Source organism: Gopherus flavomarginatus, chromosome 3 (genome assembly GCF_025201925.1).
Source record: "Gopherus flavomarginatus isolate rGopFla2 chromosome 3, rGopFla2.mat.asm, whole genome shotgun sequence".
Classification (NCBI taxonomy): Eukaryota; Metazoa; Chordata; order Testudines; family Testudinidae; genus Gopherus; species Gopherus flavomarginatus.
Genome location: NC_066619.1, coordinates 36917738 through 37061916, shown reverse-complemented (window position 1 = coordinate 37061916; position 144179 = coordinate 36917738). Strand labels below are relative to the sequence as shown.

The 144179-nt window shown below is 43.5% G+C and overlaps 1 protein-coding gene across 3 annotated transcripts; it reads right to left on the bottom strand.

Annotated features, from left to right (window-relative positions):
- Positions 1-73121: 73121 nt before the first annotated feature.
- On the bottom strand, positions 73122-138230 carry GPBP1 (GC-rich promoter binding protein 1). 3 transcript variants are annotated; one of them, XM_050947043.1, is made up of 13 exons: positions 138147-138230; positions 135831-136894; positions 134964-135032; positions 104857-104976; positions 91934-92057; positions 89939-90168; positions 89082-89148; positions 87643-87827; positions 82805-82945; positions 81855-82019; positions 77758-77939; positions 75143-75245; positions 73122-74080 (listed from the first exon to the last, which is right to left on the bottom strand). In XM_050947043.1, the coding sequence occupies exons 4-13, from the start codon at positions 104917-104919 to the stop codon at positions 73922-73924; spliced, it is 1419 nt and encodes a 472-aa protein (XP_050803000.1). In that variant the 5' UTR covers positions 104920-104976; positions 134964-135032; positions 135831-136894; positions 138147-138230; the 3' UTR covers positions 73122-73921. The 3 variants fall into 3 exon arrangements, with proteins under 3 accessions (XP_050803000.1, XP_050802999.1, XP_050803001.1); XM_050947042.1 differs by having other exon boundaries at positions 138059-138213; XM_050947044.1 differs by having other exon boundaries at positions 136645-136894; positions 138059-138213.
- Positions 138231-144179: the final 5949 nt, after the last annotated feature.

The window sequence follows — 144179 nt, the reverse complement described above, 5'->3', positions numbered from 1 at the left end:
GGCCTTCACAACATCTTCTGGCAAAGAGATCCAGAAGTTGTCTGTGGGTTGTAGGAAGAAATACTTCCTTTTGTTTGTTTTAAACCTACTGCCTATTAATTTCATTTGATGACCCATAGTTCTTGCGTTCCGAGGAGGAGTAAATAAGGAATTATTTACTTTCTCCACACCAGTCATGATTTTATAGACCTCAACCATATCCCCCCTTAGTCATCTCTTTTCCAGACCATTTGTGAGTATGTTGAATAGGACTGTTGCCAGTACAGACCCCTAGGGGACACCACTATTTACCTCTCTCCATTCTGAGAACTGACCATTTACTCTTACCCTTTGTTTCCTATCTTTTAACCAGTTACCAGTCCATGAAAGGACCTTCCCTCTTATCCTGTGACAGCTTACTTTGCTTAAGAGCCTTTGGTGAGGGACCTTGTCAAGGGCTTTCTGAAAATCTAAGTGCACTGTATCCACTGGATCCCTCTTATCCACATGCTTGTTGATTCCCTCAAAGAATTCTAGTAGATTGGTGAGGCATGATTTACCTTTACAAAAACCATGTTGACTCTTTCCGAACAAATTATGTTCAACTCTTTGTCTGACAATTTTGTTCTTTACTATAGTTTCAACCAGTTTGTCTGGTACTGAAGTCAGGCTTACTAGCCTGTAATTCCCAGGATCACGTCTGGAGCCCTTTTAAAAAAATTGGTGTCATGTGAGCTATCTTCCACTCATTTGGAACAGGGGCTTATTTAAACAATAGATTACAGACTACAGTTAGTAGTTCTGCAGTTTCACATTTGAGTTCTTTCAGAACTCATGGGTGAATACCATCTAGTCCTGGTGACTTATTACCATTTAGTTTATCAATTTGTTCCAAAACCTCCTCTAATGACACCTCAATCCGGGACAGTTCCTCAGATTTGTCACCAAAAAAGAATGGCTCAGGTTTGGAAATCTCCCTCACATCCTCAGCTGTGAAGATGACCTGGCCCATTTCTTTGCAGAGCTCATCTCTTCTCTTCTCCACCACACCCCATCCCATGGCTGGAAGCAGCTTGTTCCTTCGTGCCTGCAGTGTCAACAGGCAGCTAACACCCTCAGGCTGCTGCTGGCCACTAGCATAACCCAGCTGCCTCCTGTCCCCCAGTTACAACATGGACAGGAAGGGGTTAAGCCCTAAGGATGCATTGTGCACCAAGGCTCAGGGAACCTGATTGCAGGGGCTTCAGCTAATCCAGCCAGAGAGGTGGCTCAGCAGAGGGGGGTACCTAGGGGACAGAGCAGCCCCGTGTTCCATGGGGGCAGGACCCCCAGGGTGGGGGGCAAAGAGAGTGCTAAGCCTCTGCCCTGGGGGCTGCTGTGGAGCCTGCAGGTTCAGGCATGAAGGAGTCTGCTGGCCAGGCTGTTAATGAGCTGAGTGCTCCAACCAGGGGCTGATTGTCTGCACAGCGCTGGGAGCGGGATGTGCCTGCCGGTGGGGATATGGACGATCATTGGGGCTGGAGGGGGGTGAAGGGGAAAAAAGCAGGGAGACAACAGTGAGTGGAGGAACACATAAAAAGCTGATGGGTGGGCAACAGAGGTGACATGTAACTGGCCACTACCTGGCGCCTTTCTGCACTCACCAGCCACTGCAGCTCACAGTGTGCAGCCAGTGATGGCTGGAAATAGGATGGGGGGCAGAGCCCTGCTGGCTCAGAGTCGGCACACAGCAGAAACTGAGCTGATGGAGCAGCAGGGGGAGCAGCCCCACACATTGCTACCAGCCTTGCACACTCACACTCATTGTCAGCCACTAGACCCCCCCGCTCCCTCCCCCCCACACACACTCACTATCGGTGGACAGGCAATTGGCGAGCAGGGATCCAGCCAGACATAGGACCCACCAGTACTGATGGGGGGGAGGAGATAAAAATGGGCAAATTGTCTCATTTTCTAAGAAAAAGTTGGGATACCTGCAGGAGGGCTTAAATACGGGACTTTCCCTTTAAAAACTAGACATCTGGTCCTCCTACCTTAACCTCTCTTTGCATCCTTCTTCTGCTCCTGTATTTGTGCCTTTATTCATGTCAGCTTTTTTTTTGTCTGTTTGTTTAGAAGCTTTTCTCTCCTCCCTTGCTTTCAAATCCCTCCACACTATGCAAGTGCTACCTCCCTGGCCTCCATTACAGCCAGCTTGTGTCATTTAGTCACTCGGAGGGGAACTGAAACCTCTTCCATTCCCTGACACTGGTCTTCTCTAAATCAGATTTGTTCAGTTGCTTGCAACCCATGTTCCCTGTAAGCTGCATGCCCCAGGAGAGGTTCAAGTGTCGCGCAGTTGATTAGCAGAAACATGCACACCCAGCAGCACATGTTCAGGTGCTTCTCCTTCCCCCCACCTCCCCCGTTGCTTTGCATCCACGTTCCTCCTGCAGCTGTTCCCGGGACCCTCCTGCTGGCTGTGCAGAGTAGGGGAGGGTGCTGATGTCAGGTTGTCCCCTATCTCAGCCCCCGTATCTCATCTCCTCAGAGTGGGGTAGAGGGGACAGGACTCATCAGGACTCAAAAGCTCTGAGATCTGAATCAGCCTCCAGGTGAGTGCCTTAAAGAGAGACAGCTCATGGTCACTCAGACTACCCAACACACACACACACACACACACACACACACACACAAAAGCATTTAATCCAAACCACCTCCATAATGGAACTGGGATCTGAGCCCCCCCCCAGGTCTAGTTTGGAAAACCAAAAGTTGATATCAAAGGCTTTACAAACCAAAACCTTCTAGTTTTCATCATTACAGAGTTGAGACAGAAACAGATCTTTTTACTCAAACCCCAGCCAGCTTTGAACTTTGGTGACTTAGACACAGCTGAACTGAGACTTAGCCATCCCCTAAAATGATTTGGTTTGCAAAACCCAAATGCAACTGAGCACGTATTTAAAACCAGGTACTGTGTCATTGTCTATTCAGTCTCTCGAGAAAAGATGGACCCAAACTGAAATCCAGGACTGAATAACCTCAAGTAGAGCCGACTCAAAATTGGGGGAGGGGAGGGAAAAGCAGATGATCAAATTTTCAACCTCTTGCCAAAATAAAAGCAGGAGGAACAAAAATAAGCAGACATTTTTTTGGGGGGGAGGACAAAATTTGGGTGAAACTATTTTCTATAAAAAGAAACACTTTTAATCAGCCCTATCCTCCATCATAATTTTTTTGGAGATTAGAGAAAGATATTTGAAAATTCAAACCTAGTTTTAACTGGATTTGGCCTCTCTCTACAACAGGCCAAAAAAAATCCTTCTTGCCCAAACACACCTAAACACTGTTGTGCTTGAAGTTCAAATCTAGATTTGAATGTTATGGCTCAGACCCATCTCTAGTGTCTGTTTGTAAGAAGATGCAGGCTACAGCGCGGAGGCACCTACTCATAGCTGGAGATTTACTTCACCATTATAAACAAGACAGCCATCAAAGCAAATAGCAGCAGCCTCCAATTCAGTTACAAAACCAATCTAAGTACAGCACTTAAAATACAGAATATTTTTAGTATTGAGTAGAAATTACCCTTTAAAACCCTTGAAATTGTCAAAGTTAGACTCAGGACTCACAGTTTGTCAGACCACTCTGTTTTATTAGCGCAGCGCTCCGCCAATAACACCCAGATCATGTGAGTGGCCATGCAAGACCCAAACAATCTTATTTAGACAGATAAAAGAGCAGGAATTAGACAAAGGGACAAAGAAAGCAAAACAGTAAAATTCACCAGGGGCATAGCATGCATATTCTATTTCCTTACTAACTCTTATCCATCTAAGGCTAATACTTCACCAATTGCCCTTAAACGGTGCAATTGTTCTATGTTAATGTCTGTATTCCTGACACCTGGCTTGCAGCATTCCAACAGTTTTACTTAAAGGTACAGACAGCATTTCTTTAATCCTTTCTATTTTCACAATATAATTCATTCTACTTTCACAAAATAAAAAAAATTAAAGCAGCAAAGCACCTCAGAGGACCTTTTGGACCCTTCTTTGCATTATATGTTAAACTATAATTTGGGGGCCTCTTGAGTTCATGAACCCTACCATTATCCCCAAAAAGAAAAGTGACTCATCTCGACAGAATCACAAAGTCTCATGTGCAGTCAACAGCTTGATTGTATTCCTGGAAGTCTGGAAACTGCACCTGCAACTAGAATTTCTTAACCAACATAAGTGTCAGTAGCATGAAGAGAAAGAGAGGATAGTCGTGTTTTCCTCTGAAAAGCTACACGCCTGTCTAGAAGATGGCAAGTAAACCGCCTATCATTAGCCAGATTTGCTCAGTTACAATTTTGAATGTAAATGTATTAGGCCATTGGAAAAAAAAGAAAAAAGAACCACACACATAATGGACCATTCACACATTATGAACCACTTGCTCGTCTTACTCACTGAATAAACCCCCGGAAGATAATGGGATTTCACATCAGTAAATTCAATAGGATTTGGTCCTAAGTGTGTAAAAAAACCTCAACAAGCCAAAGTGTTGCTCTTAAGGTCCATGTCATTCCAGAGTGTGGATGTTGGATACCCTCAACTTTAAGATGGTGCGGTGCTCTGCTCCAATCAAGATGGAAACATTGAATGCTAGATCATGCAACTGTCAAGGGCTGCATTTCCATTTTTAAGACCAGGGCAGGTGCATCTAGATCATACGTAAATTTGACCCTTAAGGTCAAAACAGATTGCCAACCTGCCCTTCTGAGTAGCGCAAAGCTTGAGCACTAGGGCTGGCCAGAAAACAACAACTCCATTTCATGAACAATTTTTAGGTTTTGGGTTTGTTTACATTCTGCATTGGAATGAAAATGAGACCTTTTGGAATTTTTCATGAGACAGATCCACTCCAGAATAGCCAATAGACCAGTGGTTAGGGCACTCACTTGGGATGGAAAGACCCAGGTTCAGTTCCATGCTCTCATTCAGGAAGTGTAGGAACTTGAATCTGGGTCTCCTACATCCCAGGTAAAAGCCCTAACCACCGGACTATAGGCTATTCTGGGAGGAGGAGGAGATTTTCTCTCACATAACTCCATTGTGGACTGACAAAACAGCATTTTGACAGAAGGAAGTTTTGTAAAAAAAATTTGAACAACTCGGGTGAGCATCCCCAAGTCAGACCACTGAATAGTAAAGCATTATTTACAAACCCACCACCATTCTAGTTCTTAAAATACAACACTATGATATTTCTAAAGAGACAGCTGAATATTTAAAAAAAAAAAAAAAAGAAATCTGCACACCAGTTGTCAATTTTTTTTTCACCCTTAATTTTGTTCAGAAGGTGAGGGTAGAATGAACCTGGGTCTCTCAAAAAGTGAGGGACAGATAAGTCTTATTACAACAGCGACCACTGCTAAAACAGAAGAAGGGCAGAATATGTGCAACGTCTCTCTCTCTCATTCCTGACCTGTTTCAGAGGGGTAGCCATGTTAATCTGTATTAGTAAAAACAAGGAATCCTTGTGGCACCTTAGAGACTAGCAAATTTACTTGGGCATAAGCTTTTGTGGGATAGAATCCACTTCATCAGATGCATGGAGTGGAAAATACAGTAGCAGGTATAAATATACAGCACATGAAGAGATGGGAGTTGCCTTGCCAAGGGGGGGGGTCAATGCTAACGAAGCCAATTCAATCCAAGTGGATCTGGCCCATTCCCAACAGTTGACAAGCGGGGGTGAATATCAGAGGGAAAACTGTTTTTTGTAGTGACCTAGTCACTCCCAGTGTTTATTCAGACCTAATTTGATGGTGTCCCATTTGAAAATTAATTCCAGTTCTGCAGTTTCTCACTGAAGTCTGTTTTTGAAGTTTTTTTGTTGAAGAATGGACACTTAAGTCTGTTATTTAGTGTCCATGGAGATTGAAGTGTTCTCTGACTGGTTTTTGAATGTTATAATTCTTGACATCTGATTTGTGTCCATTTATTCTTTTGCATACAGACTGTCCGGTTTGGCCAATGTACATGGCAGAGGGGCATTGCTGGCACATGATGGTATATATCACATTGGTAGATGTGCAGGTGAACGAGCCCCTGATGGTGTGGCTGATGTGGTTGGATCCTATGATGGTGTCCTTTGAATAGATATGTGGACAGAGTTGGCAAGGGGGTTTGTTGCAGGGGTTGGTTCCTGGGTTAGTGTTTTTGTTGTGTGATGTGTAGTTGCTGCTTCAAAAACAGACTTCAACAAGAAACTGCAGAACTGGAATTAATTTGCAAACTTGACACCATCAAATTAAACCCAAATAAAAACTGAGAGTAGCTGGGTCACTACAAAAAGTAATTTTCCCTCTGTTGATATCCACCCCTTCTTGTCTGTTGGGAAAGGGGCTTCATCCACCCTAATTGAATTGACTCATTAGCACTGACTTCCCCACCCCCCCAACACACACACACACACACACACACACACACACAAACGGTAAGGCAATTCCCATCTTTTCATGTGCTGTATATTTATACCTGCTTACTATATTTTCCACTCCATGCATCTGATGAAGTGGGTTATATCCCACAAAAACTTATGCCCAAATACATTTGTTAGTCTCTAAGGTGCCACAAAGACTCCTCGTTGTTATTCCTGAGCTGCTGCACCATGTGCTACTCCAGTCCTTGAGCCTCTGCTGAGGAGGAAATGGTAATCCTGATGAAATGTGATAAATTGTGCTATGGTTTAGTAATAGACAAAGTTGGTCTGTGTATACAGATATAAATACAGATCCGCACATATTTATAGATGGATTGAGTCCACTATGTCTAGTATGATAAATAGCAAGCTATAGCTATTTGATAAGTAGCAAGGGGGATCATCCAATAGGAAGGCTGGGGCTGGTGGAGGAGACTCAGTCAGAATAGCAGAAGAAAGGTGTAAGAGGGTTGTTTGGAAATGTTGACAGGGAGGTGTTTCAGGAGGAGGAAGAGGGAGAGATGTCCAGGACAGTGGATGGGAGTAATTTCCCTGCACTGAGAGGTATGGTGGCAGAGGGCTGGAGCAGGTGAGGGATCCTCCTGCACTAGGAAGAAGTGGTGAGAGGAAGATGCTGTATGTTTAAAATGGTCACAACTCTAGGATGACAGCCATTTTTATTATTTGGTTTGGGGCTTGTTTTTCCCTGAATACCTTTAAAAGGACTGGATTTTGTGTACATCACATCTCTGACTGCAATGTTAGTCACATCTAGGCTGACCAGATGTCCCAATCTTATAGGGACAGTCCCAATTTGGGGTTTTTGCCTAATAGGCACCTATTACCCCCACCCAACCACCCACACACCCCCTCCTGATTTTTCACACTTGCTATCTGTTCACCCTAGCATCTATAGTACCAAATAAGGAGGGTTCTTAGAGGAAGAAAAACAACACCTGCAATAGATACAGGGCTGGCTCAGTGCTGCAGCAGTCTCACAAACATGTTAAGATTATAGATCATGATAGTTGTATCCAGCTGTTTCAACCTTTTTTTGATCCAGGAGCTGACTGTGGCCAGAGAGAGAAGTTCTCTTGTGCCGTTCCTTCTGACTACATCACACTGAGTCATGAGTGCTCTGCAGGCAGAATAAGACATGCAAAACCACCTTGTTTTCTACACACCAGAGTCAGCAGAGCAGTAAAGAGCACGCTTCCTCCCATATGCTTACTACATACCACAGATAACAGCAGAAGTGGGAGAGCAGCTACTGCCAGTCCACCAATCCTACTCTCTACCTAGCTGCATGGGAGCATGTAGGTAGGGACAGACATTGGGTGTAGCCCTTTGTTCCGTTCCTCATCAACGAATTTGCCAGCACAGCTAACCTGACACAAAGAAGATATAAAGTACATCAGAAAAGCTGGCACTGCTGACTCTTTCACAGCACAAGGACCAAAATGTGACTCTGATTTGCAATTTGATCTCAGCTCTGAGACAGTACAGCAACATGCTGGGCCTTACTCAGGCCAGATTGCAATCTAGCCCCTATCAGCATGCTGCACACCCTATTGCTGGCCAGAAGCACAATCCAGATGTTAGAGCAGGAGAGGGACTGCTAGATTTGGGTGCACAGTCTCCTACTAACTTGCTATGACACCTGGGATGAATTACTTAGGGCCACACTTTTGAAAAGAGTTCAGCTCCCACATAGGTACTGTCAATAAAGGAAACAGATGTCCCAAAGTGCTCAGCACCATTTTTCCTTCAACAGTTTGAAAGACATTGGGAATTCTGCATGCTTGTGATGGAGGGTTCACCCCCACACAAGCCCCAAAGAGGTTTTTGTAGATCAGAGAGATCCAGTGAACCAGCACAGTCATACTTGAAGGGAGGCCCAGGGATTTATAAACCATAATTGCAGATGAAGCCTAGCTGGAAGAGGAGGAAGTTGGGGGTGGGAGGGGCTGCAGGGAGGACCTCTGTACTCACTCCCTAGAGAGGAGTGGCATTGGCTAGGTGGGAGGAGTTCTGGCGAAAGAAGAAGTCCTAGGATCCTGCCATGGACTATAAGTAGCCCTGGGGAGCAGAGGAAGTTCCAGTGTTAAACCCAGAGGTGGGTCAGAGGATAGAAAAGAGCCAAGGGAAACAGCCAACAGAGTTGCAGCTAGAGCAGACTGTGGTTGCCGGGGATAGGGGGCTTGGGCTGGAACCTGGAGTAGTGGATGAGCCCAGGTTCCCCTGCCAGTCACTGGGGAAGTGGCACAGACTTGGAAGTGGATCAGAAGACAGCAGATCGACAGCTTGTCTAGCAGGACTTTGACACCACAGAAGGGGAGCGCTAAATAGTGACCTGGCCAGAGGCTGAGTCACACAGAGAACACCGTGAATCCTGAGGAGCAAGAGGGGCTGTGAGGCGAGCAAGCAATGGAAGGGAATGCTGGACAGGATGAAAGCTAGTCCCCAGACCCAGCCACAAAGGGGTGTGTGTCTAGTGGGGAGTAGAAAACTGCTACAGCGCTTCACATTTTAGAAAAAAAAAATAATCAGGCCATTTATTGATATGCCTTAAAAATGGTCATAAGAGCTTAACTTTAGGTACCCATTTTTGAAAATTTTGTCCATTATTCTTGGCACAAGAGCTGCCTTCTCATCTCTCTCTCTCTCTAAGGTTGTAAAGATGCTCCCTGCATTGCTGACTTGAGTAAGACATGTACTCCAGTGGAAGATCAGGATCCAGACACAAAATATAGACGTTCCAAAAACTTTTTTAAATGTCAGCCTTCTGGGACATGTATGTTAATTCTCAAATGGCAGAATAAAGCACTCCCAGCAGGGAGTTAAGGGAGGACCTCATCCCAAATATATTTCAATGGAATGAACTGACTGGAAAAGGTTTATTTAAATTGTGTATTACAATATTAAGTGCCTTCCCTCCTGTATTTGTGCTGGGGGAAAATCAAGGAAACATTTGACAACTTACCCGAATGGACAGAACAACATGATCCATTTGTTTGTGATTATACAAAGTTTGTTTGTTAACTCAGAACCCATGTACACCCAGGAGATCACCATGGGGCGGGGCAGCTCCCTATTGGCTCTATAGGAGTTTGAGAGTTCCAATACCACTTTTTAAAATTGAGGCCAGTGGGAGACCTTGCTGTGTCACCACACTTTACTACTGGGAGCCCCCAAAGCCCAGCAGCTTTGTGCTGGACGTGAGAGAAACTGCTCCCCTCTCTGCAAGGCACTATGGTTATATCCTCTGTGGGTCAACATAGAAGACAACCAGTGCAATTTGCTTAACTACATGGACAGTGATTTCTGTTCTCTCTATTGCCTCCTACTTCCTCCCTCTGACCCTGCCCAGATTGCCCCTTTTCCTACATCCCGTCTTCCTCTGCCTACCCCACATCCTCCCTCCATACCCCCTATTTCCCCTTGTTGTTCTATCCCTCCCATACCTTCTTTTGCCTCTTCTCCCACCCTAACATCTGCTATAATCTCAAATCCCAAGTACATGAACATTAAGCATGAAGAATCCCTTCTTCAACTGGATGATTTGCTGGGTTCAGTGGTGCACTGAATGTATAATTTGTGGGAGCAGTTAGATTTCTCCTGGTAGCTGTGTTTATGTAACATGGAAGGGAAACAATATGTGGTTGTAAACTAAAAAGGGAGGAGGAGCCATGCTTAATTTGTGCCAGGGTTGAGCCCTGGCACCTCTGGGCTTACCAGGCCAGTTATGAAAGTAAAAGAAAAAAAATTGCTTGAGCCCTGGCACATCTTTCATTACAAATTAAAGCACTACGGAGGAGGGATGTGGCCCTGGGAAAGTAATCCTCACTATCTAGTGTGTCTCACAGTACACCAAGATGTATTACCAATACTGTGGTGTTTGTGTGGCAAGCTGAAAAGATTACAAGTTAGGGAAGAATACACAGATATATCCTTGACATAGCAGGTTAAGAAATATTACATATGTGGAGCGTGTGCTCCCTTTCTAGCTTCTTACGATGTAGTTACTACTTTATGATATGGGAAAGTGTAGGATGCCTGTTAAAATAATAATTTAACTAATGGCTATTGGCGGAGTTCCTGGCTCAGAGGATTTCCAGAACTTACAATTGGTTTAGTTTTATTTGTAAGTACTGACATACTAGGTCAGACCAATGGTCCATCTAGCCTAGTGTATAGAACAGGGCAGCTGGAGTGATACACTCATCTTCCTCTTCCAGATTCTGGCAGTCAGAGGTTCAGAGTTATGCTGAACATAGGGGTTGCATCCCTGACCGTCTTGGCTAATAGCCAGGAATGGATCTATCCTGTGTAGACTTCTAGTTCTTGTTTGAATCCAGCTACACTTTTGGCTATCACAATATCCCACAGCAATGAGTTCCATGGGTTAATTGTGTGTTGTGTGGTAAAAGTACTCTCTTGTTTGTATTAAACCTTCTTTTTATTAATTTCATTGCCTGACCCTGGACTTCTGTATTGTAGGAGAAAAAACAAACATTTATCTTCTCTACATCATTTGTGATTTTATAGACATCTGTCATCCCATCCACTCTTCCCCCACTTTGTAGTCCCTTTTCTAAAATGACCAGCCCTAATCTTTTTAATCTCTCCTTTTATTAAAGTCATTCCTTGCCCTTGATCATTTTTGTTGTCCTTCCACTATATCCTCCGAGATGGGGCAACCAGAACTAGACACAGAGTCAAGGCATAGGCACACCATGGATTTACATAGTGGGATTATATTTTCTGTTTTATTTTCTATCCCTTTCCTAATAGTTCCTAACATTCTATTAGCCTTTTTGACTGCTCCTGTGCATTGAGTTGAAGCTTTCAGGGCAAGGGCATGGAGCCTTCCCAAAAGTGACAGGGCCAGGGCCCTGCCCCGATATCCTCAAAAGAAAGGATTCCAGCATGTAAGTTACTCCCAATTATGTTGTGCGAATGCTACAGCTAGCCACTCAAGAATTACACTGCAGAGAAATACCAGCAAATTCCTAGTCCCTGACTTTCCCCGAAATGTCCATCTTGTTCTGCCCAGCTCTCTCCTGGACTGTACAAGCACCTATAAAGCCTGTCATTTTAGTAATAGAAAATAATATGCACAAATCCTATTTGCTCCTCATAACGTAACACAAGAACTAGGGGTCACCAAATGAAAGTAATAGGCAGCAGATTTAAAAACAAACAAAAAGTAGTATTTTTTCCACACAACACCTGGTCAGCCTGTGGAAAGCCGTACCGGAGGATATTGTGAAGGCCAAGACTAGAACAAGATTCATAAAAGGAACGTGGTGATTTAGTACAGTTTAATCAATTTGTTTTAATATCTCTTCTACTGACATATCAGTGTGGGACAGTATTTCAGATTTGTAGACCAAAAGGTATAGCTCTGATGTGATGGAACTGGGGTTATTTAGTCTGGAGAAGAGAAGAGTGAGGGGGGGATTTAATAGCAGCCTTCAACTACCTGAAGGGGAGTTCCAAAGAGAATGGAGCTAGGCTTCTTTCAGTGGTGGCAGATGACAAAACAAGAAGCAATGGTCTCAAGTTGCAGTTGGGGAGGTCCAGGTAGGATATTAGGGGGAAAAAACTATTTCACTAGGAGGGTGGTGAAGCACTGGAATGGGTTACCTATAGAGGTGGTGGAATCTCCATCTTCAGAGGTTTTTAAGGCCTGGCTTGATGAAGCCTTGGCTGGGATGATTTAATTGGTGCTGTGTCCTGCTTTGAGCAGGGGATTGGACTAGATGACCTCCTGAGGTCTCTTCCAACCTTAATATTCTGTGATGTGATGCAAATAATTAGTTTAGCTTCTCTGCCATAACCTTGTCTTCCTTGAAGATTCCTTTAACAACTTGGTTACATAGTGGCCTCATTGCCTGTCTGGCAGGCTTCTTGATTCTGATGTATTTTAAAATAATTCTTACAGTTAGTTTTTGCATCTTTAGCAAGTTGCTTCTCAAATTCTTTCTTGGCCTGCCCTATTAGACTTAACCTGCCAGAGTTTGTGCACTTTCCTATTATCCTCACTAGGATTCAGCTTCCAAATTTTAAAACGATGCCTTGGTGGCTCTAATGGCCTCCATTACTCCACCTATTTGCCATGATGGCCTCTTCTATGGGGTTTTTTAATAGCCCCCATGTTGCATTTAACCCTTGGGACCCGCTCCTTTTAATTTCCATCTAACAAGCATCATTTTTGTACAATTCCCCTTCTTAAGGGGAAATGCTACTATGGTTGGGGTTTGGGGGAGGGGTATTATTCCCCCTTACAAGGATGTTAAATTTAATTACATTAAGGTCACTATTACCAAGCAGTTAAGCTATAGTTACTGCTTAGACCGGATCCTGTGCTCAATTTAGGACTACATCAAGAATTACCTCTCCCATTGTGGGTTCCACGACTAGCTGCTCCAAGAAGTGATCACTTATAGTGTCTAGAAACTTTATCTCTGAGGGACCTTTACCCAGTCAATATAAGGATTGTTGAAAGTGTTAATTGTCATATCATTGGGCACTACTATGCTTAGTAATAAGTTACACAAGTTAAAGCAAAAACATAAGAACCCTTTTGTGCTCTTCCCTCCCCCTCTCCTTCCTATTCCCTGGAAGTCTGGCAAGAGGCAAGCATCTGACAAAGTAATTCAAAAATCTGTGGAATAGATGTCTAGCCCACAACAATGGGAATTTTACTCATGTTACTAGTTAAAGTCAGACCCAGTGGAAATAGTATGCAACTAAAACTCTTATTGTGAAGGGAAAAGCCTTCAATATCTAAAGGGGAGGGTCAAGTGTATCAAATGAACTAAATGGTATTAAAAAGAACATCCTTTTCAGAAAGTTCAGATGCTTAAATACTACAGGGCACTCATACAAAAACCAAGATAGATAGATCTTTGCATTACAAAAACATAATTCTCCAATATTCAATGTTTTCCAAGTATGGAGACATCTTTTAATAATTTTTTGTACTTTTTGCATCTGATAATACAGTGTGACAGCCAAGTTTGTTGTTCTCCACCTGCTCAGGACTCTTCAGTCAATACAAAATGTGTCCAATAGTAGTTTTACTCAAAGGATTATTGCAAAATATTCATGCCACTGAAACATAAGGCTTTGTTCAAAGCAAGGGTCTTATGTTTTTGCAGACCAAGAGTCATTCTATTTACAAAACTCCTTGTCCTTTTCTTATCCACAAATTGTGAAATATTTTAAAGCTTAGACAAAGTTTAAGACGAGTCTTTGCTGGAGAGGAGGTGGGTGAGGACATGGTGTTTTGAGGGAGAAGGAGCGGTATCTTAGCCTTTGGAAGGCTCCATGTCCATTTGGCCAGTGACCAGGATGAACTTGAACTACATCTCCTAGTAGTCAGTGAGGACACCTGTCACCTTTAGGGGGGTTTTTTAATGGGAGAAGGGAAGGATTTCCAGACTCAGTTTAATATCAAGTCAAATTCTCAAAAGTCACAGATTTTGCTGTCTAAAGCAGAAAGTGGAGAGAAAAATTTGGTACAGTTCTAATTGCCATGAACCCAATGTCCTCTTACTATTGGAAAATAACTTCGGCTTCTGGTTCAAGTGTAAATGCAACCAGAACAACCATAATTACAGAGCAATATCTTATATTTGTATTAATTGGGAAGGGGGAAAATTGCTCATTTCAGTTGTTCACTATGTGTTACACTGAATTTGTAGTGTTTCATTAATACAAAGAAAAAAAGGATGAAATGTGGAAGTTAAGCATATAGTGCCAAGAACTCCTTTTCTGCAGAAAGAGGGTAGAGAATATATAGTTTGTCTGCTCAAAAGAAAAAGTTTTTCAGCTATATGGAACATGTTCTTCAAACCCTTGTCCTGCAGAGCCAAATACTCCATCAGATCCCAAGTGTGAGGCCTCTAGGGCATCCATAAGATGCCCTTGCCCAAGTGATCTCTTGCTGTTTCTGTCTCTCTAGAAACACGGGTTCCCTAACAATGGATGACTACCTATTAGTCTTCTCTCTAAGGAATGTAGATCCAATAGAGGGCTCTTAATGATACTTGAGGACTTCTACTGGGCAGGTTGTTTTTTTTGGTGTTTTTTTAAATAAGGGGAGTCCATAACCAAATGCACAACTTTCAGTTGCAAAGTGTTTTGTTTGCACACCTGTGGAGGGAGCATGCTGGTCAGCCTTATCTGTGCAAGCACAAAGAGAAAAGGGATAGAACTGCACACTCCTGACAGCACGTGCCTCTAACATCATTAAAGCAAGAGATTAATCTCATGTTTTATGGATACTATCACGGAACAGCTGCCACAAGGCTCCACACCCTATTTAGGCTTGATGTTCAGCAGGTGTGGAGTATTCAGATTTTGCAGCATTCTCCTGGTTTTGCTTCCAGAGGCCCTTCACCTCACCCAATGTCCACTGACTGCTGTTGACTTCAGCAGGTGTCAGATTGAGCCCCTCATGAGGAGTGGAGTAAGAATTCAATATAAATGCTAGCCCTACACTGCTGTATTTGGGGTTTCTCAGTGCTTTTGCTCCTCACCACAGTGTGCAGTGGAGTGAATAAAGCATGAATTTTTGTAAGAGGCACATAAAAAAAATTTAAATTAGCCACTTGTCCATCAAAGATTTTCTTGGTGCATTACATCAAATTCCATAAAGCAGATACACATGTAAGAGACATAAGGTGGAACCTTCTAAAGGTACGGAAGACAAGTCACAAGGAATCTTTCTTTCATAAAGATGTGTTATTGATTCTGTAAGAAAAATTAATATGAGCCATCAGCAATTTGGAACAAGTTTTGCTTTGAAAAGCTCAGTCAGATTTGTTTGTTAGGCATCTTTAAAATGAGGACTTAATGTATCCTGAAGCAGATGGTTCACGGTTAATGCTTCCTGTATCTAAAGTAATTTATTCATCATTGCAAAACAGCAACTTTAACAGCTGTTGAAAACAAATACTAATTATAGCATGAGGACATTACCATGTGTGACCCAAAACCATTAATAAGTCAACACAAACATTGAGGATGCTAGCAACAGACAATAAACGGTACCTTTTTGTGCAGGTGTGATTTCATACTAGGCAGACTTTGCCATCTGTGGTTAATTATTCTGGGATCACTGCCATTGTTTTTCAGGTTTTATCATCTGGTTTTTACTAAATTAATGAGGTGTAAAAATCCTTATATGAATGGAAAGTATATGTATTATTGTTTATACAGCTGTACAGTAATCAAGAGTCTTTCCATCCCATCCTGTAAGCTTTCATTCTTCTCTATAGACTATTTAGCATCCTATCTGCTAGGTATTATGTAGGACTATGCATACACACACATACACACCACTAAGTTAAAAGAACCTTCGGGTTGCAAAGTCAAGCACTTCAGGCCAGATGTTCAAAGGTATTTAGGCACCTAAAGACAGACTGGATGTGTCTGAAAAATCTCACAAGGTGCCTATCTGCCTCTGTAGGTGCCTAAATACCTTTGAACATCGGGACCTTAAATACTTTTAACCATAACATTTCCCACGAATGCTCTCTGCTCCAACTGTGGGCGCACTCACAGAGATGGGCATGCACCACATCCCTACGTTTTCTTCATAACAACAATGGATTTTCCTAAACCTCTTTCTGATAGGTTGCAAACTACACTTACTTATGGCATATCTAAGTCATGACCAAAAAAAAAAAAAATTCATGAAGTGTTCACTACCTTGAAAAATTTAGGGTCCCAGAACATGTTTGTTTCTAGTTAGCAGTAACTTTTGTTCTTGTTTAACAATGCAAGAATACTACAAATTCCTCAATTTAGCTTCCATTCTGGCCTTTCCATGAACAACTGGGTGTGACATTTACCTGTTCCAAGATCTGTCTTATCCTATTGACTTCTTTCATTCTATTTGCATCTTTTTGCATGTTCCCTTTTAATTTTAAGAGGGGGGGAGGAAGAACGAGAGAGAGAGAGAGAGAGAGACAGACAGACACACACACACACGACTGTTTTTCAACAATTACCATTTCTATCAATAAAACTTCTCGGACCAAATCTTGCTACCCTAGATAATGAAAATAGTCCTGTTGAAATCAGTTGGGCCAAGAAAAGTGAATAGGATGTGGCCTTTTTTAGAAAGTTAATGTAACTTTTAGCCTTTGCCTAAGATCTTTCTAATCTAATCTTGTTTTGCAAGGTCCTAAGCAACTGAAAACTGTTTGGGCTGAAATTTCATGGGGTGGGGGGTGTTGGCTTTAGGCTGTTTTATTTTGGGGAAGGTAGGTGGAATTTGAGCTAAAATGGTTCAGCCATTTCTGAGAATGAAGTTATGGAGAAATGTTTTGCCCGTGTTAATGAAAAGATTGACTTTCTTTAACAGCTCTAGCACCTCAATGCTTTAGACCAGAGACTTAATATTTGACAGGGAGCTGCTTTATGTAGTAGGGATGTGCCTTCTTGCCATCCCTCTGAAAATCCACCCAAATTAGGTCAAAACAATTTTGCACATTCTCAGTTGCACATAGCTGTTTTAAAAAAAAAATCTATGAGGATTCCAGCTTTGTTGAGAATGCTTGAATCTCTCTCTGACTATGCATGCACTCATCCTCAGAGCACCTAGTTATGAGCAGTTTGTTCATGTGTCATCCCCAGAAAGCCTGACTTTCCCTGTAATGCCTGTTCTCCTCTGTTCTGGGCCAGGAACAGAACAGAAAGCCTGTCTCCCATGCACACAGTGACATTCCTTGCAGGCACCCAGGCAGTGTGGAGGATGAATCTGACTGCTTCCAAGACTGCCTGGACAAAAAGCCAGACTGGGGAGAAGATGAGGGAAAGTAGAAGATTAGAACAGGGAATCTGGCCTGGCTTTGAAGGAGCCTATCCGTGTCTCATTTACGACACACCTCCAACTTCAGCAACAAATGAATCTGGGGCCCTGTAGACAACAGTCTCCTTCACTCCATAACCCAAATTCATCTCCAGAGAAGATCAGTTTTGTGCACTAAATGAGGCAATGTGAAAAAAAATGTGATCAGGTATTAGAGACTGTATCATAATGCATGCTCACAAGGGGGACAAACAGATTGTAGAGACCACCTTATTCCTAATCTTTAAGTGCTTTACTTCGCAACCTAAATGTTCTACGCAATTTGTTTGTGTGGTAATGTATCTAAATAAAACAAACAGTCAACCAACCCATGAATATTTAAGCAGCAATGATCGAGGCCAATGGCATTTCCTGAAGATTAATGGCTGACTGGGTGCGTTGATAGTCCTTGGCTTGGCCTGGAGCTCATTACCATCAGTGAGGCACTGATTATCCAAGAAATGCCATTGGGATGAGGGCATTATTGCTGTAATAGGGAAATGTGAGAACTGCATATGGGTGTTTTTGGGTAATGAACTATGTTACACAGACATTTCAACTTGATGCTATAGAAACAAATTTGTCTTTTGTTCATTTTAGGATTTCACAAAGATGTGAATAAACTTAGTACATAGCAAAAAAAAAAAAAAGGTAGTGGAAGAGATGAGATGTGTTTGTTTGGAAGTAATTAGTTAGGCATTCAGTCAGATGACAGAGGTTAACACTGAGCATAGCTGAGCATCCACTTTGAAGCAGCAGTTCAAAAACATTGTCTCAGTCTGTCTTAATTTGGTATAATCCCCTGAATCTATTAAACCAAGACCAGCTGCTTGACATTTTTCACTATTTTCTTTTCTCTGCTGTTCTTTTCATGTCAGCGTATCTAACCAGTGTGGCAGTTGGGTTTTTTGTTTTTTTCTCCCTCATATCTTAAATATGAGCTAGAAATGCAAAACCAATCCAAATGTTTTGTTTGAAATCATGAACCTCTCATCCCCACATAGGGCTGTGCCAGTCATTTCCAAAAATATTTTTTTTAAAAATTGCATTCTAAAGAGTCAGTAACCCTGGTTCTTGTTTCAAGTCTTAAGATCTCTTCGGAATTATAATAGTTAATACAAAGCCCTGAAAGTAAGCATTACTATCTATGTATGTGGTTTAGAACAACACACACAAAAAACAAATGAGCATCAGAAAGAGGAGTCTTTCTGGGGGTTCCCCTGGAGTGAAGAGAGGAGAGTAGCAGGTTCACAGCAACCATTTCACCTAAGGGTGAAAATGCATCTCTACTGAATTCAACAACAAAACTCCCATTAGCTTCAATGGGGCAAAGATTTCACCCAAAATGCAGGGAGGTCACACAGAAGTGCAAGAAGTGTTATTACTCCTCTTTATCCCCTTGCATGGGCAGAGATCCTACCTCAGCATCTCACCTTGAGGGCTGGTCTACACTAGGGGGCGGGATCGATCTAAGATACGCAACTTCAGCTATGTGAATAACATAGCTGAAGTCGAAGTATCTTAGATCAAGTTACCTACCGTCCTCACAGCACGGGATCGACATCCGCGGCTCCCCCTGTCGACTCCGCTACCGTCGTTGGCATTGGTAGAGCTCCGGAGTCAACAGGAGCTCGTTTGGGGATCGATATATCGCGTCTAGATGAGACGCGATACATCGATCCCCTAGAAATCGATTGCTACCCGCTGTATCGGCGGGTAGTGAAAACGTACCCTATGACTGTAAACTCTTCTCACAGCAGAGATGCTAGCTTCATTTGTTCTTCCAAGTGCCACATATAGCTATGGTTCTACATACATACATATATATTAAGAATAGTAAATCCAAATCCAAAGCTTCAAGTGAGAGGGAACCTGGCAATCCCATTCCAGTCCCTGGTCATGCTTTTCAGAAAAGAAAACACACAATGTTGTGACTCTTGCATAATGTTTGATAGAAGCATTTCTCTTAGAACATTTATACTAGTTCCTTGGTTCTGTACAGCAGCAATGGAAGGCTATGATCTCCTCCAGTTTAGTGACTACAGGGAATATAGCACTCAAAGTGAAAAACCTCATGTGAGATCTTGCACTCACAGGACCTTTAGCCAATGCATTGAATTCCAGGGCCTGCAAATGTTCTATTCTGGCATCAAGAAGATCATTCTCGTACCAACCTTATGTTTTCTCCATTTATTAAAGAGCACTAGAAAGGCAAGAAAGCTTAGGAGACAAATTGTTTGCTGCTGCAGTAAAGGTGAGGGGGGTTGGATTGAAAGAAAAAAACAAATACTTCAAACTTCTTATAAATTCACTCACACACCACACTGGATGAGGAAAAAGTGGTAAGAATGAGATCTCATTTAACTCCTTATTTCCTTTAATCACAGCTCATATGAAAGCAAACTCATTTCAGAAAGCTTCCAATAGCTAACTACCCTGCAGTTAGCTAAACACCAGCCTCGCTCATGCAATTACACTGAGGGAAATTATTTGCTTTTCTCAGTGCTAGAGAAGAAAATTCTCCTGCAGTGACAGGGCTGAATTTTCACAAATTGGTGCCTGAGTTGTGACTGCAAATTAGGAGCTTATGCTGTGTGACTACTCACAGGTTTAAAAAACTTAAACACGTGCCTAAGTGCTTTGCTGAATCAGGATCTATACACACACAGGCTAGAACATGCATTTGCATATCAAAATGACTGATCACATATCATTAACAGTTTGGCTTTTTTTTAAAACAGGTGCAACTTTAGATTGTAAGCTCTTTGGGGTAGGGACCATCCTCTTGTTCACTGTTTGTTCAGTGCTTAGCACAATGAGGTCCTGGTCTGTGACTGGGATGTCTTAGTACTATTGCAATAAAAAAAACAAACAAACAATTCAGGCATCTTGTAAAGTAGTGAACGCACCATCCCTAGCATCCCCTTCTGTCAAGGCATGATGCTGCAAGGGGTCCTTGTCTCCAGCACCTCATGCAGGCCATCTGCCTCTGACCAGGTCTTCCACAGTTCAACCTTCCAGCCAAGCCACAACATTCAGTTCCCTTTCCAGGGAATCAAGAAGGTTCAGTTGAGAGTTCACAAAACATCCCAATGTGAAAGACCCTTCAGCCCCCGACCCTTGGGTTATTCTTCAGCCCATACTTTGGGATCAGTCTTCAGCTCCACTGCAGGCTCAGCATGCCTTCCACCGGGCTTGCATGCCCCAGCCTCAGGGGTCAGTAGGGGAACCGAGGCCCACCCGCTACTCTGGGTTCCAGCCCAGGGACAATGTATTAAGCAGATATGTCCAATTCTCCAGAAGTGCTGCTGTTTCCCTGGGCTGTTCCTAGCTCTCAGTCCCCTTGTGCTGCTTCCCTGCTGCCTGGGTTTTACACTGTCTCCCTTTGGTACTCAGGCCTCTGGTTTTTCCCTTCTCTGCTGGACTAATAACTTCCACACCTCTTGGACTCCAATGAAATGCTTTCACTAACCCAACCTCAGGGCCTCTCCCTCTCCCTCACCTGCTCCCTGCAGATCTTCCTACCTGGCTTCTTCCCTAATTAAACCCTAGCTCAGAATTCCCTGCTCCCCCAGGAGACTAACCTGCTCAATAGGGAGTTTCTCTCCACAGAAGAATCCTGTTTTCTCTACTCTCTAAGGTTGCCAACCCTGTAGTATTGGCCTGAAGTCTCCCAGAATCAGCATTCATCTCTCAGTGACTGTTGAAAGCAATCTGGGAGATTTTAAATTAGGGCTGTTGATTAATCGCAATTAACTCATGTGATTAACTCAAAAAAAATTAATTGTGATTAATCGCTGTTAAACAGAATATCAATTGAAATTTATTAAATATATTCAGATGTTTTTCTACATTTTCAAATATATTGATTTCTACTACAACACAGAATACAAAGTGTACAGTGCTCACTTTTATCATTTTTATAATGAAAATAATATAATGAAATAAAATAGTATTTTTCAATACACCTCAGACAAGTACTGTAGTACAATCTCTCTATCACGAAAGTATCAGAGGGGTAGCCGTGTTAGTCTGGATCTGTAAAAAGCAGAGAGTCCTCTGGCACCTTTAAGACTAACAAATGTATTGGAGCGTAAGCTTTCATGGATGAACACCCACTTCGTCAGACTGACGAAGAGGGTATTCACCCACGAAAACTAACTCTCCAATACATCTGTTAGTCTTAAAGGCGCCAGAGGACTCTCTGTTGCTTTATCGTGAAAGTGTAACTTACTTAGGTTTTTTTGTTGTTACATAACTGCACTAAAAACAAAACAATGTAAAACTTCAGAGCCTACAAGCCCACTCAATCCTATTTCTTGTTTAGCCAAGTCTGTTTCATTTACAGGAAATAATGCTGCCTGCTTCTTATTTACAATGTGACCTGAAAGTGAGAATGGTTCCCAGCCAATGGGACCTGCAGGGGCAGTGCTGGCAGGCATGGGCAGTTTAAGGAGACCTGCTGCACCCTCCCCCCCTTAGCCCCAGAACCGCAGAGACGAGCCAACAGTCAGCCGCTTCCAGGACTGGCATGTGGCTATGGCAGGCAGGCAGCCTGCCTGAGCCCCACTGTGCCACCGACTGGGAGCTGCCTGTGGTAAGCGCCTCCCAGCCAGAGCCTAAAGCTCACACCCCCTCTTTCATCCCAAGCCCCTGCCACAGCCCAGAGCCCCCTCCTGCACCAAACTCCCTCCCAGAGCCCAAACCTCTCACCCCCTCCTGCACCCCAATACTCTGCCCCAGCCTAGAGCCCCTTCCTGCACCCAAACTCCCTCCCAGAGCTTGCACCTCTACCCCAGGCTCAGCCAATGTACACCCCCACTGATGTATGACAATCCCTGAAGGATTTTGGATCTATAAACCGCAAATGACACTAATAAAAAGTAATACTCATACAATGTCCTGTTGATTCTATGAGATTAGGTAGTGTGACCATTTGACTCCTGCACCCAAACTCCCTCCCAGAGCTTGCACCCCGCATTCCTGCACCCCAACCCCCTCCCCAGGCTCAGTCCAGAGCCCCCTCCCACACTCTGAACCTCTTGGCCTCAGTCAGGAGCCTGCATCCCCTCCCACACCCCAACCCCCTTCCCCAACCCGGTGAAAGTGAGTGAGGGTGGGGGAGAGCAGTGACAGAGGGAGGGGGGAAAGGGAGTGAGGGAGGTGGGGCCTTGGGGAAGGAAAGGGGCCTCTGGGAAGGGGCAGCGTAGATCCTCAGTTCATCTTAAATTCAAAAAGTGATCTTGTGTGTAAAAAGCTTGCAGACCACTGTCTTAAGGGGTCCTGAGTCATGACCCCATGCCCCAGCTCCTAGCACACTTCCTTGTGCCCCCAGTTCCCAGCCCCCAGGGGACCCTTTCCTGTGTCCCCAGCTCCCGGTCTCCCTCCATGCCAACAGAGCTCCCAGGAGGCCCCTCACTCTGCCCCACAGGTCCTAGACTCCCAGTTCTCAGGGGCCCCCCCATTCTCCCCCAGTACTCAGGCTGTCCCTCATATCTTTGAGGTTCCCCTCCTGCATACTACACTCTGACCCCACAGTTCCCCATGCTCCCCAGCTCTCAGAGGCTCCCCCTTTTTCTTACTCAGGTGTTAGTGTAGGGAAATGGGGATATTTTGGGAGCAAACCTTCCGTCATCACCACCACCCTAGTTACCTTCAGTGTGCTGCAGCATTTTTACCTCCCCCTCCCCAAATAATCCACCTTCCCTGGGACTGGGGAGGGGCATTGAATACTGGGGATGCTTAGTATTGGGGGGGGACAGATATGCCCTTCTGGAGCCCCCATTTGACCACCTTCCCTCCTCCCCCAGTATCCCTACACCAATGTGATTCTATTGATACACCTCTGGATCCCTCCCCTCTTTCTGGGGCTTTCAGGTCACCATCCACCCCTGCCACCACAGCCCTCTAGTGCCCTCCTGCAACTATGCCTCCCCTTGGACTGCTGACCCTCTGGGGCTCTGGCTGAGAAGCTGGATGCCGTGCTGAGTGGGTGAGGTTGGAAGGTGCAGGAGAGGTATGACTGCCCCAGTGCCTGCTCACCCTGTCAGAGTGTGATTGCTTGCTACATTATCTTGCCTGTCCTGCTCAACGACCAGATGAGGGCACCTTTTGCACTGGCTAGGGAAGTCAAAGTGACTGCTGTGACTCCTATGGTGCCCATCTTCATGGCATCCAGATGTGAGTCACTGCAGGGCAAGACTGGCCCTACAAGTGGGTAATGTGGTCGGGGAGAGAAGGGGCTGTGGTTAAGAGGCAAGAAGCAGTGTGGGCCTGGAGTGCGAGGTTTGGGGCAATGGCAGAGAGAGGCAGTGGGGGCTGGAACAACTGAGGTGCAGTGGAGAGCCTGGGAAGGCAGCTGGGGCCAGGGACACCAAAATACAAAATTTTACCCAGGGTGCTATTTTCCCTAAGGCCAGTCCTGCTAGTCTCTCTTCCTTATGGAGTTTTCTCCAGTTTCTTTTAAGGCCCAGGTGCCTAATGATGCTTACCTAGCTCTGCTCCCCTCTGACCAGGAGGCAATCACAGGTCCACTAATTGTCTCTTACTCCTGTCACCTGACAGACAAGTTAAGCCCCATCACACACATAATTTTGAAAGTTTGTCCCCCAGTGTATAACAATAAATGTCCTGCCTGTTGAAAGGCAAACTTTAGAGGAAAAAGAACATACACTTTGGAATGTATTCTCATCTTGAAGTGGAAGGAATTAGTGACCTAGATAAATCTCCCCCTTACAGAGACGGGACAATGGGCCTGATTCATTCCCCTGTGCCCACAGGAATAGCTGTTTCTCAGGAGACATTCACCTCAGGGAACTGTCACCGCCTGAATGTTCTGCCAGGGGAGAGCAACTATAGAATCCATCTGGGATTTCACCAGAGCCCATTAGCAAAGGCTATGTGGGATAGATGCTGCCTCAGCACATTTTCTGGACAGCCTAGGCCTGCCCCAGGCTCCCGGATGTGGGCCTGACTATTTTTACAGATGCACTAGGCAGATCTTACTCTTCCCAGCACCCACAGAAGATCAGGAGGATGTGGGGGGCGGCAGGTGCTGCTGAACTGTACTTCTGGCAGGCTTCCCACAACAGAGGTGTGCAGTCAGTTCTGCCTGCCAATGGGACCCAAGTGCTGAAAAGGGTCCAGTATCGACGTCTGTAATTACTGATAAAAGTCAGGGATAAGGGGGAAAGCAAAGGTGGAAACTACAGTGCAAGCAATGCCTTTGTGAGCTTCCACGCACTGCAGCAGTTAATGGACAATGGACCAAATGCCATTCTCAGGCTGATGGAAACCAGGCTGGTCCAGAGGAGCCTCAGGCTACTTTACGTTACACCAGCTAGTAGCAGCCCCCCCAAGAAGTAATTACACTGCTCTACAGCCAAAATGCTTCTGAAATAAATGTAGTCCAACTTTACTAATTCTGGGTCACTGAGAACAAAAATGATGCTTAAAATTGTTGATTGGCTCTAGTTTTCAAGATATGCTATTGGGTCGTATATACGACCTTTGACTTGGGAATGGCAGAGGATAAGTGAGTTATAAAGGGAAGGGATCTCAATTTAAACCAGAAATGACTAAAATACATCTTTGACTGGATCTATGAATAAATCTATGATTGGGTTTGGACAGTACTTGCTTTTTAGGCAAAACAATGAATGATGCAATCTGAAGCTGGTATTGCATCATACATGATATGAATTGCATCATGTTATTCCTAGAAGTCATGGATGATGCAATCATAACGAAGCTTACATCACTCTGCTGAACAAATTGCCCTATATCAGCTCTAGAAATCATACAGTGTCATGCTCTCTTATTTGTCAGTGTTTGATTTTGCAAAGGGACACATTTCTGTTTAGCCAAAGTGAGCAGAGATGCCTCGTACTTGTGTGAACAGTGCAGATAACTTCTGCTATGTTTGTGGTGAAGTGACTTTTGTATCACAAAAGCGCAGTATAACCACTATGGTTAAGAAAGCCTATCACCTTGATTTTGGCTGCAAAACTGGAGATCAGGACAAGAGGTGGGCCCCACACATATGCTGCAACACTTGTGCAACAAATCTTCGCCAGTGGTTGAACAGGAAAAGGAAATCTATGCCTTTTGCAGTGCCAATGATTTGGAGAGAGCCAACAGATCATACCAGCAATTGTTACTTCTGCATGGTGTCTCCAGTTGGGAAAGGTGTGTCAAAGAAGAAAAAGTGGACTGTGTATTATCCAAACATTCCATCAGCTATATGCCCAGTACCCCACGGAGAAGGACTGCCGGTTCCTGATGCACCAGAATCATTCTCACTTGAGTCAGACGAGGAAGAGGATGAAACTTCTGGTCCTGAACCATCAATGTCACAGGACCCACATTTTCTCCCATCCTCCTCCTCTGAACCACACCTCATAACACAAGGTGAGCTGAATGACCTTGTCAGGGATTTGGAACTACCCAAGAGTAAGGCAGAGCTGTTGGGCTCCAGACTACAGCAGTGGAATCTCCTGGCAGGCTATCAGGGCAAATGGAGCCCATCAATGCTTGCAGACTATTGCTGGACAGTGACAAGAGATGCTCCATTTAATGAATACAAAAGACAAGCCAAGAAGCACCGAGTAGACACTGAATAGGACTAAACTATGTACATAATAGTTTTTTGCCTTTTGTTGCATAATACATTTTATTTATATAACCCTTTTGCTGATTTTTAAAGTATTACATAAACAGGACGGGTGAAATATTATCATGTAAAGCAACCATAAACACATGAAAAGACCTAGGTTTACAATTTATGATTAAAACTCTACTACTATCTACACAATATACATAGACATAAAATGTAAAAACTTAAATATCTTAGAAACAGTGGCCAATCAGTTGTTTAAATTGTCATATTTGAATTCAGCACATCAAAATACATAATAAATATCACATTTTATCTCTGAAGCAGACGACTTCTCAAAAATTGTAGACCAGTGTTACAACAGGCAGGAATTGGCCAGACATTGTAGCTATCTGGCTATATCCCCTATGCCAGAGGCTATGAAGGAGATGGCCTAGAAGCTGTCACACTAAACCTGCACCACCTGGGGATTACCACAGCCTAGGGAAATCCTCAGATAGCCAGTAGGGTTGCCAACCGTCTAATCACACAAACCTAAACACCATTGCCTCACTCTCTGCCCTGTCCCTTCTCCAAGGCCACTCCCCTACCCCACCCCTTCTCCAAGGCCCCACCCTCATGCACTCCAGCCCCCTCTCTCCCTCGCTTGCTTTCCCCCCATCTTCACTCACTTTCACCTGGCTAGGGCTGGAGGTTGGGATGCAGAAGGGGATGCAGGCTTTGGGCTTGGGGCCGAGGGGTTCAGAGTGTGGGAGGGGACTCAGGGCTGGGGTTGGAGTGCAGGCTCTGGGAGGGAGTGTGAGGTGCAAGCTCTGGGCTTGGGTTTACATCAGGCAGTTCCAAAAAAAAAAAAAAAAAAAAAGAAGTGACTGGCACATCCCTCTAGCAGTGGCTCCTAGACAGGAGTGGAGGTTAGCAGTCTCTGCGTGCTGCCCCAGCCCGTAGACACCACCCTGAAGCTCCAATTGGCCGCAGTTTGGTACCCCACCCCCAGGGGCCGCCCACAGGTATGTGCTTCAGCTACACTTCTGGGAGCAGCGCTGGGCCAGGGTAGGCAGCCAGTGCCTTTGGATTTGGGGACAACTTATACCTTCAGGTCAGCAGCACTGCTCTGGGTACCCGCATGGCCCCATAATATACCAACACTCCACAAGAGATCCACTTCCTGGACACTACAGTGCAAATAACTGATGGTCACATAACCACCACCCTATATTGGAAACCTACTGACTGCTATACTTACCTACATGCCTCCAGCTTTCATCCAGGATACATCACACAATCCATGGTCTACAGCCAAGCCCTAAGATACAACCGCATTTGCTCTAATCCCTCAGACAGAGACAAACACCTACAAGATTTCTATCAAGCATTCTTAAAACTACAATAGCCATTTAGGGAAGTGAGGAAACAGATTGACAGAGCAAGACGGGTACCCAGAAGTCACCTACTCCAGGACAGGCCCAACGAGGAAAACAGACCACACTGGCCATAACATACAGCCCCCAGCTAAAACCTCTCGAGCGCATCATCAATGACCTACGACCTATCCTGGAAAACAATCCCCCACTCCCCCACTCTCACAGGCCTTGGGAGGCAGGCCAATCCTCGCTTACAGACAGAGCCAAAACCTTAAGCAAATACTCACCAGCAACCACACCACAGAAACACTAACCCAGGAACCAATCCCTGTAACAAACCCTGTCGCCTTCTCTGTCCCCATATCTACTCTAGCAACACCATCATAGGACCCAACCACACCAGCCACACCATCAGGGGCTCATTCACATGCACATCTACTAATGTGATATATGCCATCATGTGCCAGCAATGCCCCTCTGCCACGTACATCGGCCAAACTGGACAGTCTCTACGTAAAAGGATAAATAGACACAAATCAGACATCAAGAATTGTAACATAAAAAGACGAGTAGGAGAATACTTCAATCTCCCTGGACATTCAATAACAGATTTAAAAGTAGCCATTCTTCAACAACAACAGCAACCACCACTTCAGAAACAGACTTGAAAGAGAAACTTCAGAGCTACAATTCATTTACAAACTTAACACCATAATTTGGGCTTGAATAGGTACTGGGAGTAGCTGGCTCACTACAAAAGCAATTTTCCCTCTCTTGGTATTGACACCTCCTCCTCAATTATTGGGAGTGGACCACATCCACCCTGATTGAATTGGCCCTGTCAACACTGGTTCTCCACTTGTAAGGTAACTTCCTTCTCTTCATGTGCCAGTATATTTATGCCTGTATCTGTAATTTTCACTCCATGCATCTGAGGAATGGGGGTTTTTAACCCACAAAAGCTTATGCCCAAATAAATCTGTTAGTCTTTAAGGTGCCACCGGACTCCTCGTTGTTTTTGTGGATACAGACTAACACAGCTACCCCTCTGTTAATTAAAATAGATGGACTCCTAGAAGTATTCCTGTTCCTATAGGCCCATCTGCCTGTCCAGTATTGTTTCTTCATATCTGCTTCCTATAATGTCCAATCAACTGTCTGACCTTTGTTTATCATAATATACAGACTCAGTCTCTTAAACAGAAGAAAATTAAAGAAAATAGCTAGAATTACAGACAAACATGCTTCCACGCCGCTTGACTTGCAGCTTTGCCTTCCTTTCTCGTTAGCCTACTTGGAACTCTATACAGCACAGAAACACCTCCTGGCCAAAATATACTGCAAGTAAACATGCGATTGTTTTGTTTCTAAAATATAATGCCCAGTATTGTTTATTATAATGGTGACATTTATTCTAGTCTGTTACCACAAGATACTTGACCATATGGATCATTATTTTGTAAGCATGTAAAAACTTCACAAGGAAGGAAGGATGGTCAAGGCAGGGGCTTTGGAGACCCTCGTTCACTTCCTGCTCCGTTTCAGATTGCCTTGGTCACATCAGACAAGTCATTTAGGTGGCCCTCTCAAGAAGGACTTAGGCACCTAAGTCCAAAAATTTAGATCTTCAAAATCTCCATTCAGCTGCTGTCTACCCCGTAGGCACCTGAACTTCCTAATGGCCTATATTTCTGCAGTGGCCGTTTGTGCAGCCACCTCAGTCCTGACTCAAGCCTAAGCCACAGTGGGAGTCACAAATTAGATATTCCCCTGCCTAGTGGTGCTGCAGAACCACCTAGTGTGGTAGACATGCTCAGAAGCCAACTTAGAAAATGAGATCAAGCCCTGAATAAAACCCAGCTAAAGGAGAAGGTGGTGGTGGTGGTAGTGATGATTTCTTATACTCAATAGATAAAGCACTTGCTCAGAATGTGGGAGATCCAGATTCAAATCCCCTCTCTGCCTGATGCAGAGTAGGCACCTGAATCCAGTATCCCACCTCCTAGCTGAGTGCCCGAACCACTGATTATAGAGAAAGTCTCACTCTATGGCCCAATTAATATTTAAGTACTTTATGCACAGCGGAACAATTTCAACAGAAGAGACAGAGACCCCTATACCAGAATACCCACTCGCCCAAATGTAGACATAGGAGACTCATGGTCCTGCTCCAATAAAATATTTAAAGTTGGGGGAGAGGGAAGGGTGTTTCAGAGAGGTTGTGCAGGGATGGGGTTGTTTTTTTTCCCACCAATACAATTGAACAAATTTGCAAAATGTTTCCATCAACTCAAATCTGCATTTTTCCAGTGGAAAAAAATATTTAGTCTGAAAAATTTCTTTCAGCTCTGGTTGTAAAGATACATATATCAAAGGTTGTGGGCTGCTCAAGGGACCATACCTGAGCTAGAGATGTATGCAAGTGTTAGTATCTGCATTCCTATTCATACTGCTGAATTATAGCAGGGTCGCCCAGAGGATTCAGGAGGCCTGGGGTCTTCGGCGGCAGGGCACCCCCACTGCTGAATTGCCACCAAAGACCTGGCACTTCAGCGGCGGGTCCCGGGGCGGAAGGACCCCCCACAGCCGAATTGCCGCCGAAGACCTGGAACGGAAGAAGCTCTGTGGGCCCGGGCCCCATGAGAGTTTTCCAGGGCCCCCGGAGCAAGTGAGGGACTCCACTCCAGGGCCCCCGAAAAACTCATGAGGGCCGGGGCAATTTGCCTCACTTGCCTCCCCCCAGGTGGCCCTGAATTATAGGAAGATAATGAAGCCAACAACCTGGTCCATTTCTGTATAAAAAGGCTCTAGCCAAGCTCTTATCTGTGCTTTATGCCATGATAGTCTCTCCTCTAAGTTACAATACTGTGCATTCTATTACTACGCAGTCTAGCGGCCCTCTGTCTTCTCTCCTCTGTAGCAGCACAATAGACCGAGAGCTATAAGTTGGTGGAGGGGGGCGGGATTTGAACACTAGCACATAAATCTCTTTATTCTCAGTATTTTCCCATTTAAAAGATATTCTCTCATTTGGTTATTTGTTCCTATGCTTATTATTCTATTATTTTAACTGAAATGAATTTGTCATCTGTTACCCTAAGGATCTGAAGTGCATAGCACCTCTCAATTTGGCATCACCTGTGACAATAAATACATGCGCTGAATGGTAATTCTCTTTCAGCAACAAATGAACAACTGACAGAATTAGCAAAGTTACCAAGGCACACAGTAGAGACACAAGCATTAAAATGCTTTAGAATTTTAGTCTGGAAATTGGCAGTAACATAAATGCCTTATATAGATTACCATTTCTAATGGCTGTTTCCTAATGACGCATTAGAACCTGTACACCAGAATTTTAAATTAATTGCTAGAGTCAAAAAGAAATATCCAAACAGCTGACAGCAAAGCACAGATAATCTTACAGTCTTTATTATGGGCCTGATCCTGCAAACACGTGTTTAAACTTATCAGCAATCCTTTCTCTTCTTAGATCCACTAAAAATAGGCCCCTTTTCATTTCAAAGCTCTAGGAAGGTGGAATCTATTTAATCTCTTTTGCTTTGGAATTGTATTTAGAAAGGAAAGACCAAGGGAAAAAGAAAGAATCTTAACTAGACGAGTATGGCAGTTACCACAACAGATAACAGCACTTCCAGATGAATGTATTTCAACAATTTTCTTAAAACTGTGGTTCTAGTCTGAAAATAACTCCATATAAATGGTATGTTTCTGGTTTGCTGTCTCTCAGCAGCTCCATCTCAGGTATGCTCAGTTTACAAGCAATAAAGATGTGTTTTCTAAGCCCTGCAGTTAATGGAATTACATCAGGGATGAATTTGTCACATCCTGCCTATCTATAAACTCTGTCTGGAGCTTCAGTTAAATATCATTCTTCATTTCCCATCCTAAACTGAAGTTTAATGTTACTATGCAATGTCACACCACTGCTGGGTACTATCCCAGGAGGTAGCTGCATTTCAGTTAAGGATGATTTCTAAATATACTGCATGAACATATATTTAGAAGCAAATTATTCCTGTTAGGCCTAAGCACTTCAAAGACTGTAAACAAGAGTAGACATGTTAAGTGTTTATGTTGCATCCTTGCTGATAATTATTGTTGCTCAAAATTGGGTCATTTCCAAACCTACATTTGTATTTGTTCTCCTGAAGAGAAAACCATTAGCCTGACTTTGTAAACTATTACTTTAGACATAATTAACGAAGGGGATAGGCTGTTAAATAGAAATGGTGCTTCAGAGATTTTTGACTAAAAGTACGAGATTTGAATGTTGAAATAAAGAGGGTTATTGCTGGCCTCAGGTAAGGCTAAACTTTTTTGTTATTGATTATATAATAAAGCAAATCTAACAACAAAGAGTCCTCAGAGTTCCTTAACCCTTTTCCCTCTACTGTTAAGCCAAAGCCTTGGGTAGGGTGCAGAGACTGCAACAGTCTTCATCCATTCCAGAAGGAGATCATCAGTCAAGATTAAGCATCCATGACAGTTCTTTTACATCTGCCATTTGCCTTTGATGGCCGCTGTGACACCTACTGCATTTCACACCTGTGCTCCAAAGCCTCCACTTGCTTCCATTTGGTATCCAGATGCACCCCACAGATTCACACAGACGATCAGGCCCTTGGTGTGAAAGTTGGAGGCAAGAACTAATAGTTCATTTATTTTCACTACACCCTGTGAGAGGAGGGGGTATTATTCCCATGTTATGGGTGGGGAGCTTAGGCACAGAGAGATTAAGATTGAAAGAACCTGGGAGGCAGGTGTTCCAGGATCCATGGCAACCCGCCACGTGGACCACCACAGGCCTGGGGCTCCATTCCCTTTCACAGAGCATTTTGAAATTTTGGGGCATTGTTCCAAGTTGGAACCAAACCAAATTTTTGAAATATCAAGCGTCTCCGTGAGAAGGGAAGTATCTTTCTCAGCACAGCTCTAGTGGGAACCATTTACATCTACCCCCCAGCCTATTAACTCAGGTGGCAATAGTAGGTTTTCATTCTGTGTGTGGACCAGCACTACAGGGGGATGGGACACTTTGTCAGTGTGTTTCACAGATATTTGCTGACAGCAAAGGAATGATGAGACTCAAGAATTTTGAGTTCTGTTCCAGCCTCTGAAGGGGAGTGTGCTCTTGCGGGCATAGACCAGTGGTTCCCAAACTTGTTCCACCGCTTGTGTGGGGAAAGCCCCTGGCAGGTAGGGCTGATTTGTTTACCTGCCAGGTCCACAGGTTTGGCTGATCGCAGCTCCCACTGGTCACGGTTCATGGCTCCAGGCCAACAGGAGCTGCTGGAAGCAGCAGCCAGTACGTCCCTCTCCAGCCTCTAGGGCAGACAGCCTAAGTGTACGATGTATTGAGTTCTGCAGAGGAGATTGGAGACTGCTCCCAGTTTGCACTCCTGAGGCAGGGAGTCAGAATTGTGTTTACAAAGAGTGATCAAGATACGAAAGGGCTGTTAGAATGTTCCTAAAGTTAAATGATCTATTCCAAGATTGGTGAACTGCTGCAAAAAGTAATTGTAGATTTTTCTACAGTTGTTGTATTCAAGAGGTGATAACAAAAAGTTATTAATATTTTTCTTTGAGAGGATAACTGATTTTTTTAGACAAAGGAAATGCAGTAGAGCTAATCTATCTGGATGTCAGTAAGGGCAGGTCTTCACTACCAATGTTAGTGGCACCAGAGCTGTGCGAGAGCTCTTAAAAAACACACTACCTCCACGAGGGGAGTAGCTACCACCGCTGGTGCACTGTCTACACTGCCACTGTACAGCTCTGAAACTTGCAGCACTTGGGGGGTTCACACCCCAGAGTGAGAAAGTTTTAGCGCTGTAAAGTGACAGTGTAGGCAAGGCCTTAGGCATTTGATATGGTTCCACATAAGAAAATATTACCGGATATACACTTCACAAGCCAAAATATTTTTTGGTAAAAAAAAGTGACACATCGAAGAGCGGGGGTCAGCTTATAAATGGGTACACCAATTTAGTTGGGGACTGGTCCTGTTTTGAGCAGGGGGTTGGACTAGATGACCTCCTGAGGTCCCTTCCAACCCTGATATTCTATGAAAATTTGATGATTTTCAACTCTATGGAATCATTGAATTGAATATCTAATACATTGTTGTTTTGTTTACCTGGAGTATCTGCAGGCAGAGAGTCCCTCAGCTCCCTGTGGCCGCGGTTTGTGCGCCACTTCCCACAGCTCCCATTGGCTGGGAACGGCAAACCACAGCCACTGGGAGCTGAGGGGCTCCATGCCTGTAAATGCTCCAGGTAAACAAAATGTCCTGACCCGCCAGTGGCTTACCCTGATGGGCCGGGAGCCAAAGTTTTCCAACCTCTGAAATATAGGGACAGCTTATGAAAAGGTCATACAGTACTTATCTATCTTCAGGGGGGTCAGTTTAAAAATGAACGCGCTAATGAACAAGTATGTTCGGTAGTTAAATTGGAAAAGATGGGGATTAATATGAGAACTGAAAGGTAGATAAGGAACTGATTAAAGGGAAAACAACAACAGATCATACTGAACGGTGAACTCTCAGGCTAGAGGAAGGTTACAAGTGGAATTCCTCAGGGATCAGTCTTGGGACCAACCTTATTTAACATTTTTATTACTAACCACGGCACAAAAAGTGAATGTGCACTAATATAATTTGCAGATGACACAAAGTTGGGAGGTATTGTCAATATGGAGGAGGATCAGAATATCATACAAGATCTGGATGACCTTGTAAACTGCAGTAATAGAAAATGGGATGAAATAGAATAGTTCCTAAATGCATGACATTGCTCTTTGCACTAACAAACAACAAGAATTTTTGCTGTAAGCTGGGAACTTATCAGTTGGAAGGGACAGTGGATGAGAAAAGAGATGGGGGTATTGGTTGATCACAGGATGACTATGAGCCATCAATGTGATGTGGCCGTGAAAAGGCTAATGCAGTCCTGCGGTGCATCACGTGAGGTATTTCTATTAGAAACAGGGAAGTGTTAGTACCATTATACAAGGCACTGGTGAGACCTAATCTGGAATACTGTGTGCAATTCTGGTCTCTCATGTTTAAGAAAGATGAATTCAAAGTGGTACAGCTGCAAAGAAGGGCTAGGAGGATGATAGGAGGAATGGAAGAGACCCAAAGAGTTTGCCTTGTTTAGTTTAACCAGTAGAAGGCTAAGGGAAGATACGATTACTCTGCATAAATACATCAGAGGGATAAATACCAGGGAGGGAGAAGAGTGATTTAAGTTAAGCATCAATGTGGACCCCAGAACAAATACATATAAACTGGCCATCAACAAGTTTAGGCTTGAAATTAGGCCAAGGCTTCTAACTATCAGAGGAGCGAAGTTCTGTAGCAGTCTCCCCAGGGGAACAATGGTGGCAAAAAAGCCTAACTGGCTTCAAGACTGAGCTTGATAAGTTTATGGAACAGATAGCATGACAGGACTGCCTACAATGGTGTGTGGCCCGTCAGCAACTGCCTGTAGCAAAAATCTCCAATGGCTGGAGACAGGACACCAGATGGGGAGGGCTCTGAGTTACTATGGAGAATTATTTCCCAGGTATATGCCTGGTAGGTCTTGCTCATATGCTTGGGGTCTAAATGATTATATTTGGGGTCAGGAAGGAATTTTCTCCTGGGTCAGATTGGCAGAGACTGAGTTTTTTTTAACCTTCTTCTGCAGCATGGGGTCACTTGTAGGTTTAAGCTCGAGTAAATGGTCGATTCTCTGTAACTTGAAGACTTTAAACCACAATTTGAAGACTTCAAAAACTGAACCAGAGATTAGGGGTCTATTACAGGAGTGAGTGGGTGAGCTTCTGTGGCCTGCAATGTGCAGGAAGTCAGAGTAGATGGTCCCTTCTGACTTTAGTAAGAGTATCTAAGCAAGAATATACATTACAATTTTAAACCTAACCAGAGTCCCATAAGTGACTGGCCACAAGATGTCAGAATATACGTTAGATCCACTCAGCTCTACTACTACTATTTATTTAATTTTCTTTCTTGAGATAGAAATTAGATACAATGCTCCTGTCAGATATTTCTACGTTATCATCTGCAAAAAAAATAGACATTTCAGTTGCCTAAGGAGCCCCCGGAATCACGGTTTAAATTGTGCCCCTCCCCAAATCTCAAACAGCACCCCTTAGGCAGGCATGGAATTTGTCGTCCCCTCACCCCCACATGCGTGCCTCTGTTGGCCAGACAGAAGCCGCTCCCCCCACCAAATAAAAGTCAAACTACGCCTATGGGCGCTGGTCCACAGACGGTCATTGAGAAACACTGCCCTCGACCCACTGCTCTCATTACCTTGCAGAAAATATCACCCTAGAACTCTTATTTCAGAAGAAACCATGGAACTCGCTCCACAGTGCAGCAAGGGTTAAACATCCTCCCCTGTGACTATTACAATGGTTGCACAGTGTCTAGCAGAACTTGTGTTCTGGGTTCTGCTAGGAGACAAGACTGTTCAGCAACGTTAAATCTTAGAACTGTTATGTTCATTAAAAGGTGTCCCTGTGGGTGACAGACCAGAATGATGATTATGTTGGACTAACAGCTGTTATCAGATTTAATTAAGAAGGTGCCTAGTCATGTTCTGATGACTATGTAGGCAATGCCAACTTTACTGCAGACACATTAAGCACTCATAAGTTCCCTTATATCGGACAGATTTTCTATTGAAATGTTGTTAAAGACGTACTTGAACCGCTGTGGCGGTTCTCAGATCAAAACAACTCCATGAACTGGGTCAGAGTCCACAATTACAGGAGTCAAGAAATTCCAGGATCTCTATACACCAAGCAAGAAACTGAATTCTAAAAAGAATTTGCTCACCTAGAATTATATGTTGCGCCAGATTTCAAGTGCTCTCATTGCATGACTATACTTCTGCTGCTATATCAACAAGCATAAATGTATCAGAGCCTGAGTTATTCTCTTTAATTTAAGCAGCTCAGAAAGGGCATGCAATTAGTTAACACTGCAGTGAAAAATAAAAGCATTTCTGATAACTGGTAACTCCCCCCGCCCCACCCACCCCCCAAAAAAAAAAACCACAGCCAAACACATTTAATGTCACTGATCACATTCTGGGCAGATAAAAAAAAATTATTTTTCAGAGTTTCAGATGCACTCATCTCAAGTCTAACTTACATAAAATAATGCAAGGTTACTATACTAGATACGGGTTATGCACGCTCAGCAAATAAATAAAAAGCATAAATATATACCATGCCCTACTTCCAGACAAAATCCAGCATTAGCCATCAACAACTGTTGCTGGCTTGAGATACTCTGTAATGTTGTCAGACATGCAGAAGCACCGGGTGTAATCTAAAAAAGTGTTTTGAAAGACAGGAAAAGGTTAGTTTGTGGCTAAATATACATTGAAAAAAAGAACAGGAGCACTGTAAAAAATAGGCTCATTTCCACATTGTGAATCAATTCACAAATAAAAATGTTAACCCTATAATAGCTATCACTGATAGCTGGGGATTTTATATGATCCGTGACACACTATGCTCTAGTGATATGTGATGGCTTTGATCCTGAGAGTACCCACGAAATGCACAGCTTGTAAGGCTGTATTACTCTGTGATGTTGTATCAGTGCTCACTCCTGTACTACATCCTTTTGTGCTGAACAGAGCCTAGGGGCACATCTGAGGATGAGTAAGGGCAAAACTAGCCTTCTGCCACCTCCCTCAGTTCTGAGACAGTCCAGCACCTGGTGCAAGCCACAGCAGCAGCAGGGCTGCTCTAATTTGTGCTGGCAGCAGCAGACACCAGCCCAGGATCGGAGCAGCACAGACCAAAAAGCCAGGCAGCAGAGTGTGTAATTCAGCTGGCTGTAGGCACTTTATGGCATCTGAGGACTTCCTCCACTCTAGAGAAATCCCCAGCTGCCCACTGTTCCTTTTACATGGCAACAGAGGTGCAAAAAGGACAGTGATGGGTCCAAGAACTCAGTACTATATAAGGGAGCAGGTAAAATGAAGCACTAAGCATTATCCTCTGCACAGAGGGGTGAAATCATCAAGTGTCCTCTGTGCATGCTCATTAGGATAAAAAGAAAGGAGCAGAGTAATGAGGAAACATAGGCCCAAGGAAATTAAGTTCTTAGCTCAGTGTTCCCACCTTATGTGTTAATCTTGCTGCCCAGTAGGAGGAATCTGGTGACCACGCTGCAGCACCCTCATTAGCACAGAATCAGATTCCTTGAGATCAAGACTCCGGATTTCTGCTTAGTGCAGAGGACTATGCTCAGCACTGAACGTTGCTTACTCCCAAATGCACCTCCTTGCTGGGCACTACATAGGAGCAAGAGTGAGGTATAGAAGTGTTACTGTCCATTCTAATAGCTAGCAGATCGAATATGGGGACGTCCATATGCCAGAGCAATGGACAAAGATGGGAAATTATTATTCATGTTCAAAAAAAAAAGTCTAAACAATTAAGCAAATCTGGAAAGAATTCAAGTTCGTTTCCTGTGCTGGAAAGAGCTCCCATATAGGTTCCCCCCCCACCTTCCATTAAACACATGCTTAGACACTAGAGTTTGTTCCAGTTTGTCCTTTGATATAATATTCCACAGGTACTTTCTTTAAGCATGCTGTTTGCATAAATTGCAAAGAAACTTAACCATCTGGTTGAAAGGGTGGGGAGGTGGAATATCCAATACAATTGATAGACAGTGTTTTGGTAAACATTTAAAAAATGTTTTCTTGCATAATATTGAAAAAGTCTCTGCTTTGGACCTGTTAGCTCATGGAGTCCCTCTCTTTGTCAGGGTATGACACACTGAAGGAATGTTTTATTTCTGTCAGCAATAACATTTTCAAATAATGTACTATTTGCATGTGTGGTTTTATTTTTTTTTTGTAAGAAATCAGAGTTCTGGGTCATGCTGGTGATTCATTAGCTGCTACAGCTGCAAGTCATGCTAACCGGAAAGTGTCGGATACAGAGCTCATATTGGTGATTTGTTAAAAACATTAAAATTTAAGCAAAGTGGGACAGTCTGGCAGGGTTGTGAGTTTGTCACCTGCTTGGACCTCAGCTAGCAGTGACTGGGAGGAAGTGTACTCAGCCCATAAGGGAAGAGAGCACCTTTGTGCTGTTCTTAAACAACTCCCTCTGACTGATCCAAGAGTATGAATGATGCACTCTGGATGGTGCTGCATCCAAACCTCCTTCAGTAGAACGAGGACTCAGTCCAACACTCAGCCTTCCTAGTCAGTAATTAATAAAAGGGGGACATTAAAATTTGCCTCTGAGGCTCCCTTTCCTTAAAAAAAACAAAAAAAACAAAACAAAACACCTCACACTTCCTCTCATGCCTGCATGTGCCAATAACCACATTCTACAAAGGGACTAAACACATCTTAACCAGAGTGGAGGTGCCTATGGTCTATGTGGCTAACAATGCCTGATTTAGACTCAGAAGGTACATCTACGCTGTATTTTAAAATCCAAGGCAGCGTATGCTGCAAATCACATCCTGTGGGTTTGAGGCTAACTATTCATGCACCCAGAACAGTTAAATTACCATGATTGTAAGGGTATCAAACTCAAGACTGAACTCCTATGAAAAGTTACCTTTTCAGCAACAGATTGACTTCACCTTTAACTGTTCCTAGTCCAGGTAGAGTTTGCAGTGGTGTGTGAAAGCTCAGATAAGAAGCCTCCTTGGAAAACTACTTCTCCTCTGACACATGGCTAGAACTCCATCTGCTAACAGCCTAGGATGCATTTACGTCATTGAATGTTTCATATAAACATTCAAATTTATAAAATTATAAAGTAAGGGGAAGGCTTAAGATGAGTGGGAGCTACGCTAATGTTGACATTGCTGTTCTGCTGAGAGTAGTAAACAAACCTTTGTATATAATGCATACCACAAAGAAGTCAAAATGACTCCTCTAGGGTATATCAAAAAGAACAACATAAACAGAATTACCTCCTGCATAACTTGGCTTTATTTAGGTGAAAGGGGAGTATAGAGAGAGAACTTCTCATTGCATATTTTAAAAGGCCAGATGGGTAGAAAGTCTGTTTCTCTGCTCTCTCTCTTTATCAAAGAAATTTAAATTCTGCAGCTGTTTATTTCTGTTCAATAGTTTTGGAGCCACTTGAGATGATTTGCAGTGTGCATACTGTAACAAGGTTGCTAGCAAAACAAATACAGATCTAAACAGACAGATTTCTTCTCTCTGTCTTTCAAAGGGCTTGTATAACAACCCTTTAAACGCAACTGAATGCTGTGCCTCAGACAAGTGTAATTTCAGGTTTCCACGTTGAACTGTTTCCATCCTTCTCATATCTATGCTCTGGATGCACATGAGTATAATTTTCACAAGAACAAAATGGCATCAAGAAATAACTGGCCATAGTGATGGGCCATAGCTAAAGCATAAGGTACTACTATAGGAGGTATCTAATTTTTCTCCCCAGATTGTTGTCATGGCTCCTAGGATAGCAGGGATAAGAGCAGTAGGCATGTCAGAAGAGAGTCCTCTCCACCAACCCCTTTTGGACAAGTGACAGAGCAGCACAGAAGGTGTCCAGAGGATTTGACAAGCCCTTCTCTCCTCAGAGGAAAGAGGATGATGTGATATGAGAGAGCCTCTCAGCCTCACCCAAAAAACTCTGGGTGACATCCTCACCCCAGCTCCAGACCTTGTATGCCACATAAGAGGGCCAGAGAGGTGTAAAGGGGCCTAAAGGGCTCTGATTCTGGAAATATTCCCTCAACATAGCCTTCTGACTGCCTATCTTCTAACGGCCCCCATGTAAGTCTTGGCATACTGCCTGGGACAGCAGCAGCATATAACATTCCAGAGATTCCAGCCATAGGCAGCTGAGGAGAGGCTGCTGTAATTTAGACAGGCCCACTAAGCTAAATTATGCCAGGAGCTGCAGAGAAGCCCACAATTGGGAGGGGGAAAGTGTGGCTTAAAACTGCCACAGCCTCTTCTCTCTGGGCAATGAGTTCTGCGCTATGTCCGGAGGTGCAGCATTGAATCTCACCTTTTTTTCTCAAGTGTGCAGCTGTCAAGGTATGCTTCCCACTTTGAACTTTAGCGTCCAGAAAGTGGGGACCTGCATGTACCCTTCTAAGCTTAATTCCTTGCTTAGATCTGACAGCGCTGCCACCAACCAGAAATTCCAGTGTCTGGTAAACTCCCTGTCCCCCAAAACCTTCCCTGGGGGACCCAAGACCCAAACCCCTTGGGTCTTAAAACAGAGAGAAATAAACCATTCCCCCTTCTTCCCTCTCCCAGACTTTCCCCTCCCTGGGTTACCCTGAGAGATCCAAGGAGTTTGGATCAGTGTATCTTAAAACAGAGAGAAATTAACCTTCCCCCCACCTCCTTTCTCCCCCCCCAATCCCCTGGTGAGTTCAGACCCAATACCCTTGGGTCTTAAACAAGGAAAAAAATCAAACAGGTTCTTAAAAAAGAAAGCTTTTAATTAAAGAAAGAAAAAGTAAAAATTATCTCTGAAAAACCAGGATGGAAAATGTTTACAGGGTCTTTAGCTTATATAGACTAGAGGGACTCCCTCCCCCCAGCCTAAGATACAAGTTACAGCAAACAGATGTAAAAATATCCTTCCAGCAAAATACACATTCACAAGTTAAGAAAACATACGCCTAATCCGCCTTTTCTAGCTAGTACTTACTATTTTGAATATGAGAGACTGTTTTAGAAAGATTGGAGAAAGATCTGGTTGCACATCTGGTCCCTCTTAGCCCCAAGAGCGAACAAAGAACAAAACAAACAGCACAAACAAAGACTTCCCTCCACCAAGATTTGAAAGTATCTTGTCTCCCGATTGGTCCTCTGGTCAGGTGTCAGCCAGGTTCACTGAGCTTCTTAACCCTTTACAGGTAAAAGAGACATTAACCCTTAACTGTCTGTTTATGACAGCAACGGTCACGTAAAGAGTGAAATCCTGGCCCCGTTGAAGACAATGGTAAAACGCTCATTAACTTTAGTGGGGCTAGGATTTCACCTAAAATGTTTATCAAAGTGAAGCCAGGTGGCTGCCATGTCTGCCCAAGACCAAAGGCGGTGGTAGCTTGTGCGTTTTTCAGAGCACACAGTTCAATTGTTCCATCTTGGATAATGCTTAACATCCAGAAGCAGTGACTGTGCCAATGAAGGAGTCTTCAAAGCTCTGTCTTTGAAAGGTGAGAGGAAAGATGCCTCCCTACACCAACTTTCCTTGCAGCCAGTCATTGAGGCATAAAGCCAACCCAACTCTTCCCTGAATTACACACCAAGGCCAACTTTTTAAATTCAAGATCAACCCCATAAAAAGGAGGTAGCACAACAGCTAGAACTATTATTTCCATTAAGGGAACTTTCCCCAACAGCAAACTTTACAAAGGTGGACCCTACAGCCACCTGTTAATGAATGTACACTGCACCATGCAGTATCTATCACAGCAACCAAAATGCAGTGTGTATTATATTGTCTTCCTTAAAATGCATCAAATAAAGGTCAAGAACAAAGAAAATATGGGTATATACACATGACAGTTTTAGACTTGCTAAATGGACACTCAGTAATTCAGCAATAGGTTGCATGTTATTTGAGGAGTTCTAGGCACACGTTAGGTATAGTCAAAACCATATAATAAATTCATTGGTAGTCACTGGTTGTTGAAATAATTCTAATCAACTCGAAGACAATGGCCTAAAATTTCAGAACTGGGGTAAGCAGGAACAACTCTTAAGGGCCAAATCTATCAATGAGAAATAGCGATGCAAGTTGATGAGAAAAAATAGATGAGTAACTGGTGAAATATTTTATTTCACATCTTTATTTGCTTTTCCTGCACAACCCCCATTGCATACCTTTAGCATTTTAAAACTATTTTACATACTCAATGCCAAATAGGGGAAAGTTACTCACCAAATGACATCCACTGTGTCATTTACACCATTGTTTATATCTCTACTTAACTGGGACTGCACAAGGGCTGGCAGAAAATTTTCTATTCGAACTGTTTTCAATGGAAAACTGGGTTTTTTGACAATCACACTTTTCTTGAAAAAGTACCTGCTTACTGCAGAAAGTTTGTCATTGGAAAAATTATGCATCTGAAAACTGAAATATTTGAATTTGGATATGATCCCACATTGCTTCATGTCCCAATTAACCTCTACAGGCCAGGCCCCCTGGTCAGATTGCATCTCCCACGATGCACTGCAGCCAGATGAGCCCCTAATGCCGCCTCATCAAGAGGAGAGAGCATGGTGCATCATGGGAGATGTAGTCCAACCAGGGAGCCTGGCCTATAGAGGAGAAGACCATGAGACACACAAGCTACCAGTACCAGGATGGAACAGAAATATTTTGGTTTTCAATTTTCAACAAAATGTCAAAATTTTCAGCAAGAAAAAACACCACCACTTTCCTACTAGTTCTATTATATGCACTTCATTGTTCTCTATCCACAATGCATTGCACCCCATGCTGTACCACCCTTTTGCTATTTATAAAACAATTTGATCAAATCTCAGCTCCAGAAGACTAACTAAAATTAAAAAAAAAAAACAATTTTGCACTCTAAAATACTGACTTAAATGTCTGAAATACTGAAGAATGTACCCATCCTAGGCTTTGGACACGTTGCCAACAAGAATGACAGAATTGTTATTAAATATCAATATCAAGCACAAAATTATGTGCTGAAACCTCAAGAATTCAAAAATCATGAGCAAGGTCCAAAAATCATGAGATTGGCTTCAAAAAATCATATTCAAAATAATAAATTTATGGTTCTCTATTTGCCTGATGAGTTTTGAGCCTTTGGTGTTTATGTTTTCCAGTGATGAGGACTAGAAATACATTTTTAAAAGAAAAAGAAACCTGAGGTAATTATTTACAAGACTCCAGGAACTGGGTTTTTAAGTAAAATATCAAATATCTTGAGACATGAAAAAAAAAATCATGAGAGGTGGCAACACTTCTAGTCAGAAAAGAAGAGAATGATATAAGTGTTATGCTCACACTCAGCTAATGACCCTAAAACTATCAGGCTGCTCCCGTATCCCTTGTTTCTGAGACATTGGAAAGCCTGCCTCATGCCTTTGCAGTGTGGAATGCAGGTGCAGCAAAGTAAAAAACAACAACATATAACGACAACTTTTACAGCACATATGAGGCAGGAGAAGGGACACCAGCAGATCTAGACTTTAGCAACAGCAAACAAACAAACCACACACCTCCATGTTATTATCACCCACTGCTTGCAACAGCCCTTTGGCTTTGCCCTCCTGGGTAGATTCTTTGATCTAACATTTTAGATGCAGTCATCACCAAAAGGTCTGCAATTCTGTCTGATGTTTTGGTACAAGATACCCCACCTGTATTTATTTATATTGTAAAAGTACAAAAAAAGAAAAAGTGATTCCTGTGTGGGTTTTTAAAAAATCTCACTGGCAAAAACTTTTCCCACCACTCACCCATTGTGGTTTGCAAATTCAGATCTGCTTTCCCCTCAGATTCACAACTAAACTTGCACAAGATTTTTATAGCTATTCTTCTGAAACCAAAGTCATCACAAACTCAGGACTTTTAAATTACATATTTATTATTCTGTCCAGTGAAACCAGCAACAACAACGGCCAAGTTCAGTATCTAGGGGTTCCTTTTCAACAATACAACACAGAATCGGCTCCAGCCCTCACCCAGTGATCTGGGACAATTACATACCACCCCCTGGGTACCTCTAAGAGGCAATACTTCCCCTCTCGCAAGCACAGAGAATAAGCATAGCAAAAAATTAATAAAAGGGGAGAATTAACTCAGCATTAATTTGGGAAACCACCACAACTAGGGTTCATAAACACAAACCATGAGCAAAAGACCCACCCCCAAGTAAATTGAGCAGTGTCCTTTTCTCCTCCGGGTCTTAAGTCCAGCAACCCAAAACATCCCTTCTCTGTATCCCTCTCATAGTTACTGTCCTTGTTCAGTGCAGCCCCAGAGTTCAGAGGTTCATGCCCAGAGTTCACCTCCCACCCTTTGTGGAGGGGTAGGTAAGGAAGACACCTTACACGCTCCACTGCTCGGGTACTCGCTCATTGCCCCAACAGCCAATTGCCACACCTCAGTGGGACTCTACTCTGACCCTCTCTACCAGCTTCCCTGCTAGCCGCTTGCCATGCCTCTCCACCAGCCACCCTGCTAGCTGCTTACTGCACTTCTCCAGCAGGTGCCCACTTGCCACAATGTCTTCAGGGCCCCCCCAAAAAACACAGCTATCAGTGATTTCAGCTCTGCAGCTGTAATAAGACTCTCTTAAATCTAAATCAGCTCTTTTATTATACTATGGAGAGAGGAAAGGTCAAATGGCATCTAATACCTTTAAGCAGGCTCAACACCACCAAGAACAAGTATAAGTACCTATTCTCAACCTCTCTAGACTCATTGGGCTTTGGAACCCATGTCCCCTGCTTAGCGAGTTCTGTTCAGTTAAGGGCAAGTCCCTCCATCAGGGTATGCCAGGTACAGTTCTGCTGCCCTCAGTTCACACAACAAGGATAACAACCCTGTATTACTCCTAACAAGGAGACTGGGGGATCCAACAGCAGCCACAAGTGATCATTTGGGCATGCAATCCCATCATGCTAACCACCTAGGCAGGGCGGGTGTGTCCATGCAAATGAGATCAGTTTCTGAAGCCTTTCCCCACAACTCACCACTAGATGTCAGGTGAGAGCTCATTCATACTCTGCTTACATCATGACCCCAAAAGTTATGATGGTCCCATGAACCTTCCAGCCACTTTCTAAGAATTAGGGGCTCAACTGTTTTCTGATTTGTTTCAACCCAGCTAGGCCCTCATCTCCCTTCCCCCTCCACCCCGCACTCTTTACACAGGAGACTTGGCTGTGTGCTGCAGAGGAAGCCAAGAGACTTTCTGCTTCCATGAATAGCCCCCTCCACCCAGCTGGTCCATTCTTGGGTTCCTGTTCTTCAAGTGACACAATGTTGCCAACTCGTGCAATATTTAGTATACTTCTTACAAACCCAGCTGTTGGAGTTAAGAGCATCTCAGCTTTCACTTCAAAAAGAATGTCTTTCCAACCCTCACTGTTACAAAGAAAAGCTTAAAACCATGACGTGAGTTCACCCTAAAGGCTGAGAAAGCAAAGAGACATTTAAAAAAAAAACTAGAAACTAAGAACCATGATTTTGTGGGCCTGACTCGTGACTTTTGAGCTCTTAGGTTTGGCAGTGCAGAAGGCGCCACTATATCCCACTGTATATTGTGAGATTGAGTTTGGTCTAGTAGGGGAAGAGGACAGTGAGTCTCTGCTTTTGTGAAACATGACAGGGATTTTTTGCTTCTGGGTTTCCTATGAAGCCTAAACTGATGTGAACCTCACAAAAGCACCAACTTGTGGAAGCCAAGCCCTTCAGAAGAGGTTACAAAGCCAGGGAATTTTGCACACCTCTGTCCAAAATTCAGACCTAAGATAAGTGGACTGATTTCACCAGGGTGGGACCCGCTTACAATGTGCTCGGTATATTGCTAAAATTGCTGCGGTTGCCTAATTTAACAGCTACACCATTTAAATGCTGCAGCTGAAAGGGCAGCATCCTGTTTATATTTTATTGCAATATTATTTGTTTACGGTTCAGCAAAGTAGGGGACATAATCACATAAAATGTCAGCAGCTTCTACCAGGGCTCTTTAGTTAGATAGTGTTTAGGTTAGACAATCCATTGTTGATATAATCTTGCTGAGCCATCTTGAACTTTCCTGGAAAATGAGTGTTTGACGTAGATAGAGAGTTTTTCATACCTTGAATGAAAAAAGACCCATGAATCATGAAGAGGTCGCTTATTACCATTGAACTGCTGCAAACCATGCCAGAGATTCGTGTACTGGCAAGCAAATCCGGCAGGTCTGCAGGACCCATTGCTTTGCTTGATGCTATGGCCAAAAGGTGCATAACCTTTCATGTGGTCCATACAAGACACACTATTGCCAGGCTGTCACAGAGACACCAGCTTTGAGCATGAATGGCAGCAGCAGTGAAGTGAAGCTAAAACAGAACCCCACATAGCCAACCTAAATCACTTATTGCCCTCCAAACACTCATTCTTAGAGATGCTTTCAAACCAGACATTTTCTTAGAACAGTAACTTATTTTTGAACCACCAAGAAACCCAGAATGTAATGATTAGAAGATGAGCTCTTAATTATGGATCCATTTTTTAAAAGGCTCGGTATTTGCACTTACATTTCCTTGAATGTGATGAACAGTAGTAGACAGAGAACAAAATCAGGGGCAGCGAGTTATATGGGTCCATGATCCAGCAATATTCAGGGCATGGTGGCCCAGCTCCACCAATGTTCAGGGCTGGGTCTCTCCCTCGGCCTGGCCCCAGCTGTGTCCCTGGGGGAGGGGGCTTGGGGGAAGGGATCACACACACACACACACACACACACACACACACACACACACACACACACTCACCAGCAGCAGTGGGAAGTGGATCAGCCTGGCCTCACTTTACTCCACCAGCTCCCAGCCGTGGCGCTCCACTTCCTGCCACAGGTGAGAGCTGGGGCTGGTCCTTTTCCCAACCCGAGCAACATGGCTGGGGCCCAGGCAAGGGAAGCGGAGCAGGCTGGGGCTGCATCTCTCCGCTTCCCACTGCTGGTGAGTTGGGGGGGGAGGGCGATCCTTTCCCCACACTCACCGGGGGCGGGAAGTGCTGCGGCTGGGAGCTGGTGGAGTAGAGCAGGCTGGGATCGGGTTGTTCCACTTCCCGCCGCCACTGGTGAGTGTGGGGGGTCGCTGAGGGAAGAGGTGGAATGGGAGCGGGCTGGGGGCAGAGCAGAGGGGATGGGTAAGAGGCAGAGCAGAGGGAGTTGTCCGGGGCTCCACACACTCCTAGGGACGGCTGATGGATAGGGCTGGTCCCTGTGGCTGGTGCTGTTGCATATGCAGCACGCAGCTGCGTAGGGCACCATGAAATTTGGGGCAATTTGGTGCCTCAAATTTCATAGTGCCCTAGGCAGCTGCATATGCTGTGTATGCCTAAGGATGGCCCTGCTCAGACGGATGGACACTTCCCTTTTCCAGTGGGACACTCCAACAGCACAGGGGGCCCCCCCACTCACAGTCACCACTCCTGCCCCATGCTGGGCATGAGGCAGCCCCCCTCCGCACCCACCACAGGGAAGGTGAGGGGGCTTCCTGAATCTGTGAGGGGCCCCAGGAGCATTTGCAGTGACAGTGGTGCGAGGTGAATGTGCTGCCAGGGGGAAGAGGTGGGCCCCTTCCCCAGAGCTCACTGCTGCTAGTGGGTGGAGAGCTGAGGGGAATCCTCCTTTCTTGCCCCAGCTGGGGACAGCCTGCCTGCATCTGAAACTCCTCATCCTCGATCCTGCCCCACCCCAGAGCCTGCAGGGATGTTTCTGAATAAATGAAGCTGAATTAATACAGGACACAGACTCGTTTTCAATGTTACTCTGAGAGCCTACATAACATCAGCAAGGTTACATTCATTCTATCTGGGATTAATGAGTAAAGTGGCCAACTGATAGTGGCGAGACAATCTCTTTTCTGGACTAACTTCTGTTAGTGAGAGACAGACTTTCCCACTACACGGTTCTCTTGCATACAACTGATATTGGTCATTTTTGGCATGTACAGTGAAGCTGTCAAGAAGTTTAAAAAATTGGAAGCAGAAAATTGCAATAGTTTCTAGCCACAAATGTCTTAATGATCTGTCATCACTCTGTATTGATCAGAATAAAAATTTGCTAGGGGTGTCTGATCTGTTGTGAGGCTGTCTCATGCATTACTGGTATAAGGCCTTCACCATGCCCACGCTCAAGAACTTGTGTAAAATAATTGATGCTTCTTTAGGTCTGGAAGATGTAAATTAAAAGCTCTGCTAACATATTTTAAAATATATAAGTGATATATATGGGGATAACAGAAGATTCCACAAGCCAGTTACAACCATGAATATAAATACAGCTCTCCTTAAAATCACCTATTACTTCTACTATGTTCCACCTGTGTAGCAATCCCTTCAATAAAGAATGCATTACAAAATGTTTATCTTGCATCAAGGATTTATTAATACTTAGTCTAGGATTTACTTACCTTTAATCCCTTGCTGGATCTACTGTATTGCCATTTCAAACTTTTTCGTGCAGCTCCACTACAGACTGATCCAACACATACTGGCTGGTCTAAGCTTTTATATATTAATTTTAAATGCAAAAACTTTCAGCATTCCCTTTTAAAATATGGGCCTGATTCAAAGCCCACTGAAGTCAATGGGCTTTGGAACAGGCCCTTATCCATTTGTAAAAGACCAGCTTTAGGCTCTACCTGTTGCTTATCTTCACAAAACCAAACTCAGATAACCAGTTATAAAAGACATGTTTGAATTATGAATAGAGTATTGAATACTTGCACAAACTGTTTGATACAATCCATAGAGGAAAAACATACGCACCAAATACAAACCAAATCAGAATTAAAAAACAAAATGAAACCATGGTATTTACTATCATCAGATTGTTCACTCTGCTAGTGTGTTCAACCCTGTCACCCACCATGTGTCTATCTTGTCTATTTACATTGTAAGCTCTTCAGGGCAGGTACTGTCTGCTACCCTGTGTTAGTACAGGGCCTAGCATAATGGGGCTCTGTCTCGGATAGTAATGGTAGTGCTTAAGGGTCTAATAAAGGAACGCAGACAAGGAAACCATGACTTGCTTACAGACATTACATGAATAGAGAGACAAGCTTAGTTAGTTAAGTAAATTATTTTCTGTGAGTTATTCACTCAGCCCCACTGTCAAATGAAATATCCAGATGTTATGACAATATAAGAAGTAGCATTATACAGTTATTTCTTTATGGGAAATATGAAGGTAACTCCATTTTTCAAGTGTACATTTTAGTATGCAGGAGTTAATCATGCACATATTTTCAGTTTCTACTATAAAAATGGAATATTCCAACACAGCGCCAGGACTGTAAATAGCCTTTCTGCAATGCTTTTTAGCAGTATCACAGGCCTGAGCTTTGTAATTAAGCTATTGGAAGGAAAATGGCAAAAGTTACATTGGAAACCAAAAGGAAGTTAGCCAAAATGAGTACGCTGCTTAAGCTAAAGAAGACTGTAAGACAGAGGCAATGAAGAGTAGAGAGTAATTTAACTTCTCAATATTTATCAAGTATCATTTAACATGACTACCGACCTATTAAAAAGATGGCCTCCTGGCGGAGAGAGGGAAGGCTCTATCCCTAGCTCTGGCAAACTTGAACTAGACACTTTGGCCCAAATTTTCAGAAGTGTTTGATAATTTTGCATACCCTGCTTGAGACACTGGGGGCCTGATTTTCAGAGATGATCAGCTCCAACTGATTTCAATGGAATTTAAGCATTCTATAGAATATGGGAATAACTTACCAACCTCACAGGTGTGCTAGGTGGCTTCAATTCTTCATATGTAAAATGCTATAGAAATGCAAAATTAATATATTATCAGTGTTACCCTTCCACTCCCTCCTTCACTCCCCCCAGGTTGCATCTAGTCTTAATGTAGGCCTGACACTAAATTGACCCATTAGTTCAAATGGACCTACTCAGATGAATTCAGTTGTGCATGTGAGTGTTTGTGGGGATGGGCCCTTAGATTCCAGGCTCTTTGCGGCAGGGACTGTCTTTTACTAAGTGTCTGAACAGTGTTGAGCCCAATGAGCCTTTTTAGTCACTACTGTCATCCAAATAATAACAGATGCTGCAGAAAAAGCTTTTGTCCTGCTGTTGACCTCAGCTACTCATAAACTTTGTCACAACCCTCAATACCTTTTTTTAAAACCTTCACTCACTATATTTATCAGGGCAAAGATCTTCCTAGCCTCTCAGTTAAACTTTCAAGAACCAGAAGAAATCCTATGGGCATTTAAGCTTATTTCTGTGGCTTCTAAGCTGTTCTTATAGCTTATAGACACAGTTTATTATATTTTTTCTAAAAATCATTTATTTTCCCCATTGGTTAATTCCCTCACTCCTACCAGTAGAGCTTTCAGACTCTGGATGTACATTTTATCTGTAAGGGGGCCACCAGCAGTGTGGACAGGCCCCAGGTATTTTGTACTGAATAGATGTTTTGTTTGGGGTTTTTTTTAATTCTTCCCACATACTTTCAGAAAAAAATTAAAAAGAGGCCCTTTCTCTGCCCTTTTCTATCCAATTAATCTTTTGTTTTATTTCACTTCCTTTGCTTGTTTTTGATGGTAATTAAACTAAATTAAAACATCAGTGATTGATAGCAGTGAGCAAACACAGCTCTTTATGATCAACAATTATTCAGCAACTAGTGAGTGTTAACTTTGAAGGATAAGGGCAAAGGTACACCCTCGGGAGACAATTTTATAGCCAGATATTGGGCAGAAGCCCTCCCACATCTCCCCACCCCACCCCACCCCACTCCCTGCTGCTCCCCATAATTCTAACATTACCACAGTTTAACTGACACTAATTTACAGTATAGGTATATATGCTTCCACTTTATGATCATTGGCGCATTTAGGGGATCAATCCTGCTAACATTGAAGACAACAGGAGTTTTACCAGGGTGGGGAGCAGATTTGGTTTTAAGTAAGCATGGCATTGCGGCCAGATCCTTGGTCCCCACTCCATCCCACTGTGCTGTTTCCACAATGCAAAGGAGATGGTAACTTGTTGTAATAGTAAAACTATTTGGTAGCTTGGAATTCCCCTCACATGGGGTAATCTCTGGCTGGTGTAGAGTCAGCATATATGGCTCTGTACCACTTCCACCCAGCGTAAGTAACATATTGGGTCAGGAGAGTGTGTGGGTAAAGTGTCTTTCAATCTGGTAAGCCTGGAGTGGTAGAATGCATACGTTAGTCAACTAGTATTAGACATGAAAATCTTGATTCTGTTTATAACATGGATTTGTACAGCCTGATACAAAGAGTTTTTATGAGGTTTGAAAAGAAAAGCAATTTTAAATCAAAATGGTCTCTGGGTGGTTGTAACCCAAACAACATTATGGTGGTGTATGGGAACTATATAGGCTAGATACCACAGTGATGGGTACACTAAACAGAAAATAAAAACTGAGAAATGAAGTATTCTATTTTAATTGCTCAATTAATCAGAAAGCATTAATAATGAAAGCTAATTAGCATTTGCAGATTTAATAAATCTTACTACTTTATGAGTTTTTGCCACTATAATCGTGAACAGTTTTTGTCACAAAACAATACCACTTTTGCTCTATTTTTCTGCTTTCAGAAGTCAGAGAGCAGTCACAGACTGTCAATTTGTGCATCTTGGAGAAATATGATAAACAATGTAAATGTACAAGTTAAATTAACTTGTTACAAAAGTAAATTTGCATTCTGAGAAAAGTCTGCCACAGAAGCCAAAAGTTGCTGATTGCTGCTTTTGTTTCACAAATGGAAACTCACTGCCTATTGTAACATCCGCAATGCCAGTAAACAAACATGATGAATGCATTTAATCTAGTGTTTCCATTAACCTCAAAACTTCTTAAACTTTATGGACAAGAGTCATTGTGGGACAAGAGCACTTGTGTTTTAAAATTTATTTTCCCCATGGTTCTAACATCTGCTGTAAAAGGTCTTCAATAAGAACAGCGTCACAATTTTTCCTTTCAAAATAAGCTGATTCATTGCTGAACCTGATACTTCACATACACTGGAGGATCAAACTTATACTGTGTAATTCCAGTTATCCTGATTCCCTGCATCTGAAAACCCTAGTTATCCGAATCCACAGTGTGTTCTCCGGGTAGTCCTATGTTCATTAATCATTTTTGTTTATCCGAATGTCTTATCTGAAACTTTGGATGTCCCACAGACCATTCAGATAAGTGTGCTGTATACAGATACTGTACTTTAGAAAAACTAAACCCAATTATGCTTCATAATAACCTGAAACTATTAAAGCATGTTCAGTTTCTGTTCACTGGAGGGGTGGGGAGAGGAGGCTAGGGGAAAGAGCACTGTATTTTGTGCTACTTCTAGAATAACGACGAATGTTACTACAAAAAGGAACTGTGCCATGCCACCAACGTATGAAAAAGAATGTTTATAAACCAGCAGCGTGCATAACTAAAAACACCCCCTGTGGCTTTTGTACTGGGGCAGGTGTGGAGCCCTGCATTGCTACATGGTTTTGGCAGCATATGTAAGCAGGGGCCACACACAATACAGAAGCACATAGTGAGTTTTTCCCAGTCTCTGAGATCAAGTCCACACACATACCATCTGAAGATGGCCCATGTATGTTACAGAGGCTGAGGGAACTAGGGTCTGCAGAAGAGAAGAGTGAGGGGGGATTTGATAGCAGCTTTCAACTAGTTAAAGGAGGGTTCCAAAGAGGATGGAGCTAGGCTGTTCTCAGTGGTGGTAGATGACAGAACAAGAAGCAATGGTATCCAGTTGCAGCAGGGGAGGTCTAGGCTGGATATTAGGAAAAAACTATTTCATTAAGAGGGTGGTGAAGCACTGGAATGGGTTAGCTAGGGAGGTGGTGGTAGAATCTCCATCCTTAGAGGTTTTTAAGGCCTGGCTTGACAAAGTCTTGGCTGGGATGATGTAGTTGGTGTAGTCTACTTTTAGCAGGGGGTTGGACTAGAGATGGCCTCCTAAGGTCTCTTCCAAACCTACATAAGGATGGCCGTACCGGGTCAGACCCAAGGTCCATCTAGCCCAGTGTCCTGTCTACCAACAGTAGCCAATGCCAGGTGCCCCAGAGGGAGTGGACCTAACAGGCAATGATCAAGTGATCTCTCTCCTACTATCCATCTCCCTCACTGAAATGTTTATAGTTTGCCATATCAAGGTACAGTTTAACCAATAGCAAACATACACTGCTCTCAACAACTGTACTTGACTTTTCTGGTGTAAATAAAGCCAAAATGCAGCATTACGGCCTTACTTTGTTTATCCACCTTGGTGCTTCTCTGATTCCTCCCATATTTCTTCAAACCATATCCCTTCGGTGGAGTTTGCAGAGCTACATGGGCCCTTGGTATCACAGCAAACCAACGAGTAGCTTTTAGGTTGAACGTAGAATGTGGAGGGGCAAGTTATAAAATAAACTGATAGACTACATTGAGCTCAAGCCATGGAAAGATATGACCTACTGTTGTCATGAGAAGAGAATGTTCATGTCAGTGGGTTTAATGCCTATTAATTACAAATGTGATCAGTGTTTCTCTTAGCAGAACATACAAGGAGTCTCAGTGCTACATCAAGGAGGAAGCAGCAATGTTTGTATTCCAAAGGAAGCTATAGATATAAATGTGGGCCAATTTTTGGAGTCCTTGTGTGATTAAAAGATCGACTGGCTTCAAAGAGAGTTTTGCCTGAGTACGATTAAGATTTTGTCCCAGCTAATTACCTGGGGAGCACTCACACTTCACACAGTATGCACGTCTGTAGTGTATACTAATGAACTTTTTGTCCCCAGCACGAATTTTTCAAAGTTTAAAAATAAAAAACAAAGAAAATTACAGCCCATTCTTTGCTTAAAGTCTCTCTTGTTAAGTTCTAAATGCTTGGCGTGGACTGTGCGATGAACAGTAACGTTTACAATTCCACAGTACGCTGCTGCTGTATTTCATCTTACCATACTGTCAGATTGCTCTAGATAGAGAAGAATGGTGACTGAAAGTTAGAATAGCTGCTTTAAACTTCCTAAATCACTTCAGTTGTTGCCAAAAGTTATTTTGCTATGGCAGCACCAATTCTTATGATGGCAGGTATCATCCCTCTTTACCAAGGTATATACATCTAATGGAAAGAGTCCTCCAGTCAACTATAGTGTTGTTTATTGTCCTCACACCCAATTTTTCATCTCTTAGCCTACTTTGTGCAACATTCCTTTCTCTGTAGTATGAGAGAGTTCACAAATTTTTTTTTTTTGGCAAGATAAAGGATTTTAGCTCATTTTATAATCTAAATAATTATGTCACCATGTGTCTTTTGAAGCCTAAATTGCCTCTGACTATTGGAACATCTGTAATGAAGGTGAAACTTAAGGTGAACAATTAATGGCAACACTGTACAACTGCTCTCCCTCCTCACATTTCAGAACCCAGATAAGTGACCTGCTTTCCCCCTACCCCTGACTGCCTATAGAACACACACACACACACACTCTCTTTCCCCATGGCCTCAGCTACTGGGAATTGCAAACATAGGTAGATGGAGGGGTGTAAAGTAACAAGCCCTCAGGAGTAAGGTACAGCTATCTGAAGCCTAAGCTAAATTACACTGATTGCCAGTGTCCCCAAGGGGCCAAATTGGGAGCTGAGGTTCAGCAAGACAGAAGAGCTCTGGCCATGTTCTTTTTGATCCAACTACACCACTAGACCAGCAGAAGAGAGGCAGTGAGGTGGCTACACTCTTTATATATCACTGGAGGATCCTCATATGGTTAGATGACCTTACCAGGGCCAGATACACCAGTTTACAGCCAGATTCTGCCAGCAGTTTCGTCCAATTTTACCTCCTTTCTTCAGTTCTCCTTGTGTGGATCTCCAAAACCTTTATATCTTCTGGATACCTTCTAAGTAGCAGCAGTTGTTAAGTATGCTTCTAACCTAGAGGTGGGCAAACTACGGGCCGCAGGCCACATCTGGTCCACGGGATCGTCCTGCCCAGCCCTTGAGCTCCCGGGCAGGGAGGATGTCCCTACTCCTCCGCAGCCTCAGTTCGCCGTGCTGCCAGCGCTCTGGGAAGAACAACTGCAAGAGCCGCCAGGTGTAGTGTATTAAATTGGTCCCCCTAGGAACGTGATACTTATGGAGCACCAGGACTGGCAACCATAAGTAGTACACTGTAAGTAGCACATTCCTAGGGGAGCAATTTAATACACTACACCTGCCCTCCATATAGTTTCAGAACCCTGATGTGGCCCTCAGGCCAAAAAGTTTGCCCACCCCTGTTCTAACCTCTGCACTATGCAAGAAGGTTAGGTCCTTTTCTCTCAGGTGCAGACCTTGCCGCAGATATCCATGGCTTTGTCACTTTGAGGATGGGCTACTTCAAGTGTGCAATACATGAGGCTGTTCCAGCAAACCATCCAAAAGTTGCAGCTAGCACAAAACAAGAGGGCCTCTGTGAAGTTTCTGGCAGACAGCACACAGCTGTGCTCACCAACAGATTTCCAGAAGAAGTTGAAGGTCGTAGTTTTGACCTAAGAGGTCGAAAATAGTTTATGACCCAGCTATTTGGCAGACCACCTCCCTCTCCATTATACTGCAGCAGTTGTGACCAGCTGAGAGATATGAGCTAACACCCCCACACAGAAAGTTTGAGGGGTTGTCTTCCCCGTGAGATGGGCTGATCTTGATGCCTACACTCAGATAGCAGCAGACAGCACCATTTCATTTGGAACAGTCCCAACAAAGTCAGCCTCTCCCACTTCAGCAGCAGGCTTCCTGGGTCCCAAAAGCGTATTCCAATTGAAGTATGTAAAGGTCAGGCATTCGTCTTATGTAAGTGCATAGCAGCCATTACACCCATAGCCTTTCCTTTATTTGATTTTATCAAATTTAATAAAATGTTTGTTATTAAAAAAAAAGGGTAAGAGGCCTTCTGGCACAACAGCAGCATTTTCCACTGTACTGGGATTGACCCTAGCTTACAAATGAACGTGGGTCTATGGATTTCTGGCCAGTTTATCTTACAACACATCACACAGATTGAAACTTTTAAGCAGTTTTATTTCTGCAGCCTACGTCTGGAGACCTGCAGCATCTCCTGCCTGACTAGAGGAATTGCGTAAATATCCACTGTGGTACAAGATGCTCAGCTTCTCTCTTAGCTAGAGAAAGAAACTCAGAGAATCCTTAGAGACAAGCAATAAAGAGCATTAATTAAGGGCTACAAGCCAATATTTTCAAATCCAGCTAGCTAAAGTTAGGCTCCTAAACCCATAGCTAGGCATCTAAGTGTCAGTGGCCTGGTTTTCAGAGGTATTGAGAACTGGCAGCTTCCAATGACAACAGGAACTAGGATAATTGCTCAGCCCTTTTGAAAAACAAGGCCATGTCTAATTCAGAGCTATGCAGGTTTGAACATTTGGGCCATAAGCCCCAGGAACAACTCATAACTGCTGTTGGCTGGCTTCCAGCACGTATGCTAGAGCACTAGAACAGCAGAGTAAAACGTTGGTTAAAATTTGGGATAGTAGAACAGAAAATAGACCACATGCAAGGCAAAACAAAGTTAAAAAGAGTGAAAACTGGCTTATAAAATCTGTTAAAAACAGCTTAAAAAGTGGAAAATAATGGTCACTTCTTTAAGCAGTGGGTTGCAGATGTTTACTATCGGAAATAAATTTATTCTGAGACAGGGAAAAGACCTTTAGCTGCAAAGTGTGTTTTGTAGACATCCCTTTACTGTCCTCTAGTGGTAGCTTTTTAGTTAAACAGAGACGTTTGATAAAACATGAATCTGTAGCACATTTTAATTTGTTTTTGAATAAAAAACTAATGTGAATTATAGTAGATGTACTGCCATCTCCCTGCAAGAGACCCATTTTCTATCAAACCAAAATTCATTATGAAAATATAGACCACCATTTTCAAAGACTATTTGTTAGCTTGCAAAAGCAGTAACACCACAATAAAATAATGCAGTCAGAAGCCTTTATAACAGATTGGAGCATACAACTGGCCTTGCAAATTGATTTTTCCTTTAAAATAAATTTTGGCCAGGTATACAAGCTCTTCACCCTGGCTAACTGCAGTATTTCCCTGAAGTTAGTGTATACTGGCCATTGCATCTGACAAGGATGTCGGAGCATCTTGTATGTTCTCTTTGGCTGAATAGTCCAACCTGTGAGGAACAAGGTTACAAACAGATATCACACAGAATTCTTAATGATGCATGAATGCCTGTGCATGAGGTTTTTTTACATGAGAAGATCATTACACAGTGGAGGGATCACTCTCTTGGCTGCTGAAGTGAAAGACCAATGCCACAAAAAGTCACAGAGACTGGAAATTTCATTAGCCACTGTGACTGGCCATTGACTTCTTTTGTGACTTGCCAAGCCTTATATATTCTACAATACATTCTTGCAGTGCCTAACTACCTGCTGGACTTAATACGCAGAGGATAGGCATTTCTACCTTCTGCCTGGTTTAGCCCACCAGTCAAAGTGGTGTCCCAGGATGTGGCCACAGCTACTTGGAATCACAGAGTGGGTATGAAATGAGGAACAATGAAAGAGAACCCCTCAGAGTGAAACTGCACTGACTTTCAGAGGTGCAATGGTTACAGTAGTACCTAGGTTAACACAATTAAGTCATGTTTGTGATCTCACATCAGTCTAAATCAGAAACAACAAAAGTTTATACTGGCAGCGTAGGGCTTCTCCACTGCTTTACCTATACTAGTTAATTTAAAGCTGTACAATCCCCCTTCCCATTCTTCACCCCCAAAGTACGGATACAGTTATACTGGCATAGCTGTTCCTGAATGGGAAGGAGAAGCAGCTCTATTCATATAAGGCACAAAGTATAACTGCAGCCGCAGAAGGGGTTGAACTAGTATAACTATGGCAGTTAAAAAACCAAACAATGACAAAAACACCCTTCACCCAAATGACTGCATTGGTACAAATAATTGTATTGGTAGAAAAATCAGAAGATCAGAAGCAGGACCACAGCCTTTCAGAGACTCACTTTAAACAGAAAGAATGAGGAGGCACCTTGGAGACTAACATTTATCTGGGCATAAGCTTTCATGGGCTAAAACCCACTTCATCAGATGCATGGGTGGAAAATACAGTAGGAAGATTACACACACACACACACACACAAAACGTGAAAAGATGGGTGTTGCCCTATGAACTCTAACAAGACCAATCAATTAAGGTGGGCTACTATCAGCAGGAGAAAAAAAAACTTCTGTAGTAATAAATCGAGATGACCCATTTCAAACAGTTGACAAGAACATGTGAGTAACAGTGTGTAGGAGGAAAATTAGCATGGGAAAATAGTTTTAAGTTTGTGTAATGACCCATCCACTCCCACTCTTTATTCAAGCCTAATTTGATGGTGTCCAGTTTGAAAATTAATTCCAGTTCTGCAGTTTCTCATTGAAGTCTGTTTTTGAAGTTTTTTTGTTGAAGAATTGCAACTTTTAGGTCTGTAATTGAGTGTCCAAGGAGATTGAAGTGTTCTCCAGCTGGTTTTTGAATGTTATAATTCTTGACTTCTGATTTGGGTCCATTTATTCTTTTGCGTAGAGACTGTCTGGTTTGGCCAATGTACATGGCAGAGGGGCATTGTGGCTCATGATGGCATATATCACATTGGTAGATGTGCAGGTGAACGAGCCCCTGATGGTGTGGCTGATGTGTTAGGCTGATGTGATTAGGTCTATGATGGTGTCCCTTGAATAGATATGTGGACAGAGTTGGCAACGGGCTTTGTTGCAAGGATAGGTTCCTGGGTTAGTGTTTGTGTTGTGTAGTGTGTAGTTGCTGGTGAGTATTTGCTTCAGATTGGGGGGCTGTCTGTAAGCAAGGACTGGCCTGTCTCCCAAGGTCTGTGAGAGTGAGGGATCATCCTTCAGGATAGGTTGTAGATCCTGGAGAGGTTTTAGTTGAGGGCTGAAGGTGACGGCTAGTGGCATTCTGTTACTTTCTTTGTTGGGTCCGTCCTGTAGTAGGTGACTTCTGGGTACTATTCTGGCTCTGTCAATCTGTTTCTTCACTTCACCAGGTGGGTATTGTAGTTTTAAGAACACTTGACAGAGATCTTGTAGGTATTTGTCTCTATCTGAAGGATTGAAGCAAATGCAATTGTTTCTTAAAGCTTGGCTGTAGACAATGGATCATGTGATGTGGTCTTCATGAAAGCTGAAGGCATGTAGGTTAGTATAACAGTAGGTTTCTGGTATAGAGTGGTGTTTATGTGACCATTGCTTATTAGCACTGCAGTGTCCAGGAAGTGGATCTCCTATGTGGACTGGTCCAGGCTGAGATTGATGGTGGGGTGGAAATTGTTGAAATCATGGTGGAATTTCTCAATGACATCTTTTCCATGGGTTCATATGATGAAAATGTGTCAATGTAGCACAAGTAGAGTAGGGGCATTAGAATAACACTTCCTCTGCTCTCGTCCCCTAAGTCAGCCATAAAAATGTGGCATACTGTAGGGCCTTGTGGGTACCCATAGTAGTGCTGCTGATTTGAAGGTATACATAGCAGTGCCTGCTGATAATAGTCCACCTTAATTGATTTGTCTCGTTAGAGTTGGTATGGCAACCTCCATCTTTTCATGTTCTCTGTGTGTATATATATATATATATATATATATATATATATATATATATCTATATCTTCCTACTGTATTTTCCACTCCATGCATCTGATGAAGTGGGTTTTAGCCCATGAAAGCTTATGCCCAAATAAATTTGTTAGTCTCTAAGGTGCCACAAGTACTCCTTTTTGCTGATGCAGACAAACACTGCTACCATTCTGAAAATTTAAATAGGAAGATCTTTAGCACCATCTGCTGGTTTGTGAAGCATATTATTGATCAAAGGTGCCACAGGATAGTTTATTGGTGGCTAAACAATAACCCTACTATCATGACCAACTTAGAGGCTAACTAATTGGCAGTCAATACAGGAGATATAGCGCAAAAACATTCAATTGAGCAGTTTAATATATTTCCTTCTATTAAAGTTTTCAGAAACATCAGACTCAAAGTCCAAATGGCATTATCATTTATTATTTGTATTACTATAGCAACTAAGAGCCCCAGTCATGCACCAAGACCCCATTGTACTAGGCACTGTACAAACACAAAATAAAAAGTTGGCCCCTGCCACAAAGACCTTACCATCTGATCACAAGACAAGAGACAACAGATGGGTAAAGGTGGACGAATCGGGGAGTACCAGGTAACAATGAGAATATATTGGTCAAGGCATCAAGGCAAAGAAGAATTTTAAGAAGGGATTTGCAGGAGGATAAGGTGGCAGTTTGCATACGTTTACAGAAAGCTCTTCCCAAGTGTGAGAGCAGCATGGGAGAAAGCATGTAGGTGCATGTTTGGAAACATAACAAGTAGGTGGTGGAGGCTGATATCCTGGACCGACTGCAGACAGAAGTTGACATTTTGATAGCAAGTGAGACATAAGTAGGGTAAGGATAGGCCATGAATAGTCTTGGAAGTGAAGGGAAGCAGTTTATGTTTGATATCAATGGGGAAGCCAGAGAAGGGATTCAAAGAAAGGGGTGATGTGGCCAAACCAAAGGGCTAAGAGAATGATCTTTACAGCAGCATTCTGAATGGCCACAAGCAGAGCAAGACTGTATTTGACAAGGCCAGAGACAAGGATGTTGTAGTAAGTGAGATGATGAGAGCCTGAACAAGAGTTTTAGCTGTGTGGACAGATAATATTATTTGTATTGCCTGAAATAGGAAAGGTAGTATCTTAGAGATGTTTTGCAGAAAGAATCTGTAACATTAGACATAGCTAGGAGGTGATGTTCTAGAGAAAGGTTGTGAAGAACAGAGATAGCTGTATCATTTTTATTAACATTGTGTACCTCAGTTTACCTGCTTGATGTTATTCCATCTGGCTACATGGAGTTGTAGCAAAAGAGGTTGTTAGGAAGCAGGAAATGAAACAAGCTACAACAGCCAGGGTTAAGATATCTTGGGGTAAAAAAATATGTTGAGGGAATTAAGAGAACAATGGCCCAGCCATTACCTGGGAAAATATTATTTCCAGGTGCCAGCCAAAATTACACAGCTGGGTTGCCAAGACTGAGAGCCTAAAATCAAAAGGACATGGAACAGTTAAAAACTCTCTCTCTCTCTGGGAAGATAGGGAGGTTTAGTTGTCAGGGCTGTTCACAGACAGCAGACAGACTGAGATGCACTCTGTGGGATGGACCTGGGCAGCAAGACTGGCTCAAGACCCAAGTATGTAGGCCATTTGTTGTTTTAAGCTTTTCTCTGATTGTTGTGCACCTTTGCATGAATAAACAATACACTTGTTTTTGAAGAAGCTGTTTTGAGTCACTTTGATTAGCTCTGATCACAGGCTCCTGGCAGGAAGTTTGGCCACCATGGACAGAATTGTTTAACAGAATAGAAATACCCAAGACAAATTCTGGGGTATGGAATGTTTGCCTGGAAGTAGCTGAATTGTGCTATTTAATGCTTGGGTCCCCTCCTTTCTACACACTTCCTTCCCTCCCTATCTATCCCTCTCCTCTGAATTTTGCTTATATTCTTTACCTTATTGTAATATTTTTAACTAGCTGGATTTTTATAAACAAGCTTCGCTTGTTTGTAAGCTGTGTAACAAATTGATTTACATATATTAAATTCTTCAAATATAGCTAAGGTTAGATAGCAAATGGTTTACATAATATAGTAAAAGGTATGTGTGTGTTAATTACAAAACTCTACCCTTACAGTTAAAGACTTTCCTCATATCTAATCTAAATCTGCACAGCTGCAAATTAAGCCCATTACTTCTTGTTCTTCCTTCAGTGAACATGGACAACAATGAATTAAAGTACTTTTTATAACAGTCCTCAGAGTGGAAGATAGTTATCAAGTGCCGCCCAGGTTATGGCTAAACAGCATAGTCAAAGCACAACTCCCATTGACTTTCAATTGCAATTGGAAGCACCCAGGTTTCTCACACTGAAGTGGCCACCTGTGAAAAGTTTGATTGCAATGACTTGACTAGCATCATGTACAAACTCCGTGGAAGAGGCTGGGATGGAAGTGTGTGCATGTGTTGAGGGGCAGGGGGAACAGCCTTCAATTACCTTACCACAAAACCATCCTTTTTCTTCTTGCAGTCCCCTGCCCCATTCCCTGCACACCTGTGACTACTAGAGGAGGCGAAGGCTGCTGGCTGAGGAGCTTTTCCTTTGCTGCTGGTGATGAGGGGGAGCAAGACATAGAGCCCTCTTCCTGCTGCCTCCACCCACTGCTTGACTACTGCTGCAGAGATTCTTATCAAGAGCACATATCAGTGCACCTCTACATACCCCCTCAGACTTTCCACCCATCTCCTCTCCTCAGTTTTCATTGGGCTGGTGGGCATCCCCACCTTCTCCCATGCCTGCCCAGCAGCTACCCCTGTCTTATGCAGTTCCCACCTCACAGTTTGTCACTGCTCTTTTGTGTGGTCCCTCTGCAGTTGCTGCACCTCCTCCATCTTGCATGGTTCCCCCCACCCCATTTCATATGGTGACTAGTTTGTTACTGGCTTCCCCCTTACTAGTTATTACTTGCCTCAGCCAGGACCCTCTCCCTATAGTGTTTTGTTACCTGCCCTGACCAGGCCCACCCCCGTCACTGTTTGATAATCAACTTCCCTGCTCCACCCAGACCACCCCCCATGCTATTTGCTCCCTGCCTTCGCTGCCCCCTTGGTTCTGTGCACCTGCTAACTCCCTGCTCTTTTGGTCCCCCTCCTCCATTTTGTTTCATCCCCTATTCCCTGACCCTCATCACTGCAACTCACTCAGCACAGCTGGAGGAGCCAGTTCCCCCTTCCACTCCTGCCTATTGTGCCTATCACCTTCCTTTCTTTATTTTCTTTATCCCCTCCAGTTTTTGACTATTAGCTTCTATTTTCCCTACCCACCCCCTTTACCATTTCTATCCTGGCCTCTGGTGGCTGTTCCCATCACCTGCCCTCAATGGTATATCCCAGCTCCGCCACATGTGAAGCTTCCTGCCAGCAGCTTTGTCTATGGGGGAAAGAAAGGGGGACACTGAATGGGAGGGGAACTCTGGCCACCATTGTTGTCACCTCTGCTTTCTCCCTCCTCTGCCACCACAACACAGCTGACACTACATCAGCACCCCCACCAGGGTGGCCACAGCAGGCCCAGGTAGGAACTCTGCTGCTAGACCTTCTACCACCATCACAGGAGCCCCTGTTGTCAGCAAAAAGTGCCAAAGTTAGGGAAAAGGGCAAGAGCCTCAGCTGGACAATTCCATCCGTGGTGATGGCTGTACTGCTACTGCCATGCCAATGGCCATGGCTCCCCTTCACCCTGCCCTCAGCTGTGAGGGCAAGCACGCCCACCACGTACACACACATGGCTGGGCCTGCTGCCCCATCACCATCTGCCACAGCCTTTCCACCCCCATGGTCTCCTCTTAACATTAACCACACCTGGGAGTCTTTCCCCACCCTGACCAGGAGGCCTCAACACAGGAGGCAGAGGTACTCAGTGGGGGCCCTCTTGTTTGTCCCCCTTGAGCGTGGGGGATGTCCTTATCTCCATTCCACTTTCTCTCCCCTATGTTGCCCTGCTGCTTCCCCTCTCTACATTGGGGAAACTGGTCTCCACCCGCAGCTCTCTGCTGCTGGGCTGTAAGGACCCCACCCTCTGCCACATCCTATCATTCTGCCAGCAAGTCACCAGCAAGCTGCTGGCAGGGGGAGTGTGGTCCTCTCTGGTGCCCAACCAGGGCTCTCTGTACCAGGTCCACTGCTCAGTGGGAGAGATTCAGTGCTTCCTCTGGCAGACAGTGGGGCATATTCAGAGAGAAAGTCTCTTGGCTCACCAAAGAGGAATGCTGGGTTCTCCTGAACTCCAGGAGCGTACTGGCCCTAGCTGCCCAGTTGCTATTCCTTCTGCCCCAGCTGACATCTCTGCTCAAGAGCTGGAGAAGTCCATCCAACCCACTATCACAGCCAGCCAAGCCGACAGGCCCTGCTGCTGATAGCCATCAGATAGGGTCCATGAGGAGAGGGTTGTCACAATGCCCAGGAGCAGGCTCACCTCTCGTCAGACCACCCTTCCCTCTGTAGCCCCAGCTCTTTTTCCCCCAAGCCCTGATCTTATCACCCTCACTCCATGGACTACCCCACTGGCCAGCCTTCTAATGACACCACCACTGAAGGCTGAGTTTAGGAATGGGGTGTAAGTATAAGGCACAAGTCCACTGCCTCCCTCTGAAGCAGACAGCAGCGACCTTCTGCAAGGGGTCTAAGGAGGCTGCCACTGTGCCTGTTGCTTCCAATGCCCTTGAGAAAGTCCAGCATGTGGAAGCAGCTAGAGGCGGCTCTGATGGGGAGGGGGCAATACCACCCCCTTGCAGAAGTTCCTTATGGAGGAGGCCTCAGAGCACACCTCCTCCACCTTCCTGTCACATCCCTGCAGTCAGCACAGAGGTAGAACTCACCTCAGTTGCGGAGGATGACTTCCTTTGGGCAGGCTTCCAGCCTATCTTCCAGGAGACTGAGGCCCTAGGTCTAGCCTCTGTGGCCCAGGGGGAGGACAACTCTTTGCCAGCCACCTCAGTCTGGACACTAAATCAATCCCTTAGATGCCTCCTCTCCCCCACCCTCCCCCTGCTCCTGTCCCCAGGCTGCAATCCAGAATGTTTCCCATACTTATGCTCCTGGGGCACCTCCTACCCTTTCTATGTGGCTGGTACCAGTGCTTAATGCCACAGACAATGGCAGGTGCTGAGCAACCAGGCATAGAGATTTCCAGAGTGCCACTCCCGAGATGGAGCAGCTGTTCCTAGACTAACTCACCCATCCCTATCCCACCACCACCCACACCTTCTATCTTAGAGGGTCCCCCACACCCTGACCTGTCTCAGTGTGGGTGGTGATACACCCCCAGTCCCACTCCTCCCCTTCCACCGCCCATGCTCCTGTTGCCCCAGAGGTTGTTACCTGGCCTTTCTCTGGGAAGGGAGGAAAGCAGCATGGCCTACATGACTGTAGTGAAAGCCATCTTTGGGTAGTGGATGTGATTCACTATGACCAAACTATCTTCAACAACCTCTATCTGGGTCCAGGACCTACTCCTTCTGGCATGTAGGGATGGTCTGTCACTCACCTTCCTGTCCCTGAACCAGAAGGTATTTGACAGGATGGATTACTCGTATCTTATGGGCACTCTGTTTCAGACCCTGTTGATTGCCAATGTGGAGTGTCTAGTCAAGCTCAACTGGGCTTGACCAAACCCCATTACCTTTGGATGAGGGGTACAACAGGGCTGGCTGCTCTCTGGCCAGCTCAGTACCATCATTAGAGCCCTTCCTACATCTCCTCTCTACAAGAGGATGAGATTGGTGCTGAGAGCACCAGACTTGCAGGTAGTCCTGTAGATATATGCCAACAATGTGCTTCTCATGGCCCAGGACCATGGAGAGCTGGTGCAGCGTCTTGCCAAGCCATCTGTTCGGTGGCATCCTCCAGCTGGGTCAAGAGCTCTGGCCTGATGTTCAGGGATAAATAGGATCCCTCCCATCCACATTCTATACTGTCCAGTGGTGCACTGGACCACTGCGCTCTCTGGGCATTCACCTTTCTGCCACTGATCCCTCCCTGCTGGAGAATGGAGTGATCAACAGGCAAGGTGACTGACCAGTTATGGAGGTGAAGGGGCTGCTCCAGTGCCTCTCTCTGAGGGAGGGTGCTAGTAGTCAACCAACTGGCACCAGTTCAACACTGATCCTCTCCCAGGAACCTTGACCAGCCTCCAGAGGTTCCTGCAGGTTTTTCAGGCTGGGGCTGAACTGGGTCTCTCTCACAGACTGAGGAAGAATAAGGAAGGTTGGGATAGGCAGAGTGGATTGTCTACTCCGCATCTGGTCCAGCTGCTGCCCTTTCTGCCTTTTGACAGACACACTAAGGACTGATTTACACAATTTTTTGCACTGATTTAACTATCAGTTTAGAAATTGCTAAGTTACTGCCATCCCCTAATATGGATGCAGTTATCATGGTATAAAAATACTTATATTGGCCAGCCAGTGTGTCTATCAAAACTATACACATAAGCAATGATTAAGGCCCATCATTTTCCGTTTTTACCAAAATATTTTCAGGTTTTACACATGCTATTATTCAGTTTTTATGTATTTTCACCTGAATTTTGAATCAAATCCAATTCACTTGGTAGATGTGTTTATATAAACTAATTTATTATTCAAGTATATACGGAGGCTGCCAAAGTAAGGCAATGTAGTGGAAGATATATTTATGTACATACTGTTCATGTTCTTGAAATAATCCACAGCATTAAACTTACTTTCCATACTTACTTTTCTCTAATTGTTGCTTTTGTTCTGTCCTCTCATTGCCCAGTATTAACTCTGGTATTTTCCCAGAAAACTGGAGGGTCTTTTGCACCAACTTTCACTCATTTTTAAATGTTTGTAATTAACATTTATAAATGCCCAGAAAATTTTAAAACAAAAACCCGAAACAAAGGGTATTACCAACTTTATACTAGTATAATTGCAATCAAACTAGACACTTGACCTATTTAATTATACCAGTTTCTAAACACAAAGGTCAGTTTGTACAAAACCATATTTAGAAAAGTCCTAAACTGTACAGAGCCAGCAAGGGTAGTAGAGACTAGAGAAGGATAATGCAGTTTCAGCTGTGCACAGCAGAGAAGCTTGTAGCTCTGGTTCTCCCTTCCCCATCAAATCTTGCCACGGGTTCAGTGTAAAGGCTAGGACTGCCCCCTTCAAACACTCAGTTGTTCATATATATATATTCATCTGTTAATTTTCTCCAAGTGTGATTAATTTACAAAAGTATCATCTATAATGACAAAATCACCATTCTGATAATACCATTTCCCCAGACTGGGTACATAACAATGGCTCTATACTACTTACTGCCATAGACTTTCTAAAGGGATACTTATAGAGGGGAGGGCGGGTTAGCGTTTGGAGTACACACCAGAAACCAGGACAGCTGATTCTATACTGAAGTCGGCCACCAATTCCAGTGTGTAACTTTGGGCAAGTTATTTAACCTTTCTTTGCCTCAGTTCATCCAAACAACATAGGAAAAACCTCAATACTGATGGAAAAACAAACAATTGTAATTTATTCTCATTAGGTCACTACAAACTTGCCTGCATCTTTACTGAATTTTAAGAGACACCTACAATTATTTAGTCTCATCATGCTTGGAAGATTATAGTAACAAAGCCCTACATTTTTGGTTGCTTATTTTATTTAAGATGTTCAAGCTAATTAAAGAAATTCCAGGAAGCTTCTGCTTTCTACTACCCAGGGACAAGTCCCAAAGTGCTAAAGGCGATAACAGCCTTGACCATAAATCACCTAAGAGTGTTTACACACTCAGAAAGGCAGCTTCCATAATTTTTCTATCTTGTTTTATCTTTCCATATTAATTTCCTTTCCACTAGGTATTGAAAACCTATGTAAGCATTGATTACTGAAATTTGCACTTTGAATAAAATATTCAATAGAAGTTTTTAGTTGCAATTTGCAATATATTGCAAATGATACATCCAACGACGACTATTTTGGTAAAAAGGCATCAAGGAATTTTATCAAACAAGATACTAGTCTGGTATGAAATCTCATTTGATAGAATCTGAGAGAATTTTGCAAAATATTTTTTAGAAAAAAAGAGTCCCAACTTTAAAAGACAGAAAGGATGTCATTCTGTTAGAAGCAAAAAAAGGAGTGATGCATAAGAAATGTTATCAAAAGCCATAAAACTATTTTAAAAAGGGGAGATGAAGGGAGGACAGGCAGTCCTTTACCTATTCCCTTCCCTCTTCGCAGAAAAAAAACCCAGTTAATCCCTTCAAAATTATTAGGAGTAATTTCGTCAACACACACTCAAAATCTTTATATTTGAAACTAAGAAAAAACATTGGTTTGAAAATACCTTGTTGTTACCTCTAACTCAGATTTCTTCTCAATGGTGCAAAGTTTATTCCTTAGATGGCTGGAAATGACAAGCTTCTTTTGAGATGCATATTTGCAAACATTACCTAAATGCAAAGCTACCGAAATTCAATAGCTCCCTAATATCTTTGCTACATAAATGCAAGATGTTTTATATACCAATATGGCGTTCAATAACCTTACTGTAACTGCTCACTATAAAAGCAAGAAGCCATTTGAGTGTAGAATATTTATATTAGCTGGGAATTAATTTATCTGGCAATGCTTAAGCAATGCCCATACCAACTCAGAAGAACAAAAAAATCCCCACTTCAAAGATTAAGGAGAGGACAACTACTTCAAACCAAAAAGCTTTAAGAATTATTTGAAGCAGAATTTCAACTACTATTATATCCTTTAGCTTCATTAGGGTATAATCTCACAAAAATATAGACTAAAACGAAGATGTTCTGAAAATTTTCTGCCACAAAGGAAGGATAACAATCAAGCTGAGGAAAAATTACACCCCCCTACTGCTTATACATTATTCATGAGCTCAAAGGGTTACTAAGGCCAACCCAGGAAGGCATTGAACAAGTGAATGGATGACAACAACTAATTTGAACTTAATCAAGCCTGACAGGTTTGTTTTCCTCCTGCCATAGAGGAGAGCGGTACAAAACTCTGAACTGAACAAGCAGTTCACTCTGTGCTCCCCTCCTCAACTTTACAGCACTTGGCACAAATCATTCTGTTCATCTCTGAAAAGTAGCTGTAACAGACTGCAAAAAAAAAAAAGTCAGAACAGCATCAAAAAGAAAACCTATTAGTTCAAATGACACCTTCAGGACTTTTGCTAACTTCCATTTTACTGATCTATGCTGAAGCAAAGCCAGAAAATTAATTTTAATATGATATTGAAATACTATTGTAATTTAAGATACTAAGATTCCCATGAAACACCACACTGTTCAGAACCCGTATTCCTTGAGAGGAAACTTAGGCCTAATATTGATAAACAGAGACAAATAGTGGGATATAATTTGCATTTAAAATTCTTGTTTTTAATTAATTTCCCTGTCTTAAGACAACTCCTTGAATGGCTACTATTAAGTGATTTTAATACTTGTCAGAGTTTCACAGGACTTAATTAAAACTACTCACCTTTGCCCATTTATAAATTGTTCAGGTTACCCATGACATACCAAACAGGACTCACCTACTCTTAATGAAAATTCTTTTGTCCATCTATAAACAGTTTAGATGTTATCTACGACACACTCAGACAGGATTCATTGTTACTTCTGGGGAATAGCATACTCTCCCTCTTGGCTTCCTAAGAGACCCGTGCCCCCACTAGAGGTAGGACCACTCTCTAAAGGTGTAATCTCTGTTAAAAGTTCTCCACAGAAAAAAGAAACAAAATATTGTAACTGAAGTAACCACTGTTTACCATTTTTGTTCTGTTTTGTGTTGTTTAATATTCTCTTTTCCTTTAAGTCAATCATGCTTATTTTGCTTGCTTTTAATCATGGTTTACTTTAAGGCAAGACCAAGACCCTCATGCACCTAAAACAGTCAAAGTGATTACGTTGAAGTGGCATTGAGAGAATTATTAAAATTTGGCCTATCGTTTCTTCTCTCTCTAGACTATATATTTTTGGTAGCTTTTGGGATAAAGTTACCTGGCATACAACAAAACCTCATCTCCATGGTAAAATGAGTATACTTGCCCATAGGCACAGTGTTTCTAATCTGCAGGGGGTACTCCCCATCCACCAAGGTCCCACCTCATACTCCTCCTTCCCACCCCCACTCCATCCCTTCCTGCCTAGTTCCCCCCCCACACCCCCAAGCACACTGCGCCCTCACTCCTCCCCCCTTCCCCCCCCCAAATGCCTCCTGACACTGCGGAACAGTTGATCTGCGGCAGGCACTAGGAGGGAGGGGGGGGGAGGCACCGATGTGTAGGCCCGCCAGGAGGCAGAAGATGCTGTGGGGAGGGGGAGGTTCTGGTAGGGGGGCTGCCAGTGGGTGCTCCAGCCCCAGAGTCAGCGCCTATGTACTTCCCTACACCTGGTAAAATGGATGACTTGTGATATCTAGATAATTTTGTAGACCTAGGACTTAACTTCCTTCCATACTGAACTAGCTTGACTAGCCTTTGGTGAAATTTAGGGATTTTACCATCAAAATTAAGGAAGATGTTCTGCTGCTAATAAGAACCCCCCACCGCAGGAATGCCCCTAACAAGAATTACAACACCCAGGGCGGTATAATAGAAACACCCAGGCACTGGAAAGCTTAAACAAATACAAAAACTCCAACAAATGGTAAAATAAAATAAGCTCTGACCAGCGAATTTATGCTGACCATTTTCAGAAACCAAAAAAGTAGTCACAGATAAGCTACAATTTCAGCATAAAATGTAAAAAAAAAAAATGTAATAAAAAAGGTGGAAACACGTGCTAGTGCATGATGGGTAACAAAATTTACCCAAGGGTCATAAATAAAATAGGTTTAATTAATTTTATCTATATAATATAAACAAAGCTCTTTAAAACCCCTCTCTGAAGTGCAGTTCAACATCAAGCTGCTAAAACTCACCCCTCTGAACAACAGTAACATGCAAAGGCATCAAACACCCCCAAACATGTAAATCCTGACTGGCCATCGGGAAAAATCTATCTATATATTAAAAATCATAAGCATAAAATATTTGCTTGGCATATATATTCTACATAGCTGTGCTTTAAATATTTATTAGCAATGTGTGTAAAAAAATCCCACAAACTCAAAGTAAACCCTGAGCGAAATAAGTTGTCACGGGTTAAAAGGGAAGATTCTCTCATGGATTGGTAACTGGTTAAAAAAGACAGGAAACAAGGGTAGGAATAAATGGTCAGTTTTCAGAATGGAGACACAAATAATGGGGTCCCCCAAGGGTCTGTTCTGGGACCAGTCCTATTCAACGTATTCATAAATGATCTGAGGAAAATGGTAAACAGTGAGGTGGCTAAATTTGCAGAGGATACAAAACTACTGAAGTCCCAGACAGACTGCGAAGAGCTACAAAAGGATCTCTCAAAACCGGGTGACTGGGCAGGAAAATGGCAGATTAAATTCAATGTTGATAAATGCAAAGTAATGCACATTGGAAAACATAATCCCAACTATACATATTAAATGATGGGTCTAAATTAGCTGTTACCACTCAAGAAAGATCTTGAGAGTCATTGTGGATAGTTCTCTGAAAACATCCACTCAACATGCAGCAGCAGTCAAACAAGCAAACAGAATGTTGGGAATCATTAAGAAAGGGATGTATAATAAGACAGTATCTATCATATTACCTCTTTATAAATCCATGGTACACCCACATCTTGAATAAGTGTGATGTGGTCGTCCCATCTCAAAAAAGATATTTTGGAATTGGAAAAGGTTGAGAAAAGGGCAACAAATGATTAGGGATATGGAACGGCTGCCATATGAGGAGAGATTAATAAGACTGGGACTTTTCAGCTTGGAAAGAGACGGCTATGGGGAAGATTTGATAGAGGTCCATAAAATCATGACTGGTGTGGAGAAAGTAAAAAAGGAAGTGTTATTTACTCCTCCTCATCACACAAGGACTAGGGGCCACCAAATGAAATTAATAGGCAGCAGATTTAAAACAAACAAAAGGAAGTATTTTTTCACACAACTCACAGTCAACCTGTGGAACTTCTTGCCAGAGGATGTTGTGAAGTCCAAGACCATAACAGCGTTCAAAAAAGAACTAGATAAATTCATGGAGGATAGGTGCATCAATGGCTATTAGCCAAGATGGGCAGGGATGGTGTCCCTAGCCTGTGTTTGCCAGAAGCTGGGAATGGGTGAAAGGACATGGATCACTTGATTACTTGTTCTGTTCATTCCCTTTGGGGCACCTGGCATTGGCCACTGTCATCAGACAGGATATTGGGCTAGATGGACCTTTGGTCTGACCCAGTATGGCAGTTCTTATGTTCTTAAGGGTAGGTGCTTTACAGCCCAAGTCCTAGGTAAAAGAAGGATGGGGGTACCTAAATTAACTGAGTCACATCTTAAGCCCTTGGTAAGGTACAGGGGAAGTGCCCTAAATTTTTGCAGGTAAAAGCATGAAAAAAGATGCTATGAAGTGAAAAATCAATACAAACCAGATTAAGCTATCAAAAGTGAGTGATGGAGGGGGTGCATTTCATACCTATTGCAAATTGTGATATTAACATGGCAGTTCTCTTTAGAAAGTAAACATATTTCCATTCTTATCAGCATCTTGGACAAAACCAGGCAAATAAAGAAAACAACATCCTTTCAGATATTCTGTGCCAAAATGAACACATAATTAACTTTGTTCAATTTGCAGTAGACACCTGCCTTCATACATGGACTGAACCTCTTTTATCCTTTGCCAAAATGAGTCTATGTTCACTTGTCAAAAGTTTTCCCAACCCCAAAAACTAAAATATGAAAAAAAACTGCCCTTTAGGAAAATAATTTTCACTATGAAAGTTAATCTTGGATAAAATATAACACTATGCAAGATCTTGTACAATAGGAAATATTTTAAGGGGAAAATCTACATATATCTGTATAGATCTACATTATAGAAGTATGAAATCATATCACAATGTATTTATGCTTATGAATTGTACTGTTGGAACCTCAGAAGGAAAAATAAAGTGCTAAAAAGGAAAATGAACAAAATAAACCTGTACAAATAATTTAACAATTGGCACTGCCAAATTATCTCCAGTAGCAAATAAACCATATAACAAGATCACAGTGGTTTAAGAATTAGAGAGACTATAAAAAAGATTTTAAACAACGCCACTGAAATAAACTGCATATTGTACAGATGAAACTGACATAGTAATAAATGCAAAGACTGCTGATCAAATTTTGTTGTTCTTTCTCAAAGCTTGAAGGTCAACCATTGCTGTCACAGTATACTTGCAATCTAATAAAGATCAAACAAACTGTAATTGGGTTTTATAAACAATACTTGTGATGCTATGCACTGAGACAATATTCTGTAAATCCAGTTTATTTTCCATGTAGATCCAGTCAGTATAATCAATTTTTCTGCATGTGAATAATTTATCAAAATGTTTATTTTCCCACAAAAATCTTTGTTAACATCCACTCTGAGAATCCTGGACCTTGCAGCACCCAAATAAAGCTCTTGATTTTAAGTCAGTTCTATAAATCTGGAACTGTAGCAATAGTCTTTTTGCTGTAACAATAATTGAACTATTAATGGCTAAAGAGCAATTATGTTTGGAAAAAGTGGAACAGTACAACAGCTCAATTCAGGAAAACAAAGTTTTAGTGCACTTTGCTCGTTTTAGCCAACATGCTACATTGCCCTTTTTTTTTTGCGTACAAAGTAGACATGAGGATTTCCATTGTAAGAAAGAAAGAACTCAGCAAGCAAAACACTGTCAAGTTGCCCCTTTCTGTTAAAGACCTGGACATTTTAAGACAGAAGCTTTGCAAAACATTATACAATTTTTGTTTTTATTATTAAATGAGAAAATCTCATTTGTTACATTGTCACATTGCTAGTCAGAGAAATGCTGCAGTGATGAAGAAAGTCGACGCTGGATCAACCAAAGTCCTCATTCTACAACATTGATTTATAAAGTAATTATAGTAATGTTCACAGCCCAACACAACATTCCTTGTTTTCTTCGTAGAGAAGTCCCAAAATTCTTCTTCTAATGGGGTATTTTTCTACATAAATTATAGATTGGGGGTGGGGGGCTTGAACAATTCACCCCCAAACCTGCATGAGATCACATAAGCTTCTAAAGCTGTTAGAGAATTCTTCACACATCATCATCATCTGATGTGTCACTGCTGCTTGTCTCTGTATCCTCATTCTCAATAGTGGGTTTGAAAGTGCTGTTTTTCCAGGGGCTAAATTTAAAGTCACAGATGAGGCCGTTTTTTAGAATGCCATTTTTTCGAAGGCCATTTTTTCGTAACTGAAATGTAAAAACGAACATTTAGTGGGCCGAAAATTGACAGCAGTAATGATTTGCACTAAAACAATAGGATAGTTCGTATGTATAATGTGGTAAGACAACACAAAGACAGATTTTTTCCAAGTTAATTGGGATCATATACTAAAAATGAGGGGAAAAAACCTGTCAATGTCAGAATTGTTTCTTCACCCCCCTTCCTTGGAAATCACGGGACAAAGGTTTCCAGAAGCCAAAGAAACCCCAGATTTTAGAAAATTATGCAACTGCAAAAAAGCATGCAGGTAAGAACCCCCACCCCCAGACAGATTCAGATGAACGAACTGGAGAGTCTATAGACTCTGTGCAGCTCCATCACTGGTAGCAATGAAAGGAAATTGAACAGTTTCACTGCAAGTCCTAGATGTAAGCTTACGTCTTTTATAAACAGACATTTGAAGCAGCACGAATTTTCAAGGCCCACTCCCCTAGCCTTTTAAAGGCAGGAGGGGAGGATTTTTAGAGCCCTGCAAATCTGCAGATATCTGGGGATCATTTTTGCAGATTAGATGCTGATACAAATTTTGTATCTGAACAAGGATTTTAAATACACTACTAGATTCCACTTGGGAGAGGAGGAGAGAGAAAGATGTTAAGGGCCAAAACCCTATAAGAGACACAAGGTGGGTGAGATAATATCTTTAATTGGACCAATTTCTTGGGCGGGGGGGGGCAGGAGGGGGGAGGGAGAGAGAGAGAGAGCGCGCGCGCGCGCTTATGTCTCTCACCAACAGACATTTGTGCATAAAAGATTATCTCATCCACCTTCTCTCTCTAATATCCTGGGGCCAATATGGGACAATACTCGTGCATTAAACCCTGTAAAGCCATCCAGATTTCTGAACTTCCCTTCATATTTCAGAACACGATATATTTATAATATGTACCTGTTCCAGAGTCATCTAGAGCTACCCAGTTCACTCCATGTCACAATCCAGTTTTGACAATCCCTCAATTGTGTTTTTTGAAACACAAAGTGTAAACAAATAGAAAATGTAATGCTTGGTAGTTTTTAGTAAGTATCACCTGTTCACTAATGACTTGGAATTCCCTCATCTCATCCTCTGTTAGTGGAGCACAGGTTTCATCATTTTCACTGTCTTCCTGCCAACCCATCTCCTTTAACAACCTTTAAAGAGAGAGAGAGAGAGAGAGAGAGAGACACAGACAGACAGACAGACACAATATTGTGACATTTATATCAAACATTCAAAATTCTGCTTTTAGAACATTGCTTAAACAGATACGTGTCTTCAGAATTCGAGAGCAATCAACAATAACCAGTTGCAAAAAATACATACTTCATTATGTTATTGACACAGTGGGAGTTTGTTGCTTTTACTTTATTTCACCTATGCACACAGGTTGAAACATGAGCTTGTCCTTCAGAGTTATTCTGATTCTTCAGTAAATGCCTATATTTGTAACTTTGGAAATTAATCAAACATGCCTAAATGCTAAAGGTGAAGCTTTCAACAGATTTCAAAAATGTGTCCACAATACCTGGCACTTGCACATACTAAGTGTGTAGTTAGGCATGTCACTACCGGAATTACACATGCAGAGAAACTGCTAACTAGGAGGCCCATTGAAGAGATACCCATAAAAATCTACTTTAAACAATGACAGACCACCACCAAGTCTCATACCATCCTGAGTGAGGAGGCAGGGACATAATGTTTACATAAAAGACAGCATCCTTGTTTCTGAGCACTCACAGAATAAACCATTTGATCTATTTTCATTTGATCTAGGGCTGACAAGAATGCTCTATCAGTCTAAAAATGAACCGAGGGTTTATTTAGCTCCCAGTTTCTCTCCAGAAGTATGGCAACAAAGAAAAACAGACTAGAAGCAAAAGACCAAGAGAGAGATGGAGATGGAGATGGACCACAGGCAGAAAGTTAGAATGCTGGTGTATAGTCCATCTTAAAACAGACAATGCAATAAGGACCTGAAGCTCATTAAACTATTGCCATTAGCAAGGAGATTTAAGATATCTGGGACAACTGTTGATGGGCTCAAAATAGTGGATGCACTAATTTGTTAAGACCAAATTCAGATTCCATGCTTGAGCTAGTAACATTACCAGATGGTGGAACAGTAGCTTTATAACAGGATAACCGAAGCGTAATTTTCCAGTTCTGGAAAACGTTCTAGATCTACAAAGACTAAGGAACTCACGTTGGGTCTGCTTGCATCACTCAGAGGCTTTACCCTGCCCCAACTCTTAATACCTTATGGGATCACTGTGTTAGAGAAGGCGGCATACGAGAATTGTTCCTTGAAGAAGGGAAATAATGAGAAGGATCACTCCTCACCCTATCCCACCCCCCACTGGATACATAGTGACAAACATGTTCTGTTTACTTTACTTCAAGAACCACATAAGAGTCCTCCTGCAAGTCAACCACCATCAAAAGAAATTCTAGAAGAGTCCACTCACGAGGCACCAGTACAAGGAATCAGGAGTGTCAGCTCAGTTTACCACACCAATTGCATATGCACAAAACATCTTCACTACAATCCAATCCCAGAAAGCAACACTTCTGGAAAGTCACCTTAATCTGGAAAGCTGTAGAATAGTTAGATGAACACTGTCCAACATGTGTCACTGCCTTACCAGGAAGAATGCAGGCAAGACTAACTAAGATTCCTTCTACTTGAGAATGTTTATGTGGAAATCAGTCTGAAGAGAACTCCAAAAGCCCAAAATGTGGTCTTATAAAATTGACAGTGTATAAGAGAACCAGCACAGGCAAATGACACCTAGTCCATAGGGCTCTGTCCAAACATTAAAAAGTCAAACAATTACATTTTTAGAAGTACAATCCAAGAGAAGTTATATTTTAAACCAAGTAACTATGAACTCAATATCAGAGCATTAGTTTTATCCATATATTCAAATTACTTAAGTTTATATCAGTCATGAATAGGGCCCTACCAAATTCACGTCCATGAAAAACGTGTCACAAACAGTGAAATCTGGTCTTTTGTGTGCTTTTACCATATAGTACACAGATTTCACAGGGGAGACCAGCGTTTTTCAAATTGGGGGTCCTGATGGAAAAAGGAGTGGAAGAGGGATCACAAAGTTATTTTAGGGGGGTTGCAGTATTTCCACCTTTACTGCTGCGCTGCCTTCAAAGCTGGGCAGCCGGAGAGTGGCAGCTGTTGGTCGGGCACCCAGCTCTGAAGGCAGCACCCCGCCAGTAGCAGTGAGGAAGTAAGGATGGCAATACCATACCATGCCACCCTTACTTCTGCCCTGCTGCTGCAGTGGCTCTGCCTTCAAAGATGGGTTCCTGGTCAGCAGCCGCCAGTCTCCAGCTGCCCAGCTCTGTCTGAAGGCAGCACTGCCACCAGCAGCAGCACAGAGGTATGGGTAACAGTACTGCAACCTACCCCCTACAATAACCTTGCAATCTCCCTCCTCCCACACACAACTCGTTTTAGGGTCCAGATCTCCACATATACACCACCATGAAATTTCCAATTTAAATTGATGAAATAATGAAATCTATTGTTTTTAAAATCATACGATTGTGACATTGACCAAAATGGACCACGAATTCGGCCGGGACATGAATTCAGGAAAAGATGATCAACAGCCACCACAGGCACCGATATAAAGTACATACCTATGCTCTGCCTCAAGTGAACTTGAAAGGACATCTGTCTGAGGGAAAGTTGAAGACCGAATGATCTGTTGAGAAATCACTGAAGCATTTCCATTCTCTTGAGGAATTTCATTTTCAAAGTTTCTGTTTATGTCCCTCTCATGATGAGAATTGTTGCTGTTATGCAAATTAAATGAGTCATCCTGTTAAAAAAGTGCATTAAATACACATTATATATAATTCAAAGGAAACATTATCCACACAGTAATACTCTGACAAACTGCCATTTTTCTGCGATTGTGTACCATTTAAAATTAGCTTTAAATGGAGAAACTCACCATCAATTCACAAAATATCTTTATTCATACTTCTAAATATATTTAGAGTTAGAAGTAGTGGATTGCCCGCAGCAGTGGAAAAGGGAAGTTAGTTACCTTAATATAACTACTCTTCTTTGAGATGTGTGGTGCCTGTCTGGATTCCACAATGGGTAGGCATGCAATCCACAAACCTGAGACTGAAGATTTCTTGCAATCAGAGTCCAGTGGTTGATGCTTGTGACTTAGCTCGCCTCCTGCTCCACATGGTGTGGACTGACTGCATATCCAGCTCCTTCTCCACCATGAATCTCATGATCCAACACAGAGGGGAAGCGATGGGGACAGGGACCACAGCTCTTGAAGAACGCATTACAATAAGGTAAATAACTTCCCTTTCTTCAAGTGCTGGTCCCTATGTGTATTCCATTGTGGGTAACTGACAAACAGTACTCAGAGAAGGAGGGTGTGAGAATGCTAGTATAGCTGCATGTAGAACTGCTGTGCTAAATTATGCATGTCTCGTGAATGTGTGGATGAAACTACACATAGCTGGCCTGCAAATATCAAGCAGGAAGACCTCTTGAAGTGATGCTGCTGAGGCTGCCTGTTGCCTTGTACAGCAGTAGTCCCCAAACTTTTTCAGTTGCATCCCCGTTACCCCGTCTGCTTCTGTACCATCAGAGGAGGTGTCAATGATAGTTCCTTATGGGGCTCTGATGGTATTGCTGGTAAACAAGTCTCCAACTTGATTGTTTTCGACAGTACCAGCAGTTCCCAGTACTTTCAGTCCCAGTGTCTCATTTTAATTGGTACTACAGTTGGTGCTGTAGTTGGTGCAGAGGTTGGTACTGAAGGACCCTTGCCCCCATATGCCTTCTGATCTACCCATAAGACTTGGGGGGGAAGAGGTCATAGATTCTTGTGGCTTGGGCACACTTGGCCATAACTTGGAAAGGGCTAGGAATGGATCTCCTCTCCTAGAACAGGGGTGGAGAAACTTATTGGCCTGAGGGCCGCATCAGGTTTCCAAAATTGTATGGAGGGCTGGTTAGCAGTGGCTGCACCTCCCAAAACAGCAAGGCGTGGCCCAGCCCTGCCCTCATCTGACCTCTCCTGCGTCTCACCCCCGCTACAGTCCATGATAGCTCCCAGAAACCCTGCCCTGACATCCATCCAACCCCTTCTCTCATTCCTGACTGCTCAGGACCCCTGCCCCATCCAACCACCCCTTCTCCCTGACTGCCCCCACCGCCCGCCCCATCCAACCCCTCCTCTCATTCCTGACTCTCCCCCCCCCAGGACCCCCGTCCCATCCAACCACCTCTTCTCCTTGTCCCCTGACCACCCCCAGACCGTCCCCCACCACCCATACACCCCCCCCTTCCTGACTGCCCTCTGGGGACCGCTGTAGCCATTCAACACCTGTTTCCTGCCCTCTGACTGCCCCAACGCCTATCCACACCCCTCCTCCTGACACCACTCCGAACTCCCCTACCCCCTATTCAACCCCCCCACTCCCTGCCCTCTTACCGCACTGCCTGGAGCACCGGTGGCCGGCGGCACTACAGCCGCGCAGCCCGGAGCACCAGGACAGGCAGCCACACCACCACGCAGCACAGAACACCGGGTGAGGCCCCGGCTCTGCAGCTGTGCTGCTCCAGGCACTTGCAGCCCCACTGCCCAGAGCGCTGCGCAGGCAGTGGAGCGAGCTGAGGCCACGGGGGAGGCAGAACAGCAGGGGAAGGGCCAGGAGCAAGCCTCCCAGGCCAGAAGCTCAGGGCCGGGCAGGAGGGTCCCACGGGCCGGTTGTGGCCGCAGGCCATAGTTCACCCACCTCTGTCCTAGAAGGTCTAAGTGAGGTATCTGCTTTTAAGTTTGAGAGTGCGCTCTTTATTCTCATGACCGGGCTCACACAAAGGTCTTTTCCTCTGATCCTTTCTGCTCTGGAGTCACAGTACTAGGCAGCATGCTCCTCAATGACTCTGGCCAAAGAACAGTGGGTCTCCCCTGCACAAGTCTGACTGGGGCCTCACTGCACGCTTCACAATGTGCTTCTGAAATTTGAGCTCTCATGCCTGCCACATTCAGCTGGGAAAAGAGCAGCTGATACTATGCTCAGTAGAGATATGGAGCTTCTCCAAGGTAGAGGCAGTGCTGGTGGTTGCCATTGACCCAAAGTGAGCTAGAGCAGGAGATGCAGTTTTTGAAGCTCGGTATGCTGGAAATAATTTAAGTCACACACCGGGAGACAGACGTTTCCCTGGCGTGGAGATTCTAACTAAGTAACTAGGGAACTATCAAAAAAAAATCAAATATAACTGAATATTTATAGGAAGACGACAAAGGATCAGCTTCTGACAACAGACTCTGGTCACGTGGCTGTAAAAAGGAACTAGAAAGACAGTCCATTCACCATGCCCTGTATGCCTTCTGTGGGACACAAGGACAGCAGGGGTGCAGGCACAGCCCAACAGACATTGCTTGGAAGAATTTTCCGGTTTAGGCACATGGAGCTTATGCACACTCACGGTGAAATACAAATATGAATCAGCACTCAAAGTAGTACCTAGAATTCAGCCACAGATCAGGCACCACAGGAGGCAACAACAATCCAAGCTCCCCTTTCTCTCCACTCTGCCAGTGTCTCAAACCTGCCCTGGATGAATCATTTCTATAGGTAAGGGAGAGTAGCTCAGAATCCATGTTTATTCAGTCTTCAAACTCTGTTGAAGCTCCCAACAAAACTGCATATGCTTGAGATACGACCAGATATCAGTTGGGAACTATTTGAAACAACAGCATCACAAATTTAACCCTTTTATGGGACATATCATTATACTGGGGCTTAAACACCAAACCAAGACTCCTCCTACCAAAGCTGTCTGTCCCAAGTGAGTGGAAAAGCCTGATCTAATTACTCCATTTTTTAAAGTACTGTACACATTTACAGTGCTGTGATTTTTTTAATTAAAAAAATCACATCAGAACAGGGAAGCTTTCCCTCTTTCCTTCACCAACAATTTCCTAATCAGTCTCTCAGAGGAAATCTGCAGCAATCAGTAGGCATGTCTGGCCTCATCCACCTCAAATCTCAGTTGCCAAACCCACTCCCACTTCTATCCTGAAGAATTCCCCACTTCCTAACCAACATATTGGAACCCATGAGTTCAGGCACAAAGCAGAACACCAGCCTTAGAAATGGCACTGCTTCCTTTTGCCTGAGCCCTAGGCCGGTACTGGCCTAGAAGTTGTCTTTTTCTTGCTGCTTATCAGGAGAGTATGCAGGCCACATTCTTCCCCACCTGTCTCTGCTATACAGTAACTTTTAAGCCACTTCTCTGAGTCCACTACAAACAGTCCCTTTTGCAACCAATTTACCAGACTCCTTAATCAGTGGGATTGGGTGACGGAGCATGGATCACTTGACGATAACCTGTGTTTCATTCTCTCTGGGGCAGCTGGCATTGGCCACTGTCAGAGGACAGGATACTGGGCTTGATGGACCTTTGGTCTGACCCAGTATGGCCATTCTTATGTTCTTATGACAGTGGTTCAATACCTGAGCAGATAGGGACATTAAAGATCATTCACCTTTCCCTAATATTAAATAGGCCTGGGATCCTGACCTCATTACTGTTTTACACTTTATATTTCTAGAAATTCTGTCATGGCAAGTTATTTTTTGCAGTCCTAAGTGTTCAGGGAAAGTGAAACATAGTCTTGTTACAACCAAATAAAACAATGTGTGGTCTGAGATGTATTACAACTATATCTGCAAGAGTTGGTGAACCGAACTACCTTCTCTTCCCCAACATGATTCTCATCTTCATGTTCCTCTTCAACTCTATCCTGTTTCAGTGCCTTTAAGAATTCACTCTTCTTATCAGTACGCATTCTTGTCAATTTTGTTAATCGAGGCTGATTAAGTTTGTCAACAGGGGATGAAGAATTTGACCGATTACACTAAGGCAGGGGGGGAAAAAAGTAAGAACACTGAAAAATTGGAAAGTTAAAGACAAATTTACTGGATAGGACACAAGACAAAAGTTCCTTTTACTGATCAAGAATTAAAAATTTAGACCTACTATAGTTTCACCTGCATCCAGAGTCCAGAACTGACTTAGTATGCTTTCATAATAAAGAGGGGAGTTTATTCAAATTACCCACTACACATGGGTAATGGATGTATTCTGTGTGCACCCACTGATAAATCAGATTTGGAAGGTATTCGAGTATTGCCTCAAAAGGCGGTACTTCTGGAATCGTATCACACCATCAGCAATGTTTATATTCAACATTCTCAGACTTAACATCTTCTAAACCATCCACCTCTCCCCTTCCAAACCCACAAAACAAGTTGGCAGGTATTGCCAATGCTTGAGGTATACAACACTGGTAAAAAAGTTTAAATATTAAATATGTAAATCTTTAATCTCAAATTAAATCTTTTACTGGCCTAACTTCTGCTTGTGAGAGAGACAAGCTTTCAGACTTTAACAGACCTCTTCTTCAGGTCTGAAGACAGTCTGGACAAATCTCTGCGTAAACTCAAAAGCTTGTCTCTCTCACCACCAAAAGTTGGTCCAGTAAAAGATATTACCTCACTCACCTTGCCTCTAATACCCTGGGACCAAAATGGCTACAGCACAGCATAGAATAGTCTTCACTTATACAGTATATAGCAGGTTACTCAGATTAATACCTCGAAATTTTAACGGGATCTGATGCAAAAAAAAAAGCCACTATACCTCTTTCACGGAATTCTGTGATACACTAAAAGTCTTGGCAGTTGATTTGAAAGCATTAAAGTTGCCAATACCATATGAAGACTCATGAGAGAATGGAGTCCCAAGTTTATTCTCTTTTGTTTGGCTTTTCCACTGTGCAGGCTAAACGAAAAATGAAACCATCATCATCAACTAACATCTGCTTGTTCAGAAAAAGTAATGAATAAACACACATGATCATTCTATAAGACAGTACAAAAATTATTTTCTTGTTGAAAAAGAAGGAGTTACTTACCTTTTCGTAACTGTTGTTCTTTGAGATGAGTTGTTCACGTCCATTCCACATTAGGTGTGCACACCGCGCATGCACGAGCGTGAGAAACTTTTCCCCTTAACAGCTCCTGGCAGGGCCCCCACCAGAGCGGCACCACTGCGCCGTGCATATATACTCCCACTGGCCCGACCCCTCCAGCTCCATCTTGCTCTGACTCCGACAGAGGTATAGGAGGGCGGGTGGTGAAATGGACGTGAACAACATCTCGAAGAATGACAGTTACGAAAAGGTAAGTAACTGTTCTCTCTTCAAGTGCTTGCTCACATCCATTCCACATTAGGTGAATCACAAGCTTACCTTTGGATGAGGGTAAGAGTCATGAAAAAATTGATCGGAGGACATCCTTGCCAACTGTCACGCTCTCCCGTGCCTGTTGGTTGACCATGTAGTGGGTCGTAAAGATGTGCACCGATGACCAGGTGGCTGCCCTGCAGATCTCCTGGATCGAGGCCTGTGCCAGGAACACCACGGAAACTGTCCGTGCTCTGGTCGAGTGGGCCATGACCGCCGGAGCCGGACACCAGCGAGGTCATAACACGCCCGAATACAGTCAGTAATCCACGACGAGATTCGCTGCACCGACACCAGAAGGCCTCGCATCCTCTCAGCTACAACCACGAACAGCTGTGTGGCTTTACAAAAGGGCTTGGTGTGCTCCAAATAGAATGCCAACGCTCTGCGCACATCTAGGGTGTGCAGGCTGCAGTGACTCGGGTCCGCATGGGGTTTGGGAAAAAAAAAAAACACTGGGAGTCTTGACCCAGATGGAACTGAGACATCACCTTTGGGAAGAACTTAGGGTATGGGCGGAGGTGCACCTTGTCTTTGTGAAATACAGTGTATGGTGGCTCCGAGGTGACAGCCCTCAGCTGAGATACCATTCTGGCCGAGGTGATGGCCACCAGGAATGCCACTTTCCAGGAAAGTTGGAGAAGGGAGCAGGTAGCCAGGGTCTTGAACGGGGGGTGGCCCCATGAGCTGAGAAAGGACAAAGTTGAGATTCCATGGAGGGACTGGGGGGCATGAGTAAGGGAACACCTTATCCAGACCTTCGAGGAAACGCCTCACCATTGGGTGGGAGAAAACTGAGCTACTTGAAAAACCTGAGGGGAAGGCGGAGATAGCCGCCAGTTGCACATTAATGAGGACAGGGCCAGCCCTTGCTGCTTGAGGTGCAGTAGGTATTCTAGAATGGCTGGCACTGCACCTGTTGTGGCCCGCACCAGCATGAGAACCTCTTCCACTTGGCCAAGTAGGTCGCTCTGGTAGAGGGCTTATTACCAAGAACCTGCTGCACAGGAAGGGAGCGCTGGCTCTCCAAAGCATTTAACCACATAGCTTCCATGCCGTCAGATGCAACAATTGCAGGTTGGGGTGGAGAAGCCACCCTCCGTCCTGCATAATGACGTTCTGGTGTAGGGGTAGGGTTACCGGGGCCTCCACTGACAGCTCCAGGAGCATGGTGAACCAGTGCTGGTGGGCCCAGGCCGGGCCAATGAGAAGGATCAACGCCCTGTCCCTGTGCACCTTAAGCAGTACTATGTGCACCAGGGGGATCAAGGGAAAGGCATATTTCAATTCCCTTCCCCACGAGATTGCGAATGTGTCGGCTATTGAGCCTGGGCTGCGATCCTGGAACGAGCAGAATTGCGGGCACTGGGCATTGCTCTTGGTAGTGAACAGGTTCACCCTGGGAAACCCTCACTTTCGGAAGAGCGAAAGCACGATGTCCACTCTGAGCGTCCACTCGTGCACGCAGTAGGACCTGCTGAGGTGGTCCGCCAGCTCGTTTTGCTCCCCGGGAGATTCACTGCCTTGAGGTGAATGGCATGGGCTATGCAGAATTTCCAGAGAAGGAGAACCTCATGGCAGAGGGGGGAGGAACAGGCTCCGCCCTGCTTAACACAACTGCCATGTTTTATGTAATCTGTCACGCTGTGACCACTCAGAGTGATGTGAAAGGTCTGGCATGGTAAACAAACCACCCTGAATTCCTTCATGTTGATATGCAGCAATTGCTCCGCCCCTGGCCACATGCCCCGAGTCCTGAAGTCCACCAGGTGAGCCCCCCATCCGAGGCCTGGCGCATCTGCTACCAGCATCAAGTCTGGCTGTTGTGCAGCTAAGGTGAGGAATTCACAAACCATGGTCTGAGACTGTCACCACATCAGGGAGTACAGCATGTCCCCCGGGGCTGTCACTATCAAGTCTAGGGGGTCCCTGCCTGGGCGGTAGACACGGGCGAGCCAAGCCTGCCAAGTCTTGAGTCTCAGTCTGGCATGCTTGGCCACATGTGTGCAAGGGCCACGGCGGTGCCATACATCTGCGCCTGCGGAAGGTTGACGATCGGCTTCTTGCTGATCAGGAGCAGGACCGGTACCACTGCTTTCTGGACCAGGACCGGGACCAGTGCTTTCTGGGAACTCTCGGCGATTCCCGACTCGTCTCCTCTTGGTGCCGGTCTCGGGGGGGCACTGGGGAGCGCCATGTGTCCTGCACTACCCCCATGACTCGCCTCCGGTATCGAGACTTCCCTCTGAGTTAAGGGTAACTGGGAGTCCACAGACTCAGAGCTCGACCAGGACAGTGCCCTCAAAGGGCGCACCACTGTCGACTTTCCCTTTGATGGCATCCTGGGTCCGGGTGCCGAAGGCTTCTCCCTGGCCGGGAGGGCGCTTGCCACCAACAATCCGATGAGGTCTTTTGCAGCCTCAAAAGGTGTCAGGCGTGAAGGGCGGATCGATTACGCCCTCGAGCCCTTCATCTGCAGAGTTCACTTATAGCTGGACTCGGTCGGACTTGTGGCGCTTGTGACACTGGTGCTGAAGTCAGTGCAGTGTCCATCCCGCTCTTCCTGGTACCTGGGGCCTCATATGGCACCAGTCTTCTTTGCGGGGAGCATCCATGCCCCTCCTTTGGTTTTGCCTTGGGCTGCACTCGGGAGGATGAGCGGTGCCGGGGCCTACTCTAGCTTTTTGAGGTGCTTGGCTGCTACCGGGTCTCTTGACGACTCCGAGGCACTCTGCACCAAGGAAGCTGGGGCTGGCGTCGGGCGTTCCAAGCCCAATGGCTGCAGCACGGCTTCCAACAACAACTGCTTTAAGCGAAAGTCTCTTTTTGTTCTCAGCTGAAAGGCCTTGCAAATCTTACACTTCTTTGGTGAGCTTCCCCCAGGCAACGTAGACAGGAGTTGTGGGGTCACTAACCGGCATAAGCTTGCGGCACATGGCGCAAGCCTTAAATCTTCGGGCCTGTGGCATGCCCCACAGCCCAGGGCGCGTGCTGGAATCCTCCAAGCACCTAATTTATTAAGTGTCCAACAACAATGAAATGCTAACTAACTGATAACAGCTATGCAACTCTTAAGACTGAGAGCAAGAGGCTGTTCCAACGCCACCACAGATGGTAAGAAGGAACTGGAGGGAGTCAGGCCAGCAGGGGCATATATGCACGGTGCAGTGGCGCTACTCTGGCGGGGGCCCTGCTGGCCCGTGGGGAGCTGCTAAGGGAAAAAGTTTCCAATGCTCATGCACGTGGTGCCTGCACACCTAATGTGGAATGGATGTGAACAAGCACTTGAAGAATAGTTTACATTTGATTTATGAATTATTTGGCACTTCTTATATCAACACCTTGTTCTGTTATCTAAACAGACAAAATTAAATTCAAAAGCTGTGTGCAATATTTTGTATATCTAGCACTGCAATATTAAAGAAATCATTTTCAATAACTCAAAATATTTTTCACCTTCCAATAATTAATTCCATTACATACAAAGCATGTAAATTCCTGAAGTGAGGTAAGAATGAACCTAACACGGAGGCATGGCTTCATTTAAAAAAGACGAAAATGGCACTGGTGATCTATGTTTATTTTCAATTACTTCAGTAATAAATAGGCTTAGTTTTTTTTAAATATTTTATTCTACTGCCAGCCCTGCAAATTCAGGTTGAGCTCAGAGTCAAGCTGCATTATTTCAGACAAACCTTACCAAGAGTACTGCAGACCAAATTACACCCTACGGAATACCTGTGCTGACCCTTTATCTTCACTCAACTCATTCAAGGCAATACACATTAGAAGAAATAATCTGACCTACTCATCACACTGATGGATTCTAAATTTAAAATCAGAACCACCCCAGGGGGATGTCTTTATGGACAAACTTGATTAAAGCCTCTACTGCATGCATGGGGGGCAAAGGAAAATGTTAGTAGGTATTAAAGGATTGGATAGAAAAATACTGAAAATATATTCACATTACACAAATCAATTGTGTCCCTTCAACTTTCACCTGGAATACACTGTTCGGTTCTTATCATCCTACCTTAAAAGATGTAGCAGAAATAGGAAGGGTCTAAATACAGTTCAGAAAAATGTTCAGTTACTTTTTAAGTATAACCATACTTAAACATGGTAATGTTACATGAAGCAGTAGTACTCCCAGATATGAGACAAGTGCATCAAAAGCTAGCACATATTTCACAGATGACTTACTCATATTTCCAACAGAGTTCAAGCTTACCTTTGCAGGTGGAGTAGCAGGTTTAGGGACTAATCCTTTATAAACACTTGTACCAGTTCCATTCTTAACTGGCTGTGAATGAAGACCTCCTACTACAGGGAATCCAGATATTTGTAAATCTTTTGTATTACCCTTTTTAATGACCAGCATTCTTGGAGATCTAGATTTTGGATTCAGAGGATATTCTACATAGAAATAAAAGCAACATAAAATAAATCAGAGAATGAGCCTTCTCCCTAATGTTTCAGGATACAAAATGTAGGGTGGCAGTGCGGTCCAGGGCAAAGAGGCCAGGGAATCAGAAACTGATGAGTTCAGTCTCAGATCCGCCAATAACTCATGTGGTGTAGAGCAAGTAAAACAGCAAGTTATTGTAGTTTACGCTCGTATGTTTGGCAAATTAAACTATTTCTTGCCTTTCTTGTGAAGATCAATCCGACTGTAACCTAACTCTGGAAAGCTCATTCTTCAAATCTAACTGAACTGTTTCCTGTTCCATTCATGCTAATAAGTTTGCAAGGATCCAGCAGCAGCTATATAAGAGAGGGTGGTCAAACTGTGACTCTCAAGCCACATGTGGCTCTTTTACCATTAAAGTGAGTCTATGGAGCCCTCCCTCCTTCCCCGCCAGCCTCCTCCTAGACTGGAGGGGGAGGCTCAGGTACTTTGTCTTGCAGCAGGGTAAGGGCTTCTTCCCAGCCCGGGGGGGGAGAAGAGGAGGAGGGAATCATCTTGGGGGTTCAGCAGGAGTCGGGCTACAGCCCTAAACCCCAACAGGCCCCTCCTGAGGGGCTGATGGATATGCTGAGCCCCCGGTCCCCAGAAGGTGTGCCCCAGCTCTCGAACTTCTGATTGTCAGAATAAGAGCCCAGCTACTCAAAGCCCTTCCTTTCAGGCACCAGAGGCCTTTCCAACTTTCAGCAAGACAAGGAGAGAGGATGCACACTTCCCCCTGGGCAGCTGTCTTGGCTATCTCGTAGGCCTCCTGCCAGATCCCACAGAGGAACCTCCCTCAAAGTCTTACCTCTAACATCTTCCAAGACTGATCCAGAAACATTCTTTTATAAAATCTCCAGTTGGCAGTCACACAACACTTGGTCAACTAACCCCTCATCATGTGCCCTGCCTGGAGACCAAATCCTAGCAACCCCTTGACCAAAAGGTGCCTTGCAGATGTGCTGACCATGCCGGTGCTTACAAACCAATGTTCTGTTACACAATTATAGGCAATAAGCACGGTTTTCATAAAGGAAAAGTAAACTAAATTTTAGTAAGGTCCAGAGTCCTTTTGACTTCAAATTACATGGTTTATAACAAACAAACTTGCCCATTGTTCTATCCAGAAAAAAAATCTCACATCCCTCTTTCCATGTTTTATTTAAAACAATTATCTCCAAACCTTTACTACATTTTCTATACAAACAATCAAAAACACTTACCCCATACACCTGCTGCTAAAGATTTATTCTGGTTTGGTTCTCTCTCATATTCAGGATTCAGAGAGGGCTGAAAGGAAAGGATTTTTTAAATTATTGCTCAGTTGGTTCATATTTCAAGACTGATTATGAATTAAATTTAGTATTGGCGAACTGCATTAAAATTCATTTCAAATGTGAGATCCTTTGTCAAAAGAAATCCATTCTTAAATAGACAGGACTGAGGATAGACCCAGTTTTGTTTCTGAAACAGACCAATACTTCAGCTGAATATAAATTACTGTATTTTCCTCTGGCGCCTAACCCCAATCCAATATCATGTCCTTTTCTCACACTGCAATCAATGCCATTTTGTGGACTGTCCAGAAAAAAAAAAAAAACAGGAGAATAGTGTTGGTCATCCAGAACAGAAAGGCTCAAATCCTCCTACATCCTGCAATTTCCAGGTTTCACAACTCAAGAGGAGGCTTCCAGCCTGGGTTTCTACATGGCAGAAAGGCTACTTACTTATTCTACTTCCAGTTTCTGAAAAGAAAGTTGTGTAGAAATTATTATATAGTACTTGCCATGGTAAAGTATTGTAGTGAAGGATTTGGAACAGACCTATATCTCAAAAGCTATAATCTATAAACAAATTAAATGAGTACTATACACAATAGTACAATTACAATAATAAAAGGAGGTAAGACTAGAAACAAGTTCATGGATAAACTGCCAATGAAATCTTACCTATGGAAAGGGTGATCTCTGTATAAGATGAGCTGTAACTGGTGAAATCTCATGAAGTAGCTTGCATAATAGACAAAATGGCACTTGAAGAAACAATGAAACCTTGTTTATTATAATTACAAGTAACTTACAAAATCCTCAGCCTCAAATTGCTTGGGTTCTTCCTTGTCTTCCTTTTTCCCAGTTTCATTGTCAGGTACATTATTTTCATGCAGCAGTCCTTGGCTTTTTCCAGAGTGGAAAGTGCTGGTACGAGAGCGGGAACCTCCACTATGGTATCCTCCCCCACGATGGTGTATGTTTTCTGTCCCATTCCTGCCTTGTGAACGCCAACCATTTTTCTCTTTTCTCCCAAAATGTCCTTAGATTTTTAAATATAAAAAAATTTAATTACAAGCAGTTTTGAAAGAATTTCTATGCTGCAAAATTGATACAGAAAGTTAAAAATCACGAGTGAATCAAATAACATTCTATGCTCATTCTGGATCTGATAGTATAGTGAGTTTCTTTTCACTCGTACAAGCAGCAGAGTAGGATCTCTACCCTGTACTAAGGAGAAGAGCTTGGTTTCAGAGCAAGACAAAAAACAGATGGCCCCAAAGGAGCTTGGTCGGACAATTAAATATTGTCAGGCTCCTCTCCTGTTTGCTCGTGTATATGTTGCTGTCACTAGCATACACTAGCTGGGTATTAATACTGCTCCTTTTCAAAAGAGCAATACAGTGCACCCAGTGGCACACTGCTCTAACCAACCCTAGGCCATCCTACCTGCCCGGAAAGAATTGCTTTTGTACCACATACCCCTTGCACTGCTTCCATTCTCCATGCCTCCACTGTCCTAGAGATTCAGCCTTCCAACGCTAAAGCATTCAGTTTGCATATTAAGAAAGGACAGAATGTCTATAGGTAAAATACTCCTGAGGGAATTCTTTGACAAAAAAAATTTAAAATTCTGAACACAATATTTTAAAATTCTGCAAATTTTATTTGTCAAATAAAGGTAGAGGCTCCAGCATGGCACTGGAGAGCACAGGCCACTGGCTGCACAGAGATGGGAGATCACTGTGCAGCTCCCCTCTGGGACATGGACTCAGTGGTGAGGCTGCACCCAACCCTGACAACACAAGGACTGGACCTGCCCCAGAAACACTCTAGGGTCCTGCCCCTCTGGGCCAAGTGCACCAGGTGTGGGCAAGCAGGCTCAGCAAGCCAGGATCTAGGTGTGGAGGGGCTTAGCGTGTGGAAGATCTGAGTGTGGGTTGATAGGGTTCTGTGTGGGGCAACCTGGGTGCGGGTGGCTCAGTGGGGGATTCGAGTATGGGGGGGGGATCTGGATGCACAGGGGCTTGTTGAGGGTTCTAGGTGCAACAATAATGGGACTCTGCAGGAGAGTCCAGGTGAAAGTGGTTGGGGCTCTGCATGGAGGTTGGGGAAGGGGGGGATGAGGGAGATAAAGCTCAGCAGAGGGGTCTGGAAGCGGGAGGTCTCAGTGGGAGGGGTCCAGATGGTGGGGGAGTGGGGCAGGGATCCAGGGTCAGCTGGTTGGGGCTTGGTGGGGTGGGGATCTGAGTTGCTCATTGTGGAAGGTTCTGAGCGCAGGGGGAGTGGGGCTCGGCAGGAGGCTCTGGATATGAGGGGGTCTGGAGGATAGGGGAGCAGCTCCCTCTATAGGGATCCCTCCCCCTGCAGCTGAGGAACAATGGGCGCAGGAACCACGGGGGGGAGAGGTAGTTTGCAGAGTTTCCTACAGCTGGGGGAGAAATCTGGGGGTGGGTCTGACATGGCCCCTGATGCCATGCTGGGTAAGAGGAAGTCCCAGCCCAGCCAGGACTAGCAGCTGAGCCTGGTGCAGGGTAGGAGTCACCAGCCAGGTCTTCCCCAGTCCCACCCCCTGCCCCATAGTGATTTACCTGACACCTGCCCTGAGCACTCAAAGCATACTGCTGGGTAGAGTCACATGACCACTCTTGTGGCTTCCCTTCACTTCCATGTCAATGTCATGCGGGGGACAACTGCTGCACATGCGCAGTGGCGCATAATTCCCCCAGTAGTAAAAGACATTAAAGCACTACAAAAAAGCTTACACACAGCACTGACTGAGATGTTATTTAGAAACAAAATTATACCTCCATTAGGACGTCCAATACTAGGATCAAACCCATCTGAAGAGTTGTGTCGTCTGCGGTTTGCTTCATAACGATTCTCTGTCCATGATAAATTTTCAGAATGCTTTTCAAAATTCAGCGATGACTGGAAATGAGCACAAAGAGTATATTAATGAACATAAGAATGGCCATACTGGGTCAGACCAAAGGTCCATCTAGCTCAATAGCCTGTCTTCCGACAGCAGCCAATGCCAGGAGCTTCAGAGGGAATGAACAGAACAGGTAATCATCAAGTGATTCATCCCCTCTTGCCCATTCCCAGCTTTTGGCAAACAAAGGCTAGAGACACCATCCCTGCCTAAAAGCCATTAATGGGCCTACTGAACTTATCTAGTTCCTTTTAGAACCCTGGAGTACTTGTGGCACCTCAGCCCTGGTCTACACTACGTGTTTAAGGTCGAATTTAGCAGCGTTAGATCGATTTAACCCTGCACCCATCCACACGACAGAGCCCTTTAAGTTGACAAAAATGGCTTAAAATCAATTTCTGTACTCCTCCCTGACGAGGGCATGAGCGCTGAAATCGACATCGCCAGGTCGAATTTGGTATAGCGTGGATGCAATTCGATGGTATTGACCTCCAGGAGCTATCCCAGAGTTCTCCACTGTGACCGCTCTGGACAGCACTTTGAACTCAGATGCACTAGCCAGGTACACAAGAAAAGCCCCAGGTACTTCTGAATTTCATTTCCTGTTTGGCCAGTGTGGCAAACTCAGCAGCACTGGTGACCATGCTGTCCCTCCAGAATGTTTCTATGCTCCCTCTATCACCTCCATCCCTGAGATTATCATAGATTAGAAGGCGAAAAAAACGCACGCGCGATGACATGTTTTCTGAGCTCATGCAGTCATCCCACACTGATAGGGCACAGCGTAATGCATGGAGGCATTCAGTGGCAGAGGCCAGGAAAGAAGTTCTGTGTTTGCTTAACGGCAAAAGTATCATGCCTCGCTAGTGATCCTGCCCAAGCCAGGTCGCTGTGTCACATGCATTCCACACTGTATCAGCCTTGGCAGGGGCATGACCACTTTGTGAGCAGGAAGGCCATAGATACAGGCATTGGATTAGGTAGCTTCTCTAGCTAGAGAAAACATTCCTGTGTGTTCAGCAAAGTCTGTGGCTAAAAAAAGAAGCCCCATAGTGTAGTGGTTATCACATTCACCTAACACACAAAACATCCTCGGTTCGAAACCGGGTGGAAACAGGTCCCTGTTCCTTTTTCTGACTCCCCTCCTGCATTTTCAGTCTTAGAACAGACCGCGCTGTGAAATTTTACTTTGAATTATATCAATTATGAGTTAAACAATATGGAAGCTCTCTCTAAAGAGTCCCGGGTTCCTTACCCTTTCAACCGCTGTGATAATTTAACATTTTTGTTAGGGGTGGGGGAAATTTTTCATGAAGCCTTTTATAGGGACTGAATGCTATATAGGACTCTGAAATAATCTTAACGTGGCCCATAGAGTGCAATCCTTCATTCTGGATTTCTCACGCCACAAGTTGAACGGCTCTTTACTACTGTTCAGGCTTCATGAGCCAAGGGAGCAAGGGACAGGCTGGGGTAGGTGTGACCATGTGGTGCCGCTGGCTGGGAGAGCAGCCTGAGGCAGAAGCCTCCAGCTCACATGATATTCCAGGCAGGACTGAATCTCCATGAGACAAAATGTAAAACACAGAATGACCTGGAGTCACTCCCATTTGGTGCTTTAAGAGGAGGATAGCTACGTCTGTCCAGGCACCCCTGATCAACCTCACCGAGATCTGCCAGCTGAGTGGGGCTGAGCAGGACCCTGGCTGGCAGGAGCCAGCGGACAGAGCCCCAGACTGGAACCCCCGGCAGGCAGCGCGCTGAGTGGGTCCGGCGGACGAGACCCCGGAAAAAAGGCAAGAAACGACTGTCTGCTGTTGCTTTCACAAAAGTGTGTCGGGGGGGGGAGGCCTGACTACATGTACCCAAAACCACCCGCGACAAAGTTTTTGACCCATCAGGGATTGGAAGCTTAACCCAGAATTCAAATGGGCATCAGAGACTGCAGGAACTGTGGGATAGCTACCCACATTGCACCACTCTGTAAGTTGATGCTATCCACGGTAGTGAGGATGCACTCCACCGACTTAATGCACTTACTGTGGACATATGCAACAGACTGTATAAAATCAAATTCTAAAAAAATCAAATTCTATAAAATCAACCTAATTTTGTAGTGTAGACATACCTTTAGAGACTAACAAATTTATTTGGGCAAAAGCTTTCATGGGCTAAAACCCACTTCATCCGATGCCCTGTTATAGTCTAGGCCTTCACAACAACCTCTGGCAATGTGTTCCACAGGTTGACTCAGCACTGTGTGAAAATATACTTCCTTTTGTTTGTTTTAAACCTGCTGCCTATTAATTTCATTTGGTGATCCCTAGTTCTTGTGTTATGAGGCATAAATAACACTTCCTTATTTACTTTCTTCACACCAGTCATGATTTTATAGACCTTGTGCATATCCCACCCTTAGTCATCTCTCTTCCAAGTTGAAGAGTCCCAGTCTGACGAAGTGGGTATTCACCCACAAAAGCTCATGCTCCAAAACGTCTGTCAGTCTATAAGGTGCCACAGGATTCTTTGCTCCAGTCTTATTAATCTCACTCATATGGAAGCAGTTCCATACCTCTAATCATTTTTGCTGCCCTTTTCCATACCTTTTCCAATTCCAATATCTGTCTTTGAGATAGGGTGACCACATCTGCATGCAGTATTCAAGATGTGGGCATACCATGGATTATAGAGGCAATTTTCTATCTTATTATCTATTCTTTTCCTAATGATTCCCAACATTGTGTTAGTTCTGACTGCCACTGCACATTGAGTGCATGTTTTCAAAAAACTAACCAGAATGACTTCAAGATCTCTTTCTGAATGATAACAGTTAATTTAGACCACCATCATTTTTTATATATATGGTGTGAAGAAAGTAAATAAGGAAGTGTTATTCATGCCTCATAACACAAGAACTAGGGATCACCAAATGAAATTAATAGGCAGCAGGTTTAAAACAAACAAAAGGAAGTATATTTTCACACAGTGCTGAGTCAACCTGTGGAACACATTGCCAGAGGTTGTTGTGAAGGCCTAGACTATAACAGGGCATCGGATGAAGTGGGTTTTAGCCCATGAAAGCTTTTGCCCAAATAAATTTGTTAGTCTCTAAAGGTATGTCTACACTACAAAATTAGGTTGATTTTATAGAATTTGATTTTTTTAGAATTTGATTTTATACAGTCTGTTGCATATGTCCACAGTAAGTGCATTAAGTCGGTGGAGTGCATCCTCACTACCGTGGATAGCATCAACTTACAGAGTGGTGCAATGTGGGTAGCTATCCCACAGTTCCTGCAGTCTCTGATGCCCATTTGAATTCTGGGTTAAGCTTCCAATCCCTGATGGGTCAAAAACTTTGTCGCGGGTGGTTTTGGGTACATGTAGTCAGGCCTCCCCCCCCCGACACACTTTTGTGAAAGCAACAGCAGACAGTCGTTTCTTGCCTTTTTTCCGGGGTCTCGTCCGCCGGACCCACTCAGCGCGCTGCCTGCCGGGGGTTCCAGTCTGGGGCTCTGTCCGCTGGCTCCTGCCAGCCAGGGTCCTGCTCAGCCCCACTCAGCTGGCAGATCTCGGTGAGGTTGATCAGGGGTGCCTGGATATATATATATAGTTGGGATTATGTTTTCCCATGTGAATTACTTTGCATTTATCAATATTGAATTTCAGCTGCCATTCTGTTGCCCAGTCACCCAATTTTGTGAGAAACAAAACAGAACAGTCTATTAGTATCCAATAAAACAAGCACTTTTGGTTATGATAAGCAAAAAAAAACACTTATGGGAAAGTTGACAACAGGAAGTTTCTTTAACCTCTCTCTCAATTCACCATAGGCCATGTATTGTGGCAGATCCCAGATAAGCTAGAAGGGAGAAGGAGCAAAGATTTTTGATTCCAGTAAAGAGCACTGCTAAATTGCTTTAGATTGAAAGTATTCAAGCAAGCCAAACCAATGCTTTTACTAACACTCATGTGACAGATATGGCAGTTTTCTCAAATATACTTGGGAAATCTTACTGAATTAAGTTTAAGTATCTTTGGGGCACACTGAATTAAATGACAGGTTTCAGAGTAGCAGTCATGTTAGTCTGTATCCGCAAAAAGAGCAGGAGTACTTGTGGCACCTTAGAGACTAACAAATTTATTTGAGCATTGGATTTCGTGGGCTACAGCCCACTTCTTCAGATGCTGTAACCCACGAGAGCTTATGCTCAAATAAATTTGTTAGTCTCGAAGGTGCCACAAGTACTCCTGTATTAAATGAATGATTTATGTATTATTGTGGGCCAGGACTGTATGTAATCTCTCAAGAGGGGAGATGTAACAGATGTGAGACCTGGAGGTTCAAAAGGACTGTACTGAACAATGGACTTTTGGATTAAAAAGTGTTAAGTGGTTTTGCTGGGGAATATCTAGGGGGAAGTGAATGCAAATTCTTCACGTCTGATTATGCAAGAACCTAGCCTATGCAAGACATGCCCTGAAGTGTGGCCCATTGTCTGCTAATCACCTGCTACATGAGGTGAAGATCAAACTCCCAAACTATAAAGGAAAGACTGAACTATTCATGGCTGTTCTGAGTCTGAGACAGCTATGGACTTGGAAGCATGGGGGAAACCCAGTGGCGCGTTTTGGAAAACTAACACTTACCCGAGCCCAAGGTTGGAATTGGGGGTGATCTCTGGTAAGCTTTTTAGCATGTGCATAGGTTCTTTCCTATGGTTTCTCTGTAATGCTTAAGAATAAATGTGCTTACTCAGGAAGAGCTGTGTGGTAACGTGAGACTGCTGGCACTTATGCTGTTGGTAGTCTTTGGAGAGAAAGTAAAGCACAGACATTGGCCTGTTTAGGCAGTCTGGCTTGCTCATATCACAGCTTAGTCAAGGAATCGTGCAGCCAGGAAAAACCCTGGTCAAGAGGGAGAGACAAGCAGGTCTGTGCCCAAGAGAGATAACAGCTGCAGTCAAAACCCTAAAAGTGGTCTCCCTTGGTTGACCACAGAGGGGGAATACAGGTACCATTGGTCTGACCTGTGATAGCTCATTCCTCAACAGAATGAGTAGGAGTATGCATTACATCATTTATCTTTGCTACTACTTCTAAGTAGCTATGCTGCTGCTTTGATTGGCTGATTTAACATGACAGCATTTTGCTAACATGGCCTCCTAAAAATAAAGGACATTTTTTAAAAAATTAACTATTCAGAAACAGCAAAAAAAATTATTTTCCCCTTGACATTTTCAGTGGTTCAATCCATTATCTGTGGACCTAAAGCTTCTTATGCATCTAACAGAATGCAGCCACAGTGTTAGGGGGTAGGCAGGTATACCCTTCTTGCAATAAAAAAAAAAGTATGTAAAAAGAGAAGTTTTCATATACCACAGATACTTGGAAAGTCAGGTTAAGGAACATTTGTGTACATTTTTAAAATACGTTATGGAGGCAGCACAAAACCCACTAAATGATGATGATGGGTTTGCCATGCACTGTTAATACCATGTTTAAGAAGTTTAGCACCTACACAGACTGCACAGAAAAACTGTGCGTTTTTAATTTTGCTCACTCGTTTTTACAAGACATTAATTTCTGATAAAACTATAATAAGTGGCAGTGTGACATCTTAGGGGCGTAAAGAAGTGTTAGCGAGGAAATTTCGAAGTTATTTTTATTTAGTGCTAGACACTAAGAGTGAGACACTGAAAGCAGTTGCACTGTTTTTAAAATAAATGTTTATAGCAGCCTACTGTGTTACAGTGAAGTAGACAACATCCAACACAGGGGAGGTCGTTACATTACTTTTTAGAACTTCATATAAAACGCAGCCCATTAAAGGGTGCCTGAACAAGGTTGCCATGTGTCTTTATACCACCACAGTCACTTATTTCTTCATGAAAGGTGTTAGACAAGAGAACGCTGGCAGAATTTTTCTACAAATTCCAGCTAGTATAGGAAAGGTGACACGACTCTCCCTACATCCATCCTGGGAGGAAAAAAGAGTGGGGAAAAAAGGAGGGTGGAGCCATTGGTTTGTTATTGGAAGGTGAAGAGGATCCATTCCACTAAAGACTCCATTTCCTCATTTGAGAGGAAACAATCTGACTAGCTAAATTCCCTCTAAGCCAAGGGTTCTCAAACTGGGGGTCAGGACCCCTCAGGGGGTCACAAGGTTCTTACATGGGGGGTCGTGAGCTGTCAGCCTCCACCCCAAGTCCCACTTTGCCTCCAGCATTTATAATGGTGTTAAATATATTTAAAAAGTGTTTTTAATTTACAAGGCGGGGTCACACTCAGAGGCTATGTGAAAGGGGTCACCAGCACAAAACTTTGAGAACCACTGCTCTAAGCTGTGCGGCTGCGCAGCAGCCTATTAAGTGCCACACAGGCACTCAAGGCTGCAGCAAAAACAGATGCCTCTCTCCCAGCCCCAGTCCTGCCACAGCAGGGAGAGGCGCCCCTTCCCTGGCCCCAACCCAGCCCAGGGGGGAGGAGTGCCCCTCCCACAACCTCAACCTGGTCCCAGGCCCAGACCTGCTACAGCCAGGGGAGGGACGCCTCTCCCCCCAGCTGTGGCAGTTCCCCATCTGGCCAGGAATATGGATTTAAGCAGAGGTGGAGACATTGTCGTGGAATTCTTAGAGGGACTAGAGCTGAGAGAAATAGGACTTCGTGTCCCCCCAGAAATCCCAATATTGGACCTTTTTTCCTGTCCCAAACGGAAGGAGCAGGAGGGAGCGCAGGCTGCCACTTGCTCTGCAGAGGCTCCAGCCAGCATTGGTGGGAGGCAGTGCTGCTCCACGCTGCTCTTGAGAGGGGCAGTACCTGACAGGCCCGGCCCAGCCCTAGGTTGCAGAGTGTCAGTGGAGTACTGCAGGCACTGCAGTGCCGTCAGGTTGCACTTTCCAGCCCTATTCTGTGAACGATCACTAATAAGGGCTTGATCCTGCAAACACTCATCACAGCACAGCACACAGCCACTGACCTCAAGGGGGCTGCACATCTGGAAGCACCTGGATGTGGGTAGGGCTCAGGTGAAGCCCAGGTTTGTGCTGGCTCATTGCATAGAATGGAAACTCACCCTCTGCCTGATGGTGGCTGTAGAAGCTACTTGCAATGCTCCCAACAGTGATCCAAGAATGAGAGCACCAACCTCAGACGCCCCTCCCTCGGCCCCAACCCAGTCCCAGCCTGGACCTGCTGCAGGTGGGGGGGGGGGAGGTGCCTGTCCCCCCCAGCCCAGGTGCTGCTGCGGGGAGAGAGAGTTGGGGGGAATCCTCTCTCTGCACCATAGCCCCAGGGCAGCCTGTACCCCAATCCCCTCAACCCCTGCCCCACCCCAGAGCCCAAACTCCCAGCTGGACCCCTCTCCCACCTGCATCCCAACCCTCTGCCCCAGCCCTGGGCCCCTCATCCTGGCCCCACCCAAGAGCCTGCACCCTCAGCCCCGAGTACCCCAACCCTCTGTCCCAGCCATGACCCCTTCCCACATTCCGAACCCATCAGCTCCACCCCACCACATGAATTTTGTTATGTGCACCAATATGGAAGTGATGTTCCATTTGGGGCCACCTCTTTGGACACTGTACTTTAATCCTCCAAAATCAGGTCTCTCTAGGCACATTCTCGCATATATGCTATTATCTTCTCAGATTACCCAACTGTCATGCCTCATCTGGAGTACTGTGTCCAGTTTGGGGCCCCACACTACAAGAAGGACATGGAAAAATTGGAAAAAAAGAGTCCAGTGGAGGGCAACAAAAATGATTAGGGGGCTGGGGTACATGACTTAAGAGGAGAGGCTGAGGGAACTGGGATTGTTTAGTCTGCAGAAGAAAAGAATGAGGGGGTACTTGATAGCTGCTTTCAACTACCTGAGGGGGGGTTCCAAAGAGGATGGATCTAGACTGTTCTCAGTGGTACCAGATGACAGAAAAAGGAGTAATGTTCATTCATTTAAAAGTCTCAAGTTGTTGTGGGGGTGAGGTTAGGTTGGATATTAGGAAGAACTTTTTCACTAGGAGGGTGGTGAAGCACTGGAATGGGTTAACTAGGGAAGTGGTGGAATCTCCTTCCTTAGGCCTGGTCTACCCTTCAGGAGGTGGGCCGGGTGTGTGTGTGGAAGGAAAATCGATCTAAGTTACGCAACTTCCGCTACGTGAATAACGTAGCTGAAGTTACTGTACTTAGATCGACTCACCATGGTGTCTTTACCGCAGTGAGTCGACTGCGGCCACTCCCCCATCAACTCTGCCTGCGCCCCTCGCCGAGCTGGAGTACAGGAATCGACGGGAGAGCGCTTGGGGATCAATTTATCGCATCTACACTAGACACGATAAATCGATCCCTGCTGGATCAATCTCTGCCCACCGTTCCGGCCGGTAGTGAAGACATACCCTTAGAGGTTTTTAGAGTCAGGCTTGACAAAGCCCTGGCTGGGATGATTTAGTTGGGGATTGGTCCTGCTTTGAGCAGAGGGTTGGACTAGATCAGGGGTCGGCAACCTTTCAGAAGTAGGGTGCCGAGTCTTCAATTATTCACTCTAATTTAAGGTTTCACGTGCCAGTAATTCATTTTAACGTTTTTAGAAGGACTCTTTCTAAGAGTCTCTAATATATAACTAAACTATTGTTGTATGTAAAGTAACCAAGGTTTTTAAAATGTTTAAGAAGCTTCATTTAAAATTAAATAAAATGCAGAGCCCCCCGGACTGGTGACCAGGACCCGGGTAGTGTGAGTACCACTGAAAATCAGCTCGTGTGCTGCCTTCAGCACCTGTGCCATAGGTTGCCTACTCCTGGATTAGATAAACTCCTGAGGTCCCTTCCAACCCTGATATTCTACGATTAAGGCAATTTGGGTAGCTCCACACAAAACTGGTAATTTGTTGTGCAAGTAACTAGTCTGCTGACTAAAAATCAGAAGTACAACTGTCCACATTTCTGCATGCCTAACTTTCTGAAATTCAGATCCAAAACTGCTAATATTGGCAAAAAGCTTTAATTTTTTTAAATCAGGTAAACCATAGAGGCAGCCACAACCCAGTTTTGACATTTGGAGTTTTTCTAGGAAAATTTCAAGTACAAATCTGAACTCCCTTCCCAACACCACCTACAATGCTTCCTCCCTCTTTTCCTTAAAATACTCTCTCAAAACTCACTTCAGGCTTGCCTGAAAACAGTGAAATTCAATCAAGCCGATGATAACATTTTTTGGAACCACCTAGATGCATACATTCACCTCCCACACAACCATAAACTTACCTGGTCCACTATATTAACCCAGGATCTAACCCATCCCTTCCCTAAGGCCTCATCCCTTCCCTAAATCCCCACCCACTCCATACTACCTGCCCCCCCGTCGCTCGGTCTCCCTCACCCTCACTCACTTTCACCGGACTGGCACAGGGCGTTGGGGTTCAGGAGAGGGTGTGGGCTCTGGGCTGGGGCTAAAGGGTTTGCAATGTGGGAGGAGGCTCTGGGCTGAGCCTGGGGCAAGGGTACAGGAGGGGGTGAGAGGTTCAGGCTCTGGGAGAGTGTTTGGGTACAGGAGGCAGCTACGGGCTGGAGCAGGGTGTTTGGAAGTAGGACGGTGTACGGGGTGCTGGCTCCGAGAGGGGGGTCAGGGCTGGGGCAGGGTGTTGGGCTACAGGAGGGCGTATGGGGTGCTGGCTCTGGGATGTGGCTCAGGGCTGGGGCATGGCCTTGGGGTGCAGGAGGGGATTGTGAGTGCAGGTGGTGGTATGGGGTGCTGGCTCCAGGAGGGGGCTCAGGGTTGGGGTACGGCCTCCCGCCAGACAGCACTTACTGCAGGCAGCTCCGGTCCGTGGTGCATCGAGGCTAAGGCAGACTGCCTGCCTACCCCAGCCCCACACCACTCCTGGAAAGGGCCAACGCCCCTCTGTGGCCCCTGGGATGGCAGCTGGGGGACACATGGTCTGAGCACTGCCCCTCTCTGCAGGCACCACCCACAAAGCTCCCATTGGTCACAGTTTCTTGTTCTCAGCCAATGGGAACTGCGGGGGTTGTGCCTGCAGGCAGCAGCAGTGCACCAAGAAACCCTGTCGTCCTTCCCCCCGGGGCCATGCTGGTTGCTTTCGGGAGCGGCATGGGGCCACGGTAGACAGGTGTTGATACACCGTCGGAAATCACGATCGATGTGAGAGTCCCCAGGATCGACCAGTCGATTGCAATCGACAGGTTGGGGACCACTGGTCTAGCTGTTATGGTTATGCCAAAAACCTTGAAAAGCTGAACCAAGTGTAACCAATGCAAAGATATCAGAGTCTGCAGACAGGCTGGAAAAAATAGCTCTAAAATGTGAAAGGAAAGGGAGAATCTAATGAAGATCTATAGTCTACCCTGAGCAGCTACTTGTTTTGGTACCACAAGTGGCTGGGCATGGGAGAATAACACCATTTATTGTTTTTTCCCCAGTCAAGAAGCAGCCACAGCCAAGCAGGGCATCTGAGCTCCACTAAGGAGCCCAATAAAGCCCACAAGTATATTCAAACGTCAGCAAGCGAGACCGAAGCCCAGCAAGCATTCACTGTAAAAATCTGAAAAAAGTACATCCTCATTCTGAGTCTCAAGTGGTGAGAACTTGCTGCTCCCCTCCCCCATGTGACCTCTAAACAATATAGATGTCCTCCTATTTATCGGTGAAACATTACAACAAATAGAAAAACATAGCTGAGGAATAATATTTAAAATTAAAATGTTCAGTGACAGCAACACTTTCCTTGCTTTCCCATTCTGCTTCCAGAATTATAAACTGAACCTTGAAACAGGCTGCCAGTAAATATCTTATCACCACCAGGGGGAGCTGCATTTGTTGTATTATTGATAACCACTACAGACAAACAGAAATTGTAGAAGGCAGCTCATGGCTCATTTCTACATTCACACAGCTTGTAATACTGCATTTAAATGAAATTAGTTAAAGGAATTTAATTTTTTTTCTGTCCTTTGGGCCTACAACCCTTGGCATTCAAATAAAGAGTGTGGTAATGTACATGAGTCACAAGTCTCTACTCAAATTATTAAATGGACAGTAGCTATCAGATAATAGAGCTTGGCTTATCGACAACCTGGTTCATCTAAAGATGAGTAAGGAATAAACAAACTCAATATGTTTCTCCAAGTAGCTCAAAAGTTCCTTTAGCTCGGCAATTAACTCTTCAGAATGTTTAATAATAAACTCCCTCTTAACTGGCTAAATATTAATTACCCTTTTATTTAAAAAACTGTCAGTCCCATGTAAAAAAAGTTAAGCTATAAAGGTTTTATATACAAGTTCAAACAATGTAAGCATCTAAATTTGTTGAAAATAATTTGTGCATATACAAAGTCACGCAGTTCACATGTTCACCACACGATGGTGCTAGCGCTCTGCCAAGCTTGTGTTGGAGACAAAAGTAAGTTTTGTAATCAGGATCTCTATTGTTAATATCTGAAAATTGAGACGTTATCTGGCACTCCATTCTTCTAGCAAAGAGAAACGAAACTGATATTCAACATGGGAGAAGAAAGTGTGTTGCTTAATACGAAGTAATACGGCAGTCTTGCAAAAATCATTAAAGTTTACCAGCCTAGGTATAAAAAATTCTGTGCTGAATTGTTTGGGTTTTTTTTATGGGCGGAGGGAGGGAGAGAAAGACAACAACAACAACAACAACAACAACAACCTATCATCCTCAAAAAGAAACTCCCAGCAGTAGGTCAGGTCACATTTAGCCTAGCTGGAACATGGATCATGCATATTCAGACAATGTTCACAGAACCCTGACTTCTTGGTGTTGGGTTCTCCCAGTGCTACATTTATTTTGTATTAGTACTCAGGTCAGCTATTAAGAAAAGAGGTTTCTGACAATGATGCATTAGCTAGAAAAAAGTACTGCCAACAGGTACTGGTGAAAAAAGCTTTGGTTCTTCAAAAAGAGCTTAAATAGAACCCAAGCTAAATACATCTAGTTTAAGTGACCATACTTGTAGCATTAGACAGAGAAGCTTGCAAGCCGCAAAGTCACTATCTGACTTTCTCCAAGTCCATGGTGTTTGAATTCCCGAGGATCTATTTTCTTTATAAAAACCATGATTAGAAATAAATGGACACCACAGGAGCTTGAAGTCCTGGATCTGAAGGACCTTGACACTATAGCCCACCATAAAGCATCAGAGAAGAGTTCAAGTCTGCCATATCAAAATACTAAATAAAGATCTTGTTTATAAGCAATTAGAAGGTGAGAGATCTGGATCTGTACCTCTTCCTAATCTGTACTTTTGGTTTCAAACTAAGAGCTACCTTAGTGACTGTTCTGCCTATACGGAAATCAGGAAGTTGGGATCAGAAGTGGAAGATGTGGTTATGTTTACAAATAACCCTTCCTGCTCCTAAATTTTATGTTCTCATCCTAAATCCAGTATTGAACATTGCATACAGACCATAACACGGAAAGCAGCCTGTAAATAAAGGGTGCAAGGTCCACAGAATGCATTCCACCTATTACTTTTTTTAATTATTATTTAACAACTTTACAACAGGGGAATATGAAGTCACATGATTATTATGCAACTGTCATGGTTATGAAAGAGGAAACTCAGATATAAAAGGCTGAACATTAGAGCAGATTTCAGTGATGCCAGAAACCTGGCTTTTTCATTCGAAGTTGCTACTTCATGACGACAGAACAAGTACACCAACGGAGGGTGCTAAAAAATAAATATCATTACATGTACAGCCTACTTCTTAAAATTTCTTAGGATATCCTTGTATATTCAGAAGGACTCCAGAAAAAGGTACCTTTGTTGATGATGGCGGAGTAGGAAAATTAAGCCAGGCTGGAGCAAAGTCATGCTGCGCCATTTAGGTCCAGTCTCTCCAAATCAGTGAAACAAGGCTTCAGCACCTCATGGCAAGTCCCTGTCATTTGGTAAAGAAAGTGGATACATTTTAGACTTGTATCTTAACAGTATAATGCATAATTTTGTCTTATATCCAACCATGTCTCAATTTTCTGATACTACTTTCAAGAACAAATCTACTCACAACCCCGTAATATCAGAGTTCCTCAAACATTAGTAACCGCCCTCCCAACACCTGCTAAGTAGGTAAGACACAAACCAAGTAACTTGCCCAAGGTCACACAGGAAATCTGTGGCAGAGTCAGCTCCTACATCCCAGTTCAAAACCATCCTTCCTCTTAAAGAATATTTCAAATCCGAGTTTCTATAATTAAGCCTCTATCCATATTTAGGCATCTAATAAAGTGGCTTGATATTCAGAGCTGAGAAGCACCCAAAATTCTCACTAGAGCCAACGGATATTGTGGAAGCTCAGCTCTTCTAAAAGGCAGGCCAGGCCCCTTGCTCAAGTATTCTGGAATTAAGTATCTCTGGTTTTGTAAGAACTATAATTTTACTGCAGTAAACTAACCATTTCATTCTCATTAGAATTTTCTCTGTAGAAGTTAAATATAAAGTCTGTGGAGATTAAATTTTTGTATCATTAGAAGGAATACTGTCAGACCACAAGATACAAAAATTAAATTATAACTGAATCAACTACATACCCCATGTAGTTTTTTACTCTGGAATTAGCTAATTAGCTACCACAGAAAGAGCACATACTAACATGCATTAATTGAGAGCACAGAATTGTATTTTTGTACTATTTCGTGATTCAAACATTTGCCATTTAAAGTGACTCAATGTTTGAGTATTTGCAAACATGAGAAAGTACAAGAGTTTGAATACAGTACTGGAGAAAAAAAAGTCTCAAGACAGTTCCTAAAATTAACAGAAGTATTCATAAATAGGTATTTTTTAGTTGATTTAGTAAATTAGTGGCTATGGGCTTGTCTACACTTAAAAAGCTAAGCTCCTGCAGTGCTTCAGTGAGGACACTACCTATGCCAACAGAAGGGGTTCTCCCAATGCATAAGTATCCACCTCCCCAAGAGGTGATAGGTAGATTGACAGAAGTCTCCTGTCAACCTAGTGCTGTCTATACAGGGGCTAGGTCAGCTTAACTGTGTTGCTGTGAATTTATGCAACGTAGTCATACTTACCTAATTTCCTAGTGTAGACCAGACCTCAGCTGCTATGTCCCAGTGCATGTGCAAGAAATTGGACAGGTTTAGAGCTTACACAAAATTGCTCATCCCCAGAGATATACCCTGCATTAGAAAAAATACGTACTGCCCAGCATAGCAGGCTGATAGCAACCTCTGGCTGCAGGTTAGAGAGCATTTAAAAAAAAAACAAAGCCAGAAGAGAATTAGGACTGGGATGTTGAAAGATGGAAGGAAGCGGGGGAAAACACCATTTTCCTCCCTCAGAAGTCTGGAAATCCTGCTTTATACCACATTACACCCTACAAACAACTAAACATCAAGAAAACACTAGACACAATAGCATACGGCCTAGCATATGGCTAGTAACTGAACTGCATCAGTAAATGGGATAGAAAAGACAACATGCTAACATCTTAGATTAACAGAGCTACTGGATACGTGTCCTGGAACTAAGAGCGTGCAAGCTTTAGTTAAAAACTGATCGTGTGTGTCATTTTAAGTATGCTCTGTTGGAGATTTAAACAGAAAAAAGTTAAATGAATGTCTGCTCATGCATTGGAATATTAGGGTACCAAATGAATATCTGAGTTTTCTCACTGTTCCGTACAATAGTGATGGCATACTAATTTTCAAGTTAAAAACAGAATTTAGAGTGTATTATTCTTTGAAATCTAAAACTACTAATCACAAACTATTATATTCTATACCAAAATAGGTACAGAACGTAATTATTTTGGGAGAATGTAATCAAGGTATTTTTGGGAAAAAATTAGACGACATGCAAATTGTTGGTGGCAGGAGAGAGGCATTTTAGGAGGTAGAGAAGTGGGGAAAGGGCAGAACAGAGGTCAGAAGTTTGGGGCTTCACCAAGGGAAGAAAGATAATTGGGGATGGGTGAGGGGTTGGAGGACTCAGATGCCTGGCAGACAGTAAGTGGGAAGTAAAGGTCAGGGACACCTGTCAGCCCCACATTCTACTCGTATATGCCAGGATCTGGGGAGTCTTAAGCCCCTCTCCCTACCCCCTATGTGAGCTGGGATATGGAGGGGCCTTTCCTCTCCATGGGGTGCCTCAGCTCACCCCTCCCCCTGTGTGTACGCCAAGATCTGGGGACCCTTGCTTATCTATTGGGGTCTAACCCCACCCATGCCCCTTCATGTGAGCCAGGTTGGGGGGAAGGAACAGGGGCTTGCCTTTTGGCAGGGGTTTTGAGCCCCTCTCCCTATCCCCCTCAGGTGGACTGTAGTCTGTCCCCCAGGGGAGTCTGAGCTCTGCTCCCTACCCTACCATGTGTGTCAAGATCTGGAGGGGCCCTGGACCCTCTCCATCTATGGGAGCCTGACCTCTCCTCCATCATGTGAGCCAGGTTTGGGGTGAGCTTGCTCATTTACTGCGGGGTCTGAGTCCCGCTCTCTACTCCCACATGAGCCAGGATCTAGGAAGCCTGCCTTCTCTGTATGGTAAGCTTAGGCGTTGTCTACACTACAAAGTTCTGTCGGCAAAAACAGGAGACAGATACACACTATAAAGCTACTTTTGGCAGCAAAACTCTGCTGTTTTGCAGATAAAATAAAACCATCTCAATGAGAGGCATAAAGCTTTTTGCTGCAAAGTTAAAGCAGCAGTGTAGATACTGCTGTTTGTTTTGTCGACAGAACTGGCTTTTGACAGTATCCCACAATGCATGCCGTGACTGCTCTGCTCACTGTTTTGATCTCTGCTGCCCTTCAGGCATGCGCCTCTCTTTCAAAGATCGGGAAGTATCTGACAGCTGGGCACGCTGTTCCCTTTGGGGAACAAAGAGCAAATCATTAACGTGGAAGGAATGCTCCTATTCTGTCCTGCACTGGGAACGGCAGGCAGACTGCTGCAGGGAGGGGGATGGGACTGCTGTGCTGCTTTGACATTCTTCAAAGAGCTGCTCAGGACACGGAGATAACCACAGAACTACTGGCAGGCAGAACAGGATGGTTCGGGAAAGACTCTGCGCAGAGCAGAGCCTGGGGCTGATGTGCGGGGTGTCCCCCTACCTCAGCATAGGTCAGCCAGCCTGCTCTCTCCCCTGCCCCAGACACACCACTCTCCTCTCCCTCCCGCCCACACTGCAGTTGACAAAGGAGCTGACAATCTACTGGGATGCACCTGGGAAGAGGGGATTGAGAAACCCACATCATGTAACACTGTACCTGCCCCATGAGGCACTATAAACTCTTCCAAAAGATCCTGCGGCCAGTTGCACAGTGAGATAGCTACAACAGTGCACTGCTCTCTATGCCGATGCATCTACATTAACAGCTCTTGCACTCTGCTGACATAAGGCTCTTGTGTGGACATGTAACAGCCGTTTTAATTACAGCGCTTTAATTAAAGCAGCATTAACTTTTGCGGACAAAGCTCTGTAGTGTAGACCAGACCTCAGAGCATGCACCAAGAACACTGCTGACCCTGAAGTGCGGAACTGAGAATGGGCTGAGCATACATGACTTATCAGAAAATCTACAGCACCTGGAGTGAGGTGTGGGGAGAAAGAACAGCAACACTCTCTGGCCTTGGCTACACTTGCGAGTTACAGTGCAATAGAGCAGCCCTGGGCGCCCTAGCTCACTCTCCATCCACACTGGCAAGGCACGTAGAGCGCTCTGACTCCATGGTTACAGCACTGTTGGTACTCCACCTCTGCGAGTGGAATAATGTTTGCTGCGCCCCCACTGGAGTATCGCGGCGCCAGTGTGAAAGAGGTGTTGCATTACTGCACTGTGATCAGCCTTCGGAAACGTCCCATAATCCCCTTAAGTGGCCACTCTTGTCATTGTTGTGAAATCAGATGCAGAATGCGGAAATGCCCTTTCAAAGCTCCATTTTGGAGAAGCTGGCTGCTTATCAGCTCCAAGAAAAAGCAAACATTTATTGTTTGCTTTCAGTGAGTGAGAGAGGGGAGGGGGGGGGAGAGGTGGGTCTGAACTTACAAGACAGCATGTTGACACTCAGCACCCCAAAAACCCACCCATTCTCCCCCCACGTACACACACACCCTGTCACACTCCACCCCACATCGTTTGAAAAGCACGCTGCAGTTACTTGCATGCTGGGATAGCTACCCATAATGCACTGCTCCCAACGCCGCTGCAAATGTGGCCATGTCAGTGCGCTTGAAGTGGTCAGTGTGAACAGACTGCAGCGCTTTCCCTACTGCGCTCTACGAAGGCGGGTTTAACTCACAGCGCTCTACTGCCTTGGCTACACAGATGCTTTACAGTGCTGCAAGTTTCTTGCTCAGGAGTGTGAAAAAACACAGATGCAATAGCGTTTTAGGTACCAAAACAATATTTTTCCTGTGTTTAATCATGTGGCACTAGTTCTCCCTAATTTTAACTGAACTGCAGATGGAAGAATTGTTTCCAATAAAGTCTTCCATGGTCACATGAACATAAGATAATAAATCAGCCCAACACAGACGTGCAATGAAATCAGGAAAATGTGAATTCATATCTACATGTTTACAGTAAGTTACTTTAGAAATGCTTATGGTCTGTTAGGAATGCAAAACTAAGTGTATGCTAACATTTCTATGTCTTCTCTGAATATGCAATATAGTATATCAACTACAGCTTGTGACAAACTGATGATCAGACATTTGTATTAGGCCTGCAGACTAGATAGCTACTTTCTGAAGTAAACTAAAAGTGTGGGTTATGGAGATATTAACATGATGCCTGAGACCTAAATTTCATTCTTTTCACTATATGAAAAAAATAAAAAAAAATTATGCCTTTGATTCATCTAGTTGAATTTGCTAAAAATGCAACCTCAAAACATATGCCAACAAAAAACAAAACCACATAATCACTTACTGCCTAGATTAGGTCAAGTTGTACACCTCTACCCCGATATAACACAACCCGATATAACATGAATTTGGATATAACATGGTAAAACAGTGCTCAGAGGAGGCGGGACTCCGTACTCCGGCAGATCAAAGCAAGTTTGATATAACGCGGTTTCACTTATAATGCAGTAAGATTTTTTGGCTCCCAAGGACAGCGTTATACCGGTGTAGAGGTGTATATCAAGATTCTTATGTATAACTGCCCAGATTACCCCAATATAATACTTGTATTAACATTTAAATTTATTTAAAACCTCCAGGCGTGGTGGCACGTGCCTGTAATCCCAGATACTTGGGAAGCTGATGCTGGCGGATCGCTTGAGCTCAAAGGTTCTGTGCTGTGGAGTGCTATGCAGATTGGGGGTCCAGTGCTAGTGACAGCCTGGCCAGCAGGTGGCTGAAGGCCTGGCTAGAACAACAGGAATAACGTGTTGTGATGGCGCTCTCTCTGAGAGAGCTGACTTACTAGTCAATCAAGGTAATTTAAACACAAGATTAAAATAGTTAAATTAATCTAATCATGGAATTGTTGACTGAGACTGGGGAAGTTTTATAACTGCATATACATTTTTTTGCTTGCAGTTCTAAAAACAAATACACAAAACAAAAACATCAGGGCCCAAGAATAAAAAATATTTAAATAGCATGCATAACTGTTGTATCATGACTTGGAGAAAGCCTGGCAGATGAAAATTTTTTTTTATTTATGTATCACCTCCACATTAAAAGAGTAAAATTAATTTTAATCAATCAACTTAAGGAAGAAACTATAATAAAGTTTTCTTCATGCATGACCTATAAATCTGAATACTCAATTAAGTAGTAACTCTGGACAAAGACATTTTACAGCAACAGAGAAGTTGGTCCACCTGTGACGTTGTGCAGTCTATATGGTTTTATAAAAATTTAATAAGTGAACAGATGTAACAGATGCGCTTCATGCAAAAGATCTCTTGTAAGGTATCATTACAAAGCTTATAATCTACTGAGTGTGATCATCCTATTTGTAAAATGTACCACTTGTATCTGAAGCTAGAAATATGAAATAACTCTGAGGGCCTATTGCAGTTATGCAAAGTGTGGGCCATTAATGGTGGTTTGAAATCCTGACTCCCATTAACTAGGACCACCGTCTGCAAATGGCTGTGTTTTATCTGTAAGTCTTCCTGTATACCTGTGTGCTGGCAAATGGGCAATGAAGTCTTGCAGTGACATGTAATCATGTCACCTGAACTAGAATCCACCTTTAACCTGGTATTTTTCCATTGAGAAGGAGAGGGTGGGAACTCAGAAAGGGACAAAAGGATTCCCGCCTTATGCAAAAGATATATAAAGAGATGGAAGAGAACAAAGGGGGAGAAGAGCCATCAGGGCCTAGCTATCACCTGAGCTGGAACAAGAGCTGTACCAGGGGCAAGAACTGTGCCCAGGTCTAGAAGGTGTCCAGTCTGAGGAAAAAACGTACTGAAGCATCTCTGAGGGTAAGATTATCTGTATTCAGTTTGATTAGACATAGATTTGTGCATTTTATTTTAATTCTGTTTGGTGACTTACTTTGTTCTGTCTGTTACTACTTGGAACCACTTAAATCCTACTTTCTGTATTTAATAAAAATCACTTGACTTATTAATTAACTCAGAGTATGTACTAATACCATGCACATCTCTCTATCAGTGTTATAGAGGGTGAAAGATTTATGAGTTTACCCTGCATAAGCTTTATACAGGGTAAAACGGATTTATTTGGGTTTAGACTCCATTGGGATTTGGGCATCTGAGTGCTAAAGGCAAGCACACTTCTATGAGCTGTTTTCAGGTAAACCTGCAGCTTTGGGGCAGGTAATTCAGACCATGGGTCTGTGTTACAGCAGACAGGAGTGTCTAGCTCAGCAGGACAGGGTGCTGGCAGGGAAAACAGGAGCAGAAGTAATCTTGGCACATCAGGTGGCAGCTCCCAAGAGGGTTTCTGTGATCCAACCCGTCACACCAACATTTTAATAAACGGGGCTTATTGTAGTGCATGATAAAAAAACAGCCACAATGCTCACGTGTGCAAAGGATATAAACTGTCACGTCCTAAAGCAACACTAAACAAGATTCAGTCCTCAAATTTTTAGACAGCTAATATTTTCAGTGATAAGTATAGCATGAATAGTCAGAGACAATGAACACCTGGTTTCCATATGATGTAAAGTCTAAAACAGATTTTACATAAAAGAAGACTAATCCAATACCAGAACCCAAAACCTGAACAATCCTGTCAACATTTAAAATGAGAAAAATTGTTTTCCATTAAAGCCGAACCCATTGTGGTGAGTCAACATCAGATGAGTTTTTACAGTAGGAAGCTTTTTTTTTTATACCAGTTATAAAAATACCTGAACACACAGCTTTTTAGGTAAAATTGACAATTATTTGCACTTCTAAAGTACCTTCCGCTTTCAAGGATATCAAAAAGTACTGTAGAAAACATTACGTCTTACAACATTTGTGTAAAGCGGACAAGTATGTTTATTTTTATTTAAAAACACAGCTAAGAAAAAATGAGGCACAGAAGAATTATATGAATTAGAGGTCAGATGAGAGTTTTGTGGAGATGCTGGGAACAGAATCTAAATTAGATCTCCTTACTCCCAGAATTGTGCATAAGCCATAAAAGATCATCCTTCCTCTGAGGTAGTATCTCAGCCACCTGTGCTAGTATATACTGAAAAGTGTTCATTTGAATCGAGTTGGGTAACAAAGAGCAACTGGATGGGAGTGTTTCTAGTGAGATTCCACAGAGACTGGTATCTGATTCTAGTCAACATCATCATCATCAGAACATCTGAAAGTAAATATAAAAGTCACTGCTGATTTGCAGATGACACAAATATTGGCAGATTGGTAAATAACGAGAACAGGCCAGTCGAAGTGCTCTGAATACCTTGGTAAGCTTGGCCTATTCAAACAAAATGTGTTTTAATACAGCCAAATGCAAAATTACACATTCAGGAACAAGGAACATAGGTAATACCAACAACAGAGGAACTGTACCCTGGAAAGCAGACATTCTACAAAGGAGACATGGGTCACAGTGAACGTGTAATTGAATATGAAATCCCAGATCCATGCTGTGGCACATAGGGGTAACATGATCCTTGGACATAAAAACAGTGGAGCAGGAACAGGAAGTGATTTTACCTTGGTATATGGCATTGGTGAGGCCAATACTAGAATACCGCATACAGGTAAAACTATGACATGAGAAAAGGATGTTGAAAACTAGAGAGTGTTAATAGAGACTAAATTGATATGGAGGCTGGAAAAATGCCTTTAAATGAGGCCTTCCCTACACTACAAATACTTTGTTGGTATAGCTATACTGGCAGAGGCCCCCAGGGTATACGCAGCTTATACCAATGGAAGGCATTTTTCTGTCATTTTAGGGCTTGTCTAAACTTAAAACACTACAGGGACACAGTTGCAGTGCTTCAGCGTAGATAGTACCTATGCCAACAGGAGGCACTTTCCCTTTGGCATAGATAATCCACCTCCCTGAGAAGCGGTAGCTAGGCTGATGGAAGAATTGTTCCATTGACCTATTGATGCCTATATGGTGACTTAGGCTGGTTTAACAACGTCACTCAGGGTGTGGATTTTTAAATTGACCTAATCTTCTAAAGTAGACCAGGCCTTAGTGAAACCACCACCCTGAATGACACTGTCTATGCCAACAGAAGCACTCTTCTGTCAGCACAGCTACAGCTACACTAGCAGTTTTGCTGGCATAGATATGCCTGCTGGGGAATTTGTTTTCACGCAAGCCTGATCAACACAGCTATGTTAACAAAACTTTGCAGCGTACATCCACTCTGAGAGATTTAAAGAACTTAGTATGTTTAGCTTATAAAAAAAGATGACAGAGATAACTTGATTACAGTTTAAGTGCCTTCACTGGAATACGATATAGGGTACTACAGCGGAGAGAAGCATAAGAACCACCAATGGCTGGAAGCTGAAGCCAGACATATTCTAATTGGGGGAAAAAAAGCAAGTTTTTAAACAGTTTTAGGGCAATTATCCATTGGAACAAATTCCAAAGGGGAGTGGTAGATTCATCATCTCTTGATATCATCAAGACTGGAAGCCTTTCTAGATATGCTTTAGCCAATCAAGTTATTGACATTAATACAGGGATTATGGTGAAATTTAATTGCTTTGATATACAGATCAGACTAGATGATCTAATGGCCCTTTCATGAATCCTAGAAATTAAAATCAAGTTTTCCTTCTGCTTTGATACCAGATTACTCGTATAAAGAGCTTTATTTTAATATTTAAAGGACTATTAACATCAGTTTAGCTGACTTCTGCCTGAAATTACATTTTTTAAAGAACACTTTTTAAGTAGTAAACCCTAAAACTTGAAAAAATTTTTAAAAAATATTAAGAATTTTGCTGCTTCCTTGTTTATGTTTATAAGGGATTTGTCAGCAAGGGAGAACCTGACTATTGAAGCTGAACAGCTAAACTAACTACACAAAGACAAATGAAATAAGAGCAATACTTTCACTAACTCCCTTCAGTTAACAGTAATATTACAGGTACTTACAAGTACAGGAGGCAGAAATATTCCATGAAAATTCAATTTTCAAGTTGAGTACATCTCTTTAAACTAAAGTTTGTTATATTTAAACAGCAACGTTCTTTTGAAGTTAAGACCACATTAATTAAAAGGAGGATGGCTTAATCTTTACTTTTAATGGGATAATTCTAACTTGTTTGTACTGCCCTACTTGCATTTTATAAAAATTATCTCCGGAACAGTAAAACTCCTAAGCCACAATTTAAAAAAAAATATATATATTTTTTTTAGTAGAATTTATACAGTGTATTCTACCAACTTCATTATCAGAAAGTTATTTTGATTTTGTTTTAAGTGGGGGTGGGAGAAGGCACGAAATTCATAGCAATGGTTGCTTCTCACCTAACTCTGAATTTTCCTCATTATCCTTCCTCCAATAGTCAAATACTAAACCTGTCCCCTTAGTGAACAGAGCAGAACACGTCATCTCAGAGTTTTCTACTTCCAGTGCAAATCAATGACAAAATTTACACTGAGTTGCTTCTTAATTTGTTTTCTGCTTTTATTATAAATTTAAAAATTGTATCTGAACTTTTTAATCAACTACTGATTTTCAGGGGAATTATCTTTGAGCTAACAATGTCTATTAATATTCAAGCTGTATTTACAAAATTAAATTGGCAGTTACATAGGCCACCTTAAAGAAAATAAGACCATAGAGCCGCGGCATTAAATACACATGAAAAAAAGATTCAGCTGTGAAAACTGTTATGAAGCCAAGTGTAAGGTTTTCATTAATTCACTGAAAATCCACTGTCTGTTAACTAGCTCAAATTTCAATAAAAATGTACCATTTCTTGCTACAAATAAGGGATATTGGAAAATATAAATAAATTGGAAAAAATATGAGATGCTTGCCTATGCAAGTGTATATGCAGTGTATTTTCTTAGACACATTTTGAGATCATGAGGCCTAAAATTATACCTACGCTTTGGTTGTTGGGAGTTGGACACCTGTAAACAATTTTTCTGCACTTGGTCCTATTTGCATGCAGAATATTGAAAAGTACATGAATGTGCACATTACATAGCAGAAACTGATTTGGGAGGCGGGGGGGACTTCTATTATATGGTAGACGGCATGGATAGCTATAAGATACGACTGTACTTCATTCATGTTCTTTTCAAGAGCCCTCAAAATTTTCTTGAGCATGCGTGCACACACACAGAAAAGTAGCACCGGGTGGGTGGGGTTTGACAGGGAATTATCTTGCTACTCTCATATACCAAGAGACATATTTGTGGCTTGTGCATCTTATTTTTTTGAACTCATTTACATTAGAAAGAAAACAAACCCTGCTGTGTCTGCAGAATTTATTCAAGAAGCAAGATTCAAAGCAAGTCCCAGCTTTAGAACCATTAATAGGAATACACTCCAACTTCACAAATATAAAAATCTAACAACCCTAGTCTGCTGCAGTTATATGCCTATACTCATGATGCTTTCTTGCTGAGGAAGCATGGAAACAATGTTAAAGAAACAAAAGCAGAAACTGAAAAATTGTTTGCTTGTGTTCCAAAATGACCACCTTTCTACAAAATAAGGCTCTTTCTTTTAGAAATACATAAACCCTGATCTCGTACCAAAAGACACCTCCAAAGCAGTTTGTATGACATGTTGCTGTCTCAGGGCATAAGTAGATTTCTCTCTTTTTTTTTTTTTTTTTAAAAGAAACGAATATGTAAACAAAACAATGTGAGGAACAGGTTGTTAAAGTTTTAAATTCAGAACATGATAGGGCAAAAATAGATAATGCAGGTGGTCATAAAAAAAGATATTACTGAACTTTTAAGAGAGGTCTGAAGGAGGACTGTGTTGGATGTTTAGTGCATCGTAACAGATATCATTCCAGGTGAAGGGTGGTGTAAAGATGCAAGAGTGGGAGGACTACGTAAACGGGGCAACAAGATCTTTGAGTTGACATGAAGAGACAGAACAGGAAAAAATAAAAAATGACCAAATGGTTACTAAATAGAAAGTTCTGGGCCCAGCAATCTAGCGATAGTGCAACTCCTATGCAATTCTGTGGATGTGTCTTCATCAAGAGAATTTTACCATTGCAACTTGCATCAGTTTGATGGAACCAGGGCAAGCCGCAATCTTCTACACCATACACTAGTCATCCAGTTTTAAGTCACACACTTCAGAGTACACATGGCAAAACTCCCTATAAGCAAGTAGAAGGCCTGTGGATTGCTTTACCCTAACAGCTCCCTATCTTGGCATGTACATATACTGTAATAAGCACAATATAAATCATGGGTATATCTGGATTCTTCTTTTGCTTGTTCTGAAAGGTTCTGACTAGCATAAGGAGCCATGAATGTGCTGGAAGGGGAAGCTAAACCTTCACACTTCCAGAAGCCATGGCAAAGAGTTGGCAGCTGTCTCTGCACCTGCTAACAGACCAACTCTGGTCCTGGAGATCCAATACTAGAAGAGGAGTTTATAGCAATGCTGTGGTTATAATTACCAGTTTCAATTTTAAGTCCTCCTTTTTAGTTGCTTAAAAGTTTATCAAAATTTAACCATTTGACTAGACTTTTCCACAGTTGCTTTCTGCCTCAGGACTTACTTTATTTTTAATGTTTCATTGAAAACTCCTGTCACTTCTGAAAGTGATATTAGGTAGTTTTGCCAATTTTATCATGCACCTGTTGTGCACTTCCCTGTTCAAAGAGGTGGATATTTTTTTGTTGTTTTTTAAGAGCTCAGGTTCTTCCATGCTTCAGAGCAGGGGTTGGGGCAACCGACAGAACGCAAACTGATTTTTAGAGGCACTCTGCTGTCAGCTGGGGTCCCAGCTGCCGGCCCCGCTCAGCTCACTGCCTGCCTGGATGAACAGAACTCCAGGCTAGCAACAGGCTGAGTGGGGCCAGTGGCTTAGACTACCGCTGGCCCCACTCAGCCCACTGCCAGTCTGGAGTTCTGTCCGCTGGTCCCTGTAAATGTAAAATCTATTACTGGCACGCAAAACCTTAAATTACAGTAAAAAAACAAACCATCACTTCTCAAAGGTTGCTGACCGCTGCTTTAGAGCGGAAACCTGAAATTTAGCAGAGGAATAGTCCTGGTTTCAGAGGAGCACTTTTTGTTATCTGCATGAAAACTGTCACATGCAGTAAAGCTTGAGCAGCTTACTACCAAAAGCCCCAAACATGACATCTGCACTGAACATGATTCAACCCACAGTGTACCCTAGCTACCACCTGCATTGAGCATGCTCCAAATCATCACTGAGCCTGCGGTAGGCCTAGCAGAGCTATACCTCTGGAGGGTTTGGGGATTTTTTCAGGGGAAAAGGGAGGACAAGAAAGAAGAAATGCAGCAACCATCTCCCACTTTGACACAGAGGAAGATTCACAGGATTGGGAAACTAGAAGATCATGAGTTCAGATCTGACCTTCTCCAGACTGGTGTTAGTACTTTGTACTTGGTAATTGTTATGGTATGGGTAGGAGGAATCACCTGGTGGCAAATAGATAGCACACTTTTATTTATAAGATGAGAGGGCACAGAGGTTTAACAACGTCACGTCTGGCAGAGCAGGGACTAGACCCCAGATCTCTAATATGGCAAGTCTCACTTAACCTCACTGTCTTTCAAAATGAATGGGTCATATCTGTGCTTGACTATGGTATCTGTAACTACTAGCTCACACTACTTTAGTCAAGAAATTCTTGATTCCAAATATTCCTATACTGTATAGCAAACGGTTGTGAAAGTGTGTTTTGCATCCCACTCAAGTTGCTGATCCACATATAGGGCAACTACCTACAACAGTGCATACTACTACCACCACCACGTTACTGAAGTGATGAAAGTATGCCATGGAGCTGGAGGTCCTATCCTAACTTAGTGGATAATCCATCCTGGGCCACTAGTAGGATTCAACATGATGCAGTTTGTTTTCCCAGTATACTTAAAACGAACAAAAAAAAAAACCACACATACACACCCCCCATCCATCTAGGAAATCAAATACAAAAAGCTACATTAAAAGTATTTGCCAAGTCAACCATTCAAGCCAGAATAAAGGTTACTAGCACATCCTTAATTCGGTCATTTCGCATGTAGGCAATGTGACACAGCGCTTAAGTAAATGATCATATACCAATTGTTCAACAGAATCCCTGCCTCATTTAGTGCACAGAACGAACAATGAATAAAGAAGAGGACTGTAAGAGAAAGCATGTTCTCCCGTGTCTAAAGTATTGGATTAGAGCCCATGACAGCAGAGTTCTATACCTAACTCTGTCACAGACTTCCTATGGGATGTTGGGCAAGACTCTGCTAATGCCTATGCACAAAAGGGAGGCGAGGGGAACAGTGCATGGACAATCTTAATTTTGGCTTTTCCTAAGTGGAGTGTACTTTGCAATCTTAATGTTCTTTTAACAATTTTTTTTATGCAACTTTATTTCCAGCACTTCCACCTTTGGTTGGCACTGTTTCAGAGCAAAATCAATCTCCTTATTGTTTCAATGTCTTCAATCCTTTTCATTTTTTTGTTCCTTCACTCTTTTGTTGCGAAAGGGAATGGTTTTTTTTGGTTTTTTTTTTTTTTGGGGGGGGGGGGGGAGATGCAGGGGGGTTAGGTAAAATCTCTCTTTCCTGTGTTCCACTTCAGGATCCAGAGCTCTGAGTGATTCAGGCCCAGGTCTTAACACAGAACGTCCTTCCAGGCTCCTCTATGCACACAACCCAGTTCCTCCCTTCACCTACTCTAATGGGGACACTGGAAAATGTACAATTTTGGGGGCGGAGAGAGAAAGAAGGCAGGTGTGTGCTCGAGCATCATGGTGTGTCCTGTACTTGGGAGAAGGCAGCATGGTAATGAATAACCCCGTTCTCTTTCAGAGATCTGGTGTTTGGGAGAAACATGCCAGATTTCTCTAACCTAGAGAAAGCTCCTGATCATTCATTCAGCTTTAGGAATGGCTTGCTTTGCTTACAAAGCAAGAGTGACTATGACTCACTTAAGGGTTCTCCTTAAGCTGAGTCAGACTCTTGAGGTTGGAAGCAGCAAAGTCCATGGACCGAGGGGCAGGGGAGATTGTCTCCTCCCGAGTCCCTGAAGCATGGTTACCCAGCTGGTAGGGAGACTACACCTTCCTTTTTGAGGCCTGTAAATTCCCTCTATTGAATCCTGATCATTTTTAAAGGTGGAAGAATCTGTTCTCAACTGACTCTCTTAATTGGATCTAATTACCAGGGCAGCACTATAGAGACCTCAGCCTCTATGGGACACCTGCCAGTAACACTTTTCTTTTTGGAGGTGACCAATGAGGCCCTGCTGCCCTCCCCTTCAGGGCAGAGATAAGACCACACAATCCTATATGGCAAGGCTTTGAAAAGCCACCCAATAACCTCTCTGTTGAGAATGCCGGGATTCTGGCGTAGATGTTCTACACCATCTCTTCTGTCCACGCTGGGACAGTCTGAAGTCTTGGGATTCAGTGTCTTAGGCACTAAGAACTGGCCACTTAACACTGTTGGAATGGCAGACCTCACAAGAGCAGAGCCACTTCTCCGACCAGTCCCCAAGACTGTTCACAGTGAGGTCACAGGAAACGGTGAAGAGCCTGAGCAGCTATGCTCAGGACTATGGAGACCTGATGACTTGATGGCGTGAGTCAAGTCTATGGGGCTGACCCAGTAATGGCTCGATTCAAACTGTTGCCAAGGAAGAGTATGCAGACAGGATAGCCTTGAGAGCAATACCAGAACACATGGTCAGTGCATAAAAGCACTAGCAGAATTTTGACTAGAAGACTTGACTGCGAGTCACCAGCACTTGAAACAGATCAGTAAATTCCTTTTACTGCTGGCTTAAGATTCTGAAGATACCTGTTCCAAGAGATAATTTCCACTACATGCGTCTGACGAAGTGGGTATTCACCCATGAAAGCTTATGCTCCAATATGTCTGTTAGTCTGCAAGGTGCCACAGGACTCTTTATTTCTATTCCAAGAGGTCACTTTCCTCTGCAACGTCCTTTTTTCCTACTATGTTTTCCAATCTACCCCTACGTTTTTCCTAAGGAATCTCGTGATGATTACAACAATTCATGACAGCTCATATGGATGTAGGATATGGCAGGACTGGCCACGCTGGGTGACCAGACACTGAATAACCCAAAAGAGAAACTCCTCTGGGTTTGTAAAAAATAGTCACTTTGGCCAACATTGCAAGAAGCATTGGCAGGCTCCAAAAGGATCCATTTCAAGCATTATTAGTTCAAGAGGGACTTATGAAACAAACCTCTAGAGGGGAGGTATGAGAAAAGCCTTGAACTCAAAAAGTTTATGTTCTGAAAGCTAATGGAGACTTTAACACTACATTATATGAAGTTTATCCACTGCTGTCTGAGGCTTCACTACCACTTATTTTAAAGAAAAATGTACCTCTTCACTGCCAAATTGAATGTTTACAGTAAAGTCATCCATTAGATTCACATGCCCTCCCTATCCAGCTATATTAAAACGTGATCGTAATAAGGTAGAATTATGGTCTCAAGCTGTGGACTATGGAGTTCCTCTTGCAGTTTCACAGAAATTAAAATCTGTATAATAGGAGTGTTAAAAGAGGAGGTGGTCCACAAAAAGCTCTGAATCTCCCTTCACATAGGGGGTTGGTGTGCCTAGGGTAGTTTTGATATGGATATGGCTCTTTAGGTAGGTTTATTTTTGACAAAGTGTATTAGGCAAATCCTGGGAAATTCTGATGGCACTCCACATTTCCCTATCTCATGGCAAGGGTCAGAAAACAGGGGGAACCCTCCTGGCTTCTCTCCTGCCATCCCCAGTAAGGGGGTGGGGTGGGGGGGGAAGAACACCATGAAGTATCTTTGCTGGTGGAGAAAGGAACAAGGAATTGCAGAGGACAAGTAAAGGCCAAACACAGGGCATTAAAGTGTCAGATTGGCTCTGCTACTGTCCATTTAGCTAACTGAAGGAGGCACACCCAGGAGTTCCAAACTGGTGTCAGCCAGCTTCAAAAATCTGTGCTATGAACTACATATATGAATTGGAGGCATTTAAAGTTTAGTTAGCAGGCTGCATGGTGGTGGAAAAAAATTCTTTATCCAAAGTGATATAGTTCCAACCATATTAGACAGAATTTAACTCTGCTCTCACAGCTACACTACCAGCTCTGATACAGTCTATTCAAGCACTGAATAAGCATACCAACTATTCCGTATGTAAGTAAATACATACAGCCCACATTACTTTGGACATCTTTCCAACATCAGAAAGAATAGCAACTTCAGAACTGAAGACTGGCATTAAGTGTCAACTGGGGACTGAGTAAATCAATCTTCTGCCAGTTAAAACTCATCAGCACAATAAAACATAAGCCACTTGCTCTAATGGAAATGGGCCTGGAGATACTCACTACATTCCAAAAGAAAGAGGAATAAGCTAACAAAATGAAAAATTTGAGAGTCCTAGTTTCTAAAGTAGTTACAACAAAAAACGAACACCCCCACCCCCAGAAACATGACTCACTCTTTGTTGGTTAGAAATACACCTTTCCTCTTGCTAAGCATGATTTGTACTTCTGATCTGCCAGGAAAAAGACTGGTTTCTCTTGCTGAACAAAGCTGATTTTGATGACACTCATTGTTGAATACTAAAATTAGATGTTTTGACAGAGCCTTGATGAAAATGTCAGATTATACCAATAATGAATAACTTCAAGTGTCTTTATCATTCAGAGTATTAAGACTTCAGCCACCTCATTTTTAGACATTTAGCAATTCTCAGACTGTTAAAAGATCAAGATACAACACAGAAAGCAAATGTAAATAAATTCAACGTTCTTGGAAAAAAGATTAAACGTGCATTCATCACACATTTGGTTGAAATGCTTTTAAGCCGTCTGCATGGCTCTGTTAGCATGTCAATACATGTTTAAATAGCCTGAAAGATGGACCTAACAATCTACTCTAGGGCCTTGGCTACACTCACACTTCACAGCGCTGCAACTGGGGTATGAAAAAACACGCCCCTGGGCGCTGCAAGATACAGCGCTGTAAAGCGTCAGTGTAATCAGGGCAGCAGCGCTGGGAGCGCCGCTCCCAGCGCTGCACGCTACACCCGTAAGGGATGTGGTTTACATGCAGCGCTGGGAGAGCTCTCTCCCAGCGCTGCTGCTCTGACTACACTCACACTTCAAAGCGCTGCCGGGGCAGCGTTCCCGCAGCGCTGCCGGGGCAGCGCTTTGAAATTCCAGATGTAGCCATACCCTAGGACTAAGCCTACGAAACAGAGCAAGCACTGCCCCTGCCACCACTCTACAAAGGCTATATGTATTTCATTTCCATCAGCACATCTTCACTCACAAGTTCCATACCGAAAAATCAGTTCTGTCCATCACCATCATCTGTCAGCAGCAGGAGAGCCTTGCAACCTCTATTCTCTTTGCTCTCCTGGGCATGCCACAGGCAGCAGGCCAGAGATAATCCTGCTCTTTGCCAGTCCTCAACCCGCCAGTCCCATTCTGGGAAGAGAGAAGTTACCCTGGGGCCACACTTCTTCCTGCCTTCCCCTTCCATTCAGTGACAAATATAGTGTCAGTGCTGCTCTGCTCCTTCCAGGTTTTTCCCATCCTCAAACCCTGATATTCTATGAAATCTATGAAAAAACTGGCTCCAGAGACTGATCTGCTCACTCGCTGCCTCCATTAAAGGAGCAGCAGCAGTTGGGTACTTGGTACTCCTTCCCTCCCTCTCCCCATCCCCCAACTTCCCGCGCCAGAAAAAGGGACAGTGATTCATCAGCCCAACTCAGCACACTCTTCATAATAAAGACTGCTATTTGCTCCGCGTGACCAAGGTTTCTCAAGGCCTGGTTCCAACAGTGTTTGATTTATGTAAAAATTAATTTCAAAATTAAATGAAACATCTCTTAACCTTAGAGAGGTAAAGTAACAAAAAGCAAGGCTCAGATTTTAATGCCAGAAAGGATCATCATCTAATCTGATCTCCTATACAACACACGGGTCATAGAACTTCATGCAGCGACTCCTGCATTGAGCACAGTAACTTGTGGCTGAACTAGAGTAATACCTTTTAGAAAGGCATCCTACATGGATTTGAAGACATTATCAAGTGATGATGAAACCACCCAAACTAATTGTTACTTAGCCAACATCATTAATTACCCTCACACTGTTCAAGTGTGCCCCTTATTTTGACTTTTCCTAGTTTCAACTTCCAGATACAATCTTGTTTTGCACTCTCTTATTAGGTTACAGACATCCCCAGTATCAAATCTCATTCCTTTGTAACAAAGAGTCCTGTAGCACATTAGACCAACAGATGTATTGGAGCATGAGTGAGTATTCACCCATGAAAGCTCATGCTCCAATACGTCTGTTGGCCTATAACAGGCCTGCACAACATGCAGCCCGCGTGGGCTCACTAGGTGGGCTCATTGTGCAGCCCGCAGGGGGGTGAGTAGGCAAGCGATGGATGAGGGAGGGGGGCTGCAGAGGTGGGCGAGGAGGCGAGTGTGCGGGCAGTGGCGGGGGGTGAGTAGGCGAACCAGGGAGGTGGAGGGGCTCAGGAGGCGAGTAAGGAGTCAGTGGCTGACCTGTTCTACTGATCTGGTCTAGCTCCCATCCCCTCTCCAAGGGTTGCAGTTGTCTGGAGGTGCTGCCTTCCATGCCTGCCTCATTCACACTTCATTCATTCAACAGGGCAATTGATTACAAAGTTGGGTGAAGATCTTATTCTACTTCTAGCAAAAAGACATTTTTCTTGTACCTTAAATTATACTACCTTAGGGGCCCACTATAACACATTACCAAGGTTCAATACTGCTGTTTCGGTAGGGCAGCGCTGGGGAAGGAGGGTGTGTTTCCACGGGGCAGGCTTATTTCGGGGGGCTGGGTGGCACGGGGGGGGGTGTTGTGTTGGGGGCGGGCTTGGCAGCGCTGGTGGCAGGGTTCGGCACTCAGCTGTTATCTTTGGAGTAATAAGGCCCTCGCCGCTTTATGAGTTGCGCAGGCCTGATCTATAAGGTGCCACAGGACTCTTCTGCTGCTTTTACAGATCCAGACTAACACGGCTACCCCTCTGATATTATTCTTTTGTAGTTTGTGATCAAGGTGTCTCAGTCTTCATATTGAGCGCCTCAGATCTCTCAATGAATAAAGTTTGTTTTCCAAAATTTGAATTATTGCAGCATTTTCTTGAACCCTCTCCAACACTTCACCATCCTTTTAAAAGTGCTGACATTGAAACTGGACACAACATTCTAGGAACAGTCTCACCAATAGCACATATAGAAGTAAGGAGGAGGGATAGCTCAGTGATTTGAGCATTGGCCTGCTAAACCCAGGGTTGTGAGTTCAGTCCTTGAGGGGGCCATTTAGGGAACTGGGGTAAAAATCTGTCTGGGGATTGGTCCTGCTTTGAGCAGGGGGTTGGACTAGATGACCTCCTGAGGTCCCTTCCAACCCTGATATTCTATGATTCTAAGTAACATCTCCCTGATCCTGTTTCTCTTAAAATATTATACTCTTAAAATATTATAAACTGTTGACTTGCTAGTTGTGAAGCTCAAGTGCCAGGGTCTCTTTTCAAAGGCCAATTCACTTTTCTTCAAAATATCAAAAGCAAGATATACCCTGCAACTAATCTGCATTAACTTGAGACCTCATCTCTGGCAACTGAGGATTCAGGCGTTTCAATTTTAAAGGCTGAATCATTTCAGGTCTGAAAAAGTTAACACAAATAAAAGCAGGACACTTCTAGTACTCATTATAAATTTAAAGTTCAGTTGTATTTCCCTACCTGACCCACTAATACAAAGTTCTTCTTAAAACTTTATAGTAAAAGCCAGAGGGAACGTGAGGTGTTAACTGCACTAAGAGCCTCATAGAAGTAGTGCTCCAGTTAAAAGGCCTGTACACATTCCATTCCTTAGCTACAAAAAGCTTCTTAAAAAACAAAGTCATACCAGTATAGTATTACAAGCACTTAATTGAACTCTTCCCCCAAGCAAAGAAGAGGTAAGGAAACCATGTCAGGCCTAATTCAGATCAGAGGAAGGACATTAGATTATAGAGGCCATCCCCACAAAATTTTAAAATGTGTCCTGTTTAACTTGCTTAACCAGTTTCTAATTGAAGACAGGAATGATGGTCCTTTAGTTAAAGCATCGGGTGGGGATTCAGAAGATTGTGCCAGCTCTGGCACAGATTTCCAGTGTGCGACCTCAGACAAGTCAACCTCTGCATTTCTTTAGCTACAAAATAGAAACACTTCCGTAGCTTCAAAAGGTACTGGAGGCTAAATTCATTAATTATGAAGTGCTCAAATATCAGTGACAAATGCTATTTAAAAGCCACTAGATAGCAACATGTAGTTGTATAAAGACTACACAAAGATCAACTCTTTTTAAAATGCAAAGCTTTTAGGTTAACACTGTAAATATGTTACAGTACATAGTGAAAAGGAGGTTGATAGCCAGAATGATAGCAACAGGACCACCAAACAGATGGTGACTAACTTTACATCTCTTCCTATTTGGGGGGCACATACTTTATAAGTTTGAGCAGTTCAATTTTAAATGGAAAGAAGCTTTTAAAAAAAAAGACACAAGCAATTGTTTAGTCTATTACTACAAGTGAAACTCAAGCTCATTATGAGCAAAAGACTGGAAATACAGTTCAGTACTTCACATATAACTTGATTACTTGAATTTACAAATGAAACTAAGGGCTTGGCTACACTTGAAATGCTGCAGCGGCTACAGCTGTAGCGTTTCAGTGTAGACACTACATAGACGAACGAGAGGCGCTTTCCCATTGGCAGAGGTAATCCATCTCCCCAAGAGGCAGTAGCTAGGTCATTGGAAGAATTCTTCTGTCCACCTAGCACTGTCTGCACCAGGGGTCAGTTTGGCGTAACTATTTCACTGAGGAGTGAGGGTTTTTCACACCCTGAGCAACATAGCTGTGTCAGCCTAACTTTAGTGTAGACCAGGCCTACATTTCACTGTCTTGGGGGGACTCACAGCAGAAGAGAAAAAAATAATAGAGAAATATGATTGTAATAAAAAAATCAATAAGGATGGCCACAGGCAGATGTAATATTTAAGACTACTTAGCTTTTTTTGTTTTAACTGAATAAATTTCAAGTTGATAATTCCCTCTGAAGCTACACTTTAAAGCAGGAGAAGGGAGTTCAAATCTCTGGATGCTCACAGCAGAACAGTTAATAGTAGATACAAAAGTACTGATGTACAGAATGAAGGTTCTAGTAAGAAGCAGAAACTAAAAAGGGAGATGTGTGCACACAAAAAAAATCTTTATTGTGAAGCACTTAGGGCTCTACACACAATATACCTAACAAAAGCAAGGAAATGAAAAGTTAGGTAGTTTAAACAGTATATATCCTCTTCTCATTTACTCAGACTCATATCTTGCTACTAAAATAACTACAGTACACAACAGCCATGCACCCAAACCTTAACTCTGCTCCTTAGACTACCCTCACTTCAAAACCCTTTACCGATCTACCAGCACCTCACACTATCGGTTGTGAATGCTTGGCATAGCTGTCCAGGGATGAAATAGCTTTGGAAAGGGGAGAGAAAGAAGGCTGGAGACCTTTGGGGAGCAGAGCTAAGCTTGCACTACATGGTCTGTGGCATGCGGTAGTAGTGGTAATGCTAAGGTATGTGCCTGAAGGTAAAAGAAAAGAGGTTATGTACTGTTGAACAACTTAACTTTTCATTTTTTTGCTTTTGTGGATTTGATTCAGGCACACAGTACAGGGCATTCCTACCTGTTTCACAAAGATTTCTGTATATTAAATTCTTTGGATTTTTGTTTTTTGAATGTTTAAGTGAGGATTTGGTAATGCAAAAAGATGGGGTAAATGGTGGATGTAAGTGCAACTCCCAATGAAGACTTTCTGAACCAACAGCTGCTATACATTAACCATTATTGCCACGTCTACATTACCAGCATTACAGTGCCATAGTGTAGATTCTTCCTACAGCAACAGAAGGAGTTTTCACGTAACTGTAGGAACTCCTAGCTGCTACCACTCGGAGTTTCATCAACCCAGCTATGTATACCCCTGAGCATCATAGCTATAGCAACCTAACATTTAAGTGTAGACTAGGCCTACATGTCAACAGCTGCACTTAAAAACCTCCTGTTACACAACCACAGGACACCCAGTAAAATTTCTGCAGAAGTTTATCATTAACTGTTTGTACATAAATATTTGCTCATTACATAACTGCCAAAAATGACCAAAAACCATTTAAAAAAATCTACATGTTGCACTAGTTCTATCTTCTAGAACAGGGGTCTCAAACACGTGGCCCATGGGCTGCAGAGTTACATGCTGTGGCCCGCCAAGCTCCCCGCGCACCCCCGTAGTTATTTCCTGTGATCGCCAATCTCCCCTCACTCCCTGCCCCTACTTCTCCCCAGGGTGCTGCATCCCAGCTCCTCTGCCTACCTCCTGGCACTTCCCGCCACCAAACAGCTGTTTGGCAGTGCTTAGCACTTTCCAGGAGGGAGAAGCGGGGAGCCACACACTCAGGGGAGGAGGCAGAGAAGAGGAGTGGCAGGAGCGGGGATTTGGGTAAGGGGTGGGAAGAGGCAGGGCCAGGTTTCATGGAAGGGGTGGAGAGGGAGTAGGGGGGCCTTTTGTACCTTTATATAAAAAGGTGTCAGTGATGCAGCCCTCGGGCCAACGTACTAGTCCTCATGTGGCCCTCGTGGTGATTTGAGTTTGAGATCCCTGTTCTAGAATATGCCTCTCCTCTAATTTTGTGTAGATATATGATCTTTTATCAACTGAAAGAATGGACTGCAAGGAAAATTTTCAGCCAGCCATATTTCAAACCCTTCCCATTAAGTTATGAAAAGAAACCAAACGGCATAAAAATTTCAAAGGGTTTAAAAATGTGATGTTTCACACCAAAAGGCTACCTACTTTTAGAGACAAGCAGGGGTGTGTGTCATATTAGGCCCACTTCAGAAAGCAGACCTAACGATGGAATAGCTACCAGAGCTGTGTGAAACATTTCTGCTGAAATAAATTTTCACGAAAATATGCTGTTTCCTCAAAATGATTCAGCTTTGAGAAGACATTTGGTTCAAAGTTTACATCAGTAAGGTTGAAAAAGACTGACTTTCCTCACCCTCTATAGAGTAGCAGTATTGGCATGGGATGCAGGAGACTCAGGTTCAGGTCTCTGCTTTAATATGATGAGATCAAAGACTTTGTTCTGAATCAAGTAGAGTGGAGACTTGAATCTGGCTCTCTCACATCTCGGGCCAGGGCCCTCACTAGGCTATAGATACATGCCCTATTTCCCAAATCAAAAAGCTCAGGTTTTGATCAGAAAAAACAGGTTTGACAATTCCAGTTGTAAAAAACATTTGAAGTGTTTGGTTTTCAGTCAAAGTGGAATGAAAGTTTTTGCAAAATGGAATTTTCATCCTCCAGTCAGCTGTAGTCATTAGTAGTCATTAGCAGAGTGCCTCCACAATAATGCATTTCTAAATATTTCTAAGAAAAAATGTCCTTTTGTCTTCACCTTGTATTATCTCAACTGAAGTCATTTTAAGTTATGTTGTTTACTCTTTACCATTTATTTAGTTTCAACAGTTAAAACAGACTAGTTAGTTTCACTTTGTAAAATACAGCAGGGAGTAGGTAGATCTACAAAATATTTTTGCTAAAAATTTTAAATTCAGAGTCATTTCTATTGATCTTAAGATTCTGTAAAAACAGGGATTTACCAAAACTAAGTTTTTGGTCCAAATCACCCTGATTTCCCTAGTTGTTTATTTTTGAAGATGGCTATGCCCCACAGAGTTGCTTATACCAACTCCTATCTCATAGGGATAGTGTACATCTTCATCGAATGTAAAGGTGAACCAAAAAGGATTGTTTTTAAGTTGGGTTTGTGCCTTTTTGTTTTCTTTTAATGTAGAAAGAACGTCTGAAAGTATAGGGGGTGGGAGCGTTGTAACAGAATATTACGCATTCAAGTCTGATTTTGAGATTTCACATCTTAACTGAAGGAAAAAAGAGTGGAATCTTTAAACAAATTTATTTCCTCCAATGACTTCCACAGATGTCAAAAGCTTTAAAGCTTTTAACATGGACAAAAAAAAATCCCATCCCCTCTCAATTGCACAGCATTTAGTTCATCTCCAATTGTGATGTCAGTTTCACTATTCTCACCAGCTGCCACGAAGTCTTCCATGATTGATAAGACCTGATTTTTCAATGTAAAAAAAAAAATCAATTTTGGTTTTGGCAGAAAAAAAATAAAATCTTTCAATGCTTCTCTATAAATAACAAATGAGCAACAAAGGGTACAAACTTATTTTCTCTCCCTCCCTTTTCAAGTCACCTTTAGAAAGCCATGAGGACAAATGTCACCTGAGGACCAACAGCAAGAGAAAAATATAGGAGTTTATTGGGAAAGAACTAGTTAAAAAAATGTGGAGGAAAAACTGTTAAGTTATTTATCAGACACTTTCTGACGTGCATGGGTTTTGTTTTTTTTTTAAATGGTAATATGGTTTGGCTCCCTAAATACACTTTGATAACAGACATGTAAACTTTGATGTCTCTCATAACCAACAATGGAAACGTATATGCAGGTGGAATTCCCCCTCTGCTCCAAGTAGAGTGTGCACACAGACACTGTACATATTCTAAACTCACTCACTTCCTGGGATTTGGCAAGTTTATACATAAAACTATAAAATCAGCCTAACCTCTATCAACACTGGCTGCTCTGAGGAAGTTGGGGCTTTTTGGAGTGAGGGAGAAGGGCCTCTTTATCCCTGTCCTTTATACCATTTACCTGAGAGAAACACTTTCACCCCCTCTCATATTCAAACCATGTACATACCAAAGAAGTGCATCAGCTGAACTAAGCCAACTGTTTTTAAAATCTATTTAGTTAAACCAATGCATTTCTCTAGTACAGAGAACGCCTTACTCTGTAGCTAACTGGACATACCTGACCAAACTTCAGGGTCATTTAGCAAAAATACTTCTGCATTTCTACACAGACCTTAAGAACATGACATCAGGATGACTAAACAGAAGAGTCCTGAATCCCTACATATGAATGGCCATACTGGGTCAGACCAAAGGTCTATCTAGTTCAGTATCCTGTCTTCTGACAATGGCCAATGCCAGGTGCCCCAGAGGGAATGAACAGAACAGGTAATCAAGTGATCCTTTCCCTGTCGCTCATTCCCAGCTTCTGGCAAACATCCTGGCTAATAGCCACTGATGGACCTATCCTCCATGAACTTAACTAGTTCTTTTTTGAACCCTATACAACGGCTTAAGAATCTGTCACTGCTACGAAGTTTGTGGGGCACTAGTGTTAAGACTATTACTATCATATTTCACAAACTTTTCTGTATCCTATGGAATTCCATCCATCCATCCACACATTTCCTCATTTCTCCCCTTTTGTATTCTCCTGTTTTCTTGATTTTTGCTGTTTAATCCTTTGCTGCAACATTTTAAGCATACAAAAAGTACTTAAAGAGAAATTGAGAGACACTAGTCAGTTTTGCACCTGCAGCACCTTGCAGATAGAAGCTAATTAAATCCTGATCTACTTCCCTATGCAGGAGGGTCAACACACTTATTGCACTAAATGCTTCAGTTGCTGAATGTCTAGTTTCCAAGGTTCATCTAAGCTGTGTTAAAAATATAATAGCTCCTATTTGTTTACGAACAGTGACAATATAAAGTAATTGAAAAAGGAGTAGAGTATATATTGGATACTGAAGGCAGTAGAGAACTGCCACGAATGCAGCAGTCAGCCTGCATACAACCTCCTCAGTATGGGAAGGCAGCCAACTGTGGAGCTGTCCATGTGTATTATGAAAAAGAAACAAAGGGCCTGTAGCACCATACCAATTCAGGCACCTCACTGTATAACAGTCACTGATGTCACAATGTCAAGACAGACTAACAGCAAAGCATTACTATAAACTACAGTATTTTGTTACAGTATAGTACTGCTGTACCATTTTATAACCTTAGTGCTCAATACAAAGAGGCCTATCGCAACTAATCCTCCTCACAGAAGAGCATTAACTCAGATTACTAAAAATTAAACAAAACAAAAATAGCAAACTCCAGAAGTCCATGAGGGATTTATCTATTGCCAATCTGTTCTATTCATATTTATTTTACATGGAAGAAACTCATTACAGTGACAGATAGTATTGCAAAATCTTAAAAATAGATGAAAATCCAAACAAATCGCGAAGCAGGACATCTGCTCAACCTCCCCATATCACCATATTCACTACATCCCATTATTGTGTTTGCATGTTGCCTCTTTAGGCCATGTCTAACGATAAAAGCTTATATATGTATAGCTTATTTGCATACTGCAAGGGAAATAAGTTGTACCAGTATAAGACTCCTTAACAGCAATACGACTCCATGCCTTAGGGCAGAGGTTCTCAAACTGTGGTCTGTGGACCTTCAGGTGGTCCATGGATAGTTCCCTCTAAGGTGTGCGCCTGCACACAAGAGAATGAAGGGCCACCTACCTAATTAGTTAAGCTGTGCAGGCATGGCTCCACTAATTAGGTGCCTGGATCCTGGAGAAGATGCACATGTAAGATGAGGTGGTGGCCTGGGGGGCGGAGAAGAGGGAATAGAGGGAAGATGGAAGGGGGCCGTGGGGTGAAAAGAAGGAATGGAGTAATTTGGAATGTGCATGGCTGCGGCAGCCAGAGAAAGAGGCAACTTTCCCCAGCTCCAGGGCTGCAGCTGCCAGGGAGAGACGGATCTCCTTCCCAGCGTCATCTCTGTAGCTGCTGTGGCGAGGGAGAGACCCTCCTCCTCCTCCTAACTCCAGCCCTGGGGCTGCTGCAGTTGGGAAGAGAGGAAGAGACCCGTGCCATGGCAGCCCTTGAGCTGGGACTGGGAAAGATAGGGGAGAGAGGACACATCCATTGCATTAGAAAGGTAAGACTAGTGCTATTAAAATACGAGTTTTGTGCTTTTATTTGTAGAACAAAAAAGTGTTTATTATTAAGTTTGTTTTTATATAGCGCTTTTATCCAAAAGCGCTTTACAATAGTTAGCTAATGTACAAACAACATTTGAAAAGATCATTAAGTGGTCTGCCGAGACCCTCAGCAATTTTCAAGTGGTCTGTAGGGAAAAAAAAGTTTGAGAACCACTGCCCTGGGGTTGTACCAGGATAACTATATTGATAAAAATCCTACAGCCCTGACAGTTATACCAGTACTATGAATGTGTTTAAGCCAAATGTTATACCATAAGTTCTTTAGGGCAGGGACCTCATCTTCATACCTATCTGCAAAGTGCTGCAGCCTAGTAAGTGCTATCAAAAATTTTTAAATATCCATATAGAAGAGGTACTGTAGTGGAGCAGCACGGTGGCAGTTTTTTCCTTAGTAGGTCCTACATACCAGTATGAATTTTGGTCAAGGTGCCATGTCCCACAAGAGATACAGTAACAAGTACAGGAGAGCTTCATACTATGTCCAATACATATGCATGCAAAGCAGGATACTTAGCTCTCAAGTGAGATCATCCTGGGATCCTAAGTTAGGGGACAGTAGTGAAAAGAAAAGCTCTCCCACTGTCAGCTACTAGGAAAGTGTAAAGAATGAAGTCAATTTACTAAGAGTGAAGGACACCCTTCTATATACTAGGGTAGAACCATCCAGAGAAAGGGAAATCACTCCACAGAATGAATGTCCCAGGGTTGAAAAGGGCTTGATTTCAATGAGAAAACCTGATCAAGAACAAATTGTAGTAACACTGGAAATCAGTAGCTTGAAAAGCATTAGGGACTTTCCTATTACTATGAGTTTTAAATGGAAGACACTTAGGCCTTGGCTACACTGGCACTTTACAGCGCTGCAACTTTCACGCTCAAGGGTGTGAAAAAACACCCCCCGAGCGCTGCAAGATACAGTGCTGTAAAGCCTCAGTGTAATCAGTGCCGCAGCGCTGGGAGCATGGCTCCCAGCGCTGCAAGCTACACCCGTAGAGGATGTGGAGTACGTGCAGCGCTGGGAGAGCTCTCTCCCAGCGCTGGCGCTCCGACCACACTCACAGCAGTGCTTTGAAATTTCAAGTGCAGCCGTACCCTCTGATACTACACTGGTGGGCAGTACACCTCTACCTCAATATAATGTGGCCTAATATAACATGAATTTGGATACAACACAGTAAAGCAGCACTCCGGGGGGTAGGGCTGTGCACTCCAGCAGATCAAAGAAAGTTTGATATAACGTGGTTTCACCCATAACACAGTAAGATTTTTGGGCTCCCAAGGACAGCATTATATCAGGGTAGAGGTGTAGTATGGAACCTATAGATAGGTAATTTAAGGAAACACCAGCATCACTTATGGATTAATTTTTTTAACCTACTTGAAGCAATATAGTAATGTATCATTAGAATTGAAAGATTTAAGAAAAGAATTTGTGTGTTTTAGTTTGCGTACTTTATAATTTTATAGTACTTTATTTATAGCCCATCTCACAAATTATCCTGTATAATCAATTGTCCCTGGTCACTCAATGAACTCCACTATAAGAGCCATGAGTCAGTGTAGAGCCCAACTAACTTCAATGGGGTTCCTCACAGGCACAGGGATCCGCCCATGCAGAGCTTATTACAGGATCAGACCTTTAATCATTTTCTCACGATTGCATGGATAAAGCAAAGGAGGAAAGAAACACTTGAGAAAAAAAATAGGAGAATTAGTCTAAAAAAAAATCAAACACAAAATTTGGCTATGGGATTTGGGAGTAGGTAGAACACCTGAAACTACCCCAGAACAATGACTATATCCTGGTAACCCTTTAATGATAGTGAACACAGCAGATTTTGATTCAGTAGAAGCCAAATAAGATGGCACTTCAGAATAAAAATTCCTCACTCTATTCAGTATAAAGCTCCTCCAGCACTGAGGAGGAACCTGAACACAGGCCCTATGAAGTAGGTCTATTTAAAACAACATCTTTCATTCCTGGTCAAAATATCAGCATATAGAAAAGCAACTCCAATACAGTCATCTAGGCACAGCTTCACATTCATTTAAACTTGCTTATACACCAGGCTTCCCTTCAAGACACTGCCCCAGATCCAATTTTAGAGCCCTCAAGCTTAAATAGAAAATTATGAAAATATGGTCACTTCAGTAAAGGTGCCACACTACAAATAGTACTTTATTTAAACCTATGTCAACATGATCTTTATGTATAAAATACCAGATTAAAGCTGAATAAAATTACCACTGACTTTTCAACTAGGTTGTTCTGTCCATCTTAATTTCTTCTTGAGGCAGTAGTGGATCTGTTGAAAGCAAACCTGCAGAGAAATTAATTCAAAATATTGCAGTAAATGTATTTACAATTAATAGGAAAACTGTTTCTTGTAATAAAGCTACCCCATGTTTCCAGTGAAAAAGAGCAACAGCAATAAATTTAACAGTAAAGATGTGAAATTGAATTAAGCAGCGTGTTGGTATCTAATGAATCAGAAAAAGCAAGGGAGCTTTCAGGAACTAGACAGAGGGTTAAAATCCATCATATTTCTCTGAATACAACCCAAAAAGGTCAGGCTGCTTAAACAGATGTTTTATCAAAACCTGAGCGTGGACAGGAACTACTGTCTCCACTCTTAATTCTTAACACAAACTGCAGGAAATCAATTTAGCTACATAGTGCAAAATTGTGCAAGATCTTAAGCTTCTATCACTTCAAGTAACCTTATGAAAAGTTTCTAATGCTGCAGTATGTGTATTGAGAATTTAATTTTTTTCCCCCATCTGTATGCTGCTCAATCAACTTAATCAAAGGTATTAAAAACTTCTTGATGTTCAGGATACAATGTAAACAAAAAGACACAGAATACTTAAAAATTAAAGCAAATCCTCAAAGTCACATAGCATTATCTGGAGAAAATCTTATTTCTTCTTGCAACAGTTTCTAATATTTACAAACCTTGCAGTGTTTAGTAACTAGCAAGTGAAAACTGGACTGTGAGCTCATCTGAAGGCTTTCAAAAACAGTTTAACATTTATTGCGTGTGGGTCATTTTTTGTGTCTCTACTGAGGGGATAGTTTATTCAAATGTGTATTGATTCATGCACAGTACAATACTTACAAAATCCAAGACGACTGTACAAGGTGTTAGTTCAGTGTAATTTGTATTTTCCAGTTTGTTTTCCTTGAAATAATAGCCCGAGTCCTTGAAGATATTACATCAGTAGCTATTTGAGAGTTCAACTCTTAGAAATCAGCTACCCATCCTTCTCGTTTACAGCCTTCACAAATCTATTTCCAAAATTTCTCAAGTCTGATTTAAGAAGCTTGTTCTATCTTTTTGCAGCCTCTTCTCTTTACTATTCCATGTACATCTCACTATAAAGAGCATCGGCTCCTGATGAAATAAATATACCTTTTATGACACCAAGAGTAAAACTGAAAAGCCAAATTTCACATCTGAACTGAAGAACATTTCTAAGCTTCAGCTCACAGAGGCATCTGCAAATAATGGCTATCTGGATACCGCCATATTGACTGTTCACAACATTATACAAAAATACTCAAATAAAATATAAAAGAAAAAAGGAAAAGGAAAAACCAAGTTCTATTAGTCTCTTCATTTAGAAAATAGATTTCACTGCAAACGAAAAAGGCTGTCAGAATATTTAAAAAATAAAATAATGGTAAAAATATCTGCCATGAAACTCTTCAGCCGTGTTTAAACAGAACCAAGGATTACATTTAATGCAATCTAAAACCAGTTGACAAAACTAGTTATGCATATGACTCAAATGTATCTTAGCCAGTGCCTGAATTTTTTTAATTGGAAGAAAAAACCTTTAATTTTGACAGCAGAACTATGCTGAGCTTAATAAATTTAACCAATTATCCACTCCACGTGGACAAGTGTCCACAGATGAGGTGTCTCGTACTTTTGAGTAGAGAAATTCAAGACTTCACAAGCTTTCAATGTACTTCTTAGATGTCTTCTGATGGTTTCAGAAGCCTGTTGATGAGGACTTGACTGAATAAATCATAATTCCAGGTCGATATCCAGTTATTTTTTTCCCTCTCTTCAACTGAAACAAAGGCTGCAGGTCAATGTCCACCTTCCTCCCCCTCCACAACAAACTGAAGGGAAAGGCTCTAAATATCCAGGATAGCCTTTATAATCCAAAATGCCTGCAGGAGGGAGGAAAAAAAAAAAAACACCAATCAGTTTTCCCTTCTGAAAGTTTAATTATATACTGTATTTGCCTATAAAACTAATCTCACATCTTTTAAAAAAATGCAGTGTTCCTAAGTGTCAATTTAACCTTAATTCACATGACAGAGAAAAGAGGTACAAGGAAGAAGCAGACATTTCCTAGTGAACACAGCACAATCAATAAATATGCTGTGCACGCTGAACTTTCTTCTTGCCCTAATACAAACAGACGTTTGCTCCCCCTCGTAAGAGAAACCAACCAAGAAGGCACACAGATTTGTCCTTTTCATTAAAAAAAAAAAAAGGAGGTTACACCAAAAGAGGAAGCTGCTGATCTTAGGTTAAAAATGCCAAACGAAAAACAAACAAACCCTCCCGACATTAGAGAGCTACCTGGGAAATCCCTCCAGCCCTCCCACTAGGGAAGAGAAACAAACAGGAGTAGAGCGCACAGGCTGCAGTCGGGATGAGCTCACACACCAACGTGAGAGCTTTGAATTGAATGCGTTTGTTTTTAAGGAAACAGTGGAAGCGTATTTACTGCCGCCACCACCCCACAGAGACACACGCATAGTGGCAAGGAGACACTTTCCCAGAGGGATTCGCCTCGAGGCGTCGCACGCTGGATTTGTCGAGATGTTTAAAATCCTCACGCGGGGTCTATTGCTGCCCCTCAGCCAAGCACTTGCCGGCTCAGCCAGCCCCCCTGCCCCCCCCGGCAAAGCCCCGTGTTCAAACCCAGAGGCCACAAGCGCCGCGGCTGCCCAGGCGTGGGGAGATAGACCACCAACGAGGCGCCCGAAGGGGCGGCAGGAGAGAAGCTTCCCGTGCTAGGAAGCCCCCCGTGGGACCGGCTCCCACTCGGGAGCCCCCCACCAGGCTGCAAGGGGATCAGTCCTGCGCTTGTTACCTCTCAACACAACCCCGCTCCCCGACCCCATACCAGCCCCTCAGCCCCAGCTCCCCCTCCCCGCACGGAGCCGCCAGGCCCGGACCCCTGCCCGCCACCGCATGGAGGCCACTAGCCCCCTCCACAACGGGGATTCCCCTCCACGGAGCTCCCTGCCCCCGCCGCGAGCGGAGCCTAGAGCCGGCCTCCGTCCCCCTCCGCAGCCCCTCGGGCCTGCCCCAGGCCGTACCCGGCTGGCTGGTCCCGGCGGCGGCAGGCAGGGAGCGGAGGGTCCCAGATTTGAAAGCTCCTTTTGCCGCTTCTCCACACACACTCACACAACTCGCCTCGCTCCCAAAATGGCGCCGCTCCGAGCCGCAATGCTCTGCGCCCAAACCTCGCGAGAGCCAGCCGACGCCGCGGAACAGGCCCCAGCAGGCCAGCCACCCGCAAGGCAAATAGGGAGGAGTTTCAAGAGGCGCCAGCCCACGCCGTGGAGGAGTTTCAAGGAACCCCCGCCGTCTGCTCCGCCCCTCCCCCACCGCGCCAGCTAAGCCAGCGGGGAGCCCCCCGTGCTGTGACGTCACCCGGAACAATCCCGAACGTTCTGAGAGCAGCTGAATCGGAATCCCCAGCGCGCGCCGCCTGCCTCTGATCTGTGAGTCTGGAGTCCCCGACCGGGGCTCACCCCCGTGGGGCGCAACAAGGAGAGTTAATTAATCCTAATTAATAGTATCCCTCGTGACACCGCTGTCTCTGGTGTTATAAAACCTGGGGACTGCCGAGCAGGAGCGGCCCAGGTACGAGGCTGTGCTGGGTATTGCGCTGGCTGTGGAGGAGAACGCAGATCGTTGTTACTCTGTGATTCAGGCACAGTGTGAAATTTGAGAGCAATCTTTAGTTCTCCACGATAGTGGAATTTAGTTACAATGCACCTCTGCAGCGATAGACCTATTAGCGATGAGTGACTTAAAGAGAAAACAGACTGTGGCTAGCAGTACAGGGTTTTGCTTTTATTCTATAACCAGTGGGCAAACACAGAGACCTCAAAGTGTTATTTTGTTAAAAATCTGATTATTTTAACCCAATCTCATGGGAAGGAGGGGTGGGGAGTGCGCTTGACTTGAGCTGTGAACATTTGGAGTTGGCAGTAGTGATCTGGGTCTGCCATCATCACAAGCCAGCGTAGCCTAGTTACTGGAAACCACCAAGCTCAAAGACAACCAAAAGTGACAGCCTTGGAGAGAGTGTGGACTAAGAAACTCAAACAGTCCACCACTGGAGCCTCAGTGGTATTCCAGCCAGTATTTAAAGTTACCCTTCTTTGGCAGAACAGTAGTACTAAAGTCTTTTCCCAGGGCAAATCCTCCCCTGCCATGCAGCTGCCCCTATGGGTGTGAGGGGTTGAAATTTGTTCATTAGTCATCCTGGATTTAATAATCATGGGACATGTATGACAGTAATTAAAAATACAATCCTGCACATTCAGAATTCCTGCTGAGTTTTGCAGGGAGCATTGCTATGGCAAGCAGCTGATCCCTGGCTCCATTCCTCCCTGCTCTGGTTCCAAATACCCATGCATGGAGAACAAACCCCACAGAGCTGCAATAGAGGAGCTTCCATGTGGGCCCAGGGAGGCAGAGAGCATGACATGGAACTGGGGCCTGGTCTACATTACGCTTTAAACCGATTTTAGCAGCGTTAAACCGATTTAACCCTGCACCCATCCACACTACGAGGCCCTTTATATCAACATAAAGGGCTCTTTAAACCGGTTTCTGTACTCCTCCCTAATGAGAGGAGTAGCGCTGAACTCTGTATTACCATATTGGATTAGGGTTAGTGTGACTGCAGATCGACGGTATTGGCCTCCAGGCGGTATCCCACAGTGCACCATTGTGACCGCTCTGGACAGCAATCCGAACTCGGATGCGCTGGCCAGGTAAACAGGAAAAGCCCCGCGAACTTTTGAATTTCATTTCCTGTTTGCCCAGCGTGGAGCTCTGATCAGCACGGGTGGCGATGCAATCCCAAATCCAAAAAGAGCTCCAGCATGGGCCGTACGGGAGATACTGGATCTGATCGCTGTATGGGGAGACAAATCTGTTCTATCACAGCTCCGTTACAGAAGATGAAATGAGAAAGCATTTGAAAAAATCTCCAGGCTATGATACAGAGTCCACAGCACAGTGCTGTGTGACAAGCATAATGGAAAGCTGAAAAATCAAATGGATGCTCATGGAGGGAGGGAGGGGGTACTGAGGATTCTAGCTATCCCACAGTCCCCGCAGTCTCCGAAAAGCATTTGCATTCTTGGCTGAGTTACCAATGCCTGTAGGGTCAAACACATTGTCCGGGGTGTTTCAGGGTATATGTCATCAATTTACCCCCCCTCTCACCCCGTGAAAGAAAAGGGAAAAAAATCGTTTCTTGACTTTTTTATATGTCACCCTATGTCTACTGCATGCTGCTGGTAGACGCGGTGCTGCAGCAATGAATAGCAGCATCCTCTCCCCTCCCCGGTGGCAGATGGTACAATATGACTGCTATCCATTGTCATCATCACCCTATCAGTGCTCCTGGCTGGCCTCAGGTGAGGTCGGCCGGGGCGCCTGGGTAAAAATAGGAATGACTCCCGGTCATTCCCGGTAGATGGCATAGAATGGCTGGTACTCGTCTTCCTATAGCAACTGGGGGCTGAGTTCCATCAGCCCCCCCCCCCCCCTTCATGTCTAAAGAAAAGATTCTGTATTGCCTGGACTATCATAGCAGCGGGAGGCTGGGCTCCTCTCCCCTCCACCATTTAATGTCCTGCCTGGACTATCATAGCAGCTGGAGGCTGCCTCCCCCTCATTTTATCTCACTAAAAAGTCAGTGTTTCTTACTCCTGCATTCTTTATTACTTCATCACATGAATGGGGGACACTGCCACGGTAGCCCAGAAAGGTTGGGGGAGATGGGAATCAACGGGTGGGGTTGTCGCAGGGGCACCCCCTGTGAATGGCATGCAGCTCATCATTTCTGCGGGATCTGACACGGAGTGGCTGTGCTCTCTGGTTCTCTAGTACACTTGCCCCATATTCTAGGCAGGACTGACTCTATTTTTAGATAAACCATAAAGGAGAGATTGACTCGGTTAGTCATTCCCGTTTTTGTCTTTGCGCCCCCGGCCGACCTCAGCTAGGGCCAGCCAGGAGCACCCATGACAGCAGCAGACGGTACAGAACGACTAATAACCGTCATCTCATTGACAATTTACAATGGCACAGCAGACGGTACAGAACAACTGGTAACCATCTCTGCTACCTTGCAATGGCAAATGAATGCTGCTGTGTAGCACTGCAGTACTGCCTCTGTCAGCCTCATCCAGTAGACATATGGTGACAGTGACAAAAGGCAAAACAGGCTCCATGGTTGCCATGCTATGGCGTCTGCCAGGGCAATCCAGGGGAAAAGGGCGCGAAATGATTGTCTGCCGTTGCTTTCACGGAGGAAGGAATGAGTGACGACATTTACCCAGAATCACCCGCGACACTGTTTTTGCACAATCATGCATTGGGATCTCAACCCAGAATTCCAGTGGGCGGGGGGGACTGTGGGAACTATGGGATAGCTACGGGATAACTACCCACAGTGCAACGCTCCGGAAATCGATGCTAGCCTCGGTACATAGAAGCACTCCGCCGAATTAATGTGCTTAGTGTGGCCGCATGCACTCGGCTTTATACAATCTGTTTTACAAAACCGGTTTATGTAAAATCGGAATAATCCCGTAGTGTAGACATACCCTGGCATTTCTCCCCTCTCAGCCCGCTCCCAGTGGATTCTGATGGTCTGTATTCTCCTCAGCTTGCATTAGTGAAGGGAAGAATGTAGCCCTTAAGGGGAGACTGCCCATTGTACAGTAGTTTTGTAATGTGAGCAAATGGGGACAAATTCATTTTCATTTCATCCATCAGCAGAATTTGCGGTGAAAGACAATGCACTACAGTAGAACCTCAGAATTACAAACACCATTGATACGAACTGACCAGTCAACCACACACCTCATTTGGAACCAAAAATACACAATCAGAAGCAGAAATAAAAATAAACAAAGCAAATATAGTACAGTACTGTGCTAAACGCAAACTACTAAAACATAAAGTGAAAGCAACATTTTTCTTCTGCACAGTAAACTTTCAAAGCAGTATTAAGTCAATGTTCAGTTGTAAACTTTTGAAAAAACAACCACAACATTTTGTTCAGTTACAGTTACCATTCCAGAGTGTTCGTAACTCTGAGGTTCTACTATAATTCACTCTGCCATATAAACCCCTTTTAATTTTGTTTCCATCTATTTTTCTTCTTGTTGCTTTTCTTCAATAAGGATCTTGCTCTGAAAAGAATAAGATAGAAAGTGAAGGAAGCAATCGTCTCCTCCCATCCTGTTTAGTTATTCCTCATTAGAGAACAACATATTTTCTATCACTTCACTGCTCACTTCTCAATCACACACAATCACAGCTTTGTGCACCATGCAGACTCCATGGATTCATTCATGACATACCTTAACACAGAGGTGGGCAAACTACAGCCCGCGAGACTGTCCTGCCCGGCCCCTGAGCTCCCAGCCCGGGAGGCTACCCCCGGCCCCTCCCCTGCTATTCTACAGGCAGCACTCTGGGCGGCGGGGTTGGGCGCTCCTGCAAAGCAGCATGGCAGCGTGTTTGGCTCTGGCTGGGCAGTGCAGCTGCCAGACATGCTGCTCTGAGCGGCATGGTAAGGGGGCCGGGGCCAGGGCATTGGATAAGGGGCAGAGGTTGCGGGGGTGGTCAGAGGACGGGGAACAGGGGGGGTTGGATAAGCGTGGGGTCCTGGGAGGCATGTCAGGGCGGGGATGTGGATAGGGGTCAGGGACAGTCAGAGGACAGGGAACGGGGCAGTTGGATAGGGGGTGGGGTCCCAGGGGGTGGTTAGGCATGGGGGGTCCTGGGAGGGGGCGGTTAGGGGACAACGAGCAGGGGTTGGATGGGTCAGGGGTTCTGAGGGGGGCAATCAGGGGACAGGAAGTGGGAAGTGGCAGATAGGGGCAGGAGCCAGGCTGTTGGGGGATGCACAGCCTGCCCTACCCAGCTCTCCATACAGTTTTGCAACCCCAATGTGGCCCTCGGGCCAAAAAGTTTGCCCACCCCTGCCCTAAGACCTCCAGTGCCCCTAAAGCAAAACCATATACCTGTCCTAGAACTCAACTACAGTCATAAGAATTGCCATACTGGATCAGACAATGGTCCACTTCTCCCAGTATCTCATCTTCCCACAGTGGCCAGAATCAAATGCTTCAGACGGAATGAACAGAACAGGGCAATTAGCAAGTGATCCATTCACTATCATCCAGTCCCAGCTTCTCGCAGTCAGAGCATAGGGTTGCATCCCTGACCAGCTTGGCTAATAGCCATTGATGGACCTATCCTCCATTAACTTATCTAATTCTTTTTTTAACCCAATTATAGTTTTAGCCTTTACAACATCCTCTTGTCAACGAGCTCCATGGGCTGACTGTAGATTGTGTGAAGAAGTACTTCCTTCAAGTACTTCCAGTCAAATACGAAGTTAGCAACATTCTTTCTTTGTTACATATCCTGCTTGCCAAAAACATTAGTCATTTTGTAGTAAAAAATGGGGCGTTCCCAGTGTTTAGCTTAATGGTGCCAAAATTGGTCATAACTTGTAAAAATATGGATTAAGGGGGTAGCTACACAGATAAATTCATGGCATCCTGAAGTGGAGATCTACAGATGAATGAGTCCTAAACCTTTTCTTAAAGATTATGATCAAACCTATATCTTCTTCCAGCTAGGGACCATAACCATAAGAGGGAATTAAAGGCAATTCAGGAACTGAGCCTGCAAAGGCTTATGCATGTGCTTAACTATAGCCACATAAGTTAGTTGCATTTTGTTATTAAAGTTAAGCATGTACGTCAGGGTTTGCAGGATTGAGATCCCTACATCCTGGGATCCCATGGTAGCAGATCAGCTACTTTCGGACCATACTAATTCTAACAAAGGTAGCAGGAGTTGTCAGGAAATTTAATCAGAGCTATTAAATGCAACAGGGTGAGAAACCTGCACCAATTGGATTTTGAGATTGGGAAAACAATATTTTAATTCTTGTGATTTAAATTTTAAAAAGCATTGAGAGGTTTCATTAGGTTTCTATAAATTAGATTTAAAATAGTTCAAATTTATATACGTATAGGAAAATGTGTTCAATTAATTTGAAATAATTTTACTTGTATCTATTTTAGAGCTATCGGTAACTTTGGCAACTGTAAAATTTCTGGTTAAACTTCTTGACACTTTGAAATCACATTTTTAGATAAAATTATT

Coding starts and splice junctions, on each gene's coding strand:
- GPBP1 (XM_050947043.1), bottom strand. CDS start 104,919: ATGGCGCAGCATGACTTTGCTCCAGCCTGGCTTAATTTTCCTACTCCG. Junction 90,169..91,933: donor TATTGGACGTCCTAATGGAG/GTATAATTTTGT, acceptor TAAAAATCTAAG/GACATTTTGGGAGAAAAGAG. Junction 74,081..75,142: donor TCCAAGTCATTAGTGAACAG/GTGATACTTACT, acceptor TTTACATTTCAG/TTACGAAAAAATGGCCTTCG.